This window comes from Mesoplodon densirostris, chromosome 10 (genome assembly GCF_025265405.1).
Source record: "Mesoplodon densirostris isolate mMesDen1 chromosome 10, mMesDen1 primary haplotype, whole genome shotgun sequence".
In the NCBI taxonomy this organism is placed as follows: domain Eukaryota; kingdom Metazoa; phylum Chordata; class Mammalia; order Artiodactyla; family Ziphiidae; genus Mesoplodon; species Mesoplodon densirostris.
In genome coordinates, this window is record NC_082670.1 from 6847777 (window position 1) to 6991955 (window position 144179).

Consider the following 144179-nt stretch of genomic DNA (forward strand, 5'->3'; position numbering starts at 1 on the left):
TTTGCTTTCCAATTTGGCATTTTAGCATTGTGTCTGATTATAAGACATTTCTTTTGGAAAGGTAAAAATTAAACATTTTTTTAAAAGTTAAGTACAAAGTAGTTAATGTCTCCGGACAAAAATATATTCACATACTATAAAAATTACTGAGAAATCTCCCTCTCAAAATATGATCATTACTATAATTATGTTGATAATATTAATTTTATTTTAAAAACCCCAACCGTGTTGTTTCTTTTATCTCTCTCTTTTTTCCAGGCTACTAAAAATATTTAAACCATTATCACCTCTACCACCACAATAAGAAAATCCTAGGAAACAAAAACTTCCTTTCTCATAGAATATTACAGCTTCTAATGTTTGGGTTTAATTCAATCGAGAGTACTTGTGGGGAAAATAAATAACTAGATAGATAGATATATAATACTGAAGATTAAGCAAAAAATGTGTAGAGGAGAATATGATTATTTTGGATTATACTTGATTTTCTACTTATGATCTGTAATAGAACCATGTTGATCCCTAAACACATTGTGACAATGATGACAAGTCTGACTTTTGTCATTAGACAAGACAATCAGGCCCACATTGTTAATTACTATGCTCGTTCCAAGAAGAAATGTGAGCTCAGCACATCTCAGGGCTTGAAAGAGAATGACTCTAGAGATGCCATTGCTCTGAAGGAGAAACTCCTGCTTTCCCTCCACCCCCATGTGTATTCAGGTGTCTGAGAAATGGTCTTCTTACACAAATAAATAAGTGAAGTGCAAGGTCATCTTTGGTGGAAGGAAAATACACTAAAGGAACAGATGAGGGGGAATTCCAGGCTGTAACTCTGAGATTACCAAGAAAACTATGGCCAACTTTCTCCAGAGTCTCAAGGCCCTCTAAGAGGACAACGTTTTAACAGAGTAAATTATACCTATAAAAAGGTGCTTAGAAAGGCAAGCTACAGCACATTTGTTTTGGTATTTGCAAGCAGTGGATTTTCCACCAGTAGGTGGAGGGACACTGCTGCAGGGGTTGGCTGCAGGCATAGGTTCAACATGGCTACTTTTGGCAGCTGGCTGGAAATCAACCTGTTTTTATTGACATGTTTGTTCATATCAATTTTCTCTGGCGCTCAAGTCACTAAATTTGTGGCTTTCAAATTCCCAAGATTGATTCTGATGATGAGATGGGGGAGGTGGGTGGCTTTACCCCACTTGCCTACATCAGGTACGTGATCAGGATTGCTGTGGAAATTCAGGCATGCCGGAGCAGATGCTGGCCATCCCTGAAGGATGTACGGTTCTGATAGATGCATTGGGTAGAGCTTGTGGGTTTGTACACTGTGCTTGGATCTGACCTTCCACCAGGAAGACCATGAGAGTTCGCGATGAGAAATGTCAAGAAATGAAAATTATTTTCATGTTTAACTTACACAGAGAAAACCGCCAAGAAAACATTGTTTTTAGCTGTAAAGACAAAACAGAAAGCATTCAGTTGCCAAGCTTGGGATGTGTTTATACTTTAAAAACTGTTTTGGTTAATATTTACTTTTAGTCAACAAAATATTAGAGTGTTAACATTTTTAAGGGCAAATAAACAGCTTCAAGGATGAAGATTTTCAATTAAAATGGTTCTATGAAATTTTCAATTTCCATCATTTTGAGTAAATGAAGAACCATCTGGGTTGTAGCGATGTCAGTGCTTTCTACAGAAATCACATTAACAAAATAAACCCTAAATACCAGGGGACTCATCTTATAAGTAGTCCAGGACCCAGATTCAGCCCTCTCTGACTTTAAAACCAATTTTCTCCCCACCATACTATATGTGTGTGTGTGTAGATGTGTGCAGCATATATTGTATGTGCTGAAGTTGATAGGCTAACATTTTATTTTGAATTTTTACATTTCCATTTATGTGTGAGATTGATCTATAACTTTCTTCTCATGCTATCCTTGTCTAATTTGATATCAAGTTCATATTAGGTTTTGTGGATGCCTTCTTGTTTACTGGTTTTCTGTTAAATCATGTTGACTCACACAGTATTTATTATTTTGTTCCTAGATTTTTCAGTTTTATGTTATTATTCTTTTTCTAACTTCTGAATTGAAAATTTTATTACTTTTTCTTCAGTCATTCTTATTTCTTTTTCTTTTTTAAATAAATGCTTTTTTTGGAAATTATTACTTTAGCTGCATTTCACAATTTTTTCAAGAAGTACTTTCATCATTTGTTTTTATTTATTTCAAGTTTAAAATATTTTATAATTTCCCTTGTTATTTTCTTTTTAAGCTAATGAGTTATTTAAAGGTGTCTGTTTAAATTTCCAAATATATGGGGAACTTTGGTTTTTCATTACTGAATTCTATTGTATGTTTCTTTGTCAGAGAATATGATCTTTGTGATACTGTTTTCTAAATTTGTGGGGTTTTTTAAGTTTTTATTAAAAAAATTTTTTTTAACATCTTTATTGGAGTATAATTACTTCACAGTGGTGTGCTAATTTCTGCTCTATAACAAAGTGAATCAGCTGTACATACACATATATCCCCATAACTCCTCCCTCTTGCATCTCCCTCCCACCCTCTCTATCCCACCCCTCTAGGTGATCACAAAGCACCGAGCTGATCTCCCTGTGCTATGCAGCTGCCTCCCACTAGCTATCTATTTTACGTTTGGTAGTGTATATATGTCCATGCCACTCTCTCACTTTATGACCTATTGTATGGGTCATGTGTTCTGTAAGTGTACCACATGGGCTTGATAATAATGCATATTTTTTATGGTTAGTTCAGAATTTTTAAAATGTAAATATATATATATATATATATATACATGTTTATCACAGATAAATTATGTTATCAATATTAATAATTTTATTCTGCAAATCCTCTATAGCTTTAATATTTTTTCTCTGCTTTTGAAAGAAATGTATGAAAATATCCCACTATGATTTTGTCATTGTGATATTTTTCCCCTTGTAATTCTGTTAGTGTTTTGCTTTATGTTTTTCAAAGTCATGTTGTTAAATGCATAATGTTTATAGTATTACTTATTTTGCATTAATGTTTTCTTAACATAAAGCTCTACTTCAATGATTTTATAATATAGTGACAAAATATATTAGAATCACTAAATATAGTTCATTAGAATTAATTAGGATTTGCCTGATAAATCTTTTTCCATTCCTTATATTTTCAGTCTTTCTTTTTGATTTTAAGTAGAGTTTAAAATATTTAATCCAGTCTGATAATCTGATAATAAGTGGATTGTCTTTTTTTTCCATTAATCCTGATTACTGATGTATTTGGATTTCTACCGTTTTGTATTCTTTGCCTTTTTTCCTCTCCTCTTTCTAATTTGTGTTGGTTTGTTAAAGTTTTCTACGTTCTCTTTTTCCCCATCTTGTAATAGTTTAAACGTATTAGTTGCATCTGTATTTTTTTTTACTTTTTTAAATTGTTTATGTCTGTTGTTTATCCTTAATTTTTAACACATGCACTTAACTATAAAATCTTTAACAAATTCCAAGATTAGTCAATAGTTCTAATTACCTCTCAAACACAAAAAAGGGCCTTAGCATTTTTTGCCTATCCATTAAGCAGCTGCTCCCATTTTATACTGCCATATAGAGTCTTCTTTTTAATTAAAAAGTATAAGCAAATATCATGATTATTTATTAAAGTATATTATTAATCAAACTTACCAGCTTACTGTATCAATATCTATCCTCATCTTTGTTTCTTATATCCATTTTTTCTTCTGTATTAACTTCGCTCTGGAGCATCCACTAGTAGTAAGGGTCCATAGGTAGTAGTTATCTTTTTATATGTCTAAAATGACTTATTTGGGGCTCATTTATGAATAAGGCTTATACATAAAACCTATCATTACAATTATTTTCTATCAGCATTTGAAGATACTATTTTACTGCTTTCTGTCATCTGTTGTTGCTGATAAGAAGCCAAATTGCCATTTCTTTGTAGTTTATTTTTTCTCTCACAGCATTTAAAATTTTCCATTTTCTCTTATTTTCCATTTTCACTGCAATATTTCTAGGAATTCATTTACATTTATTTATCTTCCTGACACTCTAAATGCATTTCTCATCTCAGGACTAATGCCTCTCTTTTATTCCAGAAAATTATCATCTAATATCTCTTTAAAATTCTTTAAAATTTGTTATTTCTCTTTGTGCCATTCCCTAGTCAAGTCCTTTAGTACTGTTGCTCACCTCATAGATTCTTCATCTGTGTTCAGTGTAGAATTTAGCTTGCCACTTGAATTCTTTAATTTTGAAATTCTTATTGCCTAAAATATCTTTATTTTTTATTTTCAAATCATCTATTTTCTCAGTCACCTGTTTCTCCCTACATTTAAAAAATTCCATCATTCCTTTTTCTTTTAAATGAATGTTAGTCCTTTATTCATCTCTTTAAGTCTCCTAAATACATTAAAGTCTTTGTTAGACTGTAAATATTAATTTGGTCATGTGAATTCATGTTTTGATTTTTTTTTGGGGGGGTACCTCTCACTGTTGTGGCCTCTCCCATTGCAGAGCACAGGCTCCAGATGCACAGGCTCAGCAGCCATGGCTCACGGGCCCAGCCACTCCGCGGCACGTGGGGTCTTCCCGGACCAGAGCACGAACCCATGTCCCCTGCATTGGCAGGTGGACTCTCAGCAACGGCGCCACCAGGGAAGCCCCATGCTTTGATATTTTTGATTAATTTAGTTGACTTTCCTAGCATTAGAATTCTTCATTATGTGTTTTGATATTTTGGTTTGCAGACTTATTTTGAAAGAAAGGTTATTTGAATCATTTACTGTCTTTCTCTCTCTCTCCTTATGCTTCCCTGATGGATGGGATGCTTCTTTCCAACCTTCCAGCCCTCAAGTCCAGAACTTAGCCTTACAATATCTCCTTGGAGCTCTTCCCAGTGATCTGTTGAGATATCACTGATCCAGTCACCAAAGCAGCATTGGTTCAGTAGCTGGGCCTGAGGAGGTGGCTTTGTCCTCCGCAATCCCCAGGCTCATAGCACCACCAAAGACACAGTCCTAACCAGCAGTCAGCAGCTGTTTTTCTTCAGCTTCCTCTCATGGGTGGGGTGTTGTATCCCAGCTTTTTGTATCAAGCCATGAGGTGAGCTCTGTTCCTCAATGCCCCGTGAAGTCATTTTGTTCTCTGATTCTCTGCAAGCACCCAAGTCCTGGCCCCATTGCCTTTCTCTATTCTGGAATAGAGTGGCCTGTGGCTTCAGGTCTGCTCTCCACTGGGCCTCTTTTTAGTTTGACTCTACCGAGATGCTTTTGAGCCAACATGTGTCTTTCTGGTTGTTCCTTTTTGCATTTTATCTATCATTGACGTGTTTGGAAGAGAGGAGGTTTGTCAAGGTCCATCAGAATGTTTTGACTAGAAGTCTATAATTTTCTTGAATATCTGTTTAGTGACCCCATTTATTATTTTGCACGTACTTTATCTTAGATCTCATAACCTATCTCAGGAAACTACTCCTTTACCAACTTCATACCTGAGTCTCAAAAATCTTCAAAATTTGGAAAATGAATTTTCAAGCAGAGTTCCTATTATAGCCCACTTATGAAAGTATCAGTTCTTCCAAATTTCAATGTTTAGAGATTGGTGCAGGGTAACATAAGCAAATTTTTAACTTAAAATCCCTCTTTCCTGATAGACTTCTGGATCTGGTAGGCTTTACCCCATCTGTACAAATTATCACATATATGATGATTAATTCTCAAAAGTATCATTACTATGGTTTGTATTGGAGGGGGAGAACTCTTGCAATTTCACTGTGATTATAGGACATTAATGAATCATGATGGTAAAGTGAATGTACTTATTAAAATTATGGGGAAATAAGTTAAGTAATTAAAAAAGTAGAGAGAATATATATTTTTATTAAGCAGGTGGGCATGAGGCTTAACTTATTTATGGATTTTGCCCAGTTTCAGAATACTTCAACCTGATAAGGCAAATAGAGAGAACCTGGGAATAGTGGTACCAGAATTATAATAGTCTTTATTCCAAAGATAATATACAATCTTAAATGTTAAAATATTTAATATTTTTTTCAATATTTAACATACATATTTATGCCCACATAATGTAAATTATAAAGCCCTCCCTCTGTTTATAAGTAAACATAGATTTCATGATATAGAAAAATGTCAGGTGAGAGATATACATTTGTATGGTGGATCAGGATTTACTGAAGGAATAAATCCTTAGGCCTTGCCCATATTCCTTCTATGTGGAGGTGGATGAGGAGTCTTCAGCTGGTGAGGAAAATAGCATCCAGTCCACGGAGTATTTTAATCTTATTCTGGTTCTTCTGCACCAATAATAGCCCCTCAAAAGCTAGTAACTCCTGATGTTTTGGACATAAATTCTAAAAACAAACTTGCCCATTTTTAAATCAGGTTATTAATTGTTTTGCTACTGAGTTGTAGGAGTTCCTTATATATTTTGGAAATTAACACATATCAGTAATATGGTTTGCAAATATTTTCATTCCATTGGTTATTTTTTCACTCTGTTGATGGGCTAAAGACTTGAATAGGTATTTCTCCAAAGAAGACATACAAATGTCAAAAGATGCTCAATGTCACTAATCATCAGGCAAATACAAATAAAAATGCAATAAATGTCACCTCACACCTGTCAGGATGGCTATTTTAAAAATATGGCAACAAGTTTTGGCAAGGATGTGGAGAAATTAGAACTCTTGCACAGTGTTGGTGGGAATGCAAAATAGTGCAGCCACTGTGGAAAACAGTATGTAGGTGCCTCAAAAAATTAAAAATAGAACTATCATAGGATCCAGCAATTCCACTTCTGGGTGTTTACCCAAAAGAATTGAAATCACGATCTTGAAGAGTTATCTGCACTCCCATGTTCATTGTACTGCACTATCCACAGTAGCCAAGATGTGAGAACAACCTAAATGTTCATCCATGGATGGTGGTTGAAGAAAATAAGGTATATACATACAATGGAATATTATTCTGCCTTAAAAAGGATGAAACTCTACAATATGTGACAACATGAGTAAATGTTGAGGATATTATGCTAAAAATAAGACAGTCACAGAAAGACAAATATTGCATAATCCCACTTATATGAAATATCTGAAATAGTCAAATATATAGAATCAAAGAGTAGAAAGGTGGTTTTCAGGGTCTGGGGCAGAGGAAAAATGGGGAGTTGCTATTCAACCAGAATAAAGTTTCAGTTAAGCAAGATAAAAATTGAGATCTGCAGAGCACAGGGAGATCAGCTCCGTGCTTTGTGACCGCCTGGAGGGGTGGGATGGGGAGGGTGGGAGGGAGGGAGATGCATGAGGGAAGGGATGTGGGAACAGATGTATATGTATGACTGATTCACTTTGTTATAAAGCAGAAACTAATAAAAAAAATTAAAAAAAAAATTGAGATCTGTTGTGCAACATTATACCTGTAGTTAACAATCCTGTATTTTGTACTTAAAAATTTAAGAAGGTATATCTCATGCTAATTGTTCTTAGCATAATAAAATAAAATAAAAAATATCAATCTTGCAAAATAGTCCTATCAAATGAGATTCATAGTACATTTTCTGGTCCATAGTATTACTGAATAAATGTTTATTTCATTTTGTAAAAATTAGAAAGTCAAAGCCAACTTGCCCCACCTCCCACCTCAAACAGTGTCATCCTGTTGCCTTTACCTGTGCTTGTTTTCCAAATCTGACAAGCACAGGCACTGGGAGTTATTTGTTTTCTTCTATTTAGATCCTCATTTGTTGACAATGTTTTTTGACTGCAGATCTCTCCAAAAGGCCAAATGGCAAAGTATAGTATCAATTCTATTCAATAGTTGTTACCAATATTTATACTCATATTTCTATTTCCAGTTTCCACAGAATTGCCAGTATTTCTAATTTATTTTTCTCTATAGGTCTGTTTTAAATTTCAGACATGACGTTACCATTGTGATGCTGCCCAGGATCAGAGCTGAGCCACATTTGTTTTCTGTCCCAGCACGTTAGTGGTCCCTTCCCACCAGTGGGCTGGCTGCTCTAGGCCTGACGTATATGAGCCCCAATTCTGCTTTGAGAGACACAATCCCTGTCTGTTTTTTTTTTTTTTTTTTGCTGTACGCGGGCCTCTCACTGCTGTGGCCTCTCCCGTTGCGGAGCACAGGCTCTGGACACACAGGCTCTGCGGCCATGGCTCGCGGGCCCAGCCGCTCCGCGGCATGTGGGATCTTCCGGGATCGGGGCACGAACCCGTGTCCCCTGCATCGGCAGGCAAACTCTCAACCACTGCGCCACCAGGGAAGCCCTCCCTGTCTGTCTTTTGGGCTCTCAGTTACTGCTCTTTTTAGTTTCGTGTTATTTATCTACCTTCTGTGAGCTTAAAAGATTGAGAGGATTGGTTGAATTCTCTCTGCTAGCTAGACAGTCAATTTTTGTAATTCTTCCTTAAGTGTATGTGACCCAGTCAAATTTTGACAGTGAGGATCTTATCTCCATCAGACTTGTACATAAATCCAATACTCTTTGATGTCCTATTCTGTCCCCTTTCTTTATCTTTTGTCTTCATGGCCATCCAAAAATGTGTCCACTTTTACTAAACGCCAGTTCTCCACAAACTGCTGCATACAGCGTACTCAGATGGCCAAGATGGCAGCCACTTTCGGACTCAATGTTTTTCATATTAATTACATTTAACCCTACTTAGTTTTATGAAACTGAAATGCACAAAAGAGGAAGGAGGAACCCTGGGGTGAGGGGTGGGGGTGTAATACATTTTATTTTTAGAGAAATAGCATAAGTAATTTTGTTTTATTTAGAAAGATTTAAAAAATTAGTTTGTCAGTCACATGTTCTTAGAAGTTCTCTTGTGATATCTGTTTGATAAAACAATGGCAAGTTGTAGGCTCAGACAACCAGAAATCTTCACTGTTCTAGTATTTTGAGCTCCACTATTGATTGGTCTATAAATAAACCAAAGGGATGGTCTATGTGAAAGTAGCCAAAATGGTTACATTTGTGGTCAGTTCTAAAAGATGCTGTGGTGAGGGCTGAACACTGAGAGAGGAACTTTAGTAGATGATTGTGTCATTGAGAATAAATTATAAATAGTCTCAAGGATGTGTTTCACCTTTTAGTTCTGTGTTTGTCTTAGTCCATTTAGGCTGCTATAACAAAAATACCCTGAATTAAGTGGCTTAGAAACAACAGAAATTTATTTTTCACAGTTCTGAAGGCTGGAAGTCCAAGGTCAGGGTGCCAGCATGGTCATGATCTGGTGAGAACCCTCTTCTGGGTTGCAGACTGCACCTTCTCATTGTATTCTCATGTGGTGGAGAGCAGAGAGAGAAAGCAAGCTCCCTTGTGATTCCTATAAGGGCACTAATCTTATTCATGGGAGCTCCACCCTCATGACCTTATTTAAGCCTAATTGCCTCCCAAGGCCCCACTTTCTAATACTATCACATTGGACAGCAGGGTTTCAACATATGACATTTAGAGGGACACATTCAGTCTATAACAGTGTTGTAGAAGTCTTTAAGAAAGATGCCATACGATACAATGAGCAGTGAGAACATGTGCAAACTACATATTCTCTGAGGCTTATTCATGTCAGTGTTCATTCCTGCAGTTCAGAAAATAATCTCCAGGCTATAGTTATAGTTTGTAATGACTGAGAAGTAGGTTACCAGGACTAGAACAGAACGGACCTGGATTTTTGACATTGCAGTTGCCCCTCTGAATTTCTAATAACAGAGGAAAATTATCCTTGGCCATGTACTGGAATTTCTTTGACAATATCATATTCTTTCTGAAACTTAACAAGTTAAAAACATATTCTTGCACATTTGATATTATAATCTTTGTAAATTTTATTTCTTCTATTAGAATTAAATGATACAACATTTTATTTGATCTACATTGAATATGGCAAAAGATTTTCATAAACATGTATAAGAAATAAAACTTTTTTATGAACATTATACTTCAATCATTCTACTGACTTAAAAAGCTACTCACTGAGGTGAAGATAATCATGAACTCTTTTCTGGAGAAATGTTATAAGTGCAAACGCCATTAAAATGATTAAAATTTTCTCTCGCCTTCTGTTATTTCTGCAGCTATTTTGAATCCTGAGAACAACTGTACTATTGAATCTAGCTACTAAAAAGTATAAAATGAGTCAGTCACCTGTCCGGAAGAAGAAAGTTCTGAAATAATTCTTGCATTTTCTATGTATTGCTACTCCTCTTTTCTTGTATCTTTCCTTCCTTTTAAGAAAAAAAGAAAGTGTTTTGGAACAAATTGATTTTGTTAGCATATTGATCATACTCCTAGCCTGGGGCTAAACATAACTTCAAAAACAATAATAACTAAGACAATCATCTAATTTTACTGAAATAAAACTGAAAATGTACATCTAATAAAACCATCCCTGAAACTATGTTAGATGCTTTTGTGTTTGTACTTTATTCTCAATGACACTGTAATCTACTAAAGATCCTCTCTTGCTTTTTCTCTTTGCAATCTGGAAGAACAGATTCACCAGTGATTGTGCTCATTTATAAAAACATCCAAAACGAAATTGAACCCCAAGGCTGATAAGCTATAAAGATGCTGATCAGATCTGAGCAGAATGGACCATGCTTTGGGGCCTGCTCAGCTAAAGATGGTTCTAGAAGACTGATGGTTTTATGGACACAATTACAAACACCACAGCTCTGTCAGATGAATGGAAATGCATGAAATATGGGGCTGGCCCTTTATTAAGTAAAGAATGACATTTTGTAAAATACTTCCTAAGATTTAGTCATTTTTTTGGAGGTAATTAAATTCACAGCATTCTTTGGTAGAAGACATAATCAAGCAATTGCACAAGAACAATCCAATAGTATATATGTATAATAGTTCTACAGAACAAAGACTAATTGATTTTTTAATGGCTCAAACTAAAAGGGATGAACCTTGTCAAACGTATATAATTGCTATCCACAACCAGTAGTAGTCATAATTGATAAGAAATTAGAAATGTTTGTTCTTTCCAGAGTTCCTCTCCAAAGAGAGGTTGGATATAAGAAAAGAACTTGGAATTATTTTCTTTGTTTTCAAAACCACAAATAGCTAAAAATGTAATTACACTGAGGGATATATTAAAAATGATACTGACCTTTAATTTGAGTTTAATGCATTGATCAGGGATGGTGTTAGTCCACGAGACCAGGCTTGTCTAGATTTGCTCTTGGGCATTATGTCCTAGAGAGCCCCTATGATTTCTCAGCTTCATAGTCTATAAATAAAATCTTGAATTTACATTTCTGGAAATACTTTTTGCCAAATTAAAGTTTTATTTATTGGCCAAATGAGTAAGTATGAATGCCAAATTAAAGTTTCCTGGATTCTCCAGGTTTTATTTCATAATTCTACTGGTGAAACAATGATGGAATACATCATCATTACCTGGAGTGGCCTCATTCGTCTTCCTTGCCTTTAGCTTCTCTATGGAGAAACGTTATGATTAGTTCATCCTGCCTCCCGAGTTCTTGTGGTGTCCCCTGGCCTCCACTAAAATAAACTCACTCTGTTCCCTTATTTACACAGATAAATACATGAATAATAATAGCTTCCTCTTGCACTAATAAGAAGATTAAGCTAGAATCATCCAGGTCCTTGAAACACTGAAATTAACAAATTTTCATAGTCTCAGAAGAAGAATTTGAGTTAAGGTGAGAGACATTTGATACATTCTAGTATATGTCTGAAAACTGGTTTTTTGATATTAACTTGTTTCGTTGATGTGCAAATTTAATTTGAATTAAAAATGTCAGAATATGGGTATCTAAGACAGACTGGCCCCTAATATTTCCAAGGCCCCAGGCAGGAATATACAAATAGAAGTCCACATACCCTGCGTGTAAACATTTAAAAGTCATAAATGAAGCTAACGAACTCTCAAAGAAATATGTCCTACCCTCTTAGTTTGACAAAAACAAGTTATAACACTCTGGCAGGCCACATTTGAATCTGAATTCTGGAGACCCTAGGAGCTCTTTGCTGCAGCGTGATGCCCGGGAGGGCTGCACATGAGCTTCTGACCTGGAACCGCCGTTTCCTTCCTGTCTGTCCTTGTTTGTGCTACAAAGCCCTGCAGGCCCACGTGTGGAGATGCCAGCCTGTATTCCAAACTCCATGTACACCTCAAGCACCTACCAACCTTTTGGAATCTCTTAGGCCCAGGGGTGTGTATGTTAATGATGAGGTGACCTTGGCTGGGAATAGGTCAACAGTCTGGAAAGTGAGCTCTGGGCCACAGGAGCAGGGACTTGTGGTGCCAGATACCCAGAATGTGGTCTAGATGGTAGATGAGGACTCTGAGTAGCCAGACCCCTATTTTACCCTACAGGCTTCTTGCCCACAGGAGGGTCACTACGAGAGAAGGTGTAGAAAAGTGTTTTCTAAAACCCAGGGCCCAAAGGCAGGGGCCTTTCTTTCCCAGATATGGGGATGACGTTGGCCTAAGTTCTCTGTCGTGCATTAAAGTGTAGGATCTAACTCAAACAAGAACCTTTGTCCATTTTATGTCTATATATTTTTATAAGGGATTTGAAAAATCACTTTATATAAATAAATGATGAAACTTTAAGGTAATCAGCATCTAAATTGGTGGGAAATTAGTTTGGGGCATTATTTACACAATTTGGGTATATACGTTTTTCAGTGATATTTAAACTAGCTGCAGTTTGTTAGGATTAGGGGAGTTTATAATACACCTGTAGTTTAGATTTGAAGGGGTACGTGGTAGACAGAATGATTGCCTCTGAAAGAAGTCCACGTCCTAATCCTTGGAACCTGTGAATATGTTGCAAAGAGGAATTAAGGTTGTGGATGGAATTAAGGTTGATAATCAGCTGACCTTAAAATAGGGAGATTATCCCATATTAGCCAGGAAGCCTCAATGTAACTAGAAGGTTCCTAAAAGTGGAAGAGGGAAGCAGAAGATTAGGCCAGAGGGAAGCGATTTCAGAGATGAGAAGGACTCAACTTGCCATTGTTGGTTGTGAAGATGGAAGAAGGGTCAGGAGTCAACCCATGGGTGATCTCGGAAAACTGGACAAGCCCAAGACACAGAAGCTTCCTCTAGAGCCTTCAAAAAGGATTGACAGCCCTATGAACATCTTGATTTTTAGTCCAGTGAAACTGATGCCCAATTTCTGACCTCCAGAACTCTAAGATAATAAATATTCATAGTTTTAAGGCATTGGTTTTATGGTAGTTTATTACCGCATCAATAGAAAACTAATATGGGGATATCTTGGCCCAATGTGGTGCTTTGAAAAGCTTAGAATGGTGCTGAATGCTCCTTCTTATTATTATTAATTCCTCTTATCATTAATATTCTATGTTCTTGATGAACATTTCTTAAACATATAGATGAATTCACTAGTGTAAAAAATGTTGTCAGCTGCTAGGTAGAGAATGATGTAGTTATGTACTTATCATGGGACATGTATACAGGCAAATTTAGCCTGTGTAGATTGTATGTTTGTAGCCCATAGATATATTAGTTATCTGCATTGATTGTCCTGTGGTAAATATTAACTAAAATTTAGATCCCAAATTGAGTTGTGCAATATCTTCAAAAAGATTATTCTATGATGCTATAGCTGCATTTTAAAATAACAAATACTATCTGTAGAAACAAAGATAGCAATGAAATTGCCAAATCCTTTAGAACAGTTTATAGAAATTTATAGACATGGTTGCAGTATATTCAAATGAGTACTATTTTTTGGCTGTTTAACATTTTCTGTCCAAAATATCCAGCTTACTTTCAAGGAAAGCTTATTTAAATGCTCTTAAATGTGTAATTCAATTAAGAAAGAAATGATGAGTTTAATCAGAGAATGCAGAAGAAATCTCAGTTGTCTTTGGAAGGTCTCAAACATATTCTTCCAATCCTAAAGGTAAAAAATGGCCCAAGTCCTGGGCGTAGGTAGTGAGACGTGACCTGTCACTGTGGTGCTCTGTGTAAATAGATTCAGAAGAAATTTTTTTCCTTATTATTATTTTTTTAATGCAAAAATATTTGGCTCAAATGGATGTATTCATGATGTCATGAATCATGATTGAAGAAGAAGCAAGTCATGTGAAATTTGTGAGGAATATATTCCATAGTTTATTCATTAAAAGATTATGTATTCTTAAAACATTAACTTTCCTTGAAAAGCTATAATTAAGTCATATTTATGTATGGGTATGTTTCTGCATATATCTTCAATTAGATAGAAAATTATGGAGTTAAAAGAGGACAATAAAGTAAAATATTCAAAACAACTTTCAGTTTCTTCTTGACCCGCTAGTACCGAAGTTCTAAAAATAGCATGATACTCTGAACAAACCAGTAATATAAATTGTAGATAAAAATGTAAAGCAGTGTAATCAAACAGATATTAGAATTTAAACCCCTTTAAGATTTTATCCTTAAATGTGGAAAATCTGAGAATTCATATTAGAAGGAACGGACTTCGTTCACTATGCAAAGCATTTCTTAAACTGAATTTTCCTCACATCAGGTGGCTTTCCCTTCCCTGCTCCCACTTTTTTTTTCTTTTAATCAAGCCTAAGGAAACCTATAGTGAAGTTCTTTAATAACAAGTTGTAACGGGGCCTCCTACACCACTGTATGCAGGGGGCTGTCTATTCTATTTTTAAAAGTCTCCAGGGAAGGAGCTTCTACCACTTCTCGTGAAGCTCTGACTTAGTACCTGGCAATCTTCCCCTCCCTGGGTCCCCAGGCTGGTCTTCCTCCCTTGCTTAAGAATTTATTATAGATCAAATTATTTTAGGGTTCTGAATATATTGTTATATTTAAACGATACTTTCCCCCAAAGGGGCTCAATTAAAAGAGTGGAGGATGTCTGTGCAGTGGAGCTCTGTCTTCAAAGAAAGGTGTTCAATTAATACAAGTGGATGAGGTTCAGAGGATAAACACAAATCAAAATCTTTTATATAAACTCTTTCAAAAGTTGAGATAACTGGTATTTGAAGTATGTCTTCCCTTTCCTCCCGATTCTTACTGGAGTTAAGACATTCTACGCTATTAAAGACAGAAGATCCCAGCCTAAGTCTAGGCAGAATGTTGACGTCATTGTCTATTTCTTCATTTGAGGGTGATGATGGTACTTACCTACGTCAATTTTTTAAAAAGTGCATGGTATTTTCAAAGATGTTACATCTTATTTAGACACGTTGAGAGCTTGATGCTCTTATTACTTCTCAAGGTGTTTTTATTTCTATTTACCATCAAAAATTACACAAAACTGTGGGAGCGAATGGAGTTCTATCTTGTCATCAAATTATGTGCTGGCATTTGGAAGGAGAAAGAAATCCATTTAAAAATTTTTCCATATTTCTCTAATATTCTCTACTACCTTTGTATTGACATTTTATCTTAGGGAAAAAAGCGCCACAATGTATGTAATTGGGAAGATGCTATTTCATACTATTCATATGCTTCTAGTTAAAACATCAGTGGCTTTACCCAATTTAAAGTCAAAAACATTAACTATGTACTAATGTTAACTATTTGACTATTTACTTTGCATTTTGGGAAAGGGACATACCCTTTTTGTGTTTTATGGTTGCTTGTATTTCAGTTATAAAAGTTTTTTTAATTTAATTTTGTTATTGAAGTATAGTTGATTTACACCATTGTGTTAGTTTCAGGTGTATAGCAAAGTGATTCAGTTATATATATATATATATATATATATATATATATATATATATATATATGTATATATTTATACTTTTTCAGATTCTTTTCCAATATAGGTTATTACAAGATGTTGAATATAGTTCCCTGTGCTATACAGTAGGTCCTTGTTGGTTATCTATTTTATATATAGTAGTGTGTACATGTTAATCCCAAACTCCTAATTTATCTCTGCCCCCCTTTCCCCTTTTGTAACCACAAGTTTGCTTTCTATGCCTGTGAATCTATTTCTGTTGTTTTTTTTTTTTGCGATACGCGGGCCTCTCACTGTTGTGGCCTCTCCCGTTGCGGAGCACAGGCTCTGGACGCGCAGGCTTAGCGGCCATGGCTTACGGGCCCAGCCGCTCCATGGCTTGTGGGATCTTCCTGGACCGGGACACGAACCCGTGTCCCCTGCATCGGCAGGCGGACTCTCAACCACTGCACCACCAGGGAAGCCTGCAAATCATTTTTGTCTGCTAATATATTGCTAATAAAATAACGGTTACTCTCAATATTTTCAACTTGTCTTCATGTTTGTCATTTGTTTAGGGAAGGGATTTAGAGGCCTTTTGTCTGCACTGTGTGGTTGAGAACATGACTTCGGGGAGTGGGAGATTTTTGCTGTTGTGCCCTTGTCCTTTGTCTCCTGACACAGCTCCCAGGGTTCCATTCAAGGAACAGAGCAAGTGCACTGCACGGTGCAACGTTTAAAAGGTGTCACACAGAAAGGATAATGAAGATGAACTTCCTGCAAGTCGGCTATACTGTTAAGGTGATTTTAAAATAATGATCCTGATTTTTAGAAAATATTATCCAGATAATTGTCTCTGTTCTCCCTTTCATTTGCATGTACTACTGGCATCAAAAAGTGCTGGTTGGAGCGCCAGAAAGTGTTGCAGGGTTTCTGGGTGGCTGTTCTTTCTCATCCTCATCTGCCCCAGGAAGTGGAAGCTGAGGGAGAGTCAGGAGGTGGTTTTCCCTTTTGTTTTCTATATGCATCTTAGAGTTGGAGAGAAAGAGGGTGTGTATTAAAAGGAAAAAGTGGCCTGGGAATGTGGTCCATTGTACCAGGATACACATAGTTTAGGTGAAAGTTCATATCACAGCAAAGAATGGGCAAAAAATTTCTTATCATTTTTGTTTGTTTTTTGTAATACTTAACTGTTGTTCATCTTGAGTCTAGTACATCATTTCTATGTCACATTTTCTTGGTCTTTAAGAAAGAATAATAACACTTAATCTCAGAAAATATTTTTTAAATGCTTTGAAATTCTTAATAAAATGTGTCACATTAATGCAAAAGCTTCTCTCAGTCACGATGCATGTTGTTCAATCATATTTTATCTTTTTTTTCACAGTAACAATCTATACAGCTTCTTACCAGATTATAATGGAGAAGCAGTAAGAGAAGGACTAGAAGGGAATCTATTTTATGTTTTACTCTGTTCTGTATAATTTGCTCATATGTTAAATGTGTGTGTGTGTGTGTGTGTGTGTGTGGTAGGGGTTATATTTCTTAGATTGCCTCAAATAAAGTCTCAACTCTCGGTGGATTATTGTTTGAACAATAGGAAAAAAGATTATCTTACATTTTTCCATTAGAAAGCAATTACAAATGTTTGCTAATTTCAGTAGTTTTGAAATAAGAGAATTATTTTACTTATAATACCTCATTTTGTTAATGCGATATTGTAACTACATTAAAAAATACTTTCTTCATTATACTGATATCACATCCAAAAACCAATAATATGTGTAGGTAAAAAATGTGTAATCTGTGTTATCAACCTAAATAATTTTTCTAAAACCTCATTTTCTTGTATTAACTGTGTCTTTAGGTCTAAAAGAGATATTAAAGTAGGGCTTTGTTAGTTTGGGATATGGACTCAATAGAAGATATTTGAACCTGCTTTAGGAAAAATAAATCATTAAGAAATTTATGTGAAGTATCTACTGCCCATTTCTCTTTGAGGTGAGCAGAAGCAAGTCTGCTATTGCTGATACCATTTGAAAGCTCACTGAGGGAAATGGTGTAAACACTTTCCTTATTTCTTAACAGAAAGCTGATTTTAAATGTTGGGGTTAGAAAACCTATTCAACATTTTTTTTTAAACTGCTCTAGCTTTAATTCATAATTACAAGCTTATTCCAATCTCTGCATAATGAAACCACATTTTAGACCAACAGCTGTTATCTACTTTTTTTCTGGTAGCCTTGGGGTATGAATATTTTAATATTCATTTTCTACATGCAGATAAACTAAATACTTCCTACTGGAAGTCCATCAAATTAATCACAAAAATCTTAGTAGCAGTTCTTTCTTCCATGTAACTCATTTTTAAAAAACTGCTCACTTTATGCCCCATTTTCCATAAACCTGAAAGTGAATTTTATAAAATGTAACAAAGGGGAGTATGGGGAAATCCCATGAATAGAAAGGATCACAGAAAAGATTAAAGCCATAGTGTCTCAGTGACTTGCCCTTTCATTCTTTTCCACCTTGTGCAAAGTCAGTTTAAGCCTCAATATTTTGCTTATGGCAATGTTTTAATAGCTGGTTTTGTGTTGGAAGGCTGTGATTTTCACTTATTGAAATGGTATTAGGTCCTCACATGCAAATGATGTGGCCTAAAGGTAGATTTCCTTCCCCCAATCTTCCAGCATAATCTCACAAACACCATTGTGAGGCAGCATGAAACATGTGGCAACTCTTGCTTTTGCATGGCAGTGAGTGACTAGAACACTGAAAGTCCTGCAGCCCAGTAAAATCTACAGGTGGATCAGTAGATAAAACTGGAGTGGAAGACCTCTCAAATGAAATAGAAATAGATGAATGTGTAGCTAAAGTTGGTGGATGTCAATACCCAGGATGGTCAAGATGGATACTTTATATTTTTACAAATTCTGTGGAAAGATGTATCTCCCCTGTTCTGCATTTCAACAGAATACTTCTACTTACATAATACAATAAACAATATTTTTGGAGTGGAAAACATAATCTATACCATTAGCAGGCCAAGATCAAATATCTCAATGTTGAACCATGACTGTTTAAACATAGTTGAAGCCTGAGTGTGGTGATGGAAAAATAATGATAGAAAAAAAAAAAAAAGAGCCACATAAAATGCTCTATGTAGTGTTTTTCTAGTTACGAGGACCTGTTTCTTCTGTGAAAGCGCATTTGGCCTTGGTGAGCACATATGTGATGTGGTCCTATGAGATCTTTCCTTCTGACTTTATGTTCCCTTGGAGATAACAGAACACAAACACTCAGGCCCTGGGTTTTTGAGAAACAGATGCTTTTTTTTTTTTTTTTTAAGTGGAGACATTTGATAGGTTCTTAATGGAGAGAGGAGATAGAAACTTCTAATCCTTTCCAGGGCCTGTGACAGCTAAACTTTTCATGCTCATCTCTTTGTGCATTTCCCCATACTCTTTGTACTCTTCCCCCCTTCCCCCTCTTTTTGTGACTTAAGTCTCTGATTGAAACCGAGGAAATTCCCTTTATCTTAAGCCTCCTTTTCCTTTTCCTTTCTTTCTTTGCCTTCATGTCTTGACACTTGCCTCTGTCGTTTTCAATAGGGCCCGAGCTTTTTCAAAGATCCTTCCAATAACACTGCCCAGTTCCTTATCTTTCAAAATCCCTCAAGTGTCTTTTTACTGACTTTCTAAGTCATCCCTGTCACCCTGTAGGGCTCTGCACGTGTCATTTTTATATTCCTGAGGAAATTCTTAACATTCACCAAGCAATTAATGGCTCTGTGCTGGTGCTATGCAAAGTATTTTGCATGCTTTACTTCATTTAATTGTCACAGCGCTTTAAGAGATGTCTGCTCTTATTATTTCCGGGCTGGAGTGGAGGAAGATGAAGCTTGCAGGGATCGAATAACTTGTCCAAAGATAAACAGCAGTTGAGCAGCACGGCTGGGAGTCAAACTTGGGTCCAGTCTAGACCTCATGCACTTAATCGCTCTGATCTTCCTCCTCACCGCCATTCTCAGGGACACTGGCCTTCCTGCTGTCACTGCATCAAGTAAGCGTCCTGAACTCACAGTTGTGACATTTTCAGCATCCAGCTTTCACTGCACACACTGGCAGACTGCAGAACTGCACGTCCTAGATCACCTTCCCACCTCTGAAGTCTTGGAGTCAGTGGGCTCCTCGTAAGCACAGCTGCGCTGCCTGGGACTCCCCCTCTCTTCCCTTCCGTGGAACCCCCTTCCCAGTATCACTCACCTCCTAACTCCTTCCCCCACCATTCTGCCCAGTCTTGTCACTTCTTTGACTGCATCATCTCCCACCTGAGTGCTCTGGTTACCTCTGGCTTTCGTGATTCCTACACATCCGTCTAGATGCCTAAAGCCTCTTGATTTTAAATAAGCCTTCAATATCAATCCCCAATCTAAAATAATTCCTGAAATGACTTTACCCATACCTCTCTTTAAATTACTAGGAAAAAAATAAAAGATTTCCAGAAGACGTTCTAGCTTTAATTCTATTCTTAACAAGACACAGTCTTGACTGACAGACATTGCTTCCATCTACCGTTTCACTTGCTACTTCTTGGAATTTCTTCTATTTATCCCTCCTGATTCCTTATTGCTTTCACCTGAGGCCTTGTTCTAGACCCACTCTTACTTCCTCCTTTCTCACAGTCAACCCTGGTCTTAGCAGAGATCTACATTAACCTCCTTCTCCAATCACTCTTCCTCTCTGCTAAGCTCTCACACTGAGTCCTGTTCCCTGTAGCCATCATTCCCCACATGTGTCCCAGGTCTTGTTGACATTTTATTTGCAGACATGTCACTCTGAAGCTTCTCCTTTTCCTTTACCATGGTTTAAGTCTTTCTTTGTACAGTGATGCCTTCCTCCTTGCCCCCAAACACACTCGGGGCTTTCTTTTCTTAAAAACTTCTTCCCTTGTCATGCTGCCTCTTCTAGCCATCATTTTATTGCATTTTGATTTAATTGCCTGTTATTTTACAGCCTTCAGTGAAAGCTCTTAACCCTTCATACTCAACCTCTAACCACCTTTCCTTTACTAATTCCTTGAAATTTGACTTATGTACCCAGTATTCTGCTGAAATTGCTGTCATCAATACTGTTATTCTGACTAGATCATTCCCTGTTCTTCTTGTCCTTGACTTCTCTGTAGAATTTGGTGCTAGAAACTCTTTACTAAAACTCATTCTTTTCTTGCGTTCCATAACTACATCATTAAAGTTTGCTCCTCCCAACTGCGGCCATTCCTTTTCATTTTTCCTTTAGTATTTTTTAAAGGTTAATTCTAGGAGTTCTAGTTTTCTATTTCTATAGTAACACTCTCATAGTTCAGCACTAAACTCTGTGACGTTCACTTTAAAATCATGATTTCCTTCCCTGATTCTCTTGAGTCATGTGTGACATGTTTCTCCTTGGGTTTCAAACCACTATCTCTTGCATGTCTAGAACAGAAATTGTTCAGAAGTCCTATTTTATTCAATGATTTCTTTCCAGTGCGTAGCAACTGCCTGATACTTGGTAGGCACTCACATATTTTGGTATGATAGTACTGTATTAGGAACCGACTTTTTTTGAGCAGCTACTATAGTGCCCTATGGAAAATGGGACAGGCACTTTAGATACTTCATTTAATATTCTCAACAGTCCTTTGAGGAAAGATTCTGGACAAACTCTGATGATTGCTCAATGCAACCTTTATCCACAATTCCTTTCTCACTAGTCACATTCCAGCCAGGGCTGGCCCAGTGATACAGTTTTGGGTAAAAAAAGTATGAGTGAAAGTTTAAAGGGTGGGTTTTCCAGAGAAGCTTTGGCTTTCCCTCTGTAAGGAGACAGCTTGAGCTCATATGCCTCTTTACTCTTGGCCCTTCTCCTTGCCTCATGCCAAGTATACGGATGTAGTACCTGGAGATGTTGCAGCCATGTTGTGCCTATGAGGCCACAAGCATGAGGACAAAAGCAACAACTAAGGACATGAACGAGAAAAACAGAAAAATCTGGGTCCCTAATGGCATCTAGTTGCTCTTCCTCAATACTACTTTTTCACTCAGCGTTCTCATCATTCTCCAGGCAGTTATGCCCAGTCCTTGCATTTTGCTTATTTGATTGCTCCAGCATCTCATATTTGGATTTCTGCTTTCATTTCTTAGCTAATCTGACTTCAGTCTCCCCCCACACCCATTCTTTCTGGTTACTACTGCCACGCTAAACTTACTTAAAGAGTTCTGCCGGAATGTTAAGAATATAGATAGAGGTGTTAGCTAATGCTAAGATGGTAATCATATTGCAATATATGAATGTAACTAATCAGCACACATTGTGTAACCTAAACTTACACAGTGTTGTACGTCAATTATATCTCAATAAAAAATTACATGTGGGCTTCCCTGGTGGTACAGTGGTTGAGAGTCCGCCTGCCAATGCAGGGGACACGGGTTTGTGCCCTGGTCCGGGAAGATCCCACATGCCGTGGAGCGGCTGGGCCCGTGAGCCATGGCCGCTGAGCCTGCACGTCCGGAGCCTGTGCTCCGCAACAGGAGAGGCCACAACAGTGAGAGGCCCGCGTACCGCAAAAAAAAAAAAAAAGAAAATTACATGTAATAAAATGTTATATAAATGCCACCAGCAAAATTTAAAAAAGGATACTTTAAACTGATACAGAGCTTTTATATAAAATTATATAAAACATATAGTGTTTAATACATTTATTAATTATGCCATTTAATCTTCCTAAAAATATGCAAAGTATATTTTATCATCATTACTGGGAAAGTGAAACTTACAAATGGACACATCCATAGTCACCACCAGTAAGTGGCTGAATTAGAAACAGCATCTGTGTCTCTTGACTCGGAATTTGGTGCTTTTAAAACTATATTACTGTTCTCACTCTGTTTTGCAATTTATTTTCCTGCTCAAAAGCCTACTTGACTTTATTAACATTGTGGTGTATGAAGCACACTTTAAATACATTTTCCCGTAGTCTTTCTTCATCCTGCACATGTAACTTTTTTCCTTGTCTCTCCAACATAACTCCTCCACTTTAGTCAGACCAGTCTAAATATAGTTTCTCAAACCTGTTTATTCTGTTTTTCTGCTTTATATTAATCTTTTAAGTCTGGTTCAAATTCTACCTCATCCATATAGCTTTTTTAAAATCTATCTAATTTGGGCTACTCTATTTTTATGTTTTGTAAAACTTCTTAGCAATCGACCTTATACTCCCTTGTATTACTTTCTAATAATTGTATGTAGTGCAAGCTCACCTCTTCATTTACACTATACACTTGAGAATGGGCCCTACAAGCACTCGCTATACTCTAACATAGTTCTAAAACCATTGTGCAGCCTCTACACAAACTTATAGATACTCACTGAGTGCAGCATTTCTTGATTGTTTCTCCCTTCCTTTCATTCTGGTCTTTCTTCCTCTTTTTTTCTTTCTTTTTTCTTCCCTCCCTTCCTCCCTCCCTTCTTCCTTCCTCCCTCCCTTCCACCCTCCCTCCCTTCTTTCTTTCTTTCTTTTTCCTTTCCTTTCCTTCCCTTCCCTTCCTTACCCCATCTTCCTCCTTCCCTCTCCCCTCCCTCCCTCCCTCTCTCCCTTCCCTCCTTCCTTCCTTCCCTTTCTTCCCTTCTTTCTTTCTCCTTCTTCCATTGTTCTAGTTGCTGAATGATGAATGAATTAGAAATACCCCACCTTTCATTATAATTGCCACACACCAAGCTGCCTGATAAATCATCAGCCTCATCAGCTGATTTCAACCCACTGTGATCCTGTATTTTGTTCTTATTGCTCCATTATTCAAATCCATTGTCCCAATTTTACTAAAGACTTTCATAATGAAAAACATCATAAAAGAAATGTACATAGCAAGCTCCTCCCAGTACTGTTATGTGTGGATGTCTGTATCCCCAAGACCTGACTACTGCAGTTAAATATTTGAAACTCAAGTGTCAAAAGCAGAGAAGCAGGAACAGTTACAGAATGCTGTCATAAAAAGGCTCATCTAGCTTGATGTACTCCATTTTATAGTGAGTAAATTTCTAAAAGGGTTTTGAGTTTCAGAAAATGTAATTGGGGTGGCCACAGTGCTTTCCAAACTCTGGGTTAATCTAGAAGTCTTTGATTGAGGGTGGAGAACCTCTTTGTCTTCACCCAATGGGGCTTTGTCTTTTGGGGCTCTGACCTTAGGAGAAGGAGTCATCATGGCATTGCTTCTGGATATGTTGATGTCAAGATGTCTAGTGAGTATTCAGTGGAGATTTTGATTAGGCAGCTGAAAATATGAGATTAGAAAGTAGGAAAAGATCTGAACTCATGATCTAAAATTGGGAGACCTCATTATAAAATCCATTTGACTATATGAGATCAAGGAGATACTAAACATTAATAAATAAAAGAAGTCTGAAGACCTCTTCCAAAGGACCCTTTGGAAAGGCCTTATGTGAAAAACCCTGTAGATGTTCATTGTCCAAGGATAAGGGAATGATGAGTGTCCAGCAAAGAGCCTGAGCAGGAGCCCCCTGATAGCTTGCTTCTCTCTCTCTCTCTCTCTCCCTGTCTCTGTCTCTTTCTCCTCTATTTAGCTTCAATATCAGAATGCAGCCCTGGCACTGGTTTGTAAGGAAGGTCTAACATGTTTCTGTATATCTCTATGGCCCTGATTCCTCTATGCTGACTTCCTCTTCTTCTGGGGGAGGGGGTGGCCAATGGCAGAATTATCTCCTTGACCTACATACACATCCTGGGGATTCTCCACGCTATCATGTGCTCTCTCCACAGAATCTCTAATCTGCCACAGAATGGAGATCTTTGGGTTTTGAATCTATGCTCAATTCCTAACGCTGGACCCTACAGGTCCATTCACTCTGCATTTGTTCACTTCCAAGACTCTCCACCCTGAGGATATTTCAGTGGAGTACTCTAACTCAAAGATCAATGCATATTCCACTCATCCCTAGAATGACCCCCTTCTAGACTCTACAAAAAGTTTTAAAACCACAGCAGAAGCCAACTACCCAGTGGATTTGGTGTATGCTGGTGAAATAATACACAAATTTTCAATTAGCCCAACCTTCTCTTCCCCTAGAAAGAACTAATTCCTCAAGATACTAGATTTCTATGAGATGTTGGTTAAAACTGATTTCTAGTTCACAAGGTTTCTAGGGAGTTTGTTAAACTTTCTCAATTTAAGGAACTCACCTTGTGCTGTGACTGTTTGGCTCTCAACTGGCTCATCCAGTCCTGCAAGGCAGTTTCCTAATTTCCTTCCACTTTTCATAAAATTATCACAGCCCTTGATGCACTGATTCCCTTTCTTGTGTACTACAAATCTAAGAGACAGGTGATCATAGAATCTCAGATGCTACTGAGAACTTCTCCTTAAATCCAAAGTCAGTCAATAGGCCCATGCAAAACTGAGCTGTTTCTATAATTACTTACACATTATCACATTCAAAAGAAACACTAGTCTGGCATCCATAAAGGCATAGAGGAAGCAATTTAAATCTAGATCACAGAACATATATTAAATGAGGATTATATTGCATAATGCAGAGTAGATCAGCTTAAAAATTCTGTACCCACTCTTCCCAAAGTTTGAAAGTGAAGTATTTTCTTGATATTATGCGGTAAGAAGAATAAACTTCCTACACAAAGACAGACATGAAAAAAAGAAGTGAAAACAGACATGCCTAAAAACCAACAAAATACCATGGTAAGGTTGATGATTGGTGTAGTCATTCATAGCTTTCCATTAAAAATTTTGTTTTGAAAATGCAATTTCTTTTGGTTCTCACTGATTAGTGGCATAGTAGCAAATGTTATACATTTCCATTTAAGAAAGTACATATTAAGTTATATTAAAAACTTTGTGTCGCTCTTTGTTGTGTGAAAAATTCCATTTGAAAATCACATTTTTTAGACCTTTTATTTTTACTTCAGTATGATTATCATAAAAAGTTTTGTTTTTACTGTATGAAAATTGGCAATGATGATATTTCGGGGCCAATTAGCCCTCAATTTTATAACAAATTAACACTTAGAGATGAAGTAGATTTGTACTGGTTTCTTTCCAGAAGTCTTTGGAATAATTTGTTTGTGTTGGATCTTAGAGACAATGGAAAGCCCTTGTATGCAATCCTTTAGCCATTCCCCTTTAGTTTTCTTCTTTAGTATAGCCCATATTCCCTCTTCTTCTCATCCAACAAGCACCATCACCTTTCTGCTTAAGGACTGGTATCCACTAGGTAAGGGGATGGATCTGAGAATTTGGCATCAAATTTGAACGGCATAGATAGTAAGGAAATAGAATAGGAGTGAGGATAGTGCAGGAAGCAGGAGCTATAGCTTTAAGGAAAGTAGTGGGCAATGAGAAATTGAATGGATGTTGGGGACACAAAAGTAACTGGAGTGGGCAGAAGAAGAGTGAAGCAGATGCCAACAATTATGTCTTTGATGAAGGCATGGTGTACACAGTGGTCCACAGATTCTTGTCATGACTCCAGTTGAGAAGTGTGATGTATATCTCCTTGAGACTTAACTCTGACTGCTTGATCAAGAGTAGAAATGAGACCATGCCAGTTTCTGGGCCCTGGGCCTTAGGAAACTGACAGCTTCCACTTCTTGTCTTTTGGAGGTTTGGCTTAAATTCCAGCTGCCATGTTGAGAGGAAGCTTAACAAGCAATGGAGAGGCCACATGTAGGTGTTCTGGTCAACAGTCCCTTTGAGGTTCTAACTGATACTGGACACGTGTGTGAATGGGCCTCCCTGTGACTCCATCCTCCATCTGGTCAGTCACCTTGGCCTTGAGTCTCGCCACCTGAGTGCCCAGACACCAGGAAGCAGAGGTAAGGCATCCCCATTGTGCCTTGTCTGAAATTCTGACTCACAGAATCCAAGATCATAATAAAATGGTGGTTATCCTACACCGCTAAGTGTGGAGTGATTTTTTTCTTTTTCAATATAGAGATAGTAACTGAAACAACCATTATCAGGTACGGGATACCAATATTGATCAAGGCCTTTCTTCTCTTCACTGATATAAATCATGTGAGAATCCTGACTATACAGTTGTACATAAAAAGGGAGTGATTTGAGTCCCCAAATAAGGTAACTTGTAAATGTTGGACTCTGAACAGATGAAATTCCCTTTGAATAAGAAAAGCTATACTAAAAATTATAGAGAGCTTTTTCTTCTTTTCAGGAAAAACAAACCAATTAGTAAATAGATTTTCAAGCATGAGGTCATTTCTTTGATGGCGACCTTGTCACTTCCCTTGTTTGTACTGTGTGTGTCTTTCTCCTAAGCATTCGTGACAAGGGGAACTTTTACAGTCAGTAGATTACAGCCTGCGACTGATGTAGCTAGATAGTTGAGGTGGCCAGCTTTGAACTCCTTTATTATTGCGAAGTTGAAAGAAATGGCTTTACTTCTACCAGTACGGTCATCTGCCAAATTTAACTTGCACATTTCTAAATCACTTACATATTTTAAAGGATTAAAATTAAAGATGAGATTAAGAACTTTCCTCTTGGCTTCAAAGGGAGAACCAAAATCTCCACACAGCCTAACTGACAACCTCCTTTGCTGTCTGGAAAGGGGGATGGGGAAAAAAAAAAAGACTTACTTGCAGGATTTCTTCAGTTCTTAACCTGTTGTTTTCCATCCAGTGTTGTTCTGGAGTATGTTAGAATGTTGAGATAAATTGTGAGGCTTATCTTGGCTGTATTTATTTTTATTTTTTTATCTTTTGAATTTTATTTTATTAATTTTTTTATACAGCAGGTTCTTATTAGTTATCCATTTTATACACATCAGTGTATACATGTCAATCCCAATCTCCCAATTCAACCCACCACCCCCTCCGCCACTTTCCCCCCTTGGTGTCCATACGTTTCTTCTCTACATCTGTGTCTCTATTTCTGCCTTGCAAACTGGTTCACCTGTACCATTTTTCTAGGTTCCACATACATGCGTTAATAGACATATTTGTTTTTCTCTATCTGACTTACTTCACTCTGTATGACAGTCTCTAGCTCCATCCACGTCTCTACAAATCCTTGGCTGTATTTCAACCTAAAGTGACATTTAAGAAATCGATACAGAATAGGCGTCCATTTCTGAACTTGGCTCTGACTCTAGCCCTTAGGAGGGAGGTTCATTTGACATGTTATGGCAGAATTAGTGTTGTTGCCATAACAGGGACTTTCCCCTAATAAATTTTTCTCTCTAGAGATTTCAACACTTCAAAAGATGATACAGCATACCTTCTGCAAACCAGAGGATGATGAGGCTTCATGTAGGCAATGGAGCCAATGATTACTGCTGAACCCCAACATGTAATTATGGAGGCAGCACGAGTGAACTTTTAACATGCTTGCTGCTGGCAGAACAGAATACGGGGAGAAATGTCAGGTCGGGGTTGAGGTTCAAAGTTAGGACCTGGTTTCCAGCTCTGCAGCTGTTGTAATTACACAATTCTCGGCACTGAAACTATTTATCTCCTGCCAACTATGGCAATTAATTTTGTCTTCAGTCAGTGGAGGGAGGATTGATCTTCTCTTCATGAAAAAGTTTCTCACGCAGTTGTTTTCCAGTGTTGAAATGTCGGATGGCTTTTCTCCTGTTTTACAGGTACTTACTGGAATCTGAGCTCATTGTTCTCTAAATCCATGACTACTGCAAGTCAGAAGCAAGTTTACTGATGACGTCCATTTTCCTCCTTAGGGATCAAAGTTTTTCAAAGGATACACTGATTAGGGCTCTGAAATTATCTCTAAGCCTATTTGCATGTAATGTAAGAAGAGCTACCTGTGCAGGTAAATACCTGTTAGTTGCACAAACAAGAAATACAGTCTTTTGCAGGCTTATGTAATTCTTTCAAAACACTTCATATAATCTGACAGTCCATATGCTTAACACAATTCTTCAACCCAAATACATCCCCGTGACCTTATGGAGTTAAATTAGAATTAAAAATAGGCTTGTCATTGGGCAGCTTTATCTCCATTTCCAGAAAACTTGGGTCATACTTTCAAACATTCTCCCAAACTTCTTTACTAGGTTTAATATGAAAGCCTTTTGATGTAATGCTTCTCCAAAGTGTGGAGGTATTATTATTAAAAAGGGAGAGGTGGGGGGAGAGGACAGTTTTAAAGAATATGAGGAAATGTCTGTGACTGAATTATAATCCATATTTTGGTTTTTAGAGAAAATCACTGTGAACTAAAGACAGTATATAATTTTCATTTGATTTACTTTTTGAGTCTTCAAAGTCTTTGAACTGAGCCCATGAAAGATCATCATTTTTAAGCAAAACTGAAAATCACCAGTGAATTCTTCTCAAGAAATTAGATGAGTCAAGCAATACTGGTATTAAGCAAAATGTTATCGGGCTTGAGGATCAAAGGGAAATTTGGCAGTGCTGGGGATGAGAGGATAGTGAAGGGAAGGTAAAATTGAGCAACAACTTAATTTTACATTTTTTTTCCTAAAAATTAAAATTTGAGTTTATCTCCATGTATCCCTCTATCCACTTTAGTACTAAAATTTTGGACCTGGAAAGGGCTTTAAAGGTGATGATTCCAGTGCTTGTACTTTTCCAGCTTTAATGTGAATATGCATCTCTTGGGGATCTTGTTAAGATGCAGATTCTAATTCAGGAGGTTGAGGCCTGAGAGTGAGCGTTTCTAAAATCCTTCCTCCATCCAGTCTTTGGGTACCAAGTATCTAGTTCACGCTCCACTCCATCTCTTTGCAGACGAGCATAGTGAGGGTTAGAGATACTGAGTTTCCCAAGACCACACAGCTACTCAATGACAAAGATGTGAGGAGGACAGATCATGTCCCACAGTCCAGTATTTCCTACATGGAACCAGAGTTTTCCAGTCTTGTTCTGTTGGCAAAAAACCATGAAAATCATGATGCTCTTTGAAGAATACGCTTAAACACTCACATATTCAATGAACATTACACAACTTGGTGCTACATCAGGTAGCATCTCAGAATAGATTCTAGCAATAGAAGTCCAATATTTAATTTCAGCAGTCAACAGGTTGGTGAGCTCAAGAGGAAATCTCGGTTTTGTGTAATCCTGGTTACATCATTTGAGGAGTTTTCTTTTTTCAAAAAGGTGTTCAAAATGACAAACACAGGGCTTCCTTGGTGGCACAGTGGTTAAGAATCCACCTGCCAATGCAGGGGACATGGGTTCGATCCCTGGTCCGGGAAGATACCACATGCCATGGAGCAACTAAGCCCGTGAGCCACAACTGCTGAAGCCCGCGCACCTAGAGCCCGTGCTCCACAACAAGAGAAGCCACCGCAATGAGAAACCCACGCACCGCAACGAAGAGTATCCCCCACTCGCCGCAACCAGAGAAAGCCAGTGCATAGCAACAAAGACCCAACGCAGCCAAAAGTAAATAAATAAGTAAATAAACTTATAAAAAATAATTACAAATACAAATTATTAGGAAAGTTCATATTTATCTGGAATGGGAGAAGAAATCCCAGTAAGTAACTCAATCATTAGAGATTCCTGCCTCTGTCTTTTGAAATCGCTTTAGGTAATTTATCAGAAATATTTATAAAGAATTGTTCCTCTGGGCAGCTTAGCACTCACTCCCATTATTTACAAGAGCCTTTGCCAGTGAATGGTCCTGAAGCTTCATCTTCATCAGCTTCACTGTAAAGCTGCTTCTGGTCTGAGACAAAGTTTGAGAACATGTGCTGCCTCATTAGAGAGGGCTCTGTGCTATTGGTGACTCTGGTGCAGTTCTAAGGGGTTACTGAGACCCATTCCAAACCCCTTCATGGAGCAGATACTCAGTGTGCTGGTCCTCCACCAGATTTGACCCCTTGAGATTCTTATCTAGACATATTCTTCTGTTAGAATAATAAAGGGTATTGTGTTAGTGCTCACTCAGCTTCATTACCTACTTAGAAGGCACACAGAGAAGCCAATACAAAAACCAGGAAGGTAGAAGAAAGTCAAACAACTCTGAGCACATGTGCCAGCTTTAGAACTTTCTCCCATCTGAGTACTACCCTTTCCACTGTGTTTTTTATCAACACCTGCACCATCTCAATTATGACCCAGATTTTGCTTCTTTGCTAATGTTCACCATTTTTGGTCAGCAGGGTATTTATGAAAGTCACCAAAACTATAGAACTGAATCATAAAACAAATAAGTAAAATGATGTGAAAACAATATATGAGTGCTACGATGCTTCCAAAGGGTCTTAGATATTGCTAATCTGAATTTATTTATTTTGTAACATCTTTATTGGAGTATAATTGCTTTACAATGGTGTATTAGTTTCTGCTTTATAACAAAGTGAATCAGCTATACATATACATATGTCCCCATATCTCCTTCCTCTTGCATCTCCCTCCCACCCTCCCTATCCCATCCCTCTAGGTGGACACAAAGCACTGAGCTGATCTACCTGTGCTATGCAGCTGCTTCCCTCTAGCTATCTATTTTACATTTGGTAGTGTATTTATGTCCATGCCACTCTCTCACTTCGTCCCAGCTTACCCTACCCCCTCCCCGTGTCCTCAAGTCCATTCTCTACGTCTGCATCTTTATTCCTGTCCTGCCACTAGGTTCTTCAGAACATTTTTTTTTTGATTCCATATATATATGCTAACGTACAGTATTTGTTTTTCTCTTTCTGACTTACTTCACTCTGTATGACAGACTCTAGGTCCATCCACCTCACTACAAATAACTCAATTTCTTTTCCTTTTATGTCTGAGTAATATTCCATTGTATATATGTCCCACATCTTCTTTATCCATTCATCTGTCGATGGACACTAGGTTGCTTCCATGTCCTGGCTATTGTAAATAGAGCTGCAATGAACATTGTGGTGCATGACTCTTTTTGAATTCTGGTTTTCTCAGGGTATATGCCCAGTACTGGATTTGCTGGGTCGTATGGTAGTTCTATTTTTAGTTTTTTAAGGAACCTCCATACTGTTCTCCATAGTGGCTGTATCAATTTACATTCCCACAAACAGTGCAAGAGGGTACCCTTTTCTCCACACCCTCTCCAGCATTTATTGTTTGTAGATTTTTTGATGATGGCCATTCTGACTGGTGTGAGGTGATACCTGATTGTAGTTTTGATTTGCATTTCTCTAATGATTAGTGATGTTGAGCATCCTTTCATGTGTTTGTTGGCAATCTGTATATCTTCTTTGGAAAAATGTCTATTTACATCTTTTGCCCATTTTTGGATTGGGTTGCTTTTTTGATATTGAGCTGCATGAGCTGCTTATAAATTTTGGAGATTAACCCTTTGTCAGTTGCTTCATTTGCAAATATTTTTTCCCAATCTGAGAGTTGTCTTTTCATCTTGTTTATGGTTTCCTTTGCTGTGCAAAAGCTTTGAAGTTTCATTAGGTCCCATTTGTTTATTTTTGTTTTTATTTCCATTTCTCTAGGAGGTGGGTCAAAAAGGATCTTGCTGTGATTTATGTCATGGAGTGTTCTGCCTATGTTTTCCTGTAAGAGTTTTATAGTGTCTGGCCTTACCTTTAGGTCTTTAATCCATTTTGAGTTTATTTTTGTGTATGATGTTAGGGAGTGTTCTAATTTCATTCTTTTACAGGTAGCTCTCCAGTTTTCCCAGCACCACTTACTGAAGAGGCTGTCTTTTCTCTGCTGTATATTCCTGCCTCCTTTATCAAAAATAAGGTGACCATATGTGTGTGGATTTATCTCTGGGCTTTCTATCCTGTTCCATTGATCTATATTACTGTTTTTGTGCCAGTACCATACTGTCTTGATTACTGTAGCTTTGTAGTATACTCTGAAGTCAGCGAGTCTGATTCCTCCAGCTCCATTTTTCTTTCTCAAGATTGCTTTGCCTATTTGGGATCTTTTGTGTTTCCATACAAATATTTTTCCATTGAAATGTTTTGTTCTAGTCCTGTGAAAAATGCCATTGGTAGTTTCATAGGGATTGCATTGAATCTATAGATTGCTTTGGGTAGTATAGTCATTTCCACAATGCTGATTCTTCCAATCCAAGAGCATGGTATATCTCTCCATCTGTTTGTATCATCTTTAATTCCTTTCATCAGTGTCTTATAGTTTTCTGCATACAGGTATTTGGTCTCTTTAGGTAGGTTTATTCCTAGGTATTTTATTCTTTTTGTTGCAATGGTAAATGTGAGAGTTTCCTTAATTTCTCTTTCAGAGTTTTCATCATTTGTGTATAGGAATGCAAGAGATTTCTGTGCATTAATTTTGTATCCTGCTACTTTACCAAATTCATTGATTAGCTCTAGTAGTTTTCTGGTAGAGTCTTTAGGATTCTCTATGTATAGTATCATGTCATCTGCAAACAGTGACAGCTTTTCTTCTTCTTTTTCCGATTTGGATTCCCTTAATTTCTTTTTCTTCTCTGATTGCTGTGGCTAAAACTTCCAAAACTATGTTGAATAACTATGTTGAATAGTGGTGAGAGTGGACAACCTTGTCTTGCTCCTGATCTTAGAGGAAATGGTTTCAGCTTTTCACCATTGAGAACAATGTTGGCTCTGGGTTTGTCATATATGGCCTTTATTATGTTGAGGTAAGTTCCCTCTATGCCTACTTTCTGGAGGGTTTTTATCATAAATGGGTGTTGAATTTTGTCGAAAGTTTTTCTGCATCTATTGAGATGATCATATGGTTTTTCTCTTTCAATTTGTTAATATGGTTTATCACATTGATTGATTTGTGCATATTGAGGAATCCTTGCATTCCTGGGATAAACCCCACTTGATCATGGTGTGTGATCCTTTTAGTGTGCTGTTGGATTCTGTTTGCTAGTATTTTGTTGAGGATTTTTGCATCTATGTTCATCAGTGAAATTGGCCTGTAGATTTCTTTCTTTGTGGCATCTTTGTCTGGTTTTGGTATCAGGGTGATGGTGGTCTCGTAGAATGAGTTTGGGAGTATTCCTCCCTCTGCTATATTTTGGAAGATTTTGAGAAGGATAGGTGTTACCTCTTCCTAAATGTTTGATAGAATTCGCCTGTGAAGCCATCTGGTCCTGGGCCTTTGTTTGTTGGAAGATTTTTATTCACAGTTTCAATTTCAGTGCTTGTGATTGGTCTGTTTATATTTTTTATTTCTTCCTGGTTCAGTCTCGGGAGGTTGTGCTTTTCTAAGAATTTGTCCATTTCTTCCAGGTTGTCCATTATATTGGCATAGAGTTGCTTGTAGTAATCTCTAATAATCCTTTGTATTTCTGCAGTGTCAGTTTTTACTTCTCCCTTTTCATTTCTAATTCTATTGATTTGAGTCTTCTCCCTTTTTTTCTTGATGAGTCTGGCTAATGGTTTATCAATTTTGTTTATCTTCTCAAAAAACAAGATTTTAGTTTTATTGATCTTTGCTATCATTTCTTTCATTTCTTTTTCATTTATTTCTGATCTGATCTTTATGATTTCTTTCCTTCTGCTAGTTTTGGGGTTTTTTTGTTCTTCTTTTTCTAATTGCTTTAGGTGTAAGGTTAGGTTGTTTATTTGAGATATTTCTTGTTTCTTGAGGTAGGATTGTATTGCTATAAGCTTCCCTCTTAGAACTTCTTTTGCTGCATCCCATAGGTTTTGGGTCATCGTGTTTTCATTGTCATTTGTTTCTAGGTATTTTTTGATTTCCTCCTTGATTTCTTCAATGATCTCTTGGTTATTTAGTAGTGTATTGTTTAGCCTACATGTGTTTGTATTTTTTACAGATTTTTTCCTGTAATTGATATCTAGTCTCATAGCATTGGTGTCGGAAAAGATATGTGATATGATTTCAGTTTTTTAAAATTTACCAAGGCTGGATTTGTGACCAAAGATATGATCTATCCTGGAGGATGTTCCAGAGCACTTGAGAAGAAAATGTATTCTGTTGTTTTTGGATGGAATGTCCTATAAATATCAATTAAGTCCATCTTGTTTAATGTATCATTTAAAGCTTGTGTTTCCTTATTTATTATCATTTTGGATGATCTGTCCACTGGTGAAAGTGGGGTGTTAAAGTCCCCTACTATGATTGTATTATTATTGATTTCCCCTTTTATGGCTGTTAGTATCTGCCTTATGTATTGAGGTGCTCCTATGTTGGGTGTGTAAATATTTACAATTATTATATCTTCTTCTTGGATTGATCCCTTGATCATTATGTAGTGACCTTCTTTGTTTCTTGTAATAGTCTTTATTTAAAGTCTGATATGAGAATTGCTACTCCAGCTTTCTTTTGATTTCCATTTGTATGGAATATCTTTTTCCATCTCCTCCCTTTCCGTCTGTATGTGTCTCTGGGTCTGAAATGGGTCTCTCGTAGACAGCATATATATGGGTCTTGTTTTTGTATCCACTCAGCCAGTCTATGTCTTTTGATTGGAGCATTTAATCCATTTACATTTAAGGTATTATCGATATGTATGTTCCTACTACCATTTTCTTAATTGTTTTGGGTTTGTTATTGTAGGTCTTTTCCTTCTCTTGTGTTTCCTGCCTAGAGAAGTTCCTTTAACATTTGTTGTAAAGCTGGTATGGTGGTGCTGGATTCTCTTAACTTTTGCTTGTCTGTAAAGGTTTTAATTTCTCTGTCGAAACTGAATGAGATCTTTGCTGGGTAGAGTAATCTTGGTTGTAGGTGTTTCCTTTTCATCACTTTAAATATGTCCTGCTACTACCTTCTGGCTTGCAGAGTTTCTGCTGAAAGATCAGCTGTTAATATTATGGGGCTTTCCTTGTATGTTATTTGTTGTTTTTCCCTTGCTGCTTTTAATATTTTTTCTTTGTATTTAACTTTTGATAGTTTGATTAATATGTGTCTTGGCATGTTTCTCCTTGGATTTACCCTGTGTGGGACTCTCTGTGTTTCTTGGACTTGATTAACTATTTCCTTTCCCATACTGGGGAAGATTTCAACTATAATCTCTTGAAATATTTTCTCAGCCCCTTTCTTTTCTCTTCTTCTTCTGGGACCCCTATAATTCAAATGTTAGTGCGTTTAATGTTGCCCTAGATGTCTCTGAGACTGTTCTCAGTTCTTTTCATTCTTTTTTCTTTATTCTGCTCTGTGGTTGTTATTTCCACTATTTTAGCCTGCAGGTCACTTGTCCATCCTTCTGCCTCAGTTATTCTGCTATTGATTCCTTCTAGAGAATTTTTAATTTCATTTATTGTGTTGTTCACCATTGTTTGTTTACTCTTTAGTTCTTCTAGGTCCTTTTTAAATGCTTCTTGTATTTTCTCCATTCTGTTTCCAGGATTTTGGATCATCTTTACGATCATTACTCTGAATTCTTTTTCAGGTAGACTGCCTATTTCCTCTTCATTTTTTAGGTCTGGTGGGCTTTTACCTTGCTCCTTCATTGGCTGCATATTTCTCTGTCTTCTCATTTTGCTTAAGTTACTGTGTTTGGGATCTCCTTTTCAAAGGCTGCAGGTTCATAGTTCCCATTGTTTTTGGTGTCTTCCCCCAGTGGCTAAGGTTGGCTCAGTGGGTTGTGTAGGCTTCCTGGTGGAGGGGACTGGTGCTTGTGTTCTGGTGTATGAGGCTGGATCTTGTCTTTATGTTGGGCAGGACCACGTCTGGTGGTGTGTTTTGGGGTGTCTGTGGACTTATTATGATTTTAGGCAGCCTCTCTGCTAATGGGTGGGGTTGTGTTCCTGTCTTGCTAGTTGTTTGGCATAGGGTGTCCTGCACTGTGGCTTGCTCGTCGTTTAGTGGAGCTGGGTCTTAGTGTTGAGATGGAGATCTCTGGGAAAGGTTTGGCCGTTTGATATTACGTGGAGCCCGGAGGTCTCTGGTGGACCAATGTCCTGAGCTTGGCTCTCCTACCTCAGAGGCACAGGCCTGACACCCGGCCAGAGCACCAAGACCTTGTCAGCCACATGGCCAGACCAAGTTCAACCAAAGTTGTGATACTTATTTCCCTTGTAGGAGTCCACATGGTATTAAGAGGCTCCGTGGAAAGAGTATGTTAGTAGCTACCATGTCTTGGGTCCTGTGGATTGCCTTTTCCTTCAGCTGCACCACCTCCCGGCAGGTCCTGAGGAGATGGGGCTCCTGTCAGTGTGAACTGGACCCCACAGGGTCTCAAAGCCAAAACCCCAGCAAGTGCTGAGGAGACTTGGCTCCCATTAGCATGGACTCAACCTCATGTTGTCCCGAAGCTTCCAGGCTGTCATCATGGACTCAGCCCTGTGTGTTCCAGAAGCTAAAGCCTCAGCAGGTCCTAAAGAGACCAGGTTCACGTCAGCTGCCCCCCTAATTTGAATTCAAAGCTATTTTACATTTACTTTTATAAATACACAAAATCCTGTTTCAGAAGACATTTGCTATATTTTATTTTCATATGTTAGAGGATCCTTGTCCTGCAGTTTAGCATAGTTTCAGCCCAACAAATATGATTAAACTAAAATTATCAGAGAGCGTGATGGATGTTTAAAATCTTCAGAGAGAGAACATTAAGAACATTGCACTTTTCTTTGGTATTGACGTTATATGATGAATCATAATAACACATTTTAAGCTGTTCATCTTGTCTGTTTGTATTTATTTAACTGGGATGTGTAGTTTTGTTATATTCATTGTTTATGCCAGCTATGGTAGATGCTATATCACATATATCTAAAATTGGTTTACAGATCAGGATGATTTATTTAAACTAAACAAACACCCACATCAATTTATACTATGGAAATCAGCTTTGATTTCCTTTTTGTGGCCAACTTGGGAAAAAATCTGGTGAAATCATTTAGTCGCAGAGTTTGCTTTATGAGTGATTTTCTCTGGGTAAAGAAGGGGGACCTTCTGCTAAATTGGGGCTCTGGGTAACCAAGCATCTCTAGGAGGAACAAAGGAAAAGAACAGAGGGGCTAATTGTTTAATTAGTAAATGTCTGCTTGGTTAATGACATATTAATGAGTTTTTAAGACCGTCATATCATTTACCATAAAAGACCCATGTGCCTATCCCTGGATGTACTGTATAATTAAGTAATGTGGCCCAGAGGAGTTAATCATTTAAAACCCTGTCATCTTTCTCAAGTTTTCAGATAGAAAAGCCAGCGCAGAAGGCACCTGCCAGGTAGAGTCAGGGTGGCACATAATTCTGAACTAAATTGTCTCTCTGCATCGGTTACACAGTCAGATGTCTGCCCAGAAGCAGATTTTTTTTTTCTTTTTCTTTTGACAGTCAAGAGAGCTGCTAAGACACTGCTGGTTGCTTGCTGGCATTCAGTTATTGGCTCTGAGAATGTCAATTTGTTGAAAAGCTGTTTGAGAACCTTTTGAGAACTTAAAAGAATATAGAGGCTCAGAGGACTCTCTAATTCTAGAATGGTGATATCCAATATGGTAGCCACTTGCCACATGTACCTATTTAAATTTAAGTTAATTAAAATGAAATAAAATCAAACATTCATGTTCAAAGTCACATTAACCACATGTCAAGTTCTCAGTAGCCACCTGTGGCCAGTGGTTACTTCTTTGGCAGCACCAATACAGAACTCTTCTGCCATCACAAAGCGCTCTTGGACTGTGCGGCCGTGGAATACAAGGAGTGGGAGCCGTCAGGACCAGCAGGAAACAGTGTTCAACCCGCTTCCTTCCACGTCCACCACTGAAGAGCTGAAGAGACAATGCATTCTTCGAACTCTGGGAGCTCAGCCTAATCCTACATAACTAGCTCACATTCTTTTTCATGGGGCAGGATCCATACCCAAACACTGGTAGCCCTTTGTTTAGACTAGGAAGTGAAAATTTACCTCACCACAGAGTACATGATTTGGGGGCTATAAATCATGCTCCTATTGGTACAACAGAAAGCTTAGTACCATAATCAGCATGATGGCATTTTCCAGCCCATCTCCTTGTTCTAACCTGCTTCACCGGGACCCTCCACATCTGCTTCCTTCAGACCAGCAGGGACAGAATGTAAGTTAGAAGCAGTGTTTCTACTCCTCCTGCATCTGCCAGTGTGCTTTTCCCTGGAGTTAAATTCTGTGTCCAGAAATGTTTGAATGTCTTAATTTTCTTGGACCTTCCATTTAAATGAGTTGTCCAAATGGGTTATTTTAAATAATTTAAATACCATTCCCTTTTCCTAAGACTGTGCCATACAGTCTGATTTTCATTAATATTTCCTTGTGTCAGCTCTCTTTTCTCTCCTTGACCAATATAATTCTAAATATATTGGCTATTTGGGGGTCATTATAAATTTCATATCCTGCAAACTATGATTATATACGTGAGCAAGTGATACCCTGTACAACCGGGGGTGCACTCCATTGCATCCTTAGAGTCGAAATGCTTGATACCCTTTCCCTAATCTGCTGGTAAAAGCAAGAAAACTCTACTTCTCAAGATTCCTGCTGTAGCCCACGACCCCTGCATTAAATATCTTTTGCTAGGAGCTGTGTAACATTGGTTCTACCACCAGTGACTGTCCTGTCACACCTGACACCTATGCTTCAAATAATTTAGGCTTGGAGTACCACAAAGCCCCCTAGGTTCCAACAAATCCCAGAGGATTCTAACTGCTAGTGGTTCAATGCTTTCTTTGTGTCATTTGCAGTGGAAGGACATTGGTCAATTCGATTTCAAAAACATAGTTCTAGAAGTCGAAGTACACAGCTTGAACATAGCTCTGTTGGTAAATGCACATCCATTCTTCTGGCATGGAGAAATCTTGCAGGAAATATTGTTTGAGCATCAGAAATGTTGCTGTGAAATTCACATTTTATTTTCTCCTCTTTGGATGTCAGGTGGGGTAGATTTGATCATTGCCCACAGGTATTCACTCTCTCCCCACTTCGTCCTTGGGGGGAGTACAGTTCCTCTCCCTTTGGCCCTGTGACTTGTTTTGTCTCATGGTGGAGAGAGCATTCTTTCCCACCCCTTAATTGGGGTGTGTTTCACTCTGGTCAAATGGATGTTATCAGTTGTAATTTGAGCAGAAGCATAAACTGTGCTTGCCACATAGGGCTTGCACTTTTATGCTCCTACCTTTCATCCTGAGAAAAATGTGCTTTGAGTAGCTATTCCAGGAGGATGAGAGAGACAGAGTAAGCTGACCCAACCTGAAGCTGAGACCCGGACCCAGCTGAGGCCAGCCTTGATCAGCTAAACTCCAGCCAGGCTGCAGATGTGTGAGCAAGAAGTATGTGCTTTTTTTTTTTTTTTCTTTTTCTAATGCTACTGAGATTTCAGATCTGTCAATAGGTGTGACATCAACCAGACCCTTCCTTTTACTTCTTAGTAGGGCAGTGTTGGTTGTGTGTGAAACAGTCGTATGGCAACTGGGTTTGTGCAGGCAAAAGTGTCTGGTCATTCTGGCTTTATACTTTAATGGTGATGAGACACTTGGAACCAGAGCAGGGCAAGTATTTGCCTACTCAGTTCTACCTTCGTTCCACTGTGGTAGGGAAGTACAAGAAGATCGTCTTGGTGAGTCAAGACTGAAATGCAGAAGTAGGTGAAGGCCTTAGTTCTTATAGTACTCATAGGTGCCAGTATGGTTTTTGCAGTCATTAGAGAAGTGTATAATATTCTACTTTTTCTCTATACTCTACACATCCATACTCTTCTTGAAGTTACCCTTGACCAATTACTTGGTTTGCACATAAGCTGTAAACAGATGTAATGTGTATTATGTGTCACTTCTGGGTAGAAGCTCTGAGCACTAGTGTTCAACTTACCTTCCTATCCCCTCAGCTATTGTAAGTGACCACTCTCCACATGGTGGAGGCTGATACTATAGAAGCCAAGTTCAGAGTTGACAGAATTATACATTGCATTTGTACCTACTGAATTTTTGTCATCGTTGGTGATGTACTGTAACCTAACCTATCCTGACCCTTACAATTCCTTATATTCAAGATGATTGAAATATAGTAAAGGAGATTAGACAGAAGACTATCCAAAGCAATATGAGAATAATGGCATATACATGGTTCAAAATAAATTTTATCTGAATGCTGAAAAAGAGAAATTGCTTCCGACCAAGGTAATCAGGTAAGACATAATCAAAGATGAATAAGTTGAGCAGTCGTTTGAATATGATAAGATCAGGGTAGACAAATGGTGGTGGAAGGCATTCAAGAGAGGTGAAATGGAAACAGAGTTGGAGAGCCCAAGGGATGTTTCAAAAATGGAGAGCAGACAGACAGGCTAGCATTCAGGCCCTTTAAAGCAGGGTCACTGCACAGAGCTGAGCAGACTTTCAGTGTAGAATCTTGCACTGCGGCCTTGAGTGTAAGGGCCAATGATAGAAAAGACCAGATAAATAGGCCAAGGCACAGGATGAAGATCCTTGACTGTCAGACAAAGGAGTTTGATCTGTGTTCTGTGCAATGAGAGCCATCAACGTTTTACGAGTAGGGAAGGTATCAGATCAAAGTTGCAAGAGGATTGTTCTAACAGGGGCTTCAAGATGAATAGGAAAAAAAAGAGAAGAAAAGAATTCCTAGAACTTTCTCTCTCCTTTGCTTTGGCTACAAGTCCCACTGCAACAATTGGAGAATGAGATGCTAAGGACCTGAAATAAGACTCAAGAGATGGGAGTATAAAAATGAACAGTCACTTCTAGAGGGAAATGAGTATCATGTGGTCATTGCGGGCTATATTATCTCAGGGGAACCACACTGAGCCTCAGAGTCCTTATATGCAAAATGGTGATAACACCAGTACACATCTCCCAGACTTCTCCGGGGAGTAAATAAGAAAATTCATTCATCCCAGTGCCTGTTGTGTCCAGGTATTAAGTTTCCAGTAACTAGAAGCTACTTTTATTTAAAATAATGATCACTTTGGTTTCTTCCAAGGAGTATTATGGTATTTTTTTTCTATTAAGCATTCAATTTGCTGTTTCTATGTAATGCTTCTTTAGAAGAGGAAAAAACACTTCCTCAAAATGTTAAGCTATCAAAATAAAAATGAAAACAAAATGCACTTTTCTGTTATTTCAATATCACTCGTCCATTAGACCAGAAACACGAAGTAAGCATGACCATCAAGGCAGTTCTTTGTGCAGTTGGTAATTCCTTTTAAGGCCCCGAGGGAGGTTGGTAGGGAAGAATACTGAATAGGAAGGCAAACAAGATTAGGTCAGCACCCAATCTCCCTTTGGGGGGATTCACAGAACTGTTTTTGTTTGAATAAGCAAAGCTTTTGCAAAAGTTCAGTTTGTTTCTTACTGAACTCCAAGTTGTTTCCTTATCCTTTGGCTAATACTTTAAAAGGTAAAGCAAATATTCCAAAAAAGGTAAAATACCATTTTAAATAAAAAGTGGAAAAGTTGATTTTCAAAAGCTAGAGAAAGTCAGCAAAAATAGTAAAGCCTACTTCAGTTGGATAAACTGAAAACTGGTGGGTTCTAGCAATATCTATGTGGCTCTTCTCTGCCAGGACCTATCCTGGGCACTTGTATACTCACTTCATCATAATTAGTGAAGAAGTCATTATTCCATTTTTCAAATGAGGAAAGAGCAATTCAATAAATTTTGAAAAACCAAAATAAAAATGTGATTTTATTCATTCATTAAACATGGATTTATGAGCCCTTATTTTATGTCAGACATTGTTCAAAGCACTAAGCTATAACCTCCACCAAGACTCAGATCTTAATTTCCAGCAGCTCCAAGTTTAGTAGGGGAAAAACAAGTAAACAAGGAAATAGTATGATGAGGGCTTTAAGAGCCAGGCTCCAGGGGAAGGCTCCTTGGGTGAGGAGACCTCAGGGCTGAGTCCTGCTGTGTGACTAAGGGTTGGTGTCTGCCAAGGTGAGAGGGCAGGACATCAGCAGAAAGCTCTGTAGGTCAAGGTGGCTGTAGCACAGCATGAGGTCCAGGGCCTGACCGAGGCCTTGGCCGTGGGCTTCCTTACAATACTATGGTATCTGGACTTGTTCTTGCTGGCTTTATCAGAACCTGGCGAATCCTTAGCACTTCGTCCTCTGTTATGTTGCTCGAAGGCACTATTATTCCTTCCTGTGATAACCGTCATAGCCTCTTGCTTGGTGTCCCTGCTTCTGCCACTACACCCCAAGTCTATTCTAATACTGCCAGAATATCCTGGTAAAATGTAAGTCAGATCATGTCACTCTGCTTAAAAATTTCTATGTTTTCCACTCATTTAGAAAAATTAAGTGCTCAAATGGCTTTAGTGAATCTGCTACTTCTACCTTTCACTTTCCCACACCATTCACTCTCTGATCTCATTTCCCATTGTTCTTCCTCCTTCTCACTCTGGGCCAGACGAAGAGGCTTTCTTGCTGTTCCTAGGGCACACCTATGTCCACAGAGCATCCTCTCACCTCAGGACCTTTGCACGTGCTCATCTCTCTGCTTACAATGCTCTTCTCTCTGACCCCCTTAAGGCCTTTACTTAAATGTCACCTTCTTGGTGAGACTTCCCCAAGCCCCTTTATCTAAAGTTGTAACCCATCCTTCTACCTGTCTCGGCAATTTCCAGTTCCCTTTCATCTAGTTCACCATGTAACACACTTAGATTTTATTTATTCATCGTGTTTATTTTCTATCTCCACCCCCTAGCATATAAGTTCTGCAAAGGGAGGCATGTTTGTCTGCTCATTGCTGTATCTCCAGTGCCGGCAGCAGTGCCTGGCGTTGAATGGCTTCCCACTAAACATTCTTGACTAAATAAATGAGTGCATTTGGACACAACTGCAACAGTTACAAACGCCTTCTGAGATGAGCTTTCGTATCTGTATGAATACAGGCAAAGAGGAAACATCGGGCTCCGGGCATCATTGTCATCGGGCTCTGTGTGATAGAGTGAGCCTAAAAATTAACCATAGATACAGAGTGATACTAAGTGCTATAATCTAGGGAGCCTGCAGGCAGAACCCAGGCAGCTCAGGTCTAAAACTGCTACTCTGAAAGTCAGAAATCGGAGTAAAATACTAATATCATAATCCATATGGGTAAGAGGTTTTAATAAATAGAGAATGCCAAGCACATGTTAGGTTCTTTGTTCTTGGTAGTTTCTTTGTTTCCTTTTCCTAATAGAATACAAGTTTCATTTGAGGTCTTCTTTAAGCCTTATCAATAAAACCCCATGACCCTTCTCAGCGAGGCTCTGGTGCTTAATTTTTAGTTACTCTTCCTGCTTTGTAATTTAACCAATGTGGCTTAAGAAAGTCAACAATTTATTGGCTCATTTTACTCAAAAGTTGGTGGTAGGACTAGATTTAACCATAGGCTGATCCACGAGCTCAAATGATGCCATCAGAACTCAGTTTTTCACCACCTCAGCTTTGTCTTTCCCTTGGACTGTTTTGTCTCAGCCAGTCTTTCCTCATGGTGGCAAGATGGCTGCAGCAGCACAAGCCCAGCTACCTTCAAGTCTGCAGCAAAGAGGAAGTAACTTTTCCAATAGCATCATTAATCCTGAGAGTCACTCTTATTTGACCAGCTTGAGTAACTTACAACCATGATTTGGGTCTAGGGAAAATTAACATGGTGGTTCGTTCACCTCAGATCCTAGGAGTTGATGATGAGTTAGATGCCAAATAAAAATCAGTGTTTGTGCCAGAACATCAACAGGATATGAGGGCAAACAGCATACTTCCTGTTTTCTTCTAGAATTTTCTGTATATCATTTTCTTTAGGTATCTTAGCAAACAGTTCTCTTGGATTTTATATGAAAACTAATAAAACAATAGCACCTATGATGACACATTTTGTCGCTTTTACACTTTTGCCTTATTTTAAGAATATTATTCATAACATATACACATCAAAAATTACCAAACAGATCATTTTAGGGTTATTCCTTCATGGGAATTTAAGTTTTGTCTTAATGGAAATTTCTCCGATGATGATGACGATAATAGATAACACTGCTATATGGCTTACTTTGTGCCAGGCACTTTATCAAACCACTCTTCCTCTCACCCCACCCTGCCCCTGAAATATATATTTTTAAAATTCCTTTAATTCTCACAGTAGCCCTAAAATAAGTATATGGGTTCTTTTTCCTCATCGTTTTTTCATGAGGAACGTCTTTGTTTACAGATTTTTTTCTTTCTTGATAAAGGGGAAAAACTCTTCAAGGAAATTAAGAATCACAGAGAAATCATAGGATATATTAAGGGCTGTAATAGACCCTCTTTCAGGGTCACCTTAGCTGTATAAGCTCAGATCTCCTGTATCTACCCACGCCCTTGATGATTCCCCAGAAGTGCCCGGACACCCTGTAGCTTGTAGATAAACACTTGGTGGGGAAAGTAGGTCTGTATATCATTTAATCCACCATTTGCAAAAATATTGAGGTCAGTGCTTTCTGGGCATATGAATTTTTCTTTGGGAATGTGAACTAAAATACTGGGAAAAGTATGTAGCAAAATAATGAAAACACCAAACATTAGCAAGCTATTCAACAAACTGGCAGTACTTCTTTTTTTTTTTGGCAGTGTACTATTTCCTGATTTGTCAGCACTCTCTCCATGATATAAAATCAAGAAAAGAAGTTAAAGTTTTAGGAATAATCCCAAATTGTAGAAGTCAGTGAGTGAGAGAATTCTATCAGCCTCTATGGCTGTCTTTACCAGCAGCCAATCCAAGGACTTGTGGTATTCACACAAAGGAAACATATTTTGCATAACTTGACTTCCAAGCAGTGATTAGCCCTTGCAGGCTGTTTGTTTTTCCAAGTGGTCCTGCTGATTAGAGGCTCTGAGTGCAATCTGTGGTGCTTGATAACCTAGCCACCTTGGCTTTCTGCTATATTAAACCCCTTTGATCTGCTTTAAATGGGTGCACTGATGCCTGTAGACTTTCTCTGCCTTCAGAAGCTGCATCTCTTTGCCAAGGATTTGCCTCTTACAGGTCATCAAGAAGTATATGATATGCGTTGGCAATGTGAACATCAGAATGCAGTTTTTGAGATGATGAATTCTCAGTAGAATATCACATTTTACCTGATTTTGTGATTGAATTTTTGAATAATTTAGGGAGTATTTAATGAAAGTAATACATCATCACCATCTTCACGCAATTGGTACAGCACTCCCCAGATTCTATTTCAAGGCATACCAGTCCCATTTGGTGCCCTGTTTTGGAGAGTAGGGTGGAGTAGAAAAAAATGCCAGGGTAGAGCTTGTTTGAGAAATGTGTGCAGATTCAAGATTTCCATGAGCATATTAACTTCTTGAAGCATCATTCAGCATCCCTGAAAGTTACTGTTTGTCCACAGAATCCCTTTTCTTTTCATGCCACAGCCTTTATCATTCCTTGGAACTTAATTTCCATAGAGCACACTTTGTAAAATACTAATTTTACAAACGCTTATATGAGCCACATGCAGGTTCTGTTTGCGGGATGCTCATCTCTACTTCATTGCTAGAGCTGACATAACAACATGCCAGAACTGGGTGACTTAAGCAACAGAAATCTATTTTCTCACAGTCAAGGAGTCTGGAAGTCGAAGAGCAAGGTGCAGGAGGGCTGGTTTCTCCCGAGACCTCTCTCCTTGTCTTGCAGGCTGTCTCCTTCTGTGTCCCCACATGGTCTTTTCTCCGTGTGCACACGTCCCTGATGTTACGCTGTGTGTCCTAATCTCCTCTTCTTCTAAGGACACCAGTCAGAGTGGATTAGGGTCACCCTAACAGCCTCATCTAAACTATTACCTCTTTTAAAACCCTATGTCTAAATACAGTCACCGTCTGAGGTAGTAGGGGTTAGGGCTTCAATGTATGAATTTGGGGGCACACAATTCAGCTCACAACACTTCTCTTACTTTCATCCTCCTCCCTGACAAGCATCGTCCATACCTGACATTTCCTGTACCACATCAAAGAGTTCCCCATCTCAACTTTCTTCAGTCAGTTTCCTTTGTATGAGCGACCTTTTTTCCTATCCTAGACTTCTTTTGTCTTATGAACATTGATGATACTTGAAGATTAAATTTAGACCTATTCCTTTCATTATTGTCTTTCCTGACCTCCTGGTATCTATGGAGACTTTCACTGATACTACCTCTGACAGGTACTGTATTAATGTGGGTGTCTGTGCCCTGAACCTAAATTGTAAACCCATGGTGCATAGTTCATGACTGCTCAGTGAAGTTTTGTTGGATGAATGACTTACAAAATCTTTGCTGACCTTTTTAATTTTAATTGGTCCAATAAATTGTTAGATATAAAGCAACAGAAATGCTACAGAGTCCCTGGATTACAAAAATAATATTTGTAACCACGGTGAACTTAGAAATATAAATTAAAGCCAAGGACATCCTCAAAGGTAACATTACAGGTACTGCATAGAAGTGGACACAAATCAAACCAGGAAACTTCTACTTTTAACTATTATTCTCCTAGTTTCATTTACAAGAGAATAATTTAAGTTTTTATTTTTTAATCACTTAAAACTTTTCTGGAGTCTCTTTTCCTTTATTTTTTTTTCCTCTCACAGATAAAAAGAGCTAGTTTTTCCCTAAGGAAGGTTTATTCTGACAGTTTACTTACTGAGATAGCAAATAGTTATCCTTATTTTATATTAGGCTTTTACTTAGTTCCTCAGGACTTATAATTTGAACTTTCTTTGGGGGAAAAATGTTTTGAGACATAAAACTTCCAAGACAAAGGTGTACCCATTTTCTACTGAAATACATAGCAACTTCTAGAAGCTGAATGATAGGTGGGAGTTGAAAGAATTTTTATAAAATTCTCAAATATTTAGCAATGGCAGAAAACGTATTTAAATACTACGTTTGACACTTTCTTTTATTGATGTTAGACAAGCAAAAAAATCTAAAAATAGATCTAGATCCATGTGAGAAGAGTTTCTTAGACATATCACTCCAGTTGTTCTGTGGTATTTTATTTTTTAAAAGGTTAAAAAATAGTATTTTGTATAAACCATAAATTATAGCTCATTATCAACTATAGCCTAGAACAAACTCTAAACAAGTATGAAGAACTAATGCAACTAAAAGGACAGAAAGCCGCTACCTGCTCGTATGACTGTAGATGTTATCCATGTTTCTTTGGAAAATTCTCCAGTCATGTCATTAAAAATCGCAATGTTACACATATACCTGATAGTTTTGTTCCTTGTTTAGTTTTTTATTAATTAGGAAATCCATCGATTTATTCCTTCAATCATTCAACCCACAATTCCTAAGAGTTTGCTTTGTGCTGGATATTCTACCACAGTAACTACATGATGCCTTAATTGGATTCAGTTATTTACTTATCTTTTTTCATGATAAGGTTTCACAGGAAAACTCTTAACACATCTGGTGAGGGCCTTTCCACTTGAAAAAAAGTGTCAAACATTTAACCTGACTGCAAATGTATCACCAAAGTGCTTGGCTTCTGGCATAAAACAGGAACTATGTATAAACACATCATAAAAATAGATAAAACAAGAGCAGAGAGCCCAGAAGCGCAAAGTTGTCTTTTAGATATAGTCATGGTGACAACCCAAGCAGTACCCAAAAGGGCTAGAGAATAAAGCAAACTGAACTTCAGTCAACAGACATTTATTGAACTCCAGTTCTGCATTGGGCACTGGGATAGTTGCTTTTGGGGATACAAATACGAGTGAAACATCATTTCTGCCCTTAAGGATGCATTAAGTGCTAGAAGAGAGATACAGCAATGGTAAATATCAGGGAAGACTTCATGCAAAGGGTGGGACTTGAACTCTTCTTGTGAGATTAGATAAGCTTTGAGAAGCAGAGAGTAGAGGAAAGAACAAAGTAAAGAACAAATTAGAAAAGTCATGAAGAAGACAATGGCAGTGTGTAGTGTTCAGTGTTGGACCAGAGAAGCACACCCACTAGGAGTGGTAGCTGGGTGAGCAGTCGATCTGGGGCTGTGGCTTCAGTGCCTGGTGCTGGAGCCTGAAACCCACAGACAGGCAGGCAGGAAGAAAAGATGGGTGTGCACTGGGGAGGAACTTGGACAAACTGGGATGCCTCAGGCTGAGCTGGGTTCCACAAGGAACAATGGGAACCCCAAAGTGCTGGAAATGAACACAAGGCAGAGAAAATAATTAGATTAAAAGAGGAAGTTGTATCAAGTTGCTTCTTTCCTATTTTATGTGGGAATTAATTTTTACCATTAAAAAATGGAGAAACCCATTCTTCATTTTTGCTCGATAACTTATGAATTCTAGGTAATGCAAAGCTTTTTACATACAGGTATAGAATGGTTTGGTCTTGAGTACCTGAAAATAGTATGTTGAAACAAATAGAACAGGTAATAAGAGAAATGGTTAATTTTTGGTGGTGAAGGACCTCTTAGAACTTTTTGTTTTCTCTTCCTAGAAATACACATGCATCTGGATAGTGTCATGCTTTGGAAGACACCTTGAAGTATAGGCAAGAAGATCCTTTGCTTGAAAGATTCGAATCACCACCACCCCCTACAACAACAAAACCAACAAAACCCAAGGAAAGCGAGTTTTGTGGCAATAACAGCAAAAGCCCAAGTCAAGTAAGCAAGCACAGAGTTATTTTTTAAGGAACACAAATTAAGTGCTCAACTTGTTTGTCCTTTCATTTTGAATTATGCTGCTTGCAAAGAAAAAAGTTTGAAAGGACTAATAGAACACCATCAAAACTAAAACCAGAACTAAACAATTAAATTGGCAGTACCTATTCTTAATTCATCTGCACAATTGAGTCACCAGTTTTTATGCATCTTAGCGTCTGGCATTTTGTCTCCAGACACAAAAACTATGTTTCAGGTAGCTCTGAACCTCAGAGACAATGTGATAAAGAAGGTACTTTGGAAGGCTGTGTGAATGTGACCACACAAAAGAAGGGATTGAATCAGGGTCAAAGATGAAATTGGAAAGGTGTTGACAGTGTGTAGAAAAGATGTGCTGAATTCAAAGTTGGTTTTACTACTGTTCTTGTTTGAAGCAGGAATTAAATCCAGTAACTCTAGAGCAGTGATCATAATTCTGGGTCACTGTTTTCTATCCATTTTAGAATTCAGTTGTGCTATTTCCAAGAGCCCAGGAAAAGAGAATGAGAGTCTGACTCTAAATCTCGGAGTCCTGTGATAGGCTAAAGTAACTACTAAGACCTCGTGCTCAAACAGCCCTTTATGAAGTGATTTCACATAAAAGATCTTTTTTGATATAACTCTTATATGGCATATCTTCCATTTTATGGACAGTGTGAGTTTTTTGATGTGTAAGATGAGCTGAAATAGGAAAAGTGACAGAAAATTTACTGACCTATGGAATAATATTCCACAATGGGGTATTCTTTATAATTATGCTGGCTGAATAGCACCATCCAAAGTTCTTAAATCATCAGCAATGCCATTTTTACTATAGAGGATAAGAGTTATGATCCTGTGACTCTTTAAATTTTCCTCCTTGACAAAAGTGATCTACCTCTCTAGCCAGCCTGTCTTGATGATCCATGACAGTGCTACCCTGGTGCCAGATGGGTGTGATGGAGGGCTCCCAGAAGGATGTTGGTAGGAGGAAAGTGTTGCTTACATAGAGCAAGACTCTTGGGAGATTTAAAGGTGGGAAGTTGTTAGTTTGAGTCATTAATAACAGAATGCAGCTGAATATACTTTTACATGGTTAGCATTACTATTTTGTTTTCTGTAACTTATGACTAAGATTTTTTAAAGATTTTGAACATGATATTTCTTTATAGAATGGGTTACCTTTTAATATTGGATCCATGTGAATAGGTCATTGTCCTAATCTACTTCCATTGAGAACCTTAAATAGACACTAAGATAACAGCTGTTCAGCAGTGACAAAAGAGTTATTTATTTACTCTTCCTCCCTGATCTAATCAACCACAAGTCTAGTCATTTCTGACTATTCCAGAGATCACTTCTTTCTGTAGCTGGTACTCAGTCAAAATGGTCCAAAGTGTGACCAGATTAGCTACATTATTTAAACCAAATCTCTCTCCACTGCCTACTAGGTTTCTCATCCTTAGTTCTCTATGAGTCCATCAAAATTGGGATGACCAGAAGAGAAACCGTTATCTTCCCCCTCAAAACTGTGCTTTCTTTCTAAAACTGTTCTTCTACCTGTGAATGGTGCTATCATCCACTGAAATGCCCAAGGTAGCAACTTCGGAGTCATTCTATACCTCATCAATCACACTGTCTGGTCAAATCACAAATGTGTTTCAAATCCAACCTCCCTGATGTATTCCTAGTCCAGGTGCTAGGATTCTACACTAGTCCAAGCCCTCTTTATTTATTGCCTGGATCATTACTGCATTTCTCTAAGTAGTTTTATTTTTCAACAATCTCTCACTTTTTTGGATCCCATGGTTGCCAATTACCTTCTGTTCATTTTAGTGGGATATTTTATGGGGAATGGTTGTGGTATAAAATGATTTTCTGCTTCCCTATTGAAACTAGGATAGCTTATGAAAAATGGCCCTTCACAAACTAGCCCGTGAGGCAGGTTCAGAAAAATGGAGCAAAGATCATGGGGGTAATGTGTGGACAAGGGGGAAGGGAACTCATGTGTTGGTAAAACAAGGGAGGCTGCTAATGATACATATTAATAATGTGAAACAAGGTATCTAAATTGAGGTTGGAATCTAGAAGAACCTGGGTTTGTCTTAATCAGGTAATTTAGCTGGGTAGTGAGCCTGGCATACAGAGAATTGAGAAAGAGGGTGTTGTAGAATGGGGCTGGATGCAGCAGGATCCTTTCGCATGACTCTCGTGTGCCTTTTTCTCCAGTCACTCTCACACATAACATCCTTTGGTTTAGCCACACACCTTCTTAATGTAACTTGAGGCCATCGTATATCCACCATTGATCAGACAGTAGAGAAAACCCTCGGACTATAAAGATGAATGACCCAAGGCTGCACTTCTGTTATTTACTAAGGTATTCTGAAAGTATCAGAAGCATAAAAGCTTAATACTTTTATAGATTTCTTATTGTTTGTAACCTTCATCAATATAAAATTGCCCTGCTTACTCAATTCAACGTTTTTCCTAACAGAATAAATTCTTATTAATTCGTCCACTTATTCACTCAACAAATATTTCCTGAACTCTGATTACATCCCAGATACTTGATAGTTGTTGAGAACAGATCTATAAACAAACATGCTGTCCCTGCTATCATGTAGTTATTACTGCAAATAAAATTGATATCAGTATTTTTACCCTGAGTTTTTTGAAGGGGGGGGGTAGGGGAGAGGGAGTTGCACTCTAGAGCTTCGTGTATGCTATTTTCTAATGATATTTTACTTCTTAAATGTTTCTTATGAAGAATAAAATATATTGTTATTTTAGTGATTTCAGGGAGTCTTTGCCTTGTAAAGGGGGAATTTAGATCTTTTATTTTTATTTTTCTCTTATGCGTGGTCTACCTTAGTCATGCTTTTATTTTAATGATTAATTTCTCTTGTCTTTTATTTTTCACAACAATTTGAAAGATAGCCACTCTTTTTTTATATTCTGTCAGTTGATTTTTTAATCTTTTCCAGAAGAACTTTTATTGATGTAACTGTCAAGTAAAGAAAAAACTAACAACTTTTAACTCTCCTTTTGAGAAGATGAAAAATTCAGTGCTTTTATTTTCCTTTTTCCTCTTAATTTGCATCTCATTCAATGTATCCTAAAGCCTGGTGAGTGTGTGTGTGTGTGTGTGTGTAAAATTAGTCTTAAATTTAGTGTTTGCAAGACCAAAATAAGTATTCAGTCTTAGGCAATTACCTTAACAAATCTTCTCCCTATTATCCTAGGAATAGCCTTTATTTTTTGAATGACAGAGAACATTTTATTTAATTAAATGATGGCTTTTTAAAAATTACTCTTTTGTAAGTGCTACTCTTTTAGTAGGACAAGGATGTTTTTATTTACTTTGGAGGATCAGAAAATCAAATGTGTACATTGTATGTATGGATTTATTTATCTTTAATGAAAACTGCTGTATTGTGGATTGTCATCAATAGGGAATAATAATAGCCATTGTTATCTACAATAGTCATTTAAAAATGGGAGTGAGCCAACAATGGCTTAATATGAATTACTTTAGAATAAAGTAATAAAGCTCTCAAAACCCCAGTAATACAAAGGAAATCATACCATGAGGAACTAGAAATCTTAAATCCAGTTCAAAGTTAAGGTGTGAATGAGAGGGTCCAGACAGTTTCAAAAGATCAAAGCAAGTATTCATTCTTAGGGCAACTTGGGGCACCAAATGTCTCCCTTATCATCCCAGAAGCTTTAACATTAGCAAGTGGTGTATATGGCAGCTTTCACCCCAGAGTATCTTAAAGACTTGGAGTGGCCTTAGAGATCATCTTGTCTGAGAAATTCACTGTGCATGTTAGGAAATGCAGGTCCAGGGTGGTCGAGCTTATTAGCAGTGGAAGCTGGACCAGAGGCTGCATTGTCTGGTAGCAGATCCAGGCTTCTTTCCTTTGCTTCCAACTGCCTCTCATCTCAGTCATAAGTTTATGATTAAACAGCAAATGTTAGAGATTTAATTTAAAAACTAGATCGGTTCAGTGTGGATCAACTAGTATAAATCTCTCTGACATTTCTTCTATTAATAAACTAGTCTGATAAATTTAGTCTCCTTTCCTAACATTAGCTAATAAAAACCATTTTTGACTTAATGAAAGTATTCACAATTTCCTAGAGGAGCCCACAGTATCATGCATCCCAAGCAGTCCACAATATTTGAGCAATCTGTTTTTTCATATAAACAAATACATACAAGTTGTCATCTCAGTGACAACTTTTCTCCATGAACATAATTCTTCTTTGGCCTCAATTTGATACATGGGGGCATTAAGTTTTCAACAACTACATTTCATTTCCCTTCTATGGAGTAAGAATACTGCACATTAGCTTTAGACCTCAAAAGCATTCATGGAAAGGCATTTTAACCTACAGTAGCGCATTTTTAGATAGCCATACAGCTTTTACTCTCCCCCTACAAGATAAATAATTAAATCTTTCAACTGGCTAAGGCATAACAGTGCTACTAAAGAGTGCTACTAAAACAAATGGATACATATAATGATCTGGTCTTTCTTTTCTGAAAATCCAAGCCATGTTATCTGATAAAAAGTCTCTTCCCAAAAGAGACTAGGGAAATCTATGTATACATTTATCATATGAAAATCCTCTTAAAAAACATAGCTCTTTTAAAGGATTCTTTGTTATTGGCCCTCAGCCAATGATTACTCTAGTAATTTGAAGAGAAACACTATATACAGTAAATATACTAATTACTATAGTAATTTGAAGAGCAATTTGAAGGTGTCAAGATGATTTTTCTGTTTTTTCAGGGATGCCTAGATTAACTATTACACATCATGAGAGTAATTACTGGTATCCCTCAATAGAAGGCAATTCAACGAGTAGAATTTTGTGAAACAACTTGATTGGTACATAATGGATTCAATTACACCTCTTAAATTGTTCAGAAATACACCTGTGGCTCTATAAATTAATAATGAAGTGAGCCAGCTCTGACTTGGGGAGCTCCCATAACAAAGGGCAAGCCAGCTGTCAGGAAGGGAACCAGGGTAGTGGGCAAATCCCCGGACCCTTTGGGAATCCACGTCCAAGGAGCCGAACAGCAGAACTCAGAAGGAAGAGTGGAATCCTTAAAGAGCTACCAGCCGAGAAATGAAAGCTGGAAGGTCTTTTTTTTTTTTTTTTTTTTTTTTTTTTAATGAGCTACAAGAAAGTAAATCCCATGAACCCTAGGCATTTTGTAAATAAAGAGATCAGCCATCCTTGGGAAGCAAGGCTAGAAGATAACTTCCCATTTACAGGTGCCGCAGCAGTCGTGTTCTATGCGCAAAGTTAGCCTGTCTGGTTTCATTGTGCTCCCAATTTTTCAAAGCAGAGACCAGACACCACTTGGAAACTTACCTCCTTCACATTGCCCGGAATGTGATTCATGAGAGATTTATTTGGATTTCCAAGGGAATGTGTCACAGAAGATTAAAAGTGGGTAATCTGTCACCTACCCTAATGTGAATGAATTAGGTACTTTTCTGATAATATATGAGCTTCAAGGAAGGAATGGGCATTTCATGGAGGACCAGGTAAGGCAAAGTGAAGCAGCAGAGAACAGTGTAAAAGCATTCCCACCTCCTTCCCCTAAGGTTATCCACTCAGCCTACAAATACAAAGTCTTCCTACCCCATCTTAGTGTGGACCTAGTTGAACTCTTGTTCTCTATTCTGTCTCCCCGCCCACCCATTTTCTTTTCTGTGGTGGTGATAATGCTTCCTATTGATAATACTTCAGGATGGAAAGCCTTCTTGAGTGGAGCTGTTGACATATGAGATAAGCAGAATCAATGTGTTGAGATGTTTTAGGTCTTCTGTTACTTATAAATCCTTACTGCTATTCCTTGGAGGACTACTGGTCCTCTCCTTCATGTACAGGCAGTCTCCATTTCCCCAGGTTCCCCATCTGTGGATTCAACCAACTTTGGATCACAAATATAAAAAAAAAAAATTCCAGAAAGTTCCAAAAAGCAAAACCTGAATTTGCCACACATAGGCAACTATTTATAAAATGTTTACATTGTACTTAAAACTATTTACTTAGCTTTTATATTGTATGAGGTATTGTAAGTAATCTAGAGAGGATTTAAAGTATAAGGGAGGCTGTGCGTAGGTTATATGTAAACACTTTACGCCATTTTATATAAGGGACTTAAGCATCGCGGGTTTTGGCATGTGGTTGGGAGGGGGTTCCTGGAACCTATCCCCCTCAGATATCAAGGGATGAGTGTACTCAGCTATCAAAAGTAGGAATCAAATCTGTTTTCATTATTGAAAGATTCCCTCCCACCTTCCATAAAGCCTGGCCTATAGGTATATTTGAAACAAGTAAAGCTACGCCTACCTTGGGTACTGTGGCAACCTGACCACATGACCTAAAGACATTGTGACCTTTGCTTAGACATTTCTCCCCCGAGTTTCAGATTTTTTCATTTCCAAAAAGAGGGGATTAGATAATAATAAATACCAGTGTTGAACTCCAGCCCTGTGGTCTTTTAATTCTTACTAAAATAAGCATACAGGGCTTCCCTGGTGGCGCAGTGGTTGAGAGTCCGCCTGCCGATGCGGGGGACACGGGTTCGTGTCCCGGTCCGGGAGGATCCCACATGCCGCAGGGCGGCTGGGCCCGTGAGCCATGGCCGCTGAGCCTGCGCCATGGTCGCTGAGCATGCGCGTTCGGAGCCTGTGTTCCGCAACGGGAGAGGCCACAACAGTGAGAGGCCCGCATACGGAAAAAATAATAATAATAAAATAAAATAAAATAAGCATACAAAGTAGGTTTTTTGATCCTCCTCTATACAGAAAAGGAAGGCAAGGCTCAAAGCAGAGAAGCCACATAGCCAAGATCATCCATCAGATGAGTCAGCGAGAGATCCACACTCATGCCCTCGTTAGACCGACATGTCCACAGGGTTCCTCTGACTCCTGTTCTTTCACAGACTCATTGTATGATCCTTATGGTACGAGCCACTGTAAAACAAAAGCCAATATACACTTGTAAGGAGCTCACATAGACTGAAGATCAACAGTACGAGTGTAATGCAAGACAATATTCTAATGGATATTCATGAAAACTGCAGATCCATCAAAATATTCCATTGTTTCTTCTAAGGATAAGTTGTATTATTTTTGGTGATTTCTTACTTTTTATGTCCATTTTTGATAACACATTTTAAATCAGAATAAAAGTGAACCCCCTTTTCAAAACAGTATCAACTTCAAATATCCTTCCCCTTTGTTTCGGTATAAACATGAGATGAATAAACTATGGTGTTTAGCAAATTCTGATTTTATTTGCTTTATGTACATGAAACATTATTAGTGGGAACAAAGTCTCAACTGTTCTGTTAAGTTTTAAGTCTTAAAGTGTCCAATTACTCATGAGTCGTTTTCTTTTTTCTTAACTTTTCAGTTACCACCCTAGGGTAAACCATAATATGTGGGGATTTAGAATTAGCATTATTTAAATAACCTTAGGAACCATGAATGATTTCTTATAGGTTATGCGATGTCCTTCCCCACCTTTAAGGCCCACATGAATCAAGTTAATCACAAAGTCAAACATATAAAATTAAGATTGCATTTTGTTGTTTAGGCAATTTCAAAGAACAGAGCATAAAAGGAAAAAGAGAGAGCCATTGAAGAAGGCACATTCTAACAACATCCCATTTATGAATCCTTTTGTCCTCTTGACACCGGCAGTTAGGGCTTCCTGATAAGGAATTTGATGTTAAAATTGATGGGGAAACCCCACGTTTTACTGCCAATAACTTGTCTTGTTTGGAAAGTTTCTTCTTTTAATGGTACAGCTGTGCCATCAAATAAAAGTGTGTCTGTTCTTTCCTATTCTTAGATTAATCCTTAGAAGAATATTGAATTTATGACCACTGCCCAATGGTGTAGCATGCTGTTTTAAACAAAATGTCTTTATTCTTTTACAAGTTGGATAATAATTAAGGCAGTGAAATCTAGTGAATGCTGTCTTTATGTTTTCTCTGAAGGTATGTGTGAGGAACATTGGCTTTTAGGAAACATACACTTGGGGCTCCCTGCTGGGACAGGCAGTGGGCTGAGTGGAATCCAGGAGCCAGGGGTCTCGGGCTACCAACTAACTCGTGACTTTGAAAGGGGCTCTCATAAGGCTTATCATCTCTACATAATTTTTTTCCCCATAGACAGACTGAAAAAGAGAGTAGGGAGTTGAAGAAATTCTTCCCAATTCTAAAGAGCTGGAATTCGCAGTAGAGGGAGTAAAGAAAGTGATTTTTAGCATTTGATCCTATTTTAAAAACAGCAAAATTGAGGAGTAGAGATATTACAATGAATTATATTTATTCTTTAAGACAGAAACAGAATGTTTTTATCATTATTATTATTAATTGCTTGGAATTGAAAATCGCATTTCCTTCATTATCCAGAAACGTCAGGTGGTAAGTTTGCCTTTTGATGCAAGGATGATGCCGTGTGGTGACTGAGTGTAGGCTTGGCAGGTAGGGCGGCTGGAGTCTGAATCCCAGCCTCAGCCCCCTCTACTAGGCCACTTTCTCACCCCAGTCCCTCATGTTGAACTTGTGCCTTGAACACAGATTTCTTTGCTCTGTGGGGCATTGGTGGACTGCAGGTAGATACAGCCAAACTCAAAATGAAAAAGAATTCAGTTAATCCTGGATCCTGCATCTAAGGACATCTGCTTTCCTCTCCATCAGATCCTGATCTTACTTTAGGACGTTGGGTAAATTATTCTGTCTCAAACAGATAGCCTCTGTCTCTTTGGTCATTATTTGGGGAATATCATTCCACAATATTGAGACTGAGAACCCGATATGTCATCTAAACACAAGGATATCTTTTCAAAAGTAGCTATCAGCCTGTTTACGCGTTGTCCCAGGTTTTGTGTTTCTTTCTCAGTTCTGTGTTTTTGTGTATCAACACTGCAAAACTAAGTTCACAGCAGCAATGCAATTAGCAAGCTCTCGGAAAAACTGCCTCCGTTTGTGGCTGCTAATGTATTTGCTATAGATTTTAGTGACAGAAATAATGATATTAATGTCTTCAACATCCATGTCACTGCTTGCAGGCATCATGTAAACCAAAAGGTTACATTTTAAATTATGAAAGCCTGGGTTAAAAAAAAGTCCTTCATTTTTCTGACTTGTCACATTAGAGTATAAGATTATGTTATAGGTGCCCAGAATTAATCATAACATGTTAGGCTAGGTAGAAATAAAATATAATGTGGGAAGTCTGTATCATTGATTTAAAATACTTTAAATGTTACACTATATTCTTGATAATAAGATAAAATTCTATTTTACGAACAGCCTCTGCATTTAGCCAGATAACTTTGTTTGAGTTTACCATCAGACATATCCTAATTAGGGCACATTTCTCTGCTTTGAGATTCCGAATATACAAGAATACAAATTATAGAAAAAATTATAATTTTTGAGTTAAAGTGGCACATACAGACATACATATGTATGCAGGACGTGTACAAATTTTATATTTACTAAGTGCCTGACTATTTATTTAATGTTCCCCATAACCTTATGGAGTTGTTATTGTTATGCCCACATTAAAGATGAGAAAACTGAGGCTTAGAGATTAAGTTGCCCAAGATCACACAAGAATGAAGTCTGGGTGCTAAGGCAAAAGGAAGGATGGTCAGTCTCCAAAATCAATACTGTTAGGGCTGACTCACTTCTAGATGTGTAACTGTATTACTATTTATAACTATAACCATAATTCTTAGCCATTATTTCTATATTTTCTTCTAACTGGAGTATACTGTTGCTGTTTTGTTTTTTTTTTTTCTTTTAGGATAGGATTGAAGAGTAGTGCAGACTGATTCTTTGGGTGGTATGTGTATGTGTGCTGAGGGCAGTGATAATAACAATTTTCTGAGGATACCTGAAGGCTGAAATCATCTGCTCTAATACGTTGATTACCTTCCTTACGTTAACATCATATGCTCTGAAAGCAAAGGGCATGAGTGGTTTTTGGCTTCCCCCTTTTTCTATCCCTCCTAAAACTGCAGAGAAAATATTAAAATAAATGACAAGCCATTGTTCTTTGAGACCTACAGTGCTTTAAAAAGACTAAAAATGGGACCTAACTATTTATTAATTAGGAAAATTTATAACACTGGAACCAGAATTCCTGCTATCCATGGCTAGAATCCTGATTGAGAAATTTCTTTTTTTTTAAATTGAAGTTTAGTTGACTTACAATATTGTATTAGTTTCAGGTGTACAGCAAAGTGATTCAGTTTTATATATACATATATTTTTCAGATTATTCATGGGCTAGTTTAGTTAATCCCACTCCCACATTAAATATTTGGAGATCATAATCCCCTGCATTTGCAGAAACTTCTTTTCAATTTGTTAATTTTTTAAAAACCTTCCACCACTTGGTCATTAACAAGGTAAGTTGAGATAGTTATCATTTATTCATTTTATGTGCTTATTCATTTATCAAATATTTACTAATTACCTCTTGTAGGCAAAGCAAACTGCTAGATGCTAATGATAGTGTTAAAAACAAAACAATCGGAGAAAAGCCAGATCAAAACTATCAGAGAAAGCCAGATTGATACAGTTTGTTGCTTAGAATTACACAGCTTTCTAAAACCTAGGTCGTAGTCACTGAAATAGAGGGAAATGTCTTCAGTTTTGTACTCAAACCATTGAAGTTGATGCTATCTCCAGTCAGAAGGCCCGTTTGCATGATATTATGGAATCTAGAAGGGTCTATTTTATTAGAAAGTGATATCTAGTTTTATTTGTCCTAAAAAACACTTAGAAATTTTGTTTTGTTTTCTAAACTTAGACCAAAGACTAATTGGAAGCTATGCACGGGAAAGCAGAAATGCTTCAGCTGTTTTTGCCAGTTTCTTTTAACTCACATTTAGGGTCAAGATTTCGAGAGTGAAGAATGAACGATAGTTCAACGTCTTGTTTGATTCTTACATTGGATTCTATCTATTCTTAGTGGGATTATGGCTTGTAATGAAGTGATCATGGTGTTCAGAGAATCAGGTGTTTTGACCCTCCTGTTTTATTAAATAACTCAGCTATTAAAAGAATGTAATCAGTCCATATTAGGAGAAAAATCATTTGTGGAATAATTCAAATGCCAATGACTTTTGTATTTTCCCATTCTGGAAAAAATAAGTAACTATAAATGCATGCTATTAAGTCACTAACAGGAATTTTTCTGAAATTCTCAGAAACTGAACAAGAGATCAAGGATTTTTTGTGGGTTATTTTCTGAAGTCAATCAAACAATAATTGTGATTGTCACATTTGGCATCCAAATGGTATTAACTTTTGGCTGTTGCATTGATTTCATTAAATTCGATGAGATTTTTTGTTATAAAGAACTTGCCAAAGAAAATTTGCATACCAGAAAAAAGTAGTCATGGAATTTATTCATTAGCCTTTTTACCCAGGAAAGGTCTACAAATGCAAAGGTTTGATTTTGGATGGAGTTCACTTGGATGTGTCACTAGGAAGGGTATCTTTGCATTGCAGGCTGCCTAAATTTGGAAGAATTCAGCTCCATTGATTTTCTTTGTTCTTTGATGATTTACATAGAATACAGTTGTTTGCAAGGCCAAATATTCAAAGAATTTCACCATTTCAAGGGCTGTTGAAAGCCTACCACTCCGGATCAACCTAATCCATGGGAAAGTCACCAGGTAGATAGTTTTATAGGTATTTAGTTTTTTTACATTAACCATATAGTATTTTTTCTTTTCATGTTTTCTTGATCATTGCCTTTCACTTCTAATTAAATCCCTCACCTCACTGCTGATGTTAAGAATGAAGGGAGGCATGATTTTAGCCTTTGAGTTTTTTTGATTGATTCAAAAATAACAAGGTTTTGGTTATTTATACCGACTGATCCTTAATTGACTGTTTAAAAAATTACTTTTCTTCTGTCTGATTTTAGAGGTGGACTAAAAAAGGAAAAAAAGAAAAAAAAAAAAAACCAAAGGTGTTTCTGATGCCTGGCTTGAAAGGAATCTGAAATTTTCCATCAACCCTTATCTTACTAAATGCAGTTTAGAATACAATGTTTTTCCTTTTCTAAAGTCACATTGATTCAGCAATATCATATTTTTTCACAATGATAATGTTTAATTTATGAAAATTATATTTTTCTGGAAAAATAGCATTCTTTTTCCCAATTCACTTTTGCTGTCATTAGATTTGTCCTTATACGTCAGGTCTTGTGAGGGCAAATATCATCGATAACAAAAGTGCATTTTAGAGAGGAGGAGAAGCCCAGAGTGAGGCAAGCCCAGTTATGAAGTTCACAAAATAGGCTGCAGATAATTAACCCCTCCAAGGCTTAGCCCACTGGGGTTGGTGGGCTGAGGTTCCATTTAGGGTCCCTCTTTCTAGAGGGAGATGGAAGTATGGGCAGAGAGACTCAGCAGGCTTCAGCATAGAGGGCAAGGCAGAACTCCAGGCCTTTAGATGGAGTCGGAAGACAGAATCAGGAAACTGGAGCAAGAGTCTTCATCTTTCTCAGGATTGGGTACCAGGGCCCCATGTCTTGGCTAATGTGTTTTCTGGCCCGTAGCATATCCAGCTGCTGGAAACTAGGGATGAAAAAGATAAAGGAAAATCTGAAATGCCATCAAGTATGGCAAAACATTTGGGTTTGCAAAATTCAACTTTTGAAGGAGGTTAAACATTATTTTTCTGTTTGTTTCTGTAACTGGAGACAGCGGTGTACGTCTGAGCGAGAGTCTGTGTGATGCCTTCGGAGGGACTGAATATTATCAGTGATACTGTTATGCCACAGATTTCATAGTGATTCTGGAGCACAACGCACTGTTCTCAACCTCCTGGTCTTCAATTTGTCTCCCCGTCATAAATAATGTAAATAATGCTAAAATTAAATGAAAGCCCATTTCAGAAGAAAACAAACAAACCCCTAAACATTAAAATGACAGAAGAGTCCCCAAACAGAGGGGAAAGCCCTGGAGTGGTGGTCTCACCATGGTAGAACTAAATCATCAGTACAAGCAGGTTCTAATAAACCATTCAGGATGATGAAGGGACGCTATTATGTTACAAAGCCCAGAAGGCTCTGCTATTGCTACCACCATGAAGAGAATAGGTTAAAAGACTTTAAATGGGATTGCCATGGCTTTCTACAGCAAAAAGGCAAGGCAACAGGCAGAAAATATGCCTTTATTAATGTACAGAATAGAACAGTAATACAAATTAGAGGTATCTATGACGTTGGACAATCTGGTTTGCCTCATTCAAAAAATTAGGGGAGCATTGCCAGAAAGAAAACGAATTTTACAGAAACAATCTCAATAAAAGTCTTTTTGGATAATGAATTAAAATTTTCTGTTGAATAGAAACTTCTAAAAGAAAAGTAATTGAGTAAAAAACAAATTTATGGTTACCAGCAGGGGGAAGGAGGGAGATAAATTGGGAGATTGGGATTGACATATACACATTAGTATATATAAAATAGATAACTAATAAGGACCTACTGTATAGCACAGGGAACTCTACTCAATACTCTAATGACCTATATGGGAAAAGAATCTAAAAAAGAGTGGATATATATATATGTATAACTGAGTCACTTTGCTGTACACCTGAAACTAACACAACATTGTAAATCAACTATACACCAATAAAAATTTTAAAAATAAAATTTATTTTTGACCATTAAAAAAAGTATTATAATTTATCAATTAATGTTCATTTAATAACTTTTCAGTACCTCCCATTTGCCAGACGCTGCTCTAGGTACTAGTACCCTTCAAAAAAGACACAATGTTTGTTCACAGTGTTGTCTACTGTGCACCTGACCCTGAACTGGGCTGGCATTTATTCTGTCTTTTATGTTGTTAGTATAAAACCCATGTAAAATTTTAAAATAAAAGGCTATTCTTTTAAAAGTTTCCATCCATTACTTTGACATTCCTCTAATTTTTGTATGTTTGATTCTAACTACTTCCTGACCCTTAGTTCTAGAAGGTTAAATAAGAAAGAAATGAACTTAAAGAAACAGTAAGATTCATAGATATGAGATGTTATTCTTGTGCAATATTATGCATTATGTGAGAAATGGTCATTGATTAGATAATCACTAAAATTAATTGTTAAAAATATTACCTCATGATCTGACAAGGAATTCATTACAATATATGAAAATTTTAAAAGGATATGAAACATTTTATATCATCTTGATATAATCCCCTGGCAATAGAACCCTGGCATTGTGCTACAGTCATGCTTTCAATTATATTACTAAGTAGACACACATTCAAGACTAATGAAAAATGACCTTTTGTTTCCATGGTCCCCTGCCCTATTGTTTTTAAAATGAGTTTCAGAAATGAAGATGCAAACTTGAATGGAAAAAAAGTTATTTAGGGTGTTATACTCGTCTTTTTGTGCTTTCTCACATAATATCAAGATAAATGCTGTTGTTTATTTTTAAATTTGGGCATGTTTTATTTTAATAGTCGAAGAAAATACTAACTCATAATAACAAACTTTGCTGGTATGACTCATGCTATTTTCAAGCTTCTTTTGTGGCAAAAGTTGATGCAATCTACAATTCTCCCTGAAGGGGTTCTTTCATTTATTTTTTGGGGGGACATCCTGATGGGAGTGGGTTTTGCAATAGATTGAATGTGCTAATAACTCTGCCCTCATTTGATAAGCTTGTGATTAACTCTATAATGTGTTCTCCCAACTAACAGTGTGTGTGTGTGTGTGTGCCTGTGTGTGTGTGTGTGTGTGTGTGTGTGGCTGAGGGGGAGGTTCACCAGATTATCACTAATTCTTTTTTTTATAAGAAATTTAATCAGTTATACATATATATATGTTCCCATATCCCCTCCCTTTTGCGTCTCCCTCCCACCCTCCCTATCCCGCCCCTCCAGGCGGTCACAAAGCACCGAGCTGATCTCCCTGTGCTATGCGGCTGCTTCCCACTAGCTATCTACCTTACGTTTGGTAGTGTATATATGTCCATGCCACTCTTTCATTTTGTCACAGCTTACCCTTCCCCCTCCCCATATCCTCAAGTCCATTCTCTAGTAGGTCTGTGTCTTTATTCCTGTCTTACCCCTATGTTCTTCATGACATTTTTTTTTCTTAAATTCCATATATATGTGTCAGGATACAGTATTTGTCTTTCTCTTTCTGACTTACTTCACTCTGTATGACAGGCTCTAGGTCCATCCACCTCATTACAAATAGCTCAATTTCATTTCTTTTTATGGCTGAGTAATATTCCATTGTATATATGTGCCACATCTTCTTTACCCATTCATCCAATGATGGACACTTAGGTTGTTTCCATCTCCGGGCTATTGTAAATAGGGCTGCTATGAACATTTTGGTACATGTCTCTTTTTGAATTCTGGTTTTCTCAGGGTATATGCCCAGTAGTGGGATTGCTGGGTCATATGGTAGTTCTATTTGTAATTTTTTAAGGAACCTCCATACCGTTCTCCATAGTGGCTGTACCAATTCACATTCCCACCAGCAGTGCAAGAGTGTTCCCTTTTTTCCACACCCTCTCCAGCATTTATTGTTTCTAGATTTCTTGATGATGGCCATTCTGACTGGTGTGAGATGATATCTCATTGTAGTTTTGATTTGCATTTCTCTAATGAGTAAAGATGTTGAGCATCCTTTCATGTGTTTGTTGGCAGTCTGTATATCTTCTGTGGAGAAATGTCTATTTAGGTCTTCGGCCCATTTTTGGATTGGGTTGTTTGTTTTTTTGTTATTGAGCTGCATGAGCTGCTTATAAATTTTGGAGATTAATCCTTTGTCAGTTGCTTCATTTGCAAATATTTTCTCCCATTCTGAGGGTTGTCTTTTGGTCTTTTTTATGGTTTCCTTTGCTGTGCAAAAGCTTTTAAGTTTCATTAGGTTCCATGTGTTTATTTTTGTCTTTATTTCCATTTCTCTAGGAGGTGGGTCAAAAAGGATCTTGCTGTGATTTATGTCATAGAGTGTTCTGCCTATGTTTTCCTCTAAGAGTTTGATAGTTTCTGGCCTTACATTTAGGTCTTTAATCCATTTTGAGCTAATTTTTGTGTATGGTGTTAGGGAGTGATCTAATCTCATACTTTTACATGTTCCTATCCAGTTTTCCCAGCACCACTTATTGAAGAGACTGTCCTTTCTCCACTGTACATTCCTGCCTCCTTTATCAAAGATAAGTTGACCATATGTCCGTGGCTTTATCTCTGGGCTTTCTATCCTGTTCCATTGATCTATCTTTCTGTTTTTGTGCCAGTACCATACTGTCTTGATTACTGTAGCTTTGTAGTATAGTCTGAAGTCAGGGAACCTTATTCCTCCAGCTCCCTTTTTCGTTCTCAAGATTGCTTTGGCTATTCGGGGTCTTTTGTGTTTCCATACAAATTGTGAAATTGTTTGTTCTAGTTCTGTGAAAAATGCCAGTGGTAGTTTGATAGGGATTGCATTGAATCTGTAGATTGCTTTGGGTAGTAGAGTCATTTTCACAATGTTGATTCTTCCAATCCAAGAACATGGTAAATCTCTCCATCTATTTGTATTATCTTTAATTTCTTTCATCAGTGTCTTATAATTTTCTGCATACAGGTCTTTTGTCTCCTTAGGTAGGTTTATTCCTAGATATTTTATTCTTTTTGTCGCAATGGTAAATGGGAGTGTTTCCTTGATTTCACTTTCAGATTTTTCATCATTAGTATATAGGAATGCCAGAGATTTCTGTGCATTAATTTTGTATCCTGCAACTTTACCAAATTCATTGATTAGCTCTAGTAGTTTTCTGGTAGAGTCTTTAGGATTCTCTATGTATAGTATCATGTCATCTGCAAACAGTGACAGCTTTACTTCTTCTTTTCCGATTTGGATTCCTTTTATTTCCTTTTCTTCTCTGATTGCTGTGGCTAGAACTTCCAAAACTAGGTTGAATAAGAGTGGTGAGAGTGGGCAGCCTTGTCTTGTTCCTGATCTTAGTGGAAATGGTTTCAGTTTTTCACCATTGAGGACGATGTTTGCTGTGGGTTTGTCATATATGGCCTTTATTATGTTGAGGAAAGTTCCCTCTATGCCAACTTTCTGCAGGGTTTTTATCATAAACGGGTGTTGAATTTTGTCGAAAGCTTTCTCTGCATCTATTGAGATGATCATATGGTTTTTCTCCTTCAGTTTGTTAATATGGTGTATCATGTTGATTGATTTGCATATATTGAAGAATCCTTGCATTCCTGGAATAAACCCCACTTGATCATGGTGTATGATCCTTTTAATGTGCTGTTGGATTCTGTTTGCTAGTATTTTGTTGAGGATTTTTGCATCTATGTATCTATAATCTTCCTTAAGAACTGATGTCACTTTAAAGTGTTTCCCATATAGTATGAAGTGATAGTCAGGGGGTCTCTTCAAAAGTATACAAGGATATGGGGCCTCCCTGGTGGCGCAAGTGGTTGAGAGTCCGCCTGCCGATGCAGGGGATACGGGTTCATGCCCCGGTCTGGGAGGATCCCATATGCCGCGGAGCAGCTGGGCCCGTGAGCCATGGCCGCTGAGCCTGCGCGTCTGGAGCCTGCGCGTCCGGAGCCTGTGCTCCGCAACGGGGGAGGCCACAACAGTGAGAGGCCCGCATACCGCAAAAAAAAAAAAAAAAAAAAAAAAAGTATACAAGGATAAATCCTTAGGGAGAAAAATATTTTCTATTACTTTAATCATAAGCCACTAGCATTGTGAGTTTGACTGATCATTGAACAACAGGGTGCTCTGTGCATGTAGATCTGATTTTGGATGGTTTTTGGCCTGGATTTTGTTCATACAACCTGTAACTCGTTTAATAAGGTAGCTTCAAGTTGACAGCTTTTGTCCAATCCCAATGATCAATGATGTAATTCTTTAAGTGTCTGTGTAAATGGACTTCCAAATTAAAATTTTTTATTTCGTAGGTTTAAAAGAGCATGTAGCTAGCAACCTCTGGTATAAACCTTTCCACATTCCTGTGAAGATATGGAAAGATCAAAATTGACAACAGCAAAACAAATAAACAAACAGAAGGTGAAAAACAAACCACTCAAGTAGTATTCCTATCACCAGAATCTGGAAGGATGCTTTAATAACTGTAGAGATGATGCATCTGGACAGAGAACACATCCATGGCCCAATCTTAATAAAAATAATTCCCTTCAAAGGCAGAGATGCACTTTCTCCCAGTATCTACTTCCTTGTTTGTGAGATAGCTGCCCTGCCTGGCCATCACTCTTTGAGGCAGAGTATTGGCCACCTGTCTTGTTTTTCACTAGTCAGAAAAGCCGAGCCCCAGAAAACCACCAGGCAGAAAGTAGCCTGGGAGTTGGAGAATTGGTAGAAATATATTGCACTCTGGGTAGTGTAGTTTCCACAAGAAAATATTGGGTGGGGTGTGTGTGGATAGCATTTTGCACTGACAGTTACAGCTTTCTGTGCCCTTCATCCCTCCATGGTGAAAAGAACCAGGTAATGGATGTGATGTTTAGAGCAATTCCAGTAGAAGAAATCTACTAGAAACTAGTGATTGGACCTTATTGATTCAAGAGCGGGCTACAATCAGCCCGAGTACACAGAGCACAGGTTGATGGGTAGAATACTTTCACTGGTCATTGGTAAACACTGGATGCATCTGCAAGATCTCCTGATTCCTGGAATCCCACGTGCCTAGATCCGGTGCTCCACAACAAGAGAAGCCACCGCAACAAGAAGCCCAGGCACCGCAACGAAGAGTAGCCCCTACTCGCTGCAACTAGAGAAAGCCACATGCAGCAACAAAGACCCAATGCAGCCAAATATAAACAAACAAAGAAGCAAATAAATAAATTAATTAATTTTTTAAAAAAACCAGTAAGCAACAACAGCAAAAACAAAACTTATCTAGGGACCATATAAAACACTCCGACATCAAGTAAATGAAACATCATTCTGAAAAGTCAGAGTAGATTATGAAAATATTTTTTGTGAAGAACTAGACAAAGGAAAACTATACAGGCATCAACAATAACATGCATGAGAATTCAGCTTCTCTGGAATAACCACAGAAAAGAAAAGTCTAACTGAGGAGAAAACAGTGCACATAAGAGATGGATAAGATACAGACGAATTTCTGTACCATGGTAAAGTCAGTAGGAAAATTAAAATCTGTACTGGGGGCAGTGAAGAACCGAGCTGATACTTGGAGAATAACATTAGTGAGCTGAGGGACAAATTTGGGAAGAATTTCCACAAAGTAGGTGAACAAGTAAAATCAATTTAAATATTTAAAAAGAAGATGACATATCTGAAGAATAGAGTGTGGAGAGTTGAACCTAAGAACTACAGATATCTCTCACAGGAAAAGCAAATATTCAGAATCCTTGTTGACAATTTCACTTGTGGAAAAATGATCTGAATTTGCAGATCAAAAAGTTTCCATGTGTTTCAGTTGCCCTTAATAAGGGAGACCACAGATAAAAATACAGACTGCTCAAACTCGTAATTGCAAGAATACATTACAAATAAATCTTCAACGCATCCAGACAGAACAACTACAACAAAGTCACTATTAAAAGGGTGCAAAATCAAGCAGATTTGAGCTAAAAGCCTGAAGTCACTGAGACTTGAGAAGAAAATATCCTGTCTCAACAGTTGTACACCTGGTCATGCTACTTTTTTGTGAAAGTGAAAGGATATTCTGCATGTAAAAGTGTTTAAAATATACTTTCTTTTGTCAACTAAAAATTATTTACATTGATGGCAGGATTAATCCAGATTAAAACCTAAAATCAGGAAAGAGCCTAGATTCTATCTCAAGAAAATAGTAAAAGATGTGGACAGTGATATCGAGCCTAGCTTCCTCATTACTATAAAAGTCGTACATGTCCAATATTTGGAAAAAATTACATACAGTTGGGCAACACAGGCATAAATAATACAATGGCAAGAAACTTTTTCATGGCACAGGAAAACGTTTGCAATATAATCAATAGACTGTGACCTTCATGAGGAAAGGCCCTGTGTTTGTTTGGTTCTTCATTTTATCCCTAGCACCTAGTGCAATTTCTGGCACAATGAATATTTGCTGACTATAATAAATACATGATGATTAAATTGGCAGAAGAGAAACTTGTATGTAAGTATCACTTCAAGTGTGTCTATCACTGGGAAAAAAGCCTCCTCTAGCCCCTTGTTGGGGTGGACACACAGTAGCCGAGACATCCCCACCTATGGCTGCCGGGCAGAGGTGGAGGTGTCTGGAGCTAGGTTTTGCTCATGACAGAGACAGAAGGGATGACTTGCCTGGCATGCTGTGTGTGTCTATCCCACACTTAGCAAAGTTTTGCGATTATATGCAGATCAATCTAGAATATAAAACTCTTCAAGTGCTCTGCCACAAAGAAAGCAAATTTTGTGGAATTTAATCAACTCTAATGAACCCCTGAAAAACAGGGTGAGGAATGACTAATTGGACATTACTTTTGTCATAGAAACATGTATCTGGAGTAACATAATAGATTAAATGTCTGTGTTCCTCAAAATTTGTAGGCTGAAACCCTAACCCCCAATGTGACTGCATTTGGAGATGAGACCTGTGAAGAGGTGATAAAGGTGAGATGAGGGTACAAGGGTGGGGCTCTGATCCCACAGGATCAGTGCCCTCATGAGAAGAGACACAAGAGCTCTCTCCCTCTGCATCCATGCACTGAGGAAAGGCCATGTGTGGCCACAGCAAGCAGGCAGCTGCCCACAGCCAGGAAGAGAGCTCTCGGTGAACCTTCATCCTGGACTTTAAGGCTCTGGAACTGTGAGAATGTACATTTCTGTTATTTAAGCCATCCTGTCTATGGTGTTTTGTTATGGTAGCTTGAGAAGACTAAGGCAGTTAGTTAGTAATCTGTGTTAGGGTGTGTGGAATTTTAACTTTCTTCACCTTGACTGTTTCCAAAATCCTGAAGCCAAGTATCTTGGGTGAGGTCTCAGGCTCTGGTCCCTTCATTGTCTTTCACACCATAAAGAACAGCTTCATGGGTAGTTACTGAAAGGCCAAGATGGAAACAGAAAGGAGGTAGGAAGTGTGAAAGTTGAGCTCTGCTTTTTCCTACCTCTGGGACATTGAGTCCTTATCTCTGCTCCTTAGTTTTCTCATTGACACTTTCCTTCTCCACATCATGGAGGTCCTGGTAGGGTCAAATGAGATCGTGTGTGTTTACCACTAATATTATATAAGGGTAAGGGATTTATAAAAAGTGCCACTCTTTGGCCTGGGAAAGCAAGGCCCAACTAAGTGGCCATGCGTCAGAGGACCTTCTCTAGCTTAGTCTAGCCCTGCCCCCCACTCAGAGCCTGGGCCCCAGCTTCTATGCTGTGATCTGGGTACCCGAGACCCTGAATTTCTTACCCAAAGACTCCCCAGCTTTAGAGCCTACCTGGGTCTCTTCCTCTGCCTCACCTTCCCAGCCTACACCACGGGGTGGTTCATTTCTAAGACTGTGGTTCAGGGGAGGGGGATTGGGCAGATCTTGGACTTGCAGGCTGAGGGGTTCACAAATGCAGGTGTGTGCAGGTGTGTGTGTGACCCCTGATGGTGCAGGAAGGAGCCTGAGGAGGGAAGAGGAGGGGCCAGACCAGGACGGGGGGCTATGGTTTGTGGCATAAGATATGAGGGCCTTTTTGTCCTCTTTGTCAAGCCCTGAAAATGTTAGGATGAGTCTGTGTGAGAATCCTGGGATCTGTCTAACTGTGTGATTTGGGGCTCATCAATTTAGTATGTCTGGGTCTCAATGGCCTCAAATTATTAAAAGAAATTATGTGATTTGAAACTTTGTCCACAGATTTGGATACATAAAACCTGTGGTATTTATTAAAGTTCTGCATTGGTTCTACTTCTGCTGAAATTCTGTCTTAGGTATTAGCTCCCAAACTAAACTCTCATTTATAAAATTCACACACACATTAATTTTACTGACTTTCCACTATACATTTCATTACATATATAACAATCTCCTTTTCTGGTTTTTAAATGTTGCAATGGACTTTATAAATGATCTTCCTTTTGCCTTACCTAAAATGAACTTTCTCTTGTTTTCATTTTCCAGATTCCATAATTAGTATTGAGAATTTTTAATCATGTATCTTTTTCATTTTTATCAGTCATCGTTACATCTGATTCTTTTATTTTAAAAATAAAATAGCATTTTCTTTCTCTGCTTAATTTATATTCCAACTTAGCTTTCATATTTTAATGATTTATTCCTACATTTAACATACTTTATGTTATGGCTTGTCTGTGGCACAGATTGTTGTAACCCATGCAGAATTTGGGATTTCAAGGGCTGATTTGAAATTGGATTTTTTTTAACTTAATTTGATTACATAACTGGGGATATTTTATGAATAAAATTATCACATAATCAAAAAATGTTTTAAATGAGAAACTTTGTTTTAACTTAAATTGACATAAGGGAGTCTGTGAGCTGGCCTAAGATTCATAGCATTTTTTTCTCTGGGAGAATCCCAAGAGGTCAGTTTATAAACAAGTAATTACTGAACATACCCAAGAGGATCTGGATCTTATTCCCAGTTCTGCCATTAAGCAAATTGCTTAATACCCTTGTCTTCATTTGTACAAGGTTGCATTGAGGATAAAGTTAGAGACAGTAGATGAAGCCATACATTGGAAAGCTGGAAAAGTCTGAAATTATAATTTGTCATCATTAATAGTAATACAATTATCACATAATGCTCATAATGCATACTTTACAATATGCAAAACTAGACTATATTTTCACTGTGAAAATTCTTTACAGAGTTAAAGGCTCTATTGTTGTATATGTAATGGAGGTCTTATGATTTCCTAACCTGTTTAATTTAATCAGCTTATTTCAGGTAGGGTTTGGCTTGTAGGGAACCATTCTCTCTCCTGCTCATAAGACAGATGAAGACTACACTGTTACAGAAACTACAATTTTTTCTTTGATTTTTTTTGTTCATTACAGCTACAACTTGGTGAAAAAAAAAGTATAAGTGAAATAATATTAACCACATGTGTGACCTTGGATAAGAATCTTATAGACTCATATTGGAAAAGGTCCTAATGCTAGGCATTTGCACGGATGGGGCAGCCTGCCTCGCTATGAATCCCAAGCTCACTACTCACCAGAGGCATATTCTTGGGAAAATTCTCAGCCTTCTTGTGCTTGTTTTATTATCTACCACTGTGGATAATACTCATATCTATTCTCTAGATTGTTGTTAGAATTAAATGAGCTAATACATGGAAAAGGTCCTAGTGCCTGGCACATAGTATTCAATCTAGAAATGTTAGTATTTCATGGTTAATAACTTTGAAAATAATTGACTGCACTCTGTAGACCTCAATATTTGAAAAAAATGTGTAAATGTTTAAATTGTGCTAAAAGATGCATAATATAACATTGAACATTTTAACCACTTTTAAGTGTAGTGTTCAATGGCATTGAGTACATTCACAATGTTGTGAAACCATCACCGCTTTCCATCTCTAGAACTTTGTGATGACTCCAAACTGAAATTCTCTCCCCATCAAGTAAGCACTCCCACTGCCCACACCACCCAGCCCCTGGCAGCCACTGCTCTACTTTCTGTCTCTATGAATTTGACTACCTTAGGGACCTCAAATAAGTGGAATCATACGATATTTGTTAGTTTGATAGTAGCCATCCTAAAGGGTGTGAGATGGTATCTCATTGTGGTTTTGACTTGCATTTCTCTGAGCATCTTTTTATATGCTTTTTGTATATACTCTTTGGAGAAATAGCTATTCAAGCCCTTTGACCATTTTAGGAATTCGTTTTGGGTTTTTTGTTTTTACTGTTGTTGAGTTGTAACCTCAACATTTTAATTGAGAAAATAATTTCTCTATGGTTGTCAAGATGTCTGATTAAATCTGAGAAAATTCTGCTAAGTACAGAATAGTATCAATTCTAAGTTCTTATATTAAAACACATAAATATGGCAAAACACATATTCTCACAAATATGCTTTCTTTTTGTCTTCATTCAGAGAAACTTTCTGTGACATATATTTTATAAGACAAATCTTATCAAATAACTTGTGTTTACTTAAGATTATTTTCAACCCTTAGTCAAAATTAGACACTACAAAATAAAGCATTTCTTAATTTCATTTCATTCTCATATAGCACATAAAGTTGTCCAATTAAAATATGATTTTTTTTTCATCAAAAAGATTCTTTTAGCTAGTTGAGATATTTCAGAGCAATTTTAAAATTTCAAAATTTCATCTGGTACAATATTTTAACTCTCCTTTTAAAATTTACCCAGTTCCTCCCCTACTTTGTGGGGACAAATGTCAATGACATTCTGTTTTCAATAACTGCAATTTGGAAAAAGAAAAACTTCAAAATCTTATATGTATATGTATATGTATATGCTTCTGGGTCAGATAAATTAAAAAATATATGACCTCTCTTTGGGTTTAAGAAGCTAACTGTCTAGGGTGACAGGTGAGGTGGGGTGATGGAGAAGATGAGGAATAAGCAGATAATTATAGTAAAATGTAGTAATAAGAAGCCAGGAATATCAAATTCATGGTAGTAAACACCGTGATAAACCATCTCTTTGTTCTTCTGGCTTGGCCAAATAGAGCGTTACAATCCAGAAAATTCTTTTCTGCAATGGTGATGTCCTCAGAAATAAAGTTGAGTAACAGGTATATAGAGGTTTTATATGAAATGGGATTTAGGAAATGAGTTTATGACAATGGGGCAAGTATAGGGACCAAAACTGGAATGGGAAGAAAGGTTAATACTGAACCTCGCTCTAGAGATGAGCCAGGGTGAGAGGTAGGAATTTCAGTTTCATCAAATTAAATAACAGTATTTAAAGCCAACATCCTGATTGAGAAGTGGAGATAACCCAGGAAAGGATTAACAAAGAACACTCAGCAGTATCCTTCTGTGTTTGGGCATGCTGGTCCTCAAAGGGTAGGATGGCTGTTTAGGTGACATAACTTTGCTCAGTGAGGACTGGCCTCAGCCCCTGGTGAAATGCATCCCTGGACACACAGAAGCTCTGGAGGATTACATCCAATAACCAATCCTCTTGGAATCAATCCTAGCAGATTGATTCTAATATTCTTCTCTGAGGAATGTTCAATTTCTTAACACCACCTTGGTCTCTGAAAAGTGTTGGCTACCAAATATTTTTAAGAAAAGGTGAATGTCAATTAATTTTTTCTTAGGAATTGCTTTAGAAATTCTCAACAATTTTGTACTCTCTAGAGCTAGCCAAGGTGGTCTCAAAACCAGAAAGACAGAATTCTGGTCATTCTGAACAACTTTCTCAGAACATTTTCTGAGAGAAATTTGAGTCAAGACTTTATTATATTGTCACTGCTAATTTTTAAACTGCAAAAAAACCCCAAAGTGCTGTGTGTACTCATATACTATAGTTCATTATTGATTTTGAATGAGACATAGAAAATCTGTTGCCAGGTTAGACTAATTTCATGCAAGTTGTGAAAACATCCAACAAACAGAGACTTGATTCTAATAGAAACACCCAGTGGCCAATAGTGGAAAAGAGGTCTTTCAGATTTTAGAGATAAAAATGTAGTAGGAGCAATGTGATATATGGCTTGTTTATTTGAGTCATTATACTCAGGGTAAACTATCTTCCCTATACTTCAGGGTAAACTTCTGGGACACACATTTTCCTTAGGAAAAAACTTTAGTAATTACAATCTGGCAAACATATTTAACGTATGTGTGTGTATACACACACACAAATATATGTATGCACATATATGTAAATATGCATATATATATATATTTCCCCCTCAATAAACATGTTTGAAACGTTTCAGTAGCCAACTCTGTTATTGTGCCCATCAACTTACTCAGCTTTGCAATACTTGAGAAAAGTAATAGAAACATAGTTTCAAAATGTGGGGAGATGGAAATTTATAGATGTATTTTCCCAAGGGTTTGTCAATTATTCATAAGCCTCAGTAGGCATTTTTACAAATGTGTATGAAAGTCAGCCTAAACCTATAAGTCTTCAGCCTATTTGTTTAGAATTTGCTGAGCACAGCCCTTGCATTGATTAGCCAACTAAAAGGAGAGCAGAAGAGCGTGCATAACATGGTAATGTCAGCAGGCACCAGGAGAGTTGTGTTGGGAATGAAGAGAAATGGAAAGGCTTGAGAAAGATCAAAAGGTAAAGACCGAACTTGCTGTCTGATTGTAAATATGTGAGTAAATGAGAAGAAAGACTCAGTAATGACAGTAAGGCATCCATCTTGGATGCAATGGAGTGGGTATTGCTACTATTTCTGAAAGAACAGAACACGCATGGGAGAGCAGACTTAGGGGGAAGGATGGTGAGCCCAGTTTTCATCTGCTGAGTTTGAAGGGCTCATGGGATGCAGCAGAGATTTCCAGTTGGCCAATTAATAAGCAGGTCTGAAACTCATAAGAAAGATAGGATCTGGAGTAGAATACTTGGGCTTCAGTAGCTAATGGCTGGTAAAATAAGCCTTGGGAATGATGAGGTCACTCAAGGAGAACATCTACAGTGAGAATAGAAGATGGCACAGGGAAGGACCTGAGGACCACCAATACTGAAGGAACTGGCAGCAGAACAAGAATCCTTGAACGACACCAAGAAGGTGGCAGGCTGGAGAAGAGAAAGACCAAGAGTAGAGTATCAAAAAACCAATATCTCTAATAGTTTGGATTTTAGAAAACATAATGCCAAATAAGATAGCACAGAGAATAAAATATTCCTGACCCAAAGGTAACTTTTGGGTGTGTTCTTTTTCCTGTGTGTATCAGGGATGTATAAAAACCCTTGCTTGGTAGATCAGAATTACCATTTATCACGTTTCTTAAAGCCACAACACATTGAATAGCTGATCATCGATTCATTTATTTTTGAATAAATCACAATCAACCACCTCTGATTGGTTAAGGCCTTTGGGGCCTTGCGAAGCTCAAAGATGTTAAGGCAGCACATGAAACTGTAAAACTGACAATACTGAGAGCTGTTAAAAGTTTGAGCTGTAAATACTTGATTCACATGGAAGCAAACAATGTCTATTAAAATAATATCTATAAAGTTGTGTGTGACTTCAAAAAGATTAGATGAAAAATTAAAATTTATTTCATATCTTAATTTTTTAAAGCAAGTGACTGCAGAGAAGATGGTTGATTTTGCACTTTAATATGAAATGTTTTTATATCAAGAAGGTAAAGTTTTACTTCTACTTGTAAATATTTCATATTGTAGGTAATCATGATATTCTGTGTTTTCTAATTTTAGACTTAAGATCCATAAAGATTAGAGTCTATGACATTGAGGAATTGTAAGAGCCTCCAGGGATGTTTCAGATATAAGAAAGTGCAGCGAGCCTGTCCGTATAACTGATCACACGTCAACGTGGCTGCTTATTCAGAAATCAATGCCACACATAGATACAGTGTCACAGTTTCTGATGAGAAGGCGATAGGATGAAAGATACGCTGTAGGTATTTGGTGGCATTTAGTTTTCAGATCTATCTATGACAGTTAAAATGGATGCTCCAATATGCTACGTTTAGAGAGAGAGAGGAAGCTTGGGTCTTTGTCCCCATTACATTAAATGATTTATTTGCATAGAGAAATGCACCAGCAGAGTGAAAGATTGTAATAAAAATTAACAATTGCTTCAAAGTCTTTACCCCAGTATTACACTCATATAAAGTTAAGCTATCTGAATTCTTGTAAAAAGGCATCTGGATAGGATGCCCATGGTTTTAATCAGATGATTCTACGGATTCCCTAATAAAGTGATAAATAACGTGCTATAGCACCCGGCCTAGTCAATTCCCAATATATTTTAATCCCCTTTCCTTTCTCTGTTATTTTCAATAGATTCTAACTTCCAACGTTTTTACTATTTTTATTGGAATCTTAGCGCAGTTTTAAAATAATTTTATCCATTTTATTTTACATAGATTCCATGTAACCCAACATCCAACTGTAGCTGTCCCTCACTTTGCATTACAAATGTGCTTCTGAGAAGTTATAAATGGAATGATACTTTAAATGCATTCAGGAAACTAATTATTTGAAAGCACATTGTGGTGAATTGTTTTGTAATTCAAATGTTATGTAAACTTGTGCTGCCCTGGATTGGATTTTATTAAAACAGTATTCTTAGTACTAGCACTGATGAGAGAAATAATTCACTCTAGACTATAAATGTTCAATGAATGTAATTGAAGTATAGAGTATTTAAATAGCAAAAAGATACTTTCACCTTTGAAAGTTGTTTAAACACCTGCTTGTATTACGAAATAAGCTTAAAGTCAAGTTTAGGTCTATTTCCACCCTTCCTGATTTTGAAACTCTACTTATCTTTCTAGTTGGGCTTATATAGAGTCCTCTCAAAGCAGGGGGATTGCCCAAGTGACTTTATCTTAAGGTCTTTTTTATAATTCTTTTACAGTTCAGACAAAGTAATTTTTTTAAAAAAGCCTTCTTTTCACACATGGCAAAAAAATAAAACCACACATCAACCTCCAAGATGGCATCAAAAGAATCCTTAAAGATCATTGTTGTCATAACTATTATTTCATCCCCATTTTGTTGACTAAATTTATGTTTTTGTGGCAACTAGCTTGCAAAATACTTTAAAAAGTAACCAGAAGCACTTTTTAGAACTTTGTTTACAAAAAGACCAAAACCTGTTAACTAATCTGCACACCACCACAATGAAGGACACCTCATTTAGGGAAGATGGCTTTAAAACCCTCTATTTTTATACCCTTCTACATTTATCTTATCAATAACACGTAAGAGACAGGGACAAATTGTAATTGCAACCTAAGGGATCGTTTTATTTGCAGGTTTTCTTTTTAATTTAAAATTTCTTTCTAAAGGAGAATATATCAATCCATCTAACAAATATTTATTTATTTCTACCCTGTATTTATTAGACACGTGAATTGTGCAATGATGGATGTGGCCTTGATACCTACCTTCAGAGAGCGTGAAATCAGACTACTGAGAAAAAGAAAGCCTGTATATAAGTAACACAGTATTTATATGCTATTAGAGGATATATTATAGATAGAGCTCCAGAGGAGGGAGAAATTACAGTTGGAGGAAAGAGGAAAGCGTTCCCACATCTGTGGGGCAAAGCATTCTCAGTGGAAAGCATCCTACAGCAAAGTCTCAAGAGACACGGGCAGGGGACCCCCGGAGAGCGCAAGTAGCTCTGTTTCTTTGGAGTACAGACTGGTGGTGTGAACGGGGGAAAATTCAGGTCACGTAGGGCCTTGAATGCCAAGCTAAACAAATTGAACAATTTTCTATGCAGTGGGTAGTTATGGGAGATTTTTGAGCAGGAGAGGATTATGGTAAAACGTATGTTTCAGAAAAATTAGTCCATTGCTGGTGTGTAACATGGATGGAGAGGAGAGAAAGGGAGGCTCAAAGCATGAAGACAGACAGAGGATGTCACAGTCATTCAGGGGTGAGGAGATGCTACTGAATAGGGCCGGGTGGGTCAGTGCAGGGAAGACATCCCAAGAGTCAGAAGTGTTAAACAGTCAAGGGGATGAAGCCTGTTACAGGAGAGGTGGAGGGAGAGGGCACATAAGTATTCGTCTCCACGCCTGGGAGAGTGAAGGTAGCATCAAATGAATAGGGATGGGAAAAACAGGCCCAGAAACAGGCTTGGGAATAAAATAGTAATCTTGGGTTACATGCCCTACACAATGTTTGATGTAGGTGTGTCATACTTTCTGCAAAAAAAAAATAGTGACTTCCACAATTTATTATTCAAGCATTTACATGTTTAGGTAATTTTTTTCTTTCTAAATTAATATAAGGATTTTATTAATTTACTAAATTACATTCCTGGAATATGGCAATTCCCAAATATTTGGAACTAATATTATTACCTTTCATAGATATTTGCGACCTCTCAAGGCCCAAATTCCTAGCAACTAAACTCCTGAATTAGAGAAAATAATGAAATGAGTGTAAATCACATTCTACTTTTGAAACTCACTAATTTATGTGACGTGATCCTTCATTTTAGAGTTATTTTAAAAGTATGCCTAAGAAGTACACAGAATAAGTTTATGCTGTACAAGAGTTTGATGGACTCAGGAGATAAGTCATCCCTTGGTATCCTCGTGGGACTGGTTCCAGGATCCTCCCTGATACCAAAATCTGTGATGCTCAAGTCCATTATATAAAATAATGTAGTATTTGCATATAACCTAAGCACATACTCCTATGTACTTTAAATCATCTCTAGATTACTTATAATACCAAATGCAATGTAAATACTGTGTACATAGTGTCCTGCACATGGCAAATTCAAGTTTTGCTTTTTGGAACTTTCTGGATTTTTTTTTTTTTTTTTTTTTTTTTTTTTTTTTTTGCGGTATGTGGGCCTCGCGCTGTTGTGGCCTCTCCCGTTGCGGAGCACAGGCTCTGGATGCGCAGGCTCAACGGCCATGGCTCACGGGCCCAGCCGCTCCACGGCATGTGGGATCTTCCCGGACTGGGGCACGAACCTGCGTCCCCTGCATCGGCAGGCGGACTCTCAACCACTGCGCCACCAGGGAAGCCCTCTCTGAAATTTTTGATATGTGAAAAATAGATTACAAGATTAAAGGTATTGATTATAAATGTAACATTTGCATACAGAATTATCCATACACTTTCTGATCATTAATGCTACTGAGGTAAGTCTAAATACTACCTGTGAATTTCCGTGTTACTTTGTACAAAATAAGAAAGAAAATAGTATATATCCAATATTTAACAGAAAGCCCAAGGAGCTATTGAAAAAGGTTGGCTAAGTGTAGTTTTTAAAACAAAATAATATTTTTAAAGACTCTTGTGAATGACTGCAGCACAATTAAGTAAATCAGAAGTGCTGGTATTATGTTTATTCATTCAAATGGGATAAAAGGCAGATCAATCATTACTGAGCTTGATAGACTTTTTTTTGCCCTTTTCTTTACCTTTTTTTCCCCCACATTTTCTCTTATTCCTTGCCCCGTGCATTTTCTACTATCTTTTATTTTGTGTGTGTGTGATTATGTTTTTACTTCAAATGACCAGATTCCAACACTGGCTCCTTTGCAGGAAATAGATGCAAATGACAAGATTTTTCCTAGTCTCATTCTTGATCCATAGACCATGAAGTACTGCTCAGAGGGTCTACTTGGAATCACTTGACAAAACTCCCTGAGTCACGTGACTGATGCTTAAGGATTTTCTAATTAATCTTTCAGTGTTAAGACAGTGTCCACATATATATTTTATGAGAACGGATTCTCTATATGATACAGCTGGGCTTGGAACATCTTTGTAATTCCTGAGAAGATACAGCTTTTTCACAACTAATTTCATAAAGAGAATATGGAAACATGAAAGTATATTTTACAAGTAGCCTTAGGAAATCTAAGGGAGTCTTAGATTAATACTGTATTACAATTAAGAGAAGAAAAAACAACCCTATGTGCTTAACTTTTTGTGGTAAGTACCAAAAAATAAAAAAAAACAAAAATAACAACGAAGTCTTTCTCAACCTGGAAAGCTTAGAACTATCTATGGACCACAATATGTTCCATAGATAATGTATTTCATGCTGAAATTCAGTTGATTTTACTGAGAATAATTCAATGAATATAATGCCATTTTTCTACAGTTTCAATTATATTTTAAAACTGGAAGAAATGTGTGAGACTTAGTCAATTCTACCGTGATTAAAACTTAATTCCATTTATTAATAGTCATTGTATTCTATTAAATCTGTTAGAAAAGATTTATACTGCCATTTATTTCCATTCTTAATCATTAGAATGAAATAGAACATATCAGTATGCTTCTTAAAATACCCTTGGATTATGAATTAAATATACAATTATGACAGAAAAAAACGGAAGATGTTTTAAAATAGTTTACTATAAAATTAACAAAAAGAAAATAATAAAGCAATGATGGTCTGAGGTCTACTTTTTTTACCTTCCCTCCCTTCTCTTCCCTCCCCTCCCCCTTCCTCCTCTTCATTCTCCTCCTTCCCCTCCTCTCTCCCTCCCTCCCTCCCTCCTTCCTTCCTTCCTCCCTCCCTCCCTCTCTCTCTCTCTTCCTTTCTTTTTTTTCTTTCTTTCTTTCTTCCTTCCTTCCTTTCTCTCTCTCTCTCTCTCTCTCTCCTCTCCTTCTCTCCTTCTCTCTTTCTCTCTTTCTTTCCTTCCTTCCTTCCAACTCTCTCTCCCTGAAAATAATTCTAAACTTTTCTACAATGTGATGTAGTACATTCTGGAAGTAATAAATATAGCATTATTTAGCTATAGCTTAAGCAGTAAATAAAAATAATTGCACTTAAACACATATTGAAGAAGAAAATCATGGTATTACTGCATGTACAATTTTTAAAATTAAACCTTTTATTTTGAGATACTTCAGATTCACATGCAGTGTAAGATATAATATACACAGATCCCATGTACCCTTTACCCAGTTTCCTCCACTGGAAAGAGCTTACCACAGTCTAGTTCACTCTCACAGCCAGGGTGTGGACACTGATACACTCAAGATAGAGAACATTTCCATCACCACAAGGATTCCCCCATACACTTTTATTGTCACTCCCATTTCCCTCCCACCCCCACTCCCTCCTTAATTCCTGACAACCATTAATAATGTGATAACATAATATAATTATTTAAAATTATAAAGATTGTTCTTTTAGAGCAGTTTTAGGTTCACAGCAAAATTAAGAGGAAGGTACGGAGGTTTCCCATATATGCCCTGCCCCTACGCATGCATGGCCTCCTCCATTATCAATATTCCCCGCCAGATGGTACATTTGTTACAATTTGTGAACCTAAACTGACATGTCAGATTTAAAGTCCACAGGTTACATTATCGTTCCCTCTTGGTGTTGTGCATTCTATGGGTTTAGACAAATGTATAACGACATGCATGCATCGTTATTGGATCGTACAGAGTATTTTCAATGCTCTAAAAATCCTCTGTGCTCTACCTGTTCATCCCTCCCCTTCCCACCCTCCAGTTGCTTGCAACCACTGATCTTTGTACTGTTGCCATAGTTTTGCCTTTTCCAGAATGTCATATTATAAAGTATGGAATCATAACTATGTAGCCTTTTCAGGTTGGCTTCTTTCACTTAGTCACGTGCACTTAAGGTTCCTTCATGTCTTTTCATGGCTTGATAGCTCATTTTTCTTAGTGCTGAATAGTATTCCGTTGTCTAGATGTCTAGATGTATCACAGCTTATTTACCCATTTACCTACTAAACAACAATCTTGGTTCCTTCAAAGTTTTGGCAATTATGTATAAAGCTATGATAAACAACTGAGTGTAGGTTTCTGTGTGACATGAGTTTCCAAGTCTTTGGAGCATGACTGCTGGATCACATGGCAGGAGTCTGTTTAGTTTTGTGAGAAACTGCCAAACTGTCTTGCCAGCTACCTGCGATAGACAGCTGAGGATGAGAAACTGTGTGGAATAGAGTTAAACCAATAACTCAGCCCACCCCCAGATGACGGGGCCACTGATAACAGAAGCATTAGGGAACCCAGCTGAGGTAAGAGAAACTGTCCAGCTGAGCCCAAGACAAACTGCTTAATCTTAGAATTTTGAATTAAATAATGATTATTGTCCTAAGCCATGAGTTTTGGGGGTTTGCTAGTTAAGCGGCCAACTAATTTATAGTGCTTTGGACTTAATCTACAAGGATCTGAACTAGAAGGATGGTGATAAAAGTTGAATGGAGAGAACTGATATAAAAGTCATTTCAAGTAAAGAGGAAAAAAAAAGTATTAAAATAGCTTCCATTTTGTGCCACATCTGTGCCAATTCTATATACTTTATCTCATTTAATCTTCAAAGGATCCCTAGAAAGATATCATTTCCTGCTTTCCTATATATAAAAGACCAAGCTTAGGGGGCTTCCCTGGTGGCGCAGCGTTTGAGAATCCGCCTGCCGATGCAGGGGACACGAGTTCGTTCCCTGGTCCGGGAGGATCCCACATGCCGCAGAGTGGCTGGGCCCGTGAGCCATGGCCGCTGAGCCTGCGCGTCTGGAGCCTGTGCTCCGCAATGGGAGAGGCCACAACAGTGAGAGGCCCGCGTACCGCAAAAAAAAAAAAAAAAAAAAAAAAGACCAAGCTTTAGGGAAATTAAATAACTTGCCCAGATTTGCATTGAGTTGGAATTCAGATCAGGTCTGACTTGAAAGCCCTTGCTCTTTCTCCTATATCATAACCAGAGGAATATTAAAAATGTCACCAACAATTTCCAGCCTTGCTCCGTCTTTTTCTGCACTACAGGGTCAGTGTCCCTGAGTTTTAACTGGAGGCCTAGGCATCTCTAGACTCCATAGGTTAGAAGTTCATTAAGGGCTATTCTGATTTTATTGTCAGAGGACTGTGTGGAAGAACATGGTGGCAACAATCAGCCAGTGGGCAGATTGAGACCACAACTGTTTTGTGACACGAAGAGGCAGATCTCTCATTCGATGTATGTAAGCTACCGACGGGGGTGGGGGGGTGGGGAGGGGGGCGGTGGGAAAAAAGACTCCTATAGGGTGGGGCAGGGGCGGGCAAGGAAGAAATGAGAGATAAGAAATCTGCGCATTCAACATTTATACAAGAGATAAAGAATCCTCAAAATTTAATCAGACTTTTTGTGCTATTTTCAACTTATTCATAAAGATGTTCTCATCTGAACCACACACCATAGTGAGACCCTCTCTCCCAGGCCAGCCCTGAATAGTCCAGTATATCAGGTTGGAGAATAGCAGAGAATCCGATCTTACCTCAACTGTCATGCCCCACCAACAATACACCCTAATATTGGCAGGACCAACATTTAATAAACTCCAAGGAGAAATAAAAACACTCAGCTTGTAAATGTCATGTACCTATTCCTTCTTCAGTCAGAAGAGATCCTGTATCCATTGTATTTTAAAACGACATAATCACATACAACGTTTTGTCTTTCGTGCTGGGGAATGCATCCGCTTGAATTGTTTCACTGCATACACAAAAAAGAAAAAGACCTCAAGAAAACAAATATAGCCTAAAACTATAAGGATTTATTTTTCTCTTTCATAAAATAAATCAGAGTGAGCACCTTCTCTGAAGTCATCAGGTACCCAGGCTCTTTCTATCTTCCTACATAGTGATCCTTAGTGTGTGGTTTCAATTCTCAAGGTTGCCTCATATTTCAAGGTGGCTGCTGGAAATCTAGCTATCATGCCCCCACTGAAGACATCTGGAAGGAAGAAGAGAGGAGGGGAAAAAACAAAATAAAACAAAACAAATGTAAAAAGACCCCACATCCTGAGTCACCTCTGTTTTTTAAGGAGACTTTTCTACAGTTCCATAGAATCTGCAAAATGACCAGTTAACCGAAGCTATGGACCAGGAGTTGGTCATTTGTTCACATCTAGTTGCAAGTTGTAAAATGACGGCAAAATCTGCACAGTTCACTTACTAAGGAAAAAGAGAAAATGACTATTGATGGGCAACTAACATCTCTGACAATAAGGAGATAAGTGATTACTGTTAATACATGCATGTTTTCTCAGAATTTTGTTATTAAATATTTATCCTTACTCAGAACCAGAAATAGCCACATGTACTGATTGGTTTAATACTCTGTTAATGGCATATATATGATGAATACAGTTTAAAAATAAATACAGTTTTACATTTCAGAATTCATCTCCTTTCTGCATGTTCTGATTTGGTTTTCAGCAAAGATAACACTGGCTCTTGGATTTTAAAAATTCACTTTCTGTTAAAAGTAGCACATGATGTTTCAATATTAGAAACTAATAGAAAAATATAAAAAGGTTTTGTGTGTTTGTGGTTTACATTAAGTAAGCAAAAAATACATTTTTGCATTGGTTATTGGCCATTGTTAAAGCAATTGAATTACTATGCTAATCCATCATGTAACATATTTGGATTTATAGGAGGGAAATTAAAGTACAGACAGTCAGACAATGGATAAACATGAATTTTAAAATATCCAAAGAGCAAAATCAAACTACAAATAAGAAAAATAGGGCTTCCCTGGTGGCGCAGTGGTTGAGAGTCCACCTGCCAATGCAGGGGACACGGGTTCGTGCCCTGGTCCGGGAGGATACCACATGCCGCGGAGCAGCTGGGCCTGTGAGCCATGGCCGCTGAGCCTGCGCATCCGGACCCTTTGCTCCGCAACGGGAGAGGTTGCAACAGTGAGAGGCCCACGTATCACACAAAAAAAAATAAAAATTAAAAAAATTTAAAAATAACAACCACCTGATTCTTATGAACCATCCGAATATAGTTTTTGAGATACTGTTCACTCTGAATAGAGAAAAATGACTCCCACTGGGTAAGAAAAAAAGCAGTAAGATCTAAATCTTAATCAGGTGTCGTTCAGACCTCTGTACCTGGGGGCTGGCTTTACAGGAACATTCAGAAAGTTGTGTGTGTGTGTGTGTGTGTTTCCAGGTCTCAAATGTTGCTTTAAAGACCTCATGCAGGATACAATTGCATTCAATAATTTCATATTGTTTAACTAGAAATTCAGAGCCAGTAACAAGTATTTTTGTCCTCTTTCCAAATAAAGAATAATACCTTCATCGAGTGACAAAAGGGATTCTTCTGAGCATGGACTATGCCTTTAGGCTCTAGGACAGTGACTTTTTAGTGTCTAAGTGCAAACTTTAGTTGAAATTACAGCTCTAATTGATGGGACTTGTAAATCAGAGCACCCACAGGCCACTTTGCTACATAGAACATCGTCATTTTCTTCCACTTTGAATTAATTTTCAATCAACATTGTTTAAAAAAATGAGCAAGAGTAGAAACTGGCTACCAATACTCTAATGCTATTTCAAATCCCAAAGCACAAAGATTAATTAAGAACCAATTAATAGAGAGGGTATACGTCAAAAGATGATAAAGGAGAGATGATGAGGTCAAGGTAAAAGTCGTTTTTGTTTTCTTTTTTTGAAGATTAGATATATCACAACTATGAAGTAGAGGAGAAAATAAAACTGCTGAGTCTGCTTTATTTTAAAGAAATACAAATATAAATTACCTTTGATGTCACTTACCCATAAGATTATCACAAAAGAGAAAGCATCAGAAGCATTCAAGAAACACCTCCTGTAATTTCTTAGGAAATCAGCATAGTGGGTAAGAGTGTAGGACTTGGAGTGAAGCTACCTGGGCTCAAATCCTGGCTATACCTATACGATTTTGGTCAAGTATCTTAACCTCTCTGTGCTTTGGTTTCCTCACTTGCAAAATGTGTTCATAAGTATTCTTCCACACAGAGTCTCTGTGAGAACTGAATGAGAAACTACATGTGAGATATATAGAAAAGAATCTGGAATACAGTAACACTCAATAAATATTATTATTAATTGATTCCAAAGTACAAATTGAATGAGAACTATGTAAAGATATCATATGAATCTGAAGCAATTGTACTGCATTTAGAGGGTATAGATTTATTACTATTTTATTGAAATTTTAATTAATTTATTCTAATTTACCCTATTTGAAGGTAAGTACAAATATTATAGTATAGTATCCTTGACACATTTATACCAACAAATAAGAAAAGTCAGGTATTTAGCAAGTTTACTTCTATTGTACTTATTTTTTTTAACATCTTTATTGGAGTATAATTGCTTTACAATGGTGTGTTACTTTCTGTTATATAACAAAGTGAATCAGCTATATGTACTCATGTATCCCCTTATCTCCTCCCTCTTGTGTCTCCCTCCCACCCTCCCTATCCCACCCCTCTAGGTGGTCACAAGGCACTGAGCTGATCTCCCTGTGCTATGTGGCTGCTTCCCACTAGCTATCTATTTTACGTTTGGTAGTGTATATATGTCCGTGCCACTCTCTCACTTCGTTCCAGCTTCCCCTTCCCCCTCCCCGTGTCCTCAAGTCCATTCTCTACATCTGCATCTTTATTCCTGTCCTGCCCCTAAGTTCTTCAGAACCTTTTTTTTTAGATTCCATATATATGTGTTAGCATATGTATTGTACTTATTTATTAAAGACAAGTGTTCACACAAAATTGCAAAACTGAGAAATTGCATCTCAGATAAGGATGTCATGCATGGGATAAAATGGAAACTGTACCTGATTACAGAAGTGTATGGCAGAGCCAAGCCATAATTTTAAAAGAAGGAAACAAAAAGAATTTGAAAGACAATGTATTGAAATAAACTGGATAAAAATGAGATTGTACTGTGAAAAAAAAAAAGCTGCACACTGATATTCAATTTTGGGGTAGAAAAGGTTAAATCTTTAAATATTGATGGGCTGCAAGAAAGCAAACTAGTAGACATTTTGTCTTCACAAAAAGAACATTGGACTAAACAGGGGATTGGAGTTTTTTTGTTATTTAGCTGTGTTTGTGAATAAGTCAGCTCTCTGAACCTCAGTTTTCTTATCTGTAAAGCAAGACTGATAATTTCTAAGGTTTAATATTTCAACTGGAAGAAGAAGAACAGAAATATTGTTGTGTAATCATATCTTTGCTTCTTCTTTTGTTTTCTTGAAGGCAGAGCAGTTTTGAAGATGATCTTTCCATACTTCCAACTTTATAAATGGCCCCTAAAGAGCAGCCAGGCTGTTCCCTTTACTAAGAGCTTTAGGAGTATCATGGTGGTAGGAGGTGGGGTTGGGATTGCCAGCGGGACTCCGAACACCAATACATGCAGTGTTAAATCACTGCGCAGGTGCCCCGCTTCTGGCCACTGGTAGCTCTGGGTCCAATGTGTAAAGGGACCCTTGGCCCTGGAGTCAGTCAATAGACAAACCATATTCATGGCCAGTCTGCCTATGCTTCTGTGGTGTAAAGCTAGCAGGGGCTTTTGTGTGTCTGTGTTCCTTTATCTTGGTAGTACATTGACGCCTAAGTATAAATCATGCAATTATATCGTGGTAAAACCACATGTCCAGCTACATTTGCCTTTGCATCTGTCATGCCCTTGGTTTATGAGTGTTCAGTCTTCCCTTCCCTGTACCACATTGCTGTGTAGCTCTCCTTCCACTTTTTCTTCGTAAATCTTCTCTAATGAAAATCTCTGAGTGCAGGTAAAAGTAAATTCCCATTCTTGTATTTTTCTCTTCTGTTGGTGGTATTTTCATGTAGTCAGCCATTCAATACATATTTACCAAATGCATTCTATTTTCCTGGTACTGTTTGAAACAGTACCAAGAAAATGATTTTGAGTTGAAGTGTGGCAGATGAGTAGGAGATAAACTAAGTAAAGAAGAGGGAGACGAGCACAGTGGACTGAAGAAAAAGTGCAAAGACCCAGTGGTAGGAAGCTGAATCCAGGTTTGAGAAATGGAAAAGAAGATACAGAGGCAGGAGACCTGCAAACGATAGGGAGAGAAATGGAAAAAGGAGCTCCCCAGATAGCCAAGAAATTTTGAAGTCTTGTAGGCCATGGAAAAATGTTCGGTCCTTAATCTAAGATTAATGTGAAACCACCAAAGAATTTTAAGCAGTGGAGTTACATGATCAAATCTGAGTTTTAAAGTCTCATTCTGCCAGTGTTGTGCAAAATAAAGACAAGTGGGGAGGGGATGGGTAAGGGTGGTCACAGGAAGGCCATCTGACGTGTAATTGTAGTTTTTCAAGAGAGAAATCAAGTTAGTTTGGTCTACAGTTGGGCAATATAGTGGAGAAAAATGCATATTTTTAAGAAGTATTTATAGACAGTTAAGCTGTAGGGCTAGATGGATTGGATGTTATAATCATCACATTTAATCTTTCCTGGTTCAATAAATTTCAGTCATCATTGAGCAGGTGGATGGCCTCTGTTTATTTTTTCTTATCTAGTTATTTGTTTTGCTGGGAGGAATTTCCAGATGTTCCAAAGTCATACTGAGGATGGAGTGACTACTCACACTGTCTATGTATGAGTCATGCTTATCGTGACTTAATCAGGGATATAAAAGTGCAGCTCTTCTGAGGGCGAAACTATCTCAATGGTGCTGTAGTAGCAGAGGTTACTGATGGTACCTTAAAGTCAAAGGTAGGTGGGAAACTCAGGAAGAGGTAAAAAAATTAAAAACCAAGAGAGAAGGAATTAAGGTTTTTTAGTGAATTATAGGGATTAACTGGACAATTGCCACCATAAAATAATTAATTTTCTATATTGTTGTATTTAATACATATTGGATAGGTTTTATTATTTATTTATTTAAAATGACATGTTCTGGTTTATAGTTTCTTTTGGTGGGGGGCCCATTGCATGGCTTGTGGGATCTCAGTTCCCCGACCAGGGATTGAACCTGGGCCCTGGGCAGTGAGAGCTCAGAGTCCTAACCACTGGACTGAGGGAACTCCCTTTTGGATAGTTTTTTTTTTAAATCTTGAAATATTCCTAAAAGTGGTCGTGAATCCTGTTTTTCACATCTATTTTGGCAATCGAACTTATGTTTAGTAACTGTTTAATCTCGGCATACTGTAAAATTAACCTGCAAAGATTATTTTCTATAAAGAGAGCTCTCAAAGATATATTTATTATTATTATTATTATATATTTATATATTATTTTCTATAAAGCGAGCTCTCAAAGATATATATGAGGGTTTTATTATATTTTATTTTGTATTTGGTGTGTCATTAATATCAGTGATGTTGCTTTTCTGACAGTTTAATAACTAGTTATTCTCATGGTGTTTGCTGTCAGAATCCTGACTCTCACAATTGAATGTGAACATTTTAATTAATTGTTACTAAAAGAAGATAAAGGTGAACCTTGATAATATTAAATTTTCAATTTAATATAAATATATATATAATAGATGAAAATTGTTTTCATGAGTTCTCATGAGGTATATAACTAGGGCAGGGCCTGTGAGGCTATGTTAGGTTATGTTTCTCTGTAAATATTAGTGTGCTGTGGACAATGGTAATCATAAAAACTTAACAAATGCATTATACTCTAAGTCTGAACCAAGTTCTGAGTGTGTCTGTAGTGCCAAAGGACAAGCAGGTGCCCAAAGTTTTTCTCAAATTTGTGTAGTGTATTTAATCACTTAACAAAAATTCTAGCAGATCTCTATTATTGACTTAGAATTAATTTCAGTATAATACTTAAGTTTGAATAAATAAAAAGTTATGAACTTCTTGTTCTTATATTTCTTATATATCTATACAACCATGAAAATTATAAATCATAAAACTCTAAATCAAGTTGGTACAAATCTATGAAAGCAATAGTATTTGAATTGCTAAGATTGCTTCACTGTGACAGATATGCTGTTTTGCTGAGACCAAATCATCTTTTGCAATGTGAACATGGAATTGAGTGCTGTTCTTTCAAGTTTGACAAGTGCTCACTTTTATTTGCCAGTAGTGGGCCAATTCTCTCTCCATTTTGCTCCATTCAAACTACTATGGAACCTAAACCTTTGCTCTGTGTTGTGTTGTCTCTTGGCCATCACTTGGGGTTAATGCATAAGTTCCATTTTAAGTGCACCTCTGTACTTAGCTTTCTACCCTAAGATGATAAAGGTGGAAATACATGTTGTCCATGAGATCATAAACGCAGACAAAAGTGGAAATAAAATGAGTGTGGTGAATTAGAAGTCAAGTAAACAAAATGTTCTAAAAAATTGGGAGTGATGAACTGAGATAAGTGCTGAGAAATGGCTGCTGGTTTTAGAATGTGGAGGCTACCACTAACCTTGACCTGTTTTGGTAAAGAAGGATGGAGGGATAAAACTTGAGAGAAGTGGGTACGATAGAGAATAGGAAGAGACAATTTAGGGACAGAAAATACAAACAACACTTTTGAGGAATTTGCAGTAAAAGGATCAGAGAAAGAGGTGGTCCCTGAAGAGGGAATAGGGAGAACAGAGTGTTTTTTGAAGATGGAAATAATGAAAAGTTTGTATGTAAATTGGAATGATTCAGGAGAGAAAGAGAACCTAACGATGCAGAAAGGAGGGGAGTGGGTAGAATTCCTGGAAGAATGACTCTGGGTGGGCCTATGGGGAGGGTACATAAAGTACAAATTGAGGGGCTGGCTCTTGATGGGCCCATTGATAGGTCACCCTTGGTAGCAGAAGGAAAAGCAAGGATATGCTGATATATTCTAGTTGGTAGATAGATGTGGACGTTCTCTGATTGGTTCTGATTTCTAAGTGAAATCTCAAACAAGGTCATCAGTGAAGAGTGGAGATCGAGGAAGTTGTGTTACAGGTTCAAGATCACAGAGAGAGTATTAGAGAGTTGTCTAGGAGAATCAGAGAATGAATGGACTATGATGGGGTTTTGGTTTGATAGCTGATTGGAACTGGTTTGATATCAAAGGCACAGTTGAGTTCTGTAGTTATCAATTTAACACAGAGGTTGGCAAACTTTTCCTGTAAAGAGCCACACAGGAAGTATTTTAGGCTTTGTGGTCCCGACAGTCTTTGTTGTAACTACTCGACTCTTCTGTTGCAGCGTGAGGGTCGCCATAGACCATATATACACTGGAGTTGCCATAGACTGTACATAAGCTGCTACAGTGAAAGACCTCCTCCTCCCTTCTACAAGACCCCACTCAGACGCCATCACCTCATTGAAGCGTTGCTTGAGTTTCTTGGGCAGAGTCCGTCATGCTTCCTTGTGTGGTCCCATGTACTTTGTTCAACCCCTTTCTGTAAGTGCTAGAGCTGCTTTGCATTGGCTCAAGACAGAGCTGATTATTCATTTTCAAGGAAATCGGTGAATCAGTTAATGTAATACTGGTCGTTTGAAATCAGTCATGGTGAGAGTATTTATTCCACAGAAATTGGTAAACACTACAAATCAAGGTCTCCCCTCACTCCCAAGAGCTAGTTGTTGAACATTTGCCTGCCCCCTTCACTGTAATTAATTTGTTTGCATCCCCATCTCCTCCACTAGTCCCAGTTTCTCAGGAATAATGACCGTGTCCACTATTCAGCTATTAATTCTATCTTCTCCACCTACAGGATGACAGGGTATGTAGTAAATGCTAAAAACTTCTGAAAAATTTTAAAATGTTTTACATTCTCCCTAATTAAAAATTCAAATCCACAAAGTGTCTTCCAGTTTAATCATCTTCCCCAAGGTCAACAAAGTGTACCAGCCCATACGTCGGAGGTCTAGGGGAGATGGGAAGATGTTAGGTGTTTGTGAGGTTAACCTCGTGTTGGATTGGGTTTCAGCCTATCACAGTTTTTTTTATGAATTGACTTCAGTCTTAGTTTTTTATCATCCAACTGACTCTATCATCTTTTGCCTGGACACAGGCCGTGCCTCGTATCTGGTTGTATGGCTTATCGTGCTTAAAAGCATTGGATTTGGAGCCAGAATTCCTCCTGACATTGGGCAAGTTATTATACATGTCTGTTCTCCTTGGTCCAGCAGGGCTAAAAATAGTACCTACCTAGTAGGATTGCTGTGTGAATTAACTGAATGAATCCATGTAAGGCACTTAGAGCAGTGCTTCTACAATGTTAGAGCTAATTATCATTATTAACTGATCTCACAGGCTTCTACCTTGCCTGTCCAAAAGTCTATTCTCTACAAAGTGTCCAGAGTGATCTTTAGCAAACTTAAATCAGATCACACGATTCCCTTGATTGAAAACCACCGATAATTGTATTATGATGGAAGTGAAAATCCAGTTTCCTTTTCACGGTCTATCATCCTTCCATGATCTTCGCCAGTGACTCTCAGTTCCCCTCATACCAAGCACCCCTGTTCTCGCTAAGCTCTGCCCACTTAGGTCTGCTTCTGCTCCATGAATGCGTCAAGTTTTCCTTCATTCTACCCTAGCTCCTCATCCTCACCTCTGCCTGGAATAGTTTCTTCCTCGTTTTTTCTGTCATCCATTCTCATCATTCAGATCTTGTTCCAGATGTCACCTCTTCAGAGGGATCTCTCCTGAGCACTCTTTCCAAAGGATCTCAACCCATCTTCATTACAATCTATCCATCTTCTTGTTTTATGGTCTTTATACCATTTATGCGTATCTCAAATTGTCATATTTATTTCTGTTTATTTGCTTCCTTTGTTTTTTTCCAACTGGATGTAAGTTCCAGGAGAGTATGAATATTGTCTATATTTTTACTGTTGAATTTCTAGTGCCTAAAACAGCAGGCTCTCAAAAATTATTACTGAATCAATAAATGACAGGAATAAATGAATACATTATCTTGTTCTAATTTGGAAACCCAATCGATCACCTTGTCCTGTGTTAGTGAATGGCATCTCCTTTCAACCACTGCAGAAGCCAAAATCCTGGGGTCACTCCTAATTTCTCCTTATTCTTCATCCTCCATAGAATCAATCTTTATGCCCTGTCCATTCTGCTTCCAAAAACAGCCCATGAATTCCTCTACTTCTTTATCTCTAGAATCATTATTACTTGTTGAGATTTCTAACTAGTCTTTGTTGCCCATCTTTCTCAGCTTCAATGTACTCACTTCACTGCAGCCAGAATAAACTTCCAAATCACAATTCTGATTATGTCTCTTCAATGCTTAAAACCCTTTAACATTAAAACAGTTCTGTGGTGTAGCTCTCTTCAATGCTTAAAACCCTTTAACATTAAAACAGTTCTGTGGTGTAGCAACAATATTAATGCCCAATCCACACAATGTCTTTTTTGCCCATCTGAGTTGCCTGAACTTGTGGGCAGATTCTGGAAAGCCATAAACTTCTGATGGCTCCCATACCAGGTGTATGAGCTCTTCCTCTTGCTCTCCATGGGAGGGCTTTAGCTAGTACCAGGGCAACTTGCTTGATGCTCAGCCACCCATCCAGAACAACTCTCAAACAGTGGGGATGGCATCAGTGGATGAGTGCCCAGACATCCCAGCTTCCATAGTCTTCAGTGGGATGATTCTCAACCCCTCCACATGGGATTTCAGAGGGATATGATAGAAGGTTGAGGCCTATGGCCCATAGCCATAACCAGCTCATTTACAGAACTTTTCCTGGATTTTCTTCTTTTCTTCCTCACTCGTTCATCCAGGAAATCAACTCTTAAGTAAACTACCTGAATCCAAGGCCTTATCTCAGGGTCTGCTCTTGGGAAAACACAAACGATGATGCGTGGCTTATAATACCTCATGGATCTGGCCTTTACGTCTCTCTCTCCCCTGGTGATTTTCCCCGGCCAACAAACACTTCCTACCCACACCAACCTTGTCTTTTGGCCATACTGATTCCTTGAGTGTATCATGCTCTTTCTAACTCTATAAGCCTTTGCATACTGTTGCCTACACCTTAAATGCTACCTCCACCCCCCAGCTGCTAACCAAGGGCCTTGTTCAAACAGGTGTTTCATAAATGCTTATTCAAATAATTGGAGGCTGAAATGAATTCATGCTCATGTAATTCCACATAGACATGGTCAAATTATTTGTTTATTTTTATACAACTTATTATGGGAATATTGCTAAAATTCTAAGATATACAAGCAGAATAGTAACATACAATAATTTTTAAATTTCCAATACATGTTTTTCTTCTTAACGGGCTTTGAATTAACCAGGTGCAAACTATCAACTATTTTCATTTGGAAACAATGGAATATTCAGTTGTCCAGAGAATAAATTTATTTGAATAACATGACTTTTAGTAAGCTAATATTAACTTAAATTTTTCTTTTTATAATAAGTCAAGTCCTTTTTATGGTGGATTATCACACTATTATTCTTAATATGGCCATTTTTTGCCAAAAATGTTCCCCCAAGGTAGCATTTGCTTGGTTTTAAATAAACTTTTAAGTTGTATTAGCAAGAGCCAAAGTGATGATAGAATTAGACTCATGATGTTTTTATTTTACTACAATACTCTTAGCAAGAGATAGATCTGATCCTGAGCATATAATTAGGGCATTTGAAGTAATCCATGCTTTAACATGATTTGAGATGATAAATGCCAGTTACCACAAACATGTTACTGCTCCTTTTACTGTTAACTCCTTTTCTCTTTTTCACAACTAATGACTCACTAGTAACTTGTGTTCCTTTTCTTCCACAATGTTTTAAATTTGATAAGATTAATAAAAATCTAAAGTTTCTCTAGACCGGTGACATCTACTGATCTGACGACATTTGGAAGAATAGGTGGTCTTCTTGCTCTAAGGTCAAAATTCACTAGTGACACTACTTATACAATACATTCACATATTTTATATTTCATATAGAGGCACATTTTTATTCACATCTTTACAACTTAGGTCTGAGTAATTTCCACTTACTGTTCAGAAGCCAAAGACATATTCCACAGCCACTCACACTACTCTAGAATACCAGTGTTTCCATGCACCATGCAATTCTCCATCACAGTCCAGTTGAGACGTTGGTAATTATGTCTTTAATATATCTCTTCTCCACTAGGCTAACTAAATGTAGATCCAAATTGCATCTCTTTTTTTCATCACTATGTCCCTAGCTCTTAGCACAACACCTGATGCATAGTAAGTACTCAGAAAACATTTGAAACTTCCTCCAGGGTGTATCTATGTTTATTTTTCCAGCATACATAGAATTTCAGTTGATAACTTCATTCATTCATTTGTTCCTGCATTTAACTTTACTTAAACATTTATGTATTCTACAAACTTTTATTGAGCTTCTGGTTTGTGCCGCTGGATTAGGCCACATACTAGTGCTTTAAAAATAAAAGACAGAATCCTTTTTCTTAAGAAGGGAGACAGAGAGGTAAAAGATCATTAAAATATAGTAGAATAAGGAAGGAAGGAAGCCAAGATAAATTTAAAAGGAAGACCTGTCCCTAACTTTTTATTTCTCCCTTCTGGTTCTGCTATAGCGATTGAATGTCCTTATTGTTTTCAGCATGGATTATGGTTCGAAATAAAAAACAGTGACCAACGAATGTACACAGTTTAAATAGGAAAGGAAAGGAATACTTTACTGCGACATCTCAGAAATTTTCAGAATAATGGTGACATAGTCCAACCTACCTTTATAGGCAGGGATCTCCAAAGTGGCTTTACCCTAAGTCAGCGGTCCTCAAAGTTTGCTCTAGGGACCATCACCTGAGAAGTTGTTAGAAGTGTAAATATTAGGCCTCTCCCCAGACCTACTCGAGAGGTGGTGTTCAGCAACCTGTGTTTTAACAAGCACTCCCAGTGACTCTGGTGCCCAGGGTCTAATGTTGGAGAGCTACTGGTCTAGATGCTACCCCCAATCCACACCCTCCCCCCACCAGCTTTCCCAGTGCAGAGTTCCTCCATCTGCAAGTACCTGTAATACCAAATCTGGAGTCAAACCTGACTCAGCTGTAGTTCCTGAGACACAGAATCTGGCCTGACAGTTGCAGAGCCTATGATGTGATTTTAGAACACTAGCTGGCCTCTCTGCAGGCAAGCCTGAAGCCAGAATGATCCTCCATGTGCTGTTCTGACCTCTTCCTGGTTTCTTGTCTTTTCCCTTCTATTTTGTGTCACCAAAGTCTCAAAGATGAGTCTATTATTTAACATATGTCATAGGTAGACTTAATTACTGATAAGCAGAATAGCATTCACTAGTTTAAAGGAAAAGCAATAGGAATTTAGAACAAATTTAGTAGTAGATATTTCCAGCATTTAGTATGACAGTGATAAGTTAGTGATATGAGTTTGAATCCATCAAAAGCCATTTCTTTACTTTGTCAGTTTCAGGGGTTTTGTTGTTGTCATTGTTGTTTTTTCTACAACACTAACCTTTGTGTCTTGAGAATATGTAGGTGTAGTCAAAATGGGACTAAATGAATCTATACACAGCAGCATAGATTCCTTCCTTCTAGAAATATCCAGTAGACACACACACACACACACACACAACTATTTTTGTTCTTTAATATGTAGTGTTCTTTTAAAATGTATTTCTGGGTTGTTTTTAAATTTTTTTAAATTGTTTGCTTTCTAATGGGTGGCTTAAAAATCTTAGTTTTACCACTCTGGAAATTCTGACTTTTCCCTAATTGCTCAATTGATTTTTCAAAGAGGAAAGGCTTGCTATGTTTCAACTGAAACAAATAAATTTACCTTACTGTTCTATTTTTTAAACCTTCTCAAAAACACATTTGATAGCAGTTCAAATGGCTTTTGAAAATTAGAATAGTAAAAGTATGGGGAGGCTTTCAATTAAAAATACCTTACTTTGTCCTTTGAGCTATTTTCTATTTACTAGGACATTATTTAACATTGAAAAATTAATGTTAATACTCTCTGGAGAACACAGTGCTGTGATGAAGATAGTTGGAATTTCCTAGAAAATACAGAGAATATCAATCTATGAATCAGTCATTCCATAAATGTTTTAGAAATGCCAACTTCCTGCAAGACACAGCTCTAGATTCTGAGATGAAATTGGAGGTAACACTTAAATGAAATGGAAAAAATACACATGAAAAGCCAAGTTACAATGTTAATATTAATGAGAGCTTGCTTTTGCATAGCTTACTTAAATTGTACTCTTTTACCCTACAGTGAAGGAAGTGAAAGAACTATTATCCTCACTTCCAGATAGTAAAACTGAGGCTGAGATTAGCAAACATCAAGTGTTTTATCCAAGGTCATGAATTTCTATGCTAAACGACAAAGCCATGATGAAGAGTAACTCCTTGACCTCCTAATATAGGACTTCTTCTATGTTGCCTCTTGTAAAAAATAAAACAAAACAAACAACAACGATAATAACAATAGCTAAAAGGTGGTGCATGATGGATTTGTGAGTGAATAGTATAGTTATATCACCTCTTTGAAAGAAAGAATGATGCATCTGGTTTAGAGCCAACTGATCTAAAAGTGAAAGAGCCCAGTCTTGGGGAAATGATGTCAACAGTGGTCAAAGGAAGAAATGGATGTGGGGAGACCCTGAATGGGTCACTTAGTCTGCCATGGACGAATGTACCCCCTTAGACTTAGATGGCTATCCTGACATTTGCCTAGATCTGGCCATTTATTTGCAGAGACTCTCATTACCTGCCAGGGTCTAGCATGGTTAGACCTTGGGGGTCACATTAATGCCAACGAAGTCCAGTCAGTTCCAGACAGCTTTGTTTTTGTCCAATTAAAACAATGAGGCGATGGTTCTCCATCAAGATCTTTTGGGTCTGTTGTTGCTGGATATTATCGGGCGATTCTAATTATTTTAAAATAAGGACTATAACTTCTTTCTTCCCCCACGTGAGGTCAAATAGCGTGGTTTTGGTCCATGTGCATTTCGTATGACTCTGCAGAGTGAAAAGCATTGCTGTTCGTGGACACAGAAACTATCAGACCCGATTATCATTAAAGTCAGACTCTGAAAAGTCCAGGAATAATGCTCAGGACTCTCCAAGCGCTTGGTGGGTCCTTCCTTTTTTCTTCAGAGCACCTGGCATTAGACAGTAGATGGCAGTGTGAGATGAGGAATTTAAGCCTTGGCAGAGATTTGCTTGAAACCAGCCCAGAAAAAATGGCTTTTTGACTTGGAAGCATTTATTAAATGAACCTTCCATCAGAGTTTTGTCTGGCAGCCAGGAATCCACCCTGGAAGGCCCTGGCAGCCCACAGGTGAGGTTGTAAGTGCTTTGTTTGAAGTGAGGCTGCTGCCCGGCTCAGAAGCAAGATGCGGGCATTTGCACAGATTCGTCCTCACAGAGCCAAGCAACCTGCCACTCAACCATCCTGGCACTTCTGTGCCCCCCCCCCCCCAGTTAGCATCTACCCTCCTCGCCTTTTCGGGAAATTCATCCTGTTTCAATGTGTAAGTGGAAGCTTTGAAATATACAAAAGGTTAACTGTGCTTCAGGTTTTTACCTAATCTTCACCTTCCTTTCTGTCTCAAACCCCTTAAAAATCAGAAGCAGGGAGTGAGGGGATTTCTAAGCTCAAAAGCAAATGATTGCATGAGAGAATTTCTGAGTTAATCTGAAAGGATTCTGACTACTCCCCGTGGCTTATCAAATAATGGATTCTATTTAGAATTTGTAAGTGATCGTAGAAAACAGGAGAGTGTTGAAGCTGGTTTGGGCTTCTTTTCTATTACAGACTCTTAGCCAATACAGGATTTGGTATCTGTGATTAGTCCTCTAAATTCGTATCCCTCTAGAAAATGTTACAACATTTTAAGCAGGGAAGGAATAGCTAAAAACATTTGATTTACTAATTATTTTACTTAATAGAAAAGAGGTCAGTAGTTCTGAGAGGATCCATGCTCTACATGCAGTAATTATAGAATTAAAAAAGGCACACTATCAGAGTATCATAAAATTAATAATTTTTTTGCATTGTGGACCTACATAAAACCTATCTCCTTAATTTTAGGTGTAATTTCTAGACCAGAGGAAATTTCAGCTCTTGTATGATGTTATAGTCATTATTTAACCTCTCTAAGCTCCACTTTCCCCAGCTGTAAAATGGAGATGGTAAAGTACTTACTTCATACAGCCTGACACACAGTAAGCATTAACCATTATAATAAGCCTGAGATAATAAATATTAACCATTATTGTTATATAGCTATTGATGCGTGTAGGTATATTTTCAAATAAAATTACTTTCTTTCCACTTCCCAAAATAATCCAAAAATATAGTGAACACTAATAATATTCTATACCAAACAATTGGTAGGTAAATTTGCTTTAAAAAGAATGCATTCCAAAAGGAGTTGGCACCAACTACAGAACACTAATTTTTATCAATGAGCTTAAGAGGAGAAAGGCATGAGAATAAAGTATTTGCCTGATGTCACATAAATCTCTTCCTTTTATTAGGCAGAGTTTCTTTTCATCATGTGAGAAGGGTTGTCAGAGCTGGAAGGATCAGGGTGGTTAGGTGTGAAAAGGTATCACCTTCAGAAAGCTGAAGCCTTCTGAGGAAAAGTAAATTTAAAGGAATTGTCCCAATGAGTTGTGTCTAAAAGTATCAAAAAGTTCTTTCCCGACTCCACCACTTTTTTTTTCATATTTTCTTCAATTTGTTTTTACATTCTGTTTTGCTTTATTTAAATTAATTTTTCTAAGTCATTATGGCTGGGTTCTTCTCCTGGCTCTGCCATTTCCAAGCTTGGAGATCATGAGCAGATTGTTGAATGCCTCTCTGTTTTCATCTATAAAAATAAGGAATAATTATACCTCACGTTCTGGTGAAATGAAATTAGTAAATATGCAGAATACCCTCCAGCTCAGTGTTAGGGCACAATAAGTCCTCATTCAATAAAAGCCAGAGATAAAAATATCATTTGACTTGACAGTTACAGAAGTAGAAAACTATAGAATAGAGTTACGGCTGAAAAAAGCTCAGAATAAATCAAAACCCCTTATTTTAAAAACAAGGAAGCTAGTGACTAGAAAGGTTAAATAAAAATCAGTACTGCTTATTGTATTAGTATTAGCTAGGGTTCTCCAGACAGAACCATTAGGGGCTATAGATAGATAGATAGATAGATAGATAGATAGATATACAGATACAGAATTATTATGAGAAATTGGCTTACTTGATTATGGAGCTGAGAGGTCCTAAGATCTATAATTGGCATGGTTTAGGTACTAGTCTGAAAGCTGGCAGGCATGAAACAAAGGAAAAGCCAATGTTTCTGTTTGAGTCTGAAGGTAGGAAAAGACCAGTGTCCCAGTTCAAAGGAGTCAGGAAGTTTCCTCTTATTAGTGGGTCAGCTTTTTGTCTTATGAGTCCTTCAGCTGATTGGATGAGGGTCGCCCACATCAGAGAGGGCAAACTGCTTTGCTCAGTCTACCTATCAAATATTAATTTCACCCAGAAACACCCTCACTGACCCACCAGAATAACCTTTGGCCAAATATCTGAGCACCCGTGGCCCAGTCAGTTTGACACAAAATTAACGGTCACACTGATGTAAACATACTTTATAATGCTATGTAAGCTTCTAAAGCAGCAACTTAAGGAAAATTTGAGTCCTAGTTGTCCCATTTGCTCAAGTATAACATTTGTATTTTATCTTCAACATGTTTAGGCTCTTCTCTGTCTAAGATAAATTCACATTCTCTGGCTTTGAAAATGTTACTCTGCTAATAGCTTCCCTGGGGTTTTTGTTTTTGTTATATGGCCTTGAAGCAAAACAGTTCCACATGTACAGAGCCGGCTATAAATTTGTATGAAGGGGCTTCCCTTAACCGTCCCTATTGGCATCTTCCTGGTATTGCCTCTGCCTTGACACGGCACAAGCAGGAAGCAACAAGTTGTTCTCCACCTGTTGAAATTCTGGTCACCAATTCCAGTGTGTGCAGTGGGGATTTCCCTCAACCAACAGGCAACTCTGTTCTGACACTACCTACACGCATGTGCCAGTTGAAAGCCCTAGTTGTCACCTGTGCTTCTGACCAACGGGCTACAGATTGGAGGTTCCCACGACCCCCTCCTTGGAATTCAGACACCAGTTGCAAGTTCAGGGTGTCACCTGCGCTTCTAACTGACCAGCTAAAACCCAGAGGTTCCCACAACCCCTCCTTAGATTAGATTAATTGACTAGAGTAGTTTTCAGAACTCAGGAAACTCATTTGCTCTCTAGGTTACCCATTTGTTACAAAGGATATTCAAGAACAGGAATCAACAGTTGGATGAAGAGATGCATAGGGCAAGGTATATGGGAAGGAGTGCTTGCACGCCCTGTACAAGTGCACCACTCTTGCGGCACCCACATCCGTTCACCAACCCAGAAGCTCTCTGAACCCTGTCCTTTTGGTTTTTCATGGAGGTGTCATTACATAGGCATGATTGATTAAACCGTTGGCCACTGGTGATAGAGTCAACCTCCAGCCCCCTCCCTTCTCCTGAGGTCAGGGTGAGGCTGAAAGTTCCAACCCTCTAGTGACACTGTAGGTTCTCCAGGGACCAGCCTCCCATCCTTTGTGTGGACCAAAAGTCACCTCATTAACATAACTAAGGACATCTTCATTGCTCTCATCACTTAGGAAATTCCTAGAGTTTTAGGAGCTTGGTGCCAGAAATTGGGGTGAAGATCAAATTGGGATGAAGACCAGATATATATTTCTCATAAATCATAGATAGTATAATACCTGCCATAGGGAAAACTCAGAATTGGTTATCTACCTTGAGAGAGCTCTGAGATGAGAGTCCAGAGAAACTGAATCTCACCACCTGGCTTTGAGAATCTCATGCACCAGTAGGAAATGAGTGGGAAAGGGTGTGGTTCGCATCTGCCAGAGGAACTAAAACCATAGTAATATTTGGCCAAAAGGAACCTAAGCTGGAGACAAAAATCAGAGCAGAAATCTCTCCTATGTGATCAAAGAAAAGCAGATGGTCGATGTGTATTTAATCATAGGACCAGGGTGTGCATAACTGAGGGGTCTTGGGGACATCTCAGAGAGTTACAGTACTTAGCTCTAGATTCTTTGGGGCAAAGAAATCCAGTGTCACATTGCTAACACTTGATGATTTCACTTGATAAGTGTGGCAGCCAAGATCTACACCAAATTTACCTGAATATTTTCTCTTTTCCTTCTCAAACATGGTCAGTAGCATGTTGTGGTTATTAGGCTGTATTTTTTCAGTAAGTATCTTTACATTTCAAGAATTTTTAATTATTCATGCTTTTTCTGTGTTGTCCTTCCTATTGATAATAAAAAGAATTGAAAGTCTAAATTAATAAATATCTTGGCGTTTTGGGTCATTTTTCTGCTTAGTTTGAGAATTTATTGCAATAAAGAATATGGTCGGGGCTTCCCTGGTGGCGTAGTGGTTGAGAATCCGCCTGTCGATGCAGGCGACACGGGTTCGTGCCCTGGTCCAGGAAGATCCCAAATTCCGTGGAGCGGCTGGGCCCATGAGCCATGGCCGCTGAGCCTGCGCGTCCAGAGCCCATGCTCCACAACGGGAGAGGCCACGACAGTAAAAAAAAAAAAAAAAAAAAAAAGAATATGGTCAATAGAAATTTACCTGAAATGTTTAAATGCTTTTACCTGGTAAGTGATATTTAATTTAATCTATTAGAAGTATCTGGGTATCTATGTACTGTATTTCCTGCTATTCACTTTAATTCTAATCATGGTTATTTTAAATATTTTTTGTTTTTTCTTTTGGATCTTGCAAACCGTACATAAGTAATATCTGAGCTCATTATTTTTTTAAAATAAATTTATTTATTTATTTTTGGCTGCATTGGGTCTTTGTTGCTGTGCACAGGCTTTCTCTAGTTGCGGCGAGCGGGGGTTACTCTTCGTTGTGGTGCATGGGCTTCTCATTGCAGTGGCTTCTCTTGTTGCGGAGCATGGGCTCTAGGCACGTGGGCTTCAGTAGTTGTGGCACGTGGGCTCAGTAGTTGTGGCTCATGGGCTCTAGAGTGCAGGCTCAGTGGTTGTGGCGCACAGGCTTAGTTGCTCCGTGGCATGTAGGATCTTCCCAGACCAGGGCTCGAACCCGTGTCCCCTGCATTAGCAGGCAGATTCTTAACCACTGTGCCACCAGGGAAGCCCCTATTTGAACTTATTTTTAAAATTTAAGTATATACTTAGATTGCTAAAACACTTTAGAGTATATCTTTGGATTATATTAAATACTTTTTTTTTTTTTTTTTTGCGGTATGCGGGCCTCTCACTGTTGTGGCCTCTCCCATTGTGGAGCACAGGCTCAGTGGCCATGGCTCACGGGCCCAGCCACTCCACAGCATGTGGGATCCTCCCGGACCGGGGCACGAACCCGTGTCCCCTGCATCAGCTGGCGGACTCTCAACCACTGTGCCACCAGGGAAGCCCTGCTAATGTGTATTTTGAGCTGAATTGGAAAAGATGTAGAGCTGTCCAGGAGGAGAAATTGGGGAAGTGTGTTCAGGGAGGACTAGCAGAGGTGCAGAGGCATGCAAGTAGAATGGATGTTGGAAAATTAGGCAGAGATTAGGAAACAAAAGGAGAAGGCTGAAATTTAAATCTGGGGAAAAAAAGATCAGAGCCAGATAGTAAAGGACCTTACAAATTATTCTAGATATTTACAACCAGAAGAGGTTTAACCTTGTTTATCTTCTAGCAACTCTAAGAAGTAGGAAATGAAAGTGTTCTCAAGTTGATGAATGATCACCTGTCTAAAAAGTATCCAACTAGATACTGGTCTTCTGATTTCTGACCCTGTACATTTAAGCTGCATTTGAAACAACACTGAGTTTATGTGAACCAGTGTTCCAATATGTCAAATAATAAACATGAATAAGTTGCAAGGGCCAAGGATTTTGTCTATTTTGTTTACTACTCTACTCCCAATTCCTAAAGTTGTGCCTGTTTCCGAATTGGTGGAACAAATAAAGAGCAAACATTTATTGAGTGCTCATGAAGTATCAGACATTCTTTTAAATGCATTTACATGGATTAAAGGATTAAACACACACTATTAGAGAACTACATTACATTTTTTGGAGCAATATTTTATAAATTATTGCTGGACAAAGAAAGAGTAATGTGATATTGAAAGTTCTGGATAATATCATCAAAAGTGGTCTAAAATGACACATTTTTTTGAGAAGAGATTTCTTTAGAGAGTGAGACTTGTCTTCAAATATTTGAAAACCTATCATGTAAAAGATGTACACATATTTTGGAGAACAGTCCTCAGAGAGCTTACCTGGGGTCAAGGCTTGGGTACTAGAAGGAATTATATTTTGATGTAATATATAAAGGAATTTTCTGAACTTTCTGACAATTTGATTTACCCAACAATAGAACAAGTTAATTTGGGATGAAATAAGCTTCTGTTTATTCATAATAGTCACACGAAAGCTTAAGAGCCACTGATCCTGTAGAATAGATTTTTTTCTTTGAATGTCAGATTGAGCTATATGATATCCAAGGTTTATGAGTCTATTAGGAGGTTGGTAGACCAGTTGGATTATTTTGATTTGAGCGAGTAGAGTGCCAGTCTGTTAACATGTATGCATGAAAGCCGTTGGCCTGTTTCATATCAGCTTGGAACATCAGTGAAAGAAAAAATATCTCTTTGGCCTTTTCTCAATGTCCTTTCCAAGTCAAAGCAAATTATTCATAGTTTCCTTTAATGTCTGCTATTCTGTTTATGAGGAATGACTCAAGGGAAGTTTTTCTTTAATTCAAAACAAACAGATTACTTACATGTTGACTGGTTAGCTGATACTTAGATGTTTCCTGAGAATGTTTACTGCTTATCAGGTGTTGTATTACCTGAACTTCTAGTGACTCAGGAGAAGGAACAGACATCAGGTCATGAACTCTGATTGCTGACATTCAGATCACTCTATGGGCTAATTATGGAATTGCGGGGGGGGAAAATTCTTCATAAAGCATCACCAGCAACTGATAGTTTAGCAAACCATTAAACTGCAGAGTGGATTCTCATGGTTTAGGATATCGGTAACGGTATGGTTACACATCTGTGTCTGGAGTTTCTCTTACAAGAGACTCTGAAAAAACGGGACACATTTTTCTGAGGAGATATATGGACTAGAGGTTATAAAACATCAAGCTTGGATCAGATCTTCTTTCTTTCTGTTTCTTGTTTTCTCATTTGAGTTCTTATTTCCAAGGCCACTGCTAGCCTGCTCCTCTTCCTGGCTGAAGGAAATGGAAGCTAAAGAAACTGATGCTTTTGCACCAGAAATAGAAGGATAATGAAATCAAATAACTCTTACCAATGGAGAAGTTCTGACTTAAATCTGCAAACGATCATACCTTTGTTTACTGTGCTTTGCACAATAACCTGCCATAACTGGCTACCCTGCTTCCCCAAAATCTTTCTTCTGTTTTTAGCTGAAGATGGTATTTAAGGTGATGGTTTTGGTCATTTCAGGGAGTGACTCAGTTTCCCTTGGTGTCCTCCCTGTATTCAGAAGGTATACATGTTATTAAACTTCTGTTTTTCTCCTGGCTAAAAAAAAAAAAAAAAAAAAAAGGAAAGAAAGAAACTGATGCTATCAAATCTCTGAGGTGGGTACCCCAGAGTTGGTGACCCTAGCTAGGCACCCTTTCTTCTGTTCTCCACACCCACTGTTAAATGTAGAACTTGGGATTCCCTGGTCAGGCCCACTAAAGCTCAAACACTCAAGAGTTGTTTTCTCCTGCAGGTAGTCGTCGGGGGAGCCCAACAGATACAGAGACAGAGAGGTGGACTGGCCTCATGGTTTAACGTTTAAAGATGCCTGACTTAGTAAAAGTCCCAGTTTTCTTCATTGCTTTGGGTAAGTCTGTTGAAACGTTTTTAATGCCTTTTCTTTTGACTTGGAAATTCAATTTTTATGTAAGGAAATTTTGAATTCTTAAATTTCTTCCCTTTTGAATTCTAATCAGGATACAGAGAGGGAAAAAAATCAACCTTTGACTTTTTAGGACTTAAAAAATTGAACAAGACTTCTAATTGGATTCATTTGTTTTATGTTCAAAATCAAAGCTATAAACTCTTAGGTCATTGGAGTAGTGAGCTTATGGCCACCTGATTGTACTAAAGGGTTATGGATAGATTTGTGAAAAGATATTTCCTGGGCAGAAAGATTAGAAGATCAGCAATCTTTTAATGTTTATATTTCCTAAATAGGATTTCTATAAATATAATCTTCACTCATTGATTCCTACAGATAATCTGCTTTATTTTGTAGATGACACATGAATATTTGGAGGTCAGGTCCTTGGCTTTCTATTTTAAAAAGTGGTTGGGGGCTTCCCTGGTGGCACAGTGGTTGAGAGTCCGCCTGCCAATGCAGGGGACACGGGTTCGTGCCCCGGTCCGGGAAGATCCCACATGCCGCGGAGTAGCTGGGCCCGTGAGCCATGGCTGCTGAGCCTGCGCGTCCAGAGCCTGTGCTCTGCAACGGGAGAGGCCACAACAGTGAGAGGCCCGCGTACCGCCAAAATAAAAATAGTGGTTGGTAGTAGGTGTACCCTTTATCAGGCATTCTTTCATGAGTTCAGTTTCTCTAAAGTTCAAAATTGTTAGCAAATGGTGTAGTGGGTACAGCTGTGGGTGTGGATTCAGTACACAGGGGTCCTGACATCTTCCTGCCACTACAGCCAGCATGACAAGATATAAATCACTGTCTCTCTGGGCTAGTTTTTTCATCAGTAAAAATTCAAAAGTGGACCTAGATGACTTTTAATCTTCCTGCAAGCTCTAACATAAGTTTCTATATTGACAATATTTCTGAAAAGCAGTAAAGCCTTTCCTTGAGAATGGAATGTATTATATGATATTTTTTAAAAAGAATAAAATAATGTACCTCTATCTAAGTAAAATCTCAAACAAATAATATCTTTTCAAGTAGTAAAGTGATATCAAAATAATTCACATTTCATAGGATGTGTTTGTTTAGTGGGGGGGTTGTTTTTGTTTTTTTACATTTTTAGTGAAACACCTTGTTTAAAAAACAAAGAAAGTTAGTGTTCTTTTTCTTTAATGTTGAAGTCATGACCGAGGCTTGACAATTTCCTAAGTTTTCTGCTTTAGCCACTTTTAGAGAGTCTTCTTTGCTTCTTTATTTCTGCTTTATTCTCCTGCTCATCTGTCTGTTCATCCTGAGGAGGAAATAAATTTTTTTTTAGAGTTAATTTATTTTATTTTATTTTATTTTTATTTTTAATTTTTTTATTACACTTTTTTTTTGCTTTATAACAATTTTAATCAGTTATACATATACATATGTTCCCATATCCCCTCCCTTTTGCGTCTCCCTCCCACCCTCGCTATCCCACCCCTCCAGGCGGTCACAAAGCACCGAGCTGATCTCCCTGTGCTATGCGGCTGCTTCCCACTAGCTATCTACCTTACCTTTGGTAGTGTATATATGTCCATGCCGCTCTTTCACTTTGTCACAGCTTACCCTTCCCCCTCCCCATATCCTCAAGTCCATTCTCTAGTAGGTCTGTGTCTTTATTCCTGTCTTACCCCTATGTTCTTCATGACATTTTTTTTCTTAAATTCCATATATATGTGTCAGCATACAGTATTTGTCTTTCTCTTTCTGACTTACTTCACTCTGTATGACAGACTCTAGGTCCATCCACCTCATTACAAATAGCTCAATTTCATTTCTTTTTATGGCTGAGTAATATTCCATTGTATATATGTGCCACATCTTCTTTACCCATTCATCCGATGATGGACACTTAGGTTGTTTCCATCTCCGGGCTATTGTAAATAGGGCTGCTATAAACATTTTGGTACATGTCTCTTTTTGAATTATGGTTTTCTCAGGGTATATGCCCAGTAGTGGGATTGCTGGGTCATATGGTAGTTCTATTTGTAGTTTTTTTTTTTTTTTTTTTTTTTTTTTTTTTTTTTTTTCTTTTTGCGGTATGCAGGCCTCTCACTGTTGTGGCCTCTCCCGTTGCGGAGCACAGGCTCCGGATGCGCAGGCCCAGCGGCCATGGCTCACGGGCCCAGCTGCTCCGCGGCATATGGGATCCTCCCAGATCGGGGCACGAACCCGTATCCCCTGCATCGGCAGGCGGACTCTCAACCACTGCGCCACCAGGGAGGCCCTATTTGTAGTTTTTTAAGGAACCTCCATACCGTTCTCCATAGTGGCTGTACCAATTCACATTCCCACCAGCAGTGCAAGAGTGTTCCCTTTTTTCCACACCCTCTCCAGCATTTATTGTTTCTAGATTTTTTGATGATGGCCATTCTGACTGGTGTGAGATGATATCTCATTGTAGTTTTGATTTGCATTTCTCTAATGAGTAAAGATGTTGAGCATCCTTTCATGTGTTTGTTGGCAGTCTGTATATCTTCTGTGGAGAAATGTCTATTTAGGTCTTCTGCCCATTTTTGGATTGGGTTGTTTGTTTTTTTGTTATTGAGCAGGAGGAAATAATTTAAAGGAATAGATAGTCCTCCAGATAATAAGCTTCTTCTTGCCTGAATGTTTTTAGTACTTTCTCATATCCTCTCACTTTCCCAAATATGCCAATGATTTACCCCGAACCTCTCTTTTTGTCCACTGTGAGACTGAAAGCATCACCTGATAGTAGCTGAAAGAGTGCCCCTCCTACTTACCCTTGAAGAAGCCATAGTGCATGGGTTCAAGCAAAGGCATCGTTTAGACTGTGCATGGTTTGGAATGAGAAGTAACTTAGGAGCCTATGGCCTCCCCACAGTTTCTCTGGGAACTTTTCTGGGCTTCCTATGTGGCTTTGTTTCCTCTTAAATTTAGGTCAGATTCTTTCTATTCCCAAATCCCCGATTCCTCTTTGGTAGTAAAATTGTCACTCAGATGCACACTCTCTTTTGCAAAACCAGAGGATCACTTGTATGTTGTTGTGACAGGTTGGGTCTCCTGACGCTTGGTCACCAGTATCTCCTGTTGACACCGTCACCCGTCTCCTCTTCCTCACTCTCCTCCATTCACTCTGAGTTCATGTTCTGTCTCACTGCCTCTGTTTTCACTTGCCTTTTTCAGTATTTGGAGAACAAAGTTATAGTTCTGATTCCCAGAGGGGTCAATTACCCTCACTGTGTTCTCCATTCCATATTTCATTTCCAACCCAAGCTGCCATTTTGCACTTGGCTTGTTCACATCACAGTTAGGGGAGGAAGTGTGGATTGGAATCAGAGGGGAGGCAAATATGTGGAGTTGGTTTACCCAAATCCGTCAGTGCACCTGGAAAAACGATATTGCAGAGTGGATAGAGCATAGGTATTAGAATCAGAAACTAGCATTCAAATCTAGGCACTGCTGCTTATGAGCTGTTTGCCCTTAGGAGGTCACATAACCGCCATAAATTCAGTTTCTTCATGCATAAATTGTAGGCAATCATAGGAATCTTACTGGACTGTTGTGTGGAATGGAAATAATGCATGATGTATTCAAAGTGCCTGACACTTGAGAGAGAGGTGCTAAATAAATAATACTGATTTGTTATTATTAATGCCACAAAAAGTTAACACAATAATAAAGTTATGGATGATCCAGTAGTACAGTCCTCAGTGCAGTTTGACAAGTATTCATTGAGGTCCGAATGTAGACTCTAGTCTGAGAGTCGTGTGTGAGAGTCTGTAGGGTGCGTGAATGCAGTGTAAATTGTAACTCTTTTCACTCTCCCCTCACCTTCATTTTCAGTACTGTACAAAGTCCAATACGTTCAGTGAGGTACTGAAAGCTCTGCCCCGCCCGTCCTCAGGCAGTCTCTCCAGCCCTCCCCTCGCCCTCTTGCTCCTACAGCCTCCATTCTTACCGATCCAGGTTACTCACGTCCATGTGCCCCCTTGTGTTTCCTCGGGCCGAAGACAGACAAGAATGAGGCAGATCCTCCTCATTTTAAGACTCAACATAAATGTGACTTTCCCTGTGGAGTCTTTCCTGACCTGCGTTTCTACCTCATCCTCACAGGAAGGGTGATTTATATAAAACACATAGCATAATAAGCCCTGAATAAATGTTGTTCCCATGCCTGTTACCTCTCTTGCCTATCTCATTGCTCCGTCCTATCACTGTGGTAAGTTTCAGCTAGCAAGGCCTCTGTCTTAGATGTCTTCTGTAGGAGATGAAGCGAGAAGAAGTAGCTCCATTACCTATTCGCTGCGTTACTTGGACACGTTCAGAATCTGTTTTTACTTCTCTAAGTGGGAGTGACTTGTGGAACTGACCTGCTGTGTATAAAACAGTTGGCACATAATAGGTCATTACTTTTTTAAAAAAGTTAATTAGTTAATTAATTTATTTTTGGCTGTGTTGGGTCTTCATTTCTGCGCGAAGGCTTTCTCTAGTTGCCGCGAGCGGGGGCTACTCTTCATCGCGGTGCGTGGGCCTCTCACTATCGCAGCCTCTCTTGTTGCGGAGCACAGGCTCCAGACGCGCAGGCTCAGTAGTTGCGGCTCACGGGCCTAGTTGCTCAGCGGCATGTGGGATCTTCCCAGACCAGGGCTTGAACCCGTGTCCCCTGCATTAGCAGGCAGATTCTCAACCACTGCGCCACCAGGGAAGCCCAGGTCATTACTTTTTAAATATGATGATAGTGGCACCTCTATGTTAGTTTCTACATGGTTGGGTTGCTCCCTGTCACTACATTCGAACTCATCAAGGCCTGGGATCATACTTCATGTGTTACTGTAGCTCCGTTACAATCACAGCTATGGGCTGATCACAACTATGGGATGACTGCATGCATGCTTGCAAGTCCTTCATTCTTTTCTCCAGAAATACTGCATCACCGAGAGCTCACAGTGCCTCCAGCTCACATTCAGAGCTCCCTATGCTTATTTCCTCAACTGAGCATCTCTTCTAAGCTCACACCACCCTCTGGCACTTTTGTATCCTTGGTGGCTCTTGACTGTGCCTAAAATTAAAGTGAGAAGGTTTAAAACATTCCCTATATTTGCTTTTATTTTGCTTCACTTCCTCCCCTCAGAGGGATCTCCTTTTTGGTTCTCTAAGCAGTGTTTATATATCTAACCATATAAGATACCTTCCACTTGATGAAAAACTAAAGTTTTGGTGCAAGTTAAATAGTAGTCTGCAGTGGACAAATACAATTCAAAATAAAGGAAAAAAACCCAGGCTGGGACTTCCCTGGTGACACAGTGGTTAATAATCTGCCTGCCAATGCAGGGGACACAGGTTTGAGCCCTGGTCTGGCAAGATCCCACATGCCATGGAGCAACTAAGCCCGTGAGCCACAACTACTGAGCCTGTGCTTTACAGCCCACGAACCACAACTACTGACCCTGCATGCCGCAGCTACTGAAGCCTGCATGCCTAGATCCCGTGCTCTGCAACAAGAGAAGAAGCCACCACAATGAGAAGCCCGTGCACCGAAACGAAGAGTAGTTCTCGCCACAACTAGAGAAAGCTTGTGCAGCAACGAAGACCCAATGCAGTCAAAAATAAATTAATAAACTTTTTTTAAAAAAACCAAAAAACCCAGGCTGACTGATTACCTTAGCTTACCGTAATAGAAATTAAACTTTTGGAATGGATTTGTGCAAAAGAAAAAAAAATTTTTTTTGTTTGTTTGGGTTTTTTTTGCATTTTATGTTAGTGAGTTTTATGAAACTGCTGTGGCTTTTAGAACAGGGTAATCACTAATCTAGTGGGAGAACATGTGCAAATGAGGAAACAATATTCTCTGAGAAAAACAAGGACATTTTGAAAAAGATGTTAAATACACAGTTTGTCTCTTGTTCTGAAGTGTTCATTTTCTTGAATCGGGCTGTACATTTTGGGGATGCCAGAATGTCTTTCGCTTAAGTGGAATTAATGCAAGAACTGGAGCCCTAAAAACCTGGGTAGTTTTCACTTGCATTTTTTTTGTCAAAGTACTTGAGCTGATTCAACTAATTATGCCCACCCCCCCCACAGAGTTCCATTTTCATCTGAACCCACATGGCAAAGCAGTAAATGATACGTGCAAATAAGGATCCGCCTCTGGGAAAAGGCTTCTTAAAGGCATGCCTGCTCCCACTTTGTGAGTTGCCAATAGTGTGCTCAGCTAGGTTGCTGGGCTACGACCCCATGAAAGGGAGCTTGTCTTGTCTTCTCCCTTTTTTTCCCCAATGTTAGTGTCAAAATATTCCATTTTAAGTATATTTGAGTACCAAGGCGAGATGTGACAAATGCATTTCTACTAAAATGAAAAGAAAGATTGTCTATTTCAGGGATTCTGTTGGAAGTATATTCTGTTCTATCTTAATAATGCTGAAGGACATATCAGAAGGTCTTTACTTCTACTCAGTTGTCATCAAAACTCAAGCAAACATCTTGCACTGGGATCAAATCTTTCTAGCTATTGTTGCATTTCAATTAAAATTATATTTTATAAAAAAGGGATAGAGTGTATTTAACCTCAAAATGATTCTTTATCTGCTTCTCTATTGGAGAAATATTTTTCAATACTCAAATAAAATTTTACACTATAAGAAGGCAGAACTGAATGCTAAATTAATACTTTAAAATATGGTTCCTGGGTCTTTATATTAATTTTTGGTTTTAGGCAGCACATCTAATCATGACAGAGAGCCTTCTGAGTTTTAGGGTATTTTTTGTTGTTGTTGTTTGATTTGCAAACTGATATAAATACCCCAGTCCTGTAGGAATTTCTCTGGGGCCCAATATCATTGAATTTCAGGTTAGAATGCAGCTCAATACATAGCACATGGCATAATGGGCTCTGGACAGGTGAACTGGGGTTCAAAGCCAGCTCTGCTGCTGGAGCACTCTGGAACCTTGATCAATCTCCTTATCTGGGTTTCACTTTTACCATCGTAAATGGCTATACTAATACCTCCCTGGCAGACTGACTCTGAGAATCAAATATTTCACAGTACATGACGATCTTCACCTGTGCATGGCAGAAAGTACTGTAATACAGTGTGGTCCCCGGACCAGCAGCATGAACATCACCTGGGAAATTGTCAGAAATGCACCTTCTTGACCCTGCACCACTTACTGAATGAGAAATCTGGGAGTGGGACCCAAATATCTGTATTTTAACAAGCCTTCTAGGTGATTCTGATACATGCTCAAGTTTGAGAAATTGCCACAGTGTATAATGAACTAGATAAGGACATTTACTGACTCAGGTAAATAGCAATTTAGTATCATCCTAGAAACTCTTTAAATAAGGTGGCTTGTACTTTTTTTTTTTTTTTTTTTTTTGTGGTACGCGGGCCTCTCACTGTTGTAGCCTCTCCCGTAGTGGAGCACAGGCTCCGGACGCGCAGGCTCAGCAGCCATGGCTCACGGTCCTGGCCACTCCACGGCATGTGGGATATTCCCAGACCGGGGCACGAACCCGTATCCCCTGCATCGGCAGGCAGACTCTCAACCACTGCGCCACCAGGGAAGCCCTGTATTTTTAAAAATGTCATAATGAGAAGAACAATCATCTTTATAAATTTAGAAGCTACAGATATGAATAAAAGTAGCTAATAATTATTGATAGCTTATTATCTTCTAGGGCCGATGAGATTGCATTACACATACTAGTTTGTTTATTAACTCTCAAAACAGTCTCAAGAGAGAGGTGCTATTAGCAGCTACACTTGACTAAGCAAAGTAAAGGGATTACAGAAGCTGACCCACCAAAATGGAGGTGGGCCTCTCACTCCACCAAATTTCACAAAACTGACGTTTAACCACAATTAGAAAAATACTTGAGGAAATCAACCTGATTATAGAAGTCATTATTTTGACAGAATTGTTGAACAGACATTCACAATTGTATTCCATTTTTTTAGTTTTTAATTAAAAAATATTAAACAGCCTTGAGATATAAGTGATAGATACAAAAATTACACGTATTTGATGTGTACCATCTGATGCATTTGGACAGATGCATTTACCCACGAGGCCATCACCACAGTCAAGGTCAAAGAGATGTCCATCACCTCTAAAAGTTTCCCTGTGCCTCTTTTATGTTTGCTTTTGCTTGTCTTTGTTGTTTGTTGTTGTAAGAACACGTAACACAAAATGTACTCTCTTAACATGTTTGTTAGTGCACAATACAGCATCGTTATTTTATTCAGCGGAAGGGATCACTTCTACAGATACGGTCTTCCTCCTTAGGCTGTGTCATAGAAATCTTCCTCACCTTCCTTCTGGAACTTATCAGTGGTATATGCCAGTGTTTATATCTACACACACACAAATATGTATTTATGTATGTGCTTTTACACCTATCTGCATATGTGTGTATGTATGTATAAACTTCCTGAGGGTAGAAATCACATTTGTCTTATTCATCCTTTGTTGTTCAGTGCTTAGAACAGTGTCTGGCACACAATTCTAATTCAATAGTTACTAATTTAATCAGTGAATGAGTGAATGAATGCATCTCTGCTGGTGCTGGTAAAAAAAATATATATATCAAAGATTTACAGCTTTAGAAACCAGGATCTTATTTATTTATTTATTTTTAGTATATGTGCTGCCAAAACGAGCACAGGATCTTTTTTTGAGTACTGTTGAACTGAAGAAATTGTGGCCGAATCTCTACTTAGAGAGCAGACACATTCACTTTAATATTTTTAACATTAACATGGCCAACAAATGCACAAGTTATTAGATCAATGTGACATTTCATTCAGCCATTAATCATAGAGACATAAATATTGAGGTTGAAAAAGAGTCTTAGAGAACATCTAATCTCTCATTTTGCAGATTGAGAATTTGGGCTCGGGAGTTAAGTGACTTGTTCAAGGTTAAATGCTGGTTAGAGGCGAGGCTGGAAGTGATGCTGAAATCAAGGTCAGCTGATTCCTAGCTCAGCACTGTTCTCACTCTAGACTGTCTTAATATACTGGCACTTGGCCCTGAGTTTGGGCATGTGATACATGAAATGCAGTTAATAACACCTTTCTACAATATCATATTTAGTACAACTTAAAAGTACAAATGGAATGTTCTTCTAAACTGGCTTTGCCACTCGCAAGCTGTGTAATCTTCAACAAGTTGCTTTAACATCATTGTGACTCAGTTTCCTCATCTCTAAATCTTAGAAAAATGTTGGTACCTGCTTCCCAAGATTGTGATGAGGATTAAAGGAGATGAAATATGTAAAGTGTTTGGAACAGTGCCTGGCACATAGTAAGCTCTTTGCAGATGTTATTATGTCATATTATTTTGGGGAGGAAAGTTTGTCAGATGGCCATTCTCTTTTGAAATGGAGTGATGAACAGCTACAGTGAAAGCCTAGCTGAATGGTGAGTTTTCATAGATGGCAGATGAGCAAACTCTTCCTAATTCCCATCCAAGACCAGACAAAGGAGTGATGCTCTTTCTTACTCACTTATTCCCACCTGACTTGGTGAGCTGGGATATTCCTTCATGTTACTTGTTAAAGGTGTGTGACTTGGACACATTTGAATAAATACAGTTGAGCAGGCTAGATAGAATGACCTAAATTCTTACCAAAAGTTTTGGATTATAAACACAAATTCCATTTGAAATGATCAATCCACATAAAAGCAACCCGCATGTCTGACATTACATAGTTGATACCTAGAGAAGTTGTAGATAGGTGTGCAGTTTACAATGAAGAGAGCAAGCAAAGGTGAACCTTGCTTGAGAAAATGGGTATATTTCTGAAAACTTGTCAACAAATTAAATCTTTTTTTTAAAAATCATGGTTAAGTACTTCTGGGAAACTCTTCATTTACCAAAAAAAAAAAAAAAAAAAAAAATGATAGTGGAAATTCATTCTATTGTTTTCTCTCTATTCTAAAGGCAAATCTAATTTAATTTGGAAAGATTATGAAGGTACTTACATATAGTATCATATATAATATGTAGTATATATATTATTAATATAGTGTATATATATGTTTATTTGTCTGTATATATATATACACACACACACAGGTTTGGGTTTGTGTCAAGTTTAAAATATGCATCCATGCCGATTGCAAAACAAATTCCTTAAGTGAGCTGAGGCAATGAGTTCATGTTATTCACTGATCACTAAGCAGTTAGATTTAAAGCAAACATAACAGATTGATCAGAATTGGCAGGAAACAGACTAAAGCACTCTGGTGGCATTTGCCACCACTGTTAAATTCTCCTTCATTAGGGGATTGTAACTATTTAAGCCATTTACAGGATGGTCAGTGAAAGGCATTCACATCAGAAGAACTTCTCATAAAATGGAAAGTATATTTGGAACACAGAGTGGTTGGTCAGCATCAGGCTTACTTCTTTTTCTTTAAAAAAAAAAGACAAAAAATGAGGTTGACTTGTTTGTTTGCTTTAGGTTTGGATTCTGTGTAGAAACTTGATTTCTTTTTGAGAACCCAGAAAAATGCACACTCATTTCTCATAGGACAATTATGCTTACATTCCAAGGCAGAGAGAACAGATCTTTGTTGAAGGCTGCACTTTACTGCATCGGCACAAAATGGAAACTTGAAAATGGGTTCTGCAGCTTCCATTAGGAGAAAGGAATTGTCAATTATCCATAATTAATATTTACTGAGGACTCACAGGGGTTGTAACAGGTATGAGGGAATGTCAAGCACACCCACAAAAGTTATATTATTTCAAGTTAAATATAGATTTGACTGCAATGTTTTCCCACTAGTACTATATTTTTCATTCCTTTAGAAATCTAGTTATATATTTTTAAAGAAGGGTTGACTGTATATTCTTTAACTTGTTTCTCTTTTACTTCTCCCTGCGGCAAAAAGAAGCAGCGGCAACAAAACTAAAAGTTTTATGATCCTGCTGAATCAAGATACTAAAACATGAGTTAAATGAAGAGGTGTGGTGGTTTTAATGAAGAAAAATAAAACGATTTAAGCGTTGCCAGGTGGAAAATGAGACAATCTCTTTATATGGAATGTGTAGAAGAGGATGAGGTACACAGATACCTGGGAAGACAGTTTCCAGTGTCAGGAATTTTTTGCCATGGTCTTTGATCTGCAGTCCAATTTCAGTCTTGGTCTAAGAGAAACAACAAAGGCGAAAACTGTTACTTGTTTTAATGAAAAAAATCTCAGTGAACCAAGGCTGACTATGGAAAAAGCATCTGGGAAAAAAAGGTGTTGATTCGAGAAGCAAACAAACTTTACAAACAAAAGTCAAAGCAAAACAAAAAATCCCCCTCTTTCTCACACAGAAACCAACATTCTAAATCACCAGACATTTAACATGTTGTCCATCCAAGGTTATACTATTATTTGATATCCTCTGGATACCTTTTCTTTTTAATGAGTAGGGATTTTATATCTTTGGGGGATTAGCCATTGATTCTAGCTGATAATGTTATTATTCATGTAATTCAACTTCTAAAATTATGTTAGCAGTCAGCTGCCTATGGAATACGGCCGAATACGGAAATGTTTCCCACTGCCATTTTGCTATTAGGATATATTCTGACTTTGTTGCAAGGACTGGTTTTTACAAGTGATATTCACATGTGTAAAGGAAAAGACCTCTCTTTTTGTGCCCTAGGGCATATAAAGCTGACTTGGGATAGCACCCTTTGACTCTCCCAAGGACTCTGGATAAAATAAGTCCTGTTAAAAAAATAGCTGCCTGACTCAAAAATGTGAAAGGGAAATCTTGAGTTGCCAGAAATGAAAAGGATATTCAGAGTGAGAGAAAAAAAGCCATAGTTTGGGTATGGTGTTTGAGTATCAAGCTGGATGTTTTTCTTAGGTGTTTGGATTTTAATACCAGTGAAGACCAGGATCGAAGCCACTCTATGGAAGTAGAAAGGGCTATTTTATCTTTTAACTGGGACCAAATACTCAATCGAATGTGTAGGGAAGTATACACCCACCTTTAGTCACTGATGGAAACAGAGTCCCCTGGAAGACACTGGAACTTCAAGCCCACAGGTGAAGAGATTCAGGAACGTGGCTAAGAAACTAAAACTCTAAACTAAAACTAAAACCCAAAGCTAAAAACCAAATGCTACCACTAGGAAAATCCATACTCTTGGGACCACAAGTAACAGAGAAATCTAAAAGGAAACAAATAATAATATTAAAAATGTTCACAGATGAAGGGATAGACACTATAAATGTTACAGAAACAGAGAAAGCAGATTGGAAAATGAACCAAATAGAACTTTTAAGAGTAAATTTAAATTAAAAAATTTGAGTGAAGAATGCATTAAATATATTCCTTTGTGTGTGGAATGGGTGGGGGAGTGGAAACTAAGCTACTGTTTAGTGTATAGTGATGCCTACCCAACAGACCATTTTCCCAACTGAGGATTTTCTCCTTAATTCTTTATAAAATTACGTAGGCAACAAATGTGTTTAATTATTTATTTCTTTTATTACCCTCAAACACTAAAAACTCTCATTTGTCATGATTTCAATATATACCATTATTTCAAAGGGTAAAAAAGAGACAAATAGAAGTCAAAAGATGATGGTTCTATTCTTCTCTTTTCTGCTGCCAGGTGTCAGTTCTGGGGTTGGATTTTGTCCTGCTTATAAGCTGTTATTTCATGGATACTCACAGAAGACATGAGACGCAAGGGTCAGAGACAAAGGACTCTGTTACAACACAGCAGACAGCATGAGGATCAGTATATTCGCACCAGTTCTCCGTTACCCCCAAGTGTCACGGGTTGATGCAGAGGGCCTAGATGTATGCCTGCACATGCAGTGGGTCACATTACAGGAATGAAACTCTAAGCTCAGGGAACCCAGTTTTGTAACAAGCAGGGAGCAATTACACTCTTTGTCCTGAAGGGGGGTGCTACTTCATCCCTCAAGGCTTTTCACAGCAAACATGGCCCTATGAAACAGCCTTGGTAGAGTGGGCAGAGTTTTGCATGCTCAGCATACCCAACAAGATGTGTAGGACCTCAGGACACCCATAGGGGAGAGTCTCCCACAGCGGGGACATCACTTAGCCTCTTACATTCTCACTGCCTCAGCTCCCACGCTGGTTAAATGAAGCAATAGAAATCAGATACCTCCAAGATTGGACCGGCTCTGATATTCTATGAATCTCTATTGACTAAAGGTTTTGTTCTGACATAAAAGACGTGTTCAAACTGGAAATAAAATCTCAGGTTTCTGACTCCAGTGCAGAAAGTAGATAAGCATTGATAAGATGGCAGATCTAGTAAGGAAAAGGGATCAGATATTTTAAAAACATGTTAGTGCAACTAATGAAATCACAGCCATGAAGAATTGAATCACAACCATTTAAAACAGTAAGTGATACATTTATTTTAATGTCAATTGTGGATTGGATGTATGTACTCTGATAAAATACTAATATTATTGAATATTATTTCCTTGGGGCCTGTAGGCTTACCTATTAATTACTTTGATTAGTCTATTTTGCTTAATGTGGGAGAAAAGAATAACTATTTCAGTTTGTGATGCTAGGCTTATCCTGTGGTTTTAATCTTTTTTTGGAAGCTGTTTTGTATAACATATTCAATTTATTTCTTTATAATTATGAAGCTATATGTTTACACCATCATCTTTTGCTATATTTATATCCTTTCTGATGACCAACTTCAATTGTCATGATTTAGAAAGGCCTCACAGTCTTGAGAAGAAAGCTTTGGTTGTCCTTTATCACATACACATACCCATGTTTGACCCCTTAATACCAAAATTGACATTCTTTCCTTCAGATTGATAATTCACTAGGACCTGTGTCAGGACGAATTTCCCATAGGTGCAAGGTGGTCCCTTTGTCCTGATCTTCTCTGAGAGCTGAGTGTGATTTCTTTATTCCACGAGGCTAGGAAAACATGCTCAAGAGCTTATTATTCATAAATTCTTCAGACATTGTTTTTCTGCTTCTTTCTAATAAGCAACTGAAATAAAGCAAATCTCCTGACATATCCTTGTTCTCTTATGCCCATTTTTATAGAAAAGGCTTCTGCACCACTCGCGTTCAGATCTATATTGCAATCAGTTTTAAACACCTCCCTCTAAAGTGACTATACTGTATGCAGATTCCTCTTTCCTGCTCTTTTTCTGTTTGTCGTCGTTTTTCTTAAGGCACATACCAGCAGTCAGCTCTCACCTCCCTGAATATTCATTTTGCTCATAGGTTCGCTCTAAACAACCATAGTGTCATTTTCCCTGGATATCAATAAATCTGATATATTTTTACTATCTCGCAGGCAATAAATATCCTTTTACGAAGTGCATTTCATGAATTAGCTCAAATTACATTTGGGCTGCCACAGAGAAAGTTTGCTACAACACAACACTGTATTTAATTTCAGGGGAGAGCAAAACTTCCGATTCTCTCGTTAAAAGTAAGGGTGAAGAGCCTCATTTTTTCTTTAACAAACATCAAGCCATTTATTTTTATTTATCTGTCAGTTTTATTAAAGGATTTCATGGTGATGTATGTTTCTTGAACTTTAGGTGTGAATCAAAATGAGCCTTTGTGTTTAATAGTGTGTACAATACATCTTTTAGATGGTTTATTGTCCACCATTGATTATGGAATATTACAATGAAAATGAAAAATTGGGCAACATTGGTACAAGCTGTGGCTTTAGCATGCCTTCCCTTGCTTCTACTTATCTCTGCCTTCTCTTCATTTGTTTGATGTTTTCTTCCTCACCATGATCATTTTAGTTGGTGGTACTGTGATAGCAAAGTTATTTGCCAGTTGGAAATATAAACCTTGCTCCCATTATGATTTGTGTTACTACAGAAGGGCTTAATAATTTTTCTCTACCCAACTTTTTCTACCTGTGGCAACCAAGGTAGTGTTATGAGAAATTCTCTTACGAATAAAGTTTAGCTTCTGAATCTGGGGGCAGGGAGTAGAGTCCTGCTCAGCTAAGTCACTGATTTCTCTAGTCCATCTTTTTTGATAACTAGAGCTCTCAGAACAAAATGGTAGCCAGCAGGCATTTCCCAGAGAAGAGGAATTCAAAAAGGAGTTCTCCATGATGTAGTAAGGACTCTTAGGAATTCGTAGGACTTTTATAATTGGTGTTTTCTCTCCTCTCTCACCATGACCCTTGTATATAAGGACAATATTGGGCCATCACACTGGGATGAGTCTATCATCTCCTTCTAGACATGGTAAAAAGTAAGCATAAAAATCTTGATGGATTTTGTTACAATTAAGTCAAAAATTGCACACTGTGTGGTTTTTTCCCAACAAATTAATGAAAATTTGATGAGAATCTACCATGTGAAAAACACTGGGCTCCCTGCTGAAGAGGAATCTAAGTGCGTGTAATGCACTTACCTATGTCCTACCTACCATCAACTTTTCCAGGCATGGGAGGAAGGTCTATATAACTAGTTATGCTTGAGGATAGTCCTTCTATTCTGAGAAGAATGAACCAGTTATTTGGGAATGAGACTTTATATAATTGAAGATCTTTATTTAAGAAAGCAATATGCACAGTAGAAATAGCTATGCGTTCTGATCTGACCATCTTTAGCATCTCTTGCATGTCATTTTAAAAAACAGTGGTAAGCAAAGCTTGAAGTCACGGGATTTTGCAATTGGTCACTGATAAGATTGAATGTTATTATGAGGACATCATTGGGGAACTTTTGCACAAACTCTGGATGACTTTTTTCTGGTGTAATATTGAACAAATTGGGTAGTGTCTATTCTTTTTCTATATCTGGGAGAGCTTGTGTAAGGATAAGCTTATTTCTTTCTTACATGTTTGGAAGAACTCACTGGGAAAGACTTCTCAGCCTGGGTATTTCCATTTAGGAAATATTTTAATTGCAGACTCAATTTATTCATAGATACAGGACTATTTAGATTAGCCATTACTTCTTGTGTTAGTTTTTTAAATGTGTTTTTCCAGGATTCTATTTCATCAAAATTTTCAAATTTATTGGCACAAAGATGTTCACAAATCCTATCTTTTTAAATATTTGTTAAAATCCGTAGGATTGTTGTGATGTCCCCTTTTTCATTTCTGAGATTCATAATATATTTCTGTCTCTTTTACTTTATCAATCTTTTCATGGAATTATCTCTTATTTCTTTTATTTTCTTTGGATTTAGTTTTGTGTACTGTTTTCTGCTTTTTAATATGGATACTCAGATAATTGTTTTCAGCTTTTTCTTTGGCTATCATCAGAAATGCATTTATATGTGTTTTATACTACAGTAAATATATTTATATCCAGATATTTGTTATGTAGTCAGATACTAAAATACAATGAAATATATATTTACTTACATATTTATATATTATATCTGTTTATATATATTCTATGTACTTATATTTTATATAAATGCATATATTAACAAAGAAAAGACTGAAATCAATTATCTAAATATCCATATTAAAAAGTATTATGAGACATACAAATTTTAAAATATGTAATATATTAAAACTGTGCTATGCAAGGGGCCCTCTTCTCCTCCTCTGTCAAGGACTGAGTTGCCTTGAGCCAAGTTGAGGTTTTGGTACAGCCCCTTCTAACTCTGGTCTGCCCTGTCTCCAAGGGTTAGTCTTCCAGAGATTGGGTTGTTTGCTAGGATACCCAGTTCCTTGCTGGGTTCCAGACTACAGTATTTATTTCCTAAGCCCTGAAAACTACTGAAAACTTTAGCTGATTTTCGGAGTGCCTCAGCTTAGCTTCTTAACCTCGTGGCTCACAGCTGGAGAATTTGGTAAAGGCCTTGAGGAGAAGACCACAAAGGTTGCACTCACTTCTTTACCTATCCCATTTTCTCCAGGATCTTAGTCTCTCAGTTCTAGGGTGGTCTGAACCCCAATTTTTGTCGTCCATTACTGTGAGACTGATAAATACTCTGCTGACCTTTTTGCCTCCTGGCCCAAATCTTGCACTCAGATTTTTAACCTTTTACCCAATATCAAGAAACCAGCAAATCCCCCAAGGTGAAAAACAGGTCAAAGAAGTAGGCTCATCTCTTCTGAGTTCCCTTCTCTCCAGCCTCTTGGCCTCTCAATTCCTGGTTGTCTCAGCACCTCTGTGATGACTTCAAACTTAGAACTTTGTGTTTTATCTGGCTTCTCTCATTGTTCTTAGAGGGGATATCCTTGTACTGCCATGTACACAACACAACCTGTGGTAGAAACCCTGGCATGACTAACAAAAATTTTTACTCAGCTTTTCTGATTGGTATTTGCAGTGTTAAGACCCCCTTTTAATCAATAAAAGGTGATTTTATGATCTTTTAAATATAATTTGGATGAATATTGTGTTGCACAAGGTAATGGTGAACATATATTGTCTAAGTGTATAAACAAGAGTCTAGAAAACTTACAGATTTCAAACATGATATATCCTCGCATTTGTAAAATTCCAATCCATATGTATATAAAACCATTCTAGTTACAGAACTAATTTCATGAAAACAAATTTTTAGTAAAAAGTCACATATAGACTTTCTATTTTGGGTTATTATTATTAAAACTATAGTATCATTGACAAGCTGCATTTCTATTCCAGTGTCACTTTTAATAAGCAATATTGTATCTCAATCATTACACATTTGCTATGTTGATATACAAATTATTATTCATGCTATATTAACAAGACAAAATAGGAATAATATAAGGAAATACCCACTTTGATCCCTGACTTCTAATATATTAATCCATTAAATCTACTTTGCCTATGCAAATGAGGTACTTTTCACAAGCTCATTGACAAAACTTGGGAGTCCCAGAAAACTGATAATGGGGAAATCAATCAGATTTCAAACCAATTAGATCTGAACCTGAAATTCGGAGGTTAGGCACTAGTAGAAAAAGATTAAACAGCCCGATGTTGATTCATCCAGTAGCAAAGTCCTATTGCCTTTGTTTGAAAAATATTGATTGAAGTTGATTGATGGACTTCATGGATGGAAAGAGAAACAAATTATGGGAACTGCACAGGTCTACTCATGAAGCTAGGCTCATTCATTAGTAAGATGTAAATAAAGTGGCACTGTTTATATATGCTGCCTTTTTTTTTTTTAAAGAAGATGTTGGGGGTAGGAGTTTATTAATTAATTAATTTATTTTTGCTGTGTTGGATCTTTGTTTCTGTGCGAGATCTTTCTCTAGTTGTGGCAAGCGGGGGCCACTCTTCATTGCAGTGCGCGGGCCTCTCACTTTCGTAGCCTCTCTTGTTGCAGAGCACAGGCTCCAGAGGCGCAGGCTCGGTAGTTGTGGCTCACGGGCCTAGGTGCTCTGCAGCATGTGGGATCCTCCCAGACTAGGGCTCGAACTCATGTCCCCTGAATTAGCAGGCAGATTCTCAACCACTGCGCCACCAGGGAAGCCCCTGGTTTGATTCAAATATATTTCTCATATTTTTTTCTGAGTCTTTCCATTTACACTACACTGGAAAAATTTATGCTGAGGTATTACTTACATGTCTAGAAAATAGAGGAGAGGGGTTAACTGTGCATTCAATTGTCCCATTAAGCCAATTAAATACTACCCCAGAGAGCTGTTCATTCATCAACACACATCTCATTTTACCATTTCATTTGACATCACTGGGGAAAGTGTAAGCAATTTAACTTATTAATATAGCTGCCATGACATTGGGAGTAAAGACGACATATCATTATCACTCTTTATGCACCAAATCAACCAATATCCATATGTTATGTACAGGACACTGTGCAGCCACGGGGGGACAATGAAAAGTGACATTGAGGGCTTCCCTGGTGGCGCAGTGGTTGAGAGTCTGCCTGCCGATGCAGGGGACGCGGGTTCGTGCCCTGGTCCGGGAAGATCCCACATGCCACGGAGTGGCTGGGCCTGTGAGCCATGGCCGCTGAGCCTGCGCATCCGGAGCCTGTGCTCCGCAGCGGCAGAGGCCACAACACTGAGAGGCCCGCGTACCGCAAAAAAAAAAGTGACATTGAAAGTGGGCTGTGTTTAGTAGGGACCAATGCACGCCTAATACTCACATCAAAACCCCATCTTGCGGGTTCGTGCCCCGGTCCGGGAAGATCCCACATGCCGCGGAGCGGCTGGGCCCGTGAGCCATGGCCGCTGAGCCTGCGCGTCCGGAGCCTGTGCTCCGCAACGGGAGAGGCTGCAGCAGTGAGAGGCCCACGTACCGCAAAAAAAAAAAAAAAAAAAAAAAAAAAAAAAAAAAAAAAAAAAAACCCATCTTGGCTCTTAAGGAAATGAGAACCTAAAATCCAGATTGGAATCTTCAGTTTTATGTATCCTTTCTCTCCAACATATGGTGTCATTCTCCACCGCCAAGGAGAAGCAGGGGACAGAGGCCATTAACTTCAATTCTGTCTAAACCACACTGTCCATTTCTTGTGCCTCATTTGTGCATTGAAAGCCTGGCCACAAGGGCATGTTTAGAGAAGTGGCAGGAATGATTTTCTCATCATAAGTGGTAAAAGGGGTTTTATAAGATGGTTTCACTTTGTAAACAGGTATGTATGTGACAGAGCTTACAGAGCATTCCTGAGTTAAGTCCACCCCCGTGATTGCTGCTTTGTTTAAATTTCCACTCCACCATGTGGGGAAGAATGGCCTCCTGTTTACAAAAGCTACTTTAGCTATTGTAAAATCCTGGTCTGACTGAACGATTTGGCAAAAAATGAGAAACACCAGAGAACGAGTTTACTGGGTAGTTAGGAGGGGAGTCTTTTCCCATCTCACGCATCTTATAGCATCTCTAACTTCAGAGCGCCTTAGGCAAAAGCACTGGAGAGGTGGGGGAAGGGAATCTGGTTACCAGCTTTTCCTTCTAATGCCTGCACAAGCCTTAATGGCATCCCAGACCATCCCCTACCTTTATTGTTCCCTCAGTACACACCCTCAAACTATGCTCTATCTCTGGGCACATCTAGGAGAGGGTTCTGGCTCTCTCCTAGAGACTGGAGCTGGAAGGACTTAACTGATAGAGACGCTCTTGACCATGTGGATGTCTGGGAAGAGACAATTGCCTGGAAAAGGAGCCAAGCAAAGGCCAAGGGGCTGCTGATGTTGGGGACGGTTGAGAGTCTGAGATGACACATCTGACAAGTGAAGTTTGCATGGATTTAGATTTCTTCTTTATTAATTCAAGTTTTTGGCGGATGACTGGCAAAGAGTAAAAGTTCGAGGAGCACAGACAGAGGACCAGCTTGTTGGTGAAGTTCCTGTGGCAGATGAGAGATGCAACATAGTTTAAGTTCAAATATTTACCAATCATTTAATTTAATAAACACTTGAATAAAGCTTAACCGGTGCCATGTTCTGTTCTAAGCACTCCCCAAATATTGACTAATAACAACTTTAGGAGATCAGTTCACTTATGACTTCTATTTATAGGGAGGAAACGGGTGAATTAAGAAGTTCAGTAGCTTCTCCAAGGCACATGGGTAGAAAGTTGCAGAGGCAGAATTTGAACTGGGCAGAGTGCCATGTGCTCCGAATCATTATGCAATGGACCAAGGAGAGCCACTTAAGCAAAAGTTAAGGGATGGATCTTGGGTTCAAGGAGAGCAGAGACAGTTTCTCCAGGACTCACCATTCTGGGAGAATTAGCTCTGCTTTGGGCTTGGGAATGGGAAAAGGCTGGAATTCCGAAAGGGAATTGTCAAGCATCAGAATGAGAGGGAAGAGGGTTGAAATCAGTGGTGCCTGAAAAGGGGGTCCATTCAATATGAAACTGAATACCTATCACTTATGTATTTCGCACAGACCATGAGCCCCTAACGTTTTGACCTTGGGCTGATCTCAGAGTAGCTCTTCTGGGAGCAACACAGCAAGACAAGTGGAATTAAAGAGTAAAAACACTTTAAACCAAAAATGTACAATCTGGGAAAGAAATACCCCTCAGTGACCTAGGAGAGAAGCAGTGAGGCAGGAGCAGGGATGGGCATTCGGGACTGCTCAGGGTCCCTTCTGGGGTGCACTTCTTATCAGCTGACTTGCCCCCAGATTTTCCTCGCCTGTCCATGTTCCCTACTGCCTCGGCCATTCAAATGACTCTTCTGGCTACTATGGCTTCTCCCTGGTCAACCACCACTCATCCACCTCTCCAACCCTTGAGAACCTTCTCTCGTATCCACACAGCCTGAACTTGGCCTCCATGCCACCATGTCTACTTTTTAGGTATGGATACTTAAACTTGCCTTTTCTAATTTGTTACCTTAGGAAGACAGGAATTAAACTAAATCTACTGAATAAAAAGAACAAATACGTGTCAGTTGGGTGAGTAAATAATAACAACAAAACAACAATGTCATTTATACTATCATTATTACTATTACTGTTGCCATTATTATTATTTAATAGCTAAGTTTATGAACACTCCCTAAAAATTGTCATATATGTCACAGTTAACCTTTATAATAACCTTGGATGATAGGCACACTCCCCATATTACAGATGAGGAAACTGAAGCTTAAAGAATTTAAATAACTCATCGGGGTGGTAAGTGGATAAACCAGGATTTAAACTCAGATACATCTTATTTAAAAATCTTTGGTCTCAATCAATACGTTATGTTAGTTCAGATATGAATTTAGTCGTAAGAATATGTGCCCAGGAGACATTTGTTGTTAAGGGAATTTAATATTTCTATGTGTATGAACCTAATTTTCACCACTGCTAAAATGATGATGGGAATTATTTAGATTCAAATTAAATACTTCCTGGAACTATAAAGTGTAAATAATTACACCATACTAAGACAGTGGATTGATAACGGCTATGAAAGGCAGTAATGAAAGTTCATATACTTCTGACTCACATCTACATCTATCATCATTAAGTTACAACTTGCCTGAGTGAATTGGCAACTCATTCATAACCAGTCAATTATTACACTGTAAATCCTTGTGCAGTCCATACACCCCAAGTACTACTGTAGACAAAACAGACAAATAACAAATTTTAATGGTGTATGAGACTAAGAATGAGCAGTCAATGAGTTGGGGGAAAAGGAAGGAGAACAAACTTACAAAAAGGGTTTCCTAACCAGCTTGTTTAATAAACTAGTCAAAATTTTGGAAAGAAAGGGGCAACTGATTTAATTAATTCATAAGAAAATTTTGAGATATTTTCAGTTGTTATCTGATTTAATAAATGAGAAATTCTCAACTTCATAGTTTTCTTGCCAGTAATTGATATTAATTAACTCTGAAGAACTCAACTGATAACTGTATAGTTTGCCTTCTCCTCTAATTTAGAAAATTCTTTGGATGATTCTGTTTCAACTCAAAATTTGCATACCCCATGATTTTTGTTTTTATTTATTTATTATTTAGATTTCAAGAGTAAAAATTCTATAAGTCAAAAGAAACTTATAAAATCCAATGGGGATTTTAAGAAAAACGATTTATATCCATACCTTTAATTTTCTGGAGCAGAACTTGAAGTCTTTATTCAGTACTTTTCAGAGACCTCATGCCAAAGGTCATTTACGTGTGTTCAGCCCAGCTCTCTTACTGGTGAATCACCTACCAATAAACTTGACTTCCTTAACCAAAGGCTGAGACATATCAGATATAGGCTCCAGAAATCAGCAACAGCAAATAAGCCATAACTGCTTGCTTCCATAGTTTGCCAAACTGAACCAAATCTAGCAAAGCCCCTGCTTCCCTGGTAACAACCATTTTTGCTGGCCACTTTTCTCCTATCTCCCTTCTTTTGAGTTGTGTAAAATGCCTTTCAAAACAGAAATTCATTTTCCAATTGTTTTCTGCCAAATCCAGTAAAGCTAACAAATCTTGACTGATGCCTGCTAAGGACAAATGGTAAGAGTAGCATGTGAATCCGAAGATTTTCAAAAAGAGATTTCACAATTAGCATGTGGTCCTCTTTTCTTCCAGCAGGTAGTAAAAAGAGAAACATCTAACAGGGTGGGTTCATATCTCACCAAATATCAAGCAGACCAAAATTACTTGTCATAATCCCGGCTTCCCTTGAAGTCTGGGAGAGATCTTGTAAGTTTCCCTCCTGGGCACGGGAGAGAAAACGCTCTTTTTCCCAGGGAGAAGTGAAGGCCCTGGTGAATGCGGTTTTGCTCAGGGCTCACTCTGGGGCAGGCAGGCGGCCAGCCATCATGTGAGGCACAGTGGATGTGCAGAGTGCCGCTGAAGCATGCAGCGAAGAGACAGGGACATATCTGGAAGCTGCATGTGGAACGTTAGTCCCTGCAATTCTAAACTCTGTTTATTTGATTCTTAAAATCCTCTTCTGAAAATGTGGTGAGTCACTGGCTCTGATCTTGGCTTGTCTGCTGGTATTCTGTGAAGCTGCTTCAATCATGGAGGAGCAAAGGAATAAATGCTATTTTGGTTTTAATTAAATTTTGAAAAAGATTCAACCATATCCTGCTTCTTCCTTCCATCAGGGATCCTGCAATTATTAAATTAGGCTGGTGGTGTCTACTTTCAGAATCTTGAATTTTTACCGACAGATAATTTCTCTTTTCTGTTGTTGGATATTTTCTTGGTGCATTTTACGGCTGTCATCTTTGGCAGAGCTAATCTGGTTTTCTTCAGCCACAGTTCTGCTCGTTAATCCATTTATGGATTTTTACATAGTTTCTCCTTGGATGGTGGGTGAGTGTATTACCTCGGAGGGTTTTTTTTTCGAGCCATCTAGTAGAGCTTGTTCCTGTTTTTTTATGTCTATAGTATGTGTTTGAACCCCTCCTGTCTGCTAGCTTTGTGAAAATTTATTTCAGGTCCTGGCTGGGATGACATTAGATGAAGATATTCACACAATGAACACATTTACAGAAAGTTGAGTATATTCAAGCTGATTTACTTACCATTTTAAAAAGTGATTTTTCTTTCTTGGCTTGAAATTTATCTACACATTAAATATCTTTTTCTATGTCAAATACCCTTCTAAACACATGTATGCACACATACAAACTGAAAAATATGATACATTTTTTAAAATTCTACCAAATATTTAAAGAATTAAGACCAATTCTTCTCAAACTCTTCTAAAAGAACAGAAGAGGAGAAATTCTATGAGGCCAGCATTACCTTGATACTAAAGCCAGACAAAGAAATCACAAGAAAATTACAGGCCTATATCCCTTATGAATAGAAATGCAAAGATCCTCAACAAAATACTAGCGAACTGATTTCAATAGCATATTAAAAGGATTACACCACTCGATTGAGTGGGATTTATGCCAGGAATACATGGGTGGTTCAACATACAAACATCAATCAAAGTAATACACCACATTAATAGAATGAAGGAAGAAAAATCCTGTGATCATCTCAATTGATGAAAACAAGCATCTGACAAAATCCAACACTCTTTCATGATAAAAACACTTAACAGGTCTTCCCTGGTGGTGCAGTGGTTGAGAGTCTGCCTGCCAATGCAGGGGACACGGGTTCATGCCCTGGTTCGGGAAGATCCCACATGCCGCGGAGCGGCTAGGCCCGTGAGCCACGGTCGCTGACCCTGCACGTCTGGAGCCTGTGCTCCGCAATGGGAGAGGCCACAACAGTGAGAGGCCCACGTACCGCAAAAAACAAAAAACAAAAAACACTTAACAAACTAGGAATAGAAGGGAACTTCCTAAACATGATAAAGGGCATTTATGAAAAACCCACAGCCATATAACATGACACTTACTGGTGAAAGAGTGAAAGCTTTACCGATAAGATCAGGAACAAGACAAAGATATCCACTCTGGCCACTTCTATTCAGCACTATACTAGAAGTACTAGCCAAAGCAGTTAGGCAAGAGAAAGAAATAGAAGCCTATCAGATTGGGAAGGAAGAAGTAAAATTATCTTGGTTCACAGATAGCATGATCTGCGAGAAAATCCAAGGAATTCACCCCCAAAACTCCCAAACTATTAGAGCTAACCAGTGAATTTAGAAAAGCTTCAGAATACAAGATCAAAATACAAAAATTATTTGTATTTCTATAACTAGCAATGAAAAATCCAAAAATAAAGAAAACATTTCCACTTATAATAACATCAAAAAAGAATAAATTTAACAAAAGAAGTACATTTGCACTTGTAAGTGAAAATTATAGAACATTACCAGAAGAAATTTTTAAAGAGCTGAGTAAATTGAAGCATATTCTGTATTAACAGATTGGAAGAGTTAATATTGTTGAGATAGCAATACTTCCCCAATTGGGCTATACATTCACTATAATATCTATTAAAATTCCAAAATATATTTTATACAGACATGGACAAGCTGATTGTAAAGTTCATGTGGAATTGCATGGGACACTGAAGAGCCAAAACAATTTTGAAAAAGAACAAAGTTGGAGGATTCACATTTCATAATTTCAAAACTCACTACAAAGTGACAGTAATCAAAACAATGTGATATCAGCATAAGGATAGACATATAGGTCAATAAAATAGAATTCAGAGTCCAGAAATAAAGTCATATATCTATGGACACATGATTTTTGACACAGAAATCAAAACCATTCATTGGGGAAAGAATAGTCACTTCAACAAATCATTCTGGGACAATTGGATATCCATACACTAAAGAATGAATTTGGACACTTATCTCAGGCCTCATATAAAAGTAAACTCTAAATAGATCCATGACTTAAATATAAGAGCTAAAAATATAAAACTCTTAGAAGAAAACATGGGGATACAAATTCATTACCTTGCATTTGGTGTATTCTTAGCTATAACACCAAAAGTACAAGCAAGAAGATAAAAAATACATAAATTTGACTTCATCAAGATTAAAAACTCTTGTGCATCAAATGATACTCTTAAGCAAGTGAAAAGACAACCAATAGGATGGGAGAAAAACTTTTAAATCATATATCTGATGAGTCAATCATCCAGAATATATAAAGAACTTTTACAACTCAGCAAGAAAGACAACTCAATTTTAAAATGGGCAAAGGGCTTAAATAGACACTTCCCCAAAGAAGATACAAATGGCCAACAAGCATAAGAGAAAATACTCAACATTATTAGTCATTAAGGAAATGCAAGTCAAAACCATAAATTGATACCACATTACGCTCTCTAGACTGGTTAGAATAAAAAAAGTGAAAATAACAAGTGTTGTCAATGGTTTAGAGAAATTGGGATCTTTATACATTGTTGGTGAGAATGTAAAATGGCTTAGCTGCTGTGAGAAGCAGTTCAACTGTTCCTCAAAAAGTTAAATAAAGAATTATTATATGACCTAGTAATTCCACTCCTGGTTATATATCCAAAAGAATTGAAAACATATATTCAAACAAAAATATGTACACAAATTATCATAACAGCATTATTCATAATTGCCAAAGGGTGAAAAATGATATCCAGCGTTTCTTGAATGGGTAAACAAAATATGACATATTCATACAATGGACTACTATTCAGACATAAAAAGGAGTAAAGTACTTATACATGCTGAACCTTGAAAATATTAGGCTAATTGAAAACTCACCCCAAACTCACATTTTTGTAGGATTCCATTTATATGAAATATCCAGAATGGGCAAATCTTTAGAGACAGAAAGTAGAATAGTGATTGGCAGTGGCAGAGAGCAGGGGAAAATGCAGAGTGACTAGTTAGTGGGTACTGGGCTTCCTTTAGGGATGATGAAAATGTTATTGAACTAGATAGTGGTGATGGTTGTGCAGCACTGTGAATGTACTAGAAACCACTGACTCATACACTTTAAAATGGTTAAGATGGTGAATTTTATGTTATCTGAGTTTTACCTCAGTTAAAAAATTATAACAGGGTACCATTCTCAGGTAGTTCACAGTCTAGTTGAGAAGGAGATAGAACAAACATACATCAAAAACCCAGTAGAGGCATTCCTTACTTTCTCTGGCGGCATGGAACCATAATATGGCTGTGCAAGCTGAAATTATGCAGAGATCTTTTGATTTTTTAATTTTCAGCTTTACTGGAGTATAATTGACAAATAGAAATTGTATCTGTTTATGCTATACATCTTGATGATTTGATATATTTGTACATAGTAGGATGATCACAATCAAGGTAGTTAACATGTCCATCAGTTCACACTGCTGCCTTCTGGGTCGGGGGGGGGGCAGTGATGAGAACACTTAAGATTTACTCTCCTAGCAAATTTCAAGTATACAATACAGTACTGTTTATCATAGTCACCATCCTGTACGTCAGGACTTATTTATCTCGCAAAACTGAAAGTTTGTACCTTTTGACTGACATCTCCCCATTCCCTCTTCCTCCAGCCCCTGGTGACAATTTCCTTTGGATAAGTACTCAGAAGTGAGATTGCTGGATTATATGGTAGTTCTGCTTTTAAATTTTGAGGAACCTCCATACAACTTTCCATAACGGCTGTAACAATTTATAGTCCCATCAGGTGTGTACAAGGGTTCCCTTTTTCCCACAGCCTTGCTAATACTTATTTTCTTTTGTCTTTTTGATCATGGCCATTCTAACATGGATGAGGTGATTTTTCTTTGTGGTTTTGACTTGCATTTCCCTTACGATTAGTGACGTTGAGCATCTTGGAAAAAGTTAATATTATTCCATAACATTAAAACATTTTGTTAAAACATTAAGAACTCTTGTACTGTATAGAGAAATAAAAAATTAGAAAAAATAACAGTACAGTGTAATAGAAAACGTTAAAAATATTGTGAATTAAAGTGTTTTATTTCTTTACAAAACAAGTATCAAGAGTGGTTTGGGAAAGCTTGCTTGTTCTCTTAGCATAACTTCTGCTGTGGAGTGAGGACCCATCTTTTCTATGCCTTTGCAAATTTTCATGCTGTTTTCTAAGTTTGGATCAGCTTCTGATATTTTATCCTCTGCATTTTCAAAGTTATAAGATACCTATAGAGCCTTTTCTCTTTTTTTGCCAGTATTTTCATGCTTTTCATCACAACAGTTTTCTTCATTTATATCAATACAGTCATTTTCACAAAGTTCCCCTGGCTGCATAGCTAATAGAATCTCTTGAAATACAGCAGTGTCAGTATTCCCAGGATTTCTTCTAATTTCATTTACATCTGATTCTAGCTTTATTTCCAATGTTACCACTTTTCATTTCTTTGCTACATTTTTATTATTGTTGACCAATTCCCTCTTTGGTTTTCCAATTTGTGTAAAACGTCACATGGTTTTCTCTGTGAGAGATAAGGAATCAACACAACTACACGATTTTCTGTCTTTTTGTAAACTGATAACAGTGACCAACCACCAACAGACTCTGAAGGAAATGATGGGGTTTGCCACTGAAAATGATACATATCTGTTATGTACATATTGATCTGTAAACTAGACAGTGAGCAGCAATGTTTTACTTTATGCAATTACTTACTGTTAATATGCCATGTAGCTGAAATTGGAACCGTGTTGTTGGGGAAATTGGTGCTATTTATCTAAACCATGATCATCGTAATGATCATATTGGTGTATACTGGAGTCATGCAAAGTGAGGACTACACGTACTAAAATTGTGCAGTATTGGGTAACATTGCAATAGAAATTTAGAGATTGGACTCATGATGACTTGCATTTGTTTAAGGATTAAGGTGTTCTTTTAGGCTAACAGTTATGAACATAAGCTATGAAGGAGGGAAGAAGCATAGCATAAGTGGGTCAATGAGCAGGTTTACCTGCATATAGCAAAGAAAGTACAGTCTTACCAATGGCTAGGCAGGAAGAGGGCAGACTGTGACAGGGCTTGAGATTTAAGCAGAATTGTAAACTGGAAAAAAAATCTATAGAAATGAAAAATTGTGATTTATAGAGGAAGAAAACCTGAGATTTTCTGCTCTTTGTTCACATTCCATTTTTAATCTTTGGCAAGTCATGGGCATCTGCTTCCTTATTTGCAAAATGAGTGTAATTGTACTTAGTGCAAATGGCTGAGTATAAAGGTTCTTGAAAGTGGGGAAAATACTTATGACTGTGCCCATTCTTCAAACATTCACTGAATGCCTGTTTTGAGACAGGAACTGGGCTAAATATTTCTGTTCAAGAGAGGATAAGACATTGTCTCATGCTGTAAGGGTTGGGAGATGGGAGGAGAGAAGAGTTGAATAAACCAAAAGTTACCCAACAATCTGGTAGATGCTGGAAAGGAGGTAAAAGTGAATAGTTGAACAGGAAGCAATCATGATAAAATATCACAGCATTTTAGGAAGAATTATATGGCAATTCTTGGCAGGATGAATTAAAGAGGATGGATGTCTAGTGTTAGTGAAGAGTTTATAGCTCCTCTTTATTGATCCCAGGTCTAGGGTGAAACCACTGGAGTGAGGGACTGAAGTGGACTAGAGGAAACGTCTGGAGTCAAGAAAGTCAAGATTCTGAAGGACCAGCATGTCTCATGAATCATCTACATATAAAATTCCCAAGAATTATGGCAGGATTAATCCTCATTTATAAAGATAGCCTATATGGAAATAGGTCCTTGATCATTCAGGGGATTGACTTCAATCTTTGATTAGTTATCATAGCCTGGAAGATCGATTTCCGAGAAGCATCAAGTGTTCGTTACCTGTAGCATGTTGTATCTGTGCTTCTCAAACTTTAATGTGCATAAAAAATCACCTGGAATCTTGTTAAAATGAAGAAGCTGATTCAGGAATTCTGGAGTGGGACCTGGGATTCTGCATTTTTAAAATCCCCCAGGTTGGCTGCACCTGAGTAACAAGGTATGACATTTTTCAGTGAGAGCTTCAGATTGAATAACTTACTCTCCTCAAATCCCATGACTGTGGTCATAATTTGGAAAGTAGAGGAAAAAGCACTTTGTCTCTTATTCTAATACAACATAATTATCCTAATTTTGTGAGTAATAATTTCTCCTTAAAGTTGTCATCGTACTATAATGATAGGTTTTATTTTCTAATTTTTGCCTAACATAAAAGTTTGTATCAAAAACTTTTCCATGTTATTACTTAAACATTTTTATTATGTGTTTAATATTCTACTGGGCATCATAGTCTCTTAATTATTAAGCTATTATTGAACATTTGTATTGTATCAGCTTTTGCCTGTTGGTAAAATAATGGCAGCCTATGAATATCTGTGTATATTTTAAGTATTTATGGAATTTCTTTACTCTAGAATAAATTCCTAGAAATGGGAACTGATGAAAGGTGGGGGCATAATTGTGATTCTTCTCTCTTATTGTCAAATTAGCTGAATTGGCTATTGTGTTCTCCTACCTGCAATAGTAAGTGTATTTATGGATACTGTAACCTTTTAAATGTTTGCTAATTTAATGGGTGACAATCTATAACTGTTTTATTTTAATTCACCTACGACTCTTTGATTACCACAAAGGTAGGTGGTTTGCACTGGCAGTGTAGTAGGAGAACAAATCTCGTGAGCTCTGGAGCCAGACCACTTGAGTTCAAATCCTGACTACCAATTCTAGATGGTATTTTTCTGGAAGTTACTTAACTTCTCTGTGATTTTTTTTCCTGCTTCACAAAATCTAAATATGTATGTCATCAATGTCCCGCGGATGTTTTGAATATTAAATAGGATAACATTTGTAAAGACCTAAAAATAGTGTTTAGAGCATACAGATGGTCAATAGTTAGCAGTAGTAGTTATATTTTCAGTTATGAGTGGTCTGTTTGTACTCTTTGCTTGTGGGCATTTGTTACTGAAAATGTTAATACTAATTAATAATTAGACGTCAAGGATGGAAGCAATGGTTTAGATTTGTACTGTCCAACATTGTATCCTCTAGTCACAAGGGACAATTTAATTTAACTAATTAATTTTAAATAAAATAAAAGTTACGTTCTTCAGACATTTTAACCACATATCAAGTGGCAGTAGCCCCATATGTCTAGTGGCTATTGCATTGCACAATGCAGATTTACAGAACATTTTCTTTACCACAGAATGTTTTATGGACAGTGCTAATCCAGTTAATTCCTATTATTGAGATTAAGCATCTTTTGAATCGTGAATTATCCAACTGTTTGCCTTAAATTCCTACTTCATTTTATTACTATAGTTTTGGCATTTATTGCTCTGTTATTTGAGATTTTCAGATGTATTTCTTTACTTTCTTAAAGTAACTCTAGTAATGACATAACAAAGTCATCCAGAAGAGGTGTCAGGAATGGGAATTTATGCTATGTTTGGATAAGTACAGTCAAGGGAAAACAAAGTGCTCAAAACGTTTTACAATTTTTATAGAGATTGTAATGGAAAGAATTTCATAAACCAGATAATTTTTCATTTATTATTTTTCCAATAATAGACCAGATATAAGAATCTTAATTTCTTGAAATAGTTAAAATTATTTTGTTTTTCTGTTATTCATGTATTATTTATAATTATCAAATAGTGGTTTCTTACATGTGGTTAACACATAATCAATTTTACTGGGCAGCAGAACATTGATATTGATAGTTGGAATCTAACAGGCTACTAATATTTTATTCTATTTTCCTTATACTAACTTTACTTGCTGAACAACTTGAGGTAGCAGACAAAATAGTAATACATAATAAATTGAATAAAAATTTAAAAGATGAAATTAAAAATAGAATACTTAAAATTTTTGGTCTCATAATTCTTACTAGAATTCTTGGTGTTGAAGAATGGATCATTTACCACTCAGAGAACATTTACATACATTTGAAATGAAATCCTGACCTCTAAAAGTGATTTCATGAATTATATGGCTTCCATATTGTTAGAAGCATATATATTAGGAAAAAGTAGAATACCAGGAGTAAAAGGGAAATGCTATAGGGATCCAAAGGAGGAAGCTAACCAAGTCATTTGAGGGAATCAAAAAGTGATATATGGACAGGTTAACATTAGAAATGGACCTTAAAGGATGGGGAACACTTTCTTAAGAAATTTAAGAATATTCTTATAAACTCATGAATTTTCATATATTTGATGTGCTGCAATCCATTTCAGATATTATCCTTTTTGACTGTCTGGAGCCCCATCTTTGGCCTGTAGGGACTCTTCATATTGCTCCCGTCTCCTACAACATGACTCAATTAGTTTTTCATGGCTTCCTTGCTTTCCTAACAAAATGTCCAGACTTATCTTAAATATGTCCTGCCCTAGACTTGGAATCATAATGGGCAACATTTAAACAAGAATCTGAGATACTGGGGAAAAGTTTTGGAAGGTAGATGAAAAGCCATGAGCAAAGACATTTATAAATGTTGAGGGAGGGGTTGAGGTTGGAAAATGCTTCTGAAGGTCTACCCAAAGGAGGGGAGAGTGGGTGGATGGAAGATGGCATGGTTGTGGGGAACTGGTTTTAAAAACTTTAGGCAGTGATGAATTGTCTTATCATTATCATTTAACATTTTTAAACAGATGGATGACTTGATTGCAACTGAATTTTAAGAAGGCAGATTTAAATATGGTATGTTAGATGAGAAGAAACTGCAAAGAAATTAATTACAAGGCTATTACAATAAATGTGATGAAAGCTGATGAAAACTGCAGCAGGATTGGACAATATTATATAGATGTCAGGGATATTCTAGAAGTAAAATCCACAATACTCAGCTACCGATTAAATACAGGAGCTCAGCAAAGCTAGGAGTCAAAAATATTACTGAACTTTGGAGCCTGGGAATATAGTCCTTCAACAGGTGTAGGAGGATCAAGAAGAACAATTGGATTTGTGGGAACACAGTTGGATTTGGGACACATCAATGTAGATTAGGTATCTAAATCTAAATGTCCAGAAGGCAACTGGAAACTTACATCTAAAGCTAAGGAGGGAAAAGAGAGAGAGATTTGGCAGTCTTTGATATGGAGATTGCAGTAAATCCATAGAAAGGGATATTAATTTAAGAGATTGTATAAAGAGAGGAAAAGATGGCTTATTAGAGGATCTTGCACAGTCCTTATCATTTAAGGAGAAGAAAACTATAAGGCTTTGTTGAAGGGGACTAAGAAAGAGACTGCATAAAGTTAGGAGGAATGAAGATTGGTAGCATGCAAACTAAGAAATGAGGAATTCTCAAGGATGAGACAGTACTCAACTGAAGGTTAAATAGAAGAGGAATTGGGAAAAGGCATTTTATTTTGCGATTGTGTAGTCATCGACCAATGAAGGGTACACAATATAAGTGGAAAACCTCGAACATGGGGATGACTAGGAATGGGTGTTCCTTGGGTTAAGAGGTTGAAGTCTGGAAGTCCTTATAGCCAAACAGAACTTCCCAGATGCAGCTGGGAGGGTTTATTATAAGAGAGCCAGGAAGTAGGCAGAGCAGCAGCCAAAGGCTAGATTGGAGTTGTCAACAGGTGATCAAGAGCTACAGGCAAGGTAGACATGGGCAGAGCACCAAGGCAAGGAGCAGATAGGCTAATAAATATCAAGACCTGAGACACACTGTCAGGTGACATGACCGGAAGTCCTTTAGTTGTCTTTTTTTTTTTTTTTTTTTTTTTTTTGCGGTACGCGGGCCTCTCACGTTGTGGCCTCTCCTGTTGCAGAGCACAGGCTCTGGATGCGCAGGCTCAGCGTCCATGGCTCACGGGCCCAGCCGCTCCGTGGCATGTGGAATCCTCCTGGACCGGGGCACGAACCCGTGTCCCCTGCATTGGCAGGCAGACTCTCAACCACTGCGCCAGCAGGGAAGCCCCTTTAGTTGTCTTTTACTGCCACTTCTCAATAGGAGCTCAGGGCTCTTAAGCACCGTCCTGGAAGTGGTGGAGAGGAAGTCTGCAATAAATGAGATGAAACAAGCTGGAATGAGCAGGTCTGAGTACTTCTGCAAGAAGTTTTTAGTGAAGGGAAGGGAGAGTGACTTCAGGATGAAAAAGGATCAAGAAAAGACTTTTTATGAGGTTACAGGAGAGTTGAATATGTTTATAGGCAGAGGAAAATGATTCTGGAGGAAAAGGGGGATATGAAGATGGAAGCAAGAGGAAATAAGTTTGGAGACAGAAGTAAAAACAGCAGCAAACAGAAAAACATAACCTAAACCAATTTAATTTTCCAGGCATCAGGCACTATTTTCTCATTTGGTTTCTGAGATTCTATGGTGTTTGTTATGCCACAGGATCTGATTTCTGTGTAGTTGCAGTTTATTTAGTAGAATTGACTGGCAACTGGCTCAGATTCCAGGGGAAATACAGCAGGATTTTCATTTGCCAAGATATCACCAGTCACTCCTTATTTTCACTTTGGACAGTGGTGATGGTGGATTTGCATGAGGCGCCATACTTTCTTACTCAATTTCCCCTGTAGATCATGGGCATGAATTTTTTTAATAGTTGCTAGAAACTTTAGTACACTCTAAGGCCATGTAAGGGAAAAAAGGGAACCGTCCTTATTTGAGTCTGAGTATATATACTGACCTCAGTAGCATGACGTCTTACCACCAGTCTGTTTTTCACTGGGAAGGGGGAAGGTGTATTTTCAGGATCACACTTTAATGCCTCAATATCTTTAATATCAACCAGAATCATTATTCAGCTGGTACACAATCCCAAATTTAACTAATTAATTAAGCGTTATACTCATTTCTATGAATCATGTAGTCCATAGAGAACTTCACAGATTATTCTTCTTGACACTGGATTTTGACTTACCCATCTGAGAAATGGCTGTCTCCAGTTAGGTTGAGATATGTACCTATCCAGTTAGAAAGCAGAGTTCATTTGGCAAGACCGCAAATTCAGGAAAATATTTCCATGACCAGGAATTATTCTTTTTTCTTAAATTTGACTTCCCATATGCCAGATGTTTCTATTCTGAGAGTGCGTGAGCGGAAAAACTCTCCTTATTTTATTTGTTTTTCCACCAGCACAATTATATGTATTCCAGGAGAATCCTGGTATCCGAAATTACTCAATGGAAAGATGACAGTTGTATAAATTTTCTCCAGCAGGTATAAAATATCCATTGAGGAAGGTGAGGACCTCAGACACCTTTTAAACTACCTGGTAATCTGTAGGAACTCACAAAGGATATAAACATCAAGGCTTGAATGGAGCCGTCTTATCCTGCCACTCACTGTGTTCATTTCTTTTCAGTCATTTTCAGCGGAAGCTGCCAGTGAGGTTAATTCCTTGACTGTTCTGTCAAATGTTAGGCTCTAGTACACATACTTGTGTATATACGAACAACTGTTTTTTAGTAACCTGCCAAGAAGCTATAATCTTCCATTGCGGTCCCCTTGGGATTTAATTAGAATGGTTTTCCACAGGCTGACATGTTTATGGGGCATAGGTAAAGAGACAGTTCATAAAACTGTCAATTTTCTGAGAAATTAAAGAAAAATTGGGCTGCTTAGTGCTTTGGCAATTCTGTGCTGCTGATACTAGCACGGCAAGCAATGAAATCAAAGGAAACATAACGAGATACTGATGCATTAGGTATGGGTGGGTTAAAAATAATGTACAAGGGCATTTGTCAATTTGAATGCATAAAGAGGTAAGTGGAGAAAGCAAAACATAAACTGGGATAGCCTGACTTTGGGGTGTTTGGGGTTCAGGATGTGAATACAGAACCACAACTTATTTGCATCTGGAAGATTTATCTATCATTTTGCTTAACAGGCAAGATCAAGAAATGAATTCAAGGGCAGAGGGTGGGTTGTAGAGTCTCCCTAGGGGAATGTTAATGTGATGAGCAGTGTTTTCATTTGGGGATTCTTCATTTAAACTATCTTTTGCTTCTTTAGATAAAAGTTATTAGGCTAACATAGACTCTGTATTGAGAATTAAGTCTGTGGAAACAAATGAAGCAAACATATCTTGGCCAGACCTCTTTGTGCACTCTGTCTTTAATAAAGGTGTTCACTGTCTTTTCCAGGCTCTAACTGTGGCAGGTGTTCATGACCAGGCCCCTGAATTAGCTCAGGCATAGCACCTGACCTGCAGTAGGAAACAGGCCCCTCTGACAGTACCACAAGATCTTAAGTATTAGGCACAGCCAAGGAATGTTAAGATTACCAGGGTTGGGGAGGAAGGATTTTGGGAGTTTGGGACTGGCAGAGGCAAACTATTATATATAGGATGGGTAATCAACAAGGTCCTACTGTATAGCACAGGGAACTATATTCAGTATCCTGTGATAAACCATAATGGAAAAGAATATGAAAAAGAATATATATATATATATATATGTATAACTGAGTCACTTTGCTGTACAGCAGAAATTAACACAACATTGTAAATCAACTATACTTCAACCAAATTAAAAAAAAGATTACCAGGGTAAGAGCTAATATTCAAGGAGGGCCTACTTTATTCTCAGGGACTGTGTTGGGCGATTTTCATGCATTTCTTCATATAATTCTCCCAACTGCCTTCTGATGTATCTACTATTGCTCTCATTTTACACATGAGAAAAAGGACACATAGAGGAGTTAAGCAGCCTGTCCAAGGTCATCTAGCCAGTGAGAGGCAGAGCTAGGATCAGGGGATCATTATCTACATTCTTTTCATGATATCATGTTGCCTTTAAAAGTAGTATAAAATGGTGGAGTACGTACAAAATCTGAGTTTTGGAAGAAGAGGAAATCCAACACTGAGTGCTGCAAAAAATGGTTTTGGCTTGAGTAGTAAGAACACCCCTGTATTTGCTAAAAGCCCCCATCCTGGCAAATCACTGGCATGGGTCACCTGGAAATGAATGACATCTGAATAATATCACTCAGGACAGGGCTGGGGCTGGTAAAAAGCAGAGCTTGGAGACCAAGTGCCACTATGGTGTTTTGACCTTATTCCTGGAGAGCTCCATCCCTACCATCTGGGGAGTCCGACTCATGTCCTGGGAGTTGTATTTATTCACCCATCTTTCGGGCATATATGTTGTCACTGAATATGAGCATATTTTCAAAATGGGATAGATAGTCTTGCTTGCAGAGTGAAAGGTCCCAGGTTTTGGAGTCACGTGGGCTTGGATTCAAGATTCTGACTCTGATACTTACTAACTATATAAACTTGGTTATTTTTTGACCTCTATGTCACCCAGTTTTATCCCAGAAAATTGGGGAAAGTTGGATAGATACTTTAAAAATGTTGGTTTTATCTCCTTTTTTTGTTCTTTGAGACCTCCTAAGTTAATAGTAGATGTAGACACAATAAGAATGAAAAGTAGGGCTTCCCTGCTGGCGCAGTGGTTGAGAGTCCACCTGCCGATGCAGGGGACACAGGTTCGTGCCCCGGTCTGGGAAGATCCTGCATGCCACGGAGCGGCTGGGCCCATGAGCCATGGCCGCTGAACCTGCGCATCTGGAGCCTGTGCTCCGCAACGGAAGAGGCCACAGCAGTGAGAGGCCCACGTACCACAAAAAACAAAAACAAAAACGAAAAGTAAGATTATAATATTTACAATTTTGTAATGATAATAATAATCTAGTTTGCTGTAGCTTCTTCCATCTAAGGATCTAAAGATGATTCATAATCATTAATTAATTAAAAGAGGTGTAAACTGGACCTTATAGGGGAATAATGAGTGTATTCTGCTTGGGATGGTGAGGAATTTTTGCAAAATTTGAACAATATAAAAAGCAGATTTTTGAAAGGAGACCAAGGA